Below are 130,958 nucleotides of genomic sequence, written 5' to 3' on the forward strand. Positions count from 1 at the left end.
TTGTCCGGGGACAGTAGGTAACCTTACTCTAGGTGCCTTCTCGGTAAGCTGTAGTGATGCCAGTGTCAGGACTTAGGAGTGTTGCTCTGCCCCACCACGCCACCCTTGCTGTGGTGGGTTGGTGGGAGCCACTCTGAAGCCACAGTATAAAATGGAAGAGTTCGAAACCTTTCTTCCTTTGCTGTTGTGGTGGGTGAGTTTGGGCTGGAGGCCTTGAAAGCTGCATGTCTAATCTCAAGCTCTTCCTTCCCTGTTCTGGGTTATCCCTGCCACTTTCAATCTGTGGGTAGATCTGTGCCATAAATGTAAAGCACATTCAATGCATATGACTTTTCCAAAAGAATCCAGAACTGTAGTTTGCTCAGGGTGCTGGGAATGGTAGCATTAGGTCCAAACTCTGGTTTGTTTCACTCCAGACAAACTGGGAGCTGTAACCAAGATTTGTTCTTGGCTCATTGCTCTTGGTTTCTTTGGGGGAAACAAACTGCACACCTGGGTGCACACTTGACAGACCCTTTTCTGCTTACAGACTCTATTCTGCTTTTCCTATACCTTCTGAAACAGAATAACCAACATTAATATTGGATGTGAAGATAACGTTCTTTGTAGCATCATCCAGCAGATATGAATTTGGGTTTCTTCCTCAATACCCTAATAGTAACTCTGATTACTTTTCTGCCATGTTCGTCAGCTGAACATATTTTGTCCACACTGCTGCCCACATCCTTTCCATTTTCTTGCCTGCAGCTTGTTCAGAACTCAGCAATTTTCTGGCTACAATGGAAAGAGTCCTCCTCATTTTGGTTATCTGTATGAGATCTCAACTGCAGTGTGTTTCAACTGACATTGTATTGCCCAATCATGTTGCTGTGTAATGCTGTGCAAACTTCCATTGTCTTCACCAGCTTAAATACTTCTGTTTCAATGCACAGTTTTTGTCTGTTTATTATTGCTACGCCCACCCTTTCCTAATTATTTAAGTTCTTAAATAAAGCTTTATTGCCCAATGTATCAACAGCATTCAAGAAGAATTCCCAACTCAAGCTGTGTACACATGGCTGGCTTAAAACACAGCCAGGTCAAAAAAATTCTCAATACATATCAAAAGTGTTTCCCCCCAAACTACATCAAAATGTAGTATTCCATGAAAAACAGCAGGATTGATGTTGTGGCTAACATTGTATGTACTCAGTGGTGGGAGTGCACTGCATGCAGAGTATATAGGAGTGGGTACACATACTTACCTGAGAATAAGTACTACAGACCTCAGTGGAATAAGTAAACATGCATAGGATTGGGCAGTTAGTCATAGGTATCTCAGGCCAACAATGTATCTAACATGCAGAGAGATGGATTGATCTACTCCTTTCTGGCTTTTTGGTTTGTTTGTTTTTACTGTACTCAGGATGAATAAATTTGCCAGGATTCCATTAGTGTGGTAGAAGGTCAAAGAGGGCATTGAGACCAGTAAGCAAGAAATCGCAAAAGGAGCAGAATCCTCCACAAAATCATTGTGGGTTGGTGATACCAAGCCCCAAGAATAATATGGAGGACATGCTATCGTCCCCCAGATCAAAACATTCAAGGAGATTTTGAAATGAAGGATGAGAGCAAAGAAGCTCTCTTCGTTGCAGTAATGGGTTCTTCACAAAGATTGGTCCAGTCACAACAAAGACATGAAATTTCCAGATATTCTAAATGACCGTGCCCTGGAACAATTGGTCATGGAAGCAACCAGAGGAGTGGCGAACCAGGACTTAATATTATGAGTGGTGCCCAAGACCTGGTGCAATCTGTAAATGTTGTTGACACAATTGGGAACAATGAGTCTAGCGCTATTGAATTAAATCTGTATGTGAATGTCTAATTGCCAAGGAAATCCAGCAGGGTCAAAATTGACTTCAAAAAAGAAAACCTCCTCAAAATGAGGGGATTGGTAAAAAGGAAGGAGTAGCCTGAATAGGATCCTGGACTAGGTGATTTATTTCAACAAGAATCTTTTTATTTTGCTTCAGTGTCCTATTGTGTTCAAGAACCCTGCTGTAGCAGATTAAGGATGCTTCCAGGTAGGGGTTTAATATTACAGATTATTCAGATCTGTTTTTTCTGTGTGCAAAACAGACATGCAAGTGCCCACACATTTTTCACAGGCATTTCAGTATTTCCTGTCCATATCAGTGGATGACTGATGGAGTGTGTCTGATGGACCCTCACCTCAATCACAACTTTTCTGCCCTCCACTACCTTTCCTGTTCTAGGTCTGCACACAAATATTTATGTACTTCTGCACATGCTAATAAGGGCATATGCTAATAGTAATCAGGAGCTCGGTCTAACATTCCTTTTGATCCCTCAGATTTGCACAAAATCAAAAATTGCACGAGCTAATTTACAATTGCTTGACTGTGTGCATTTGAACACTTCTTGGGTAGGGACATTAAACAAACAAACAAACAAACAACCCAAGGTGTGTGCACAGCTACCTGCACACATGCCCTGTCAGTACCTAACTGACATAGCTGAATTGACCAATTAGAAGACAAAGGCCATGCCTACTGGGATGCACAGGAAAGACCAAAGTTGCTTCTCCATATTGAAATATGTCTGGGTATGGATTACTCTTGTCTAATTTGATTGGGGTGGTGGTGGAGTGGATGAACAGCTAAATAATGCTCAAACGTGGGCAAGCCCTTTACAAATTGCTCCTCTGAAATGGATTGCTAAAATCTAGATTTGTCATCAGTGTGGCACAATCGGTGGAACTGTTGCTTTGCTAGCTTTTGCCTATCGCTGGACTGTGGCCTTCAGAAGATTGCCCCATCTGAGGGCCAAATTCCCACCCTTGATTCAAGGAGACATTCTGCATCTGTGTTATCTGCAACCAGAGATCTGCTGTTTTCTGTTGGGTAGCTAAAATATAGCAATCCTTGGGGCCGAATGCTCAGAAAGGATCTGAGTCTCTGCACTGCCTTGTGAGAGCTCCCCGGGGGGTTGTGCAGCGGATGGAGCTGTGAAGTTTGTGGCCGGCACATGTGTGTGGGTGGCTGCAAGGGTGGAGCAAGAGGGGGAAGTGCCAGAGCAACCACCAGCATAGTGATAAGGAATTTCCTGCGCTCGCTTTTTATTTATTTATTTCACCGGGTGGCTGGTTATAAACAGCAGGAGAGATGGGTTTGCCAACAGCAGTGGGTGAGTGACTATCCAACTGGGAGTGTCGGAACAGGGTGGGCATGGGAGAAAACCTCTGTGTCTGCTAAGTGTGTGTTGTGAAGACGGAGGGGAGAGGAAATAAAGCCCAGACGCTGGGTCTGAACAGGAGTGCCATGCGCAAGAATGCCCATTTGATTTAAGGGGCCTGTGACTTCCCAATTGGCTTATGTGAACTTGGTTGCCCATAGCTCTGCTGTTTGTGCCTTTCTCTTTCCTAAGCTGGACTACCATAGGAAAAACTCCTCTGGCTCTGCAGGAATGGGTTCACTGTCCACAGGTTCTAATTTGGTGAATGTGCATGTGTGTTGATGTAAGCAGTAGTCCTGTTCCAGACCTTACAGACAGAGATTCCTTCTAGACTGGGACATGCCACCTGCAGGAAGTGGCATGTTCCAAAGACAGCCATGTTCTACATGAGGGTTTTCCAAACTTGGGTCTCTGGCTATTTTTCGGACTACAGTTCCCATCATTTCTGACCACTGGTCCTGCTAGCTAAGGATGATGGGAGTTGTAGTCCAAAAAATAGCTGGAGACCCAAGTTTGGGAAACCCTGGTCTAGACATTCTCTGAGTGAAGCTCTGTTAGGTGTACATGGGGCTTTTTGTTGCAGCCTCTTCCTTCCTAACAGGGGCGTGAGTGACATACAGGAAGTTGACGGAGCTCTCTTCAATGAACCGCTTGCTTTTTGTGGTTTCTAGGTGTTCCTCCAACCCCATGGGCTGGCTGACCCGCATGGCACCTGGTCTCAGGGTTCCTCGGGTGGCTGGCCTCTCATACCTCAGTCCAGAAAATCCTTTGCTGGCACAGCATGGTCCTCTCCTGTTCAGCATGCCCTAAAGTCGATAGTTTCAGCCTGCTACGTGAGCAAAAGAGGGCAGGAATGGAGAAGTGTCAGGAAGTCAAGAAACATGTGCGTCTGCAGGATAGGTGAGTTGAGAGTGCTCTGTGTTTTGCAGATACCAGGGGCTGAGAGTTTATGTACAAGTCGTTGTTCTAGAACATGAGTAGGCAAACTAAGGCCTGGGGGCTGGATCCGGCCCAATCGCCTTCTAAATCTGGCCTGTGGACGGTCCGGGAATCAGCGTGTTTTTACATGAGTAGAATGTGTGCTTTTATTCAAAATGTATCTCTGGGTTGAGGGGCCTGCTTGGTGTTTTTACATGAGTAGAAGTATGCTTTTATTTAAAATGCATCTCTGGGTTATTTGTGGGGCATAGGAATTCATTCATATTTCCCCCCAAAAATATAGTCCGGCCCCCCACAAGGTCTGAGGGACAGTGGACCGGCCCCTTGCTGAAAAGGTTTGCTGACCCCTGTTCTAGAAAGCCACTTAACAGATGAAAAGGGGTGCTTTGGGAGAAAAGGGGACTCACAGCATCCTAGTGAGGAGCAAGATACTTCCATGGACAGCTTTATATGAACCAGTCCGCTTCGAGCGGCATGCAGCTGTACTCAGGACCGGTGCTGAGTCCAGTGCCTGGAACTTTTAGAAATTAGACTCTGACTATGCTAGTATTATAATTATTGTTTATTATAGTTATTTGCCACTTTTTACAAGATGGTGTCTCAAAGTGACTTGCAATGGAAGAACAGGACTACCAAGACATATTAAAGCCTATTTTAAGACTGCAAGGAAAACCCCAAAAGGCTCATCCATAAATATATATAAGGGCCTATCCATTTGTCCTGTGATTTCAAGTCTTGGGTCTCAGAGGGTAGCTTTCCCCCCGCCCCCTAGGAAAACCTGTTGTTTATTGCTGAATCAGAACAAAGGTCAATCCGCACAAAAACCTGATTGATGTTTGTTCCAGTTCAGTGGGTTTTCCTGGGGGAAGCGGAAGGACGGGTGGGGTGAAGGGACATCTCTCGGACCTATGACTTGAAACAAATGCCCTAAATTAGTGGCTGCACCTCTACTCATTTTACTCAGCAAACATGTCAACCTACCACTCTTCCCACTAACCCACCCTTTTCCAAACCCACACGCCTCCCGACCCCTCACATGACACTGCATCCTGCCCCCCGGACCTTTCGCTTTCCACCTCATGCCGCTGCTGCAGCCAAGTTGAATGAAGGGATGGCCCGGCCAGATGAGCACTACAGGAAAGAGGCCAGAAGCGGTGGCTGGTCTGGGGATCTGCCACTGCCCCTCCTAGCCAGGCTGGCTCTTTATCATAAGTGGTGGCATTGGCAGAAGCAGATTACCAGACTGGCAGACCCTGGCTTCTGACCACCTTCCTCCTTCTTGCATTGGGCTATTTTTGCACCCTAATTGGCAGTGGCACAAAGCAGCAGATCCCCAAGGTGGCCATTAGTGGCACCAGTCAGTCTGGGGGTCTAGATCCAGGAACAGAGGCCCCAGGGCAGGTAGGCGGAGGAGCCAGTGGAGCTGCTGGGGGGCTGCTAAAGCTTGTTCCAGCTGACCCTTTGCAGCTTGCCTAGACCACCCATTCACTGCCTCTTATTACACTGTATTTCACAGCACCACCTGTCTGTGGACAAGTGAACTGCAGGATGATGACATTCTTACATTTTTATTATATAGTAAAGAAAGCAATTCTAACCCACCTCATTGAACACCAAAAGAGGCCACAAACATACATGATTTCCATCAAATTAAGGGCTGAAGGCCTGGGTAAATAAAAATGTTTTTTCCTGATGCCTAAATACAGAATGATCACGTCAGGTGTGTTTCCTTTAGGAGAGCATTTTATAAGCAGGGAGCCACTGCAGAAAAGGCCTTTTTTTGTCTTGCCACTCTCTAGACCTCCCTTAGAGGGAAGACACAGAGAAGGGCAACATCGGTATGGGTGTTTTAAAATTCCTTTCACACAATCATTTGCAGAATTCCTCTTGCCCTGTTTGTGCTTAGTCTGGAACATTTCTGTTCTGGAAGAAGGAATGGACTCCCATAATCATTAGAACCAATTTGAGGATTATTTTAAATATATGATTGCAATATCAGCCTGAAACTGGGCCAACATAGGAACTCTGTGGCTTGCTAATGTGTGACACTCATGAGCTGGGATCCCAATAATTGTGTAGTGACAATATTGCTTTGGTACTGTATGCTACATATTCAGCTTATAATAGTTAAATCCTCAATCTCTGGCTTCCATTCTAGTTTCTCTCTTTCTGGAGTGGCTGTGTGATGCTGCAGCTAGAGTCTAGGGTATTTATTATTTAGATTTGTTGTCCTCCCTTGGGCATAAGGTCCTTGGGTAGGTTACAAAAATGTAATAATATAACATTAGAATTTAAAACAATTTATAATCAGAAGATGGAGAAGGAAGCATTGTCAATATACACTTGGAAATTTACTTGCATTGTTCTATAAGATTTATGCAGGGTTAAAATTGCCTTTGATCCCAGTTACTATTGTGCATCTTTTCACTAGCTTGCAGCAGCACATTTTACCCCTTTCACACAACTCTTCCACCCAATAAAGATATTATTATTATTATTCTATAGATGGCTATCTCTAGGCTTATGATTTGCACATTCGGGTTTCTCTCCCTTTCAGAAGGGGCTCCAATGTGTCGCTGGTGCTGGACATGAGTTCCCTGAGCAACACAGAACCCCTTTCATCCATCTCCACCCCAAGGGATGTCACAGTGAAGCTCCTGAACACCACCAGCCATGTTCTTACTCAGAGGATGCTCCAGCAGCAGAACTGGAGCCTAGAGGAGCTTCAAGAGGAGTTTGCGGTGAGACACTCAGAACTTCCTCATCCTGATTTCATTCCAAGCTAAGCTCCTCCAATTGCACAGCATCCTGCAATCTAGAGTACTGCATATTGTAGAACTGGGAGAGAGTCAGAGGAGAGCAACCAGAATGCTCAAGTGAAGGTTCCAGAATTGGGGTGTTTATTTTTAGTTTAGAGGAAAGGCGTGAGAGGCAACCTGATAAAATTGCATAAAAATATGCATGGTTTGGTTTGCTGAAAGTTGATAAAGTATTTATTTTTTCTCCCTCTCGCCCTCTCTTAGTTATAGTACTAGATCATGAGGATCTCACTCTCTTAACGCTAGATCTCATGGGCATCCAATGAAGCTGAATGTTGTAAGATTCAAGACAGACAAAATAAACTACTTCTTCACATAGCACATTGTTAAATGATAGAGTGAGCAATGGTGACCACCACCTTTGATGGCTTTAAAAGATTAAACAAATTCACAATGAATAAGGCTCTCAATGGCAACTAGCCATGATTCCTATGTTCTACCCAATGTGGGAGGCAGTATGCCTCTGAATGCCAGTTGATGGTAATCACAGCTGGGGAGAGTGCTCAGGTCCTGATGCTGGGCTTCTCCTAGGTGGTGGGAACAGGATGCTGGACTAGATGGGTCACTGGTCTGATCCAGCTCCTTCTTCTTATGTGTTCCCATTAGAAAACTGCTCTACTGCAAGAAAGGGGAACCTGTGTTTCTGTAGATGCTGGTAGACTCCCAACTCCCATGTCCCCCACCCAGTATGGCCAATGGTGATGGATGATGAGAGCTGTAGTCCAAGAACATCTCCAAGAACTATTTTCATGCATTGGCAATAAGCATTTTGTGCTTAGCATCTTAACAGAGCAGGAAGTCCCTCCCTCTTTTCCTGGGTTTTATAAGATGAATAATAACACCACTACCCTTTATAAAGAACTGGGCTTCTTTAGGCAGGTTAGAGATCTCCATAACAGTCCCTTTCGGTTGACAGCAGGTTAAGAGGGGAACAATTCAGAGTATGTGTTGGGAAGCAAAAACATATATGCATTTATACTCCCTCTTTCCAACACTTTGGGTGCTTTATGTTTCAGAGAGGGGAATATTTCAGCAATTCCTTCTTTCCTCCTTTACAGAAAATCCCCTCCAACTTTGCCAGTGCAGAAGAGCTGGACATCCCCAGACGAGCAGCAAAAGACAGATATAAATCCATCCTACCAAGTATGTTTGCCTCTTGTGAACAAGGAAAGTGGAAAGATGGCAAAGGAAGGCAGACCAATGGACCCATCTATTCTCATTTGTATTCTTTGACCAGTGTCAGGTCACATTCGCACCATATAGCTAAAGCACATTTAAAGCGCATTGTGTGTCCCCGCCACCGGCCCAAAAATCCTGAGAACTGCCTGAAACTGTAGTTTTGTGAGGGATAGAGTACGGTTCCCAGGATCCTTTGAGGGAACACAATGCACTTTAAATGTACAGTGGGGGTGTGACCTTGCATTCTTGCTGTAGACTTTGAAACACTAGCATGGCCCTATTTTTAGTTCCATCACTAGACAAGGCCCTTGAGGCCTATGTGTAGCTCTCCCCTCTTACATGCACACTGAGAGCTGGCATGACTCTAGGTCAGTTGTGACTGTATCAGTGAGTATAAAAGAGGCACACATAGCTCTGTTGTGCACCTACAGAGCAAATGGTTGGATTTTGTTTTTCATGATCAGGCTCCTTAGCCTCTGAAAATAACAGCTCAGTCACAGCTGCAGCCCTCCTGGCTGTTCCTCCAGAGAGCTCTGTTCATTCCTCTTTGCTGGATGATGGAGCTGTGTGCCACATGGCGTGTCCTATGTCCTTGCTTGCTGCACCACTCCAGCCCTGCCCAGATAAGCTGTGGGGATACTTGTGTTGGGAAGGTAGCTCCCCACTACCACGTGGGAATGCAGTCCTCAACAGAACAGAAATGAAAAGCTTCCCTGCCTCTTCTGTAAAAGTTCCACCCTTTGGCTTTAGCAGACATAATTTCAATCCCTGCTGAGATGTGCAGGATGCCTTACATAATCATAACAATACCTTGTGGCTTGTGATGAGTCGGAGTGGAAAAGTTTCTAAAGGCCAGAGACATAGGGGAACCTCTTGTAGATGCCACCTTGTTTGCGTAAGATGGTGACGGGTGTTTGAGTGGAAAACAACTCAAGGCCATTTCATATCCCAGATAGACTTGCCATTGTGGTGGGATGAAAACTCCACCTGTGTGAGCAGAAATAAAATGACTGCTCTGTGTTCCAGCTGCTGTAGTGACATACATCACTTCTGACATGATTGTTGAAAAGGCAAATTCATTGTAAATAATGAGTCTGAGCAAGGACAGAAGAACAATGAGGTAGCAACGACTGAGTCAAATGTGCAGGAAGGTGGGGGGAGCATCTCTCTGAAGGAGGATCTGGCCAGCTTTCTGACTTCTTGTGACAAGGGTGGGAATCCATAAGCTCGAGAGCCAATATGGTGTAGTGGTTAAGAATGGTGGACTCATAATCTGGTGAACCGGGTTCGCATCCCCACTCCTCCACATGCAGCTGCTGGGTGACCTTGGACTAGTCACACGTCTGTGAAGTCTTTCAGCTTCACTCACCTCACAGAGTGTTTGTTGTGAGGCAGGAAGGTAAAAGGAGATTGTTAGCCACTTTGAGACTCCTTAGGGTAGTGATAAAGCGGGATATCAAATCCAAACTTCTCCTTCTCCTTCTCTTGGACTATGGCTCCCATCATCCCTGACTGTTGGCTATGCAGACTGGGGCTGATGGGAGTTGAAATCCAACAACATTTGGAGGCCAACAGGTTTTCCACCCACGGGTTAGGATATTATAATTAGATGATGCTGTGTGCACGGTCTTTGTGTTCGGGCACCAAGTCCGCTGTAACCAAACTGTCCCTTTAGATCCCCAGAGTCGTGTGTGCCTCAAGAGAGCGCTGAGCCAAGAAGACGAGAGCTACATTAATGCAAACTACATCCGGGTGAGCCAGAGGGTCATTGAGGTGTGAGAAATCTGAAGATGACTGTTGGGATCTGTCTTACTTGTTGATATTTCTGTCTCACCTTCTAGGGTTATGCTGGGCAGGAGAAGGCCTATATTGCCACCCAGGGGCCCATGCTTAATACAGTCAATGACTTCTGGACAATGGTGTGGCAGGAAGGAGCTCCTCTCATCGTTATGCTCACCAAACTCAAGGAAGCAAAAGAGGTATGATTGGTGTGGGCCTTGAGCAGCGCCGGCCCTACCATTAGGCAGAGTGAGATAGCTGCCTCATGTGGCAGATGCTGGGTGTGTGTGTGTGTGAGGAGCAAACAGAGTGTGTCCTGAATCCACTAAGCTAGTCTGCTGCCCTCAAGTGCAGTGGAGAATGCTACTCCATTGCCAATACCGAAGTACGATTCATTGGTGAATGCATTGGTGATTCAAGTGCCAGTCTGGTTGGCTTTTATATATGTAATGGAGAGAACACCATTGTGTCCTTTACCCAGTGCTTTTTCTTTCCTGGGTACCCAGAAAAGGGTACCCAGTACTAGCAACTTAAAATAAAATTTAAAAAGTTAAAAGTGTTGCACTTACTATAACAACTTCATGGTGAGTACCAGCAACTTTTTTTATTTCTTTTCTTTTTTAAAAAGCACTGTCTTTATCTCAGGCAGCAAAATGTATTGGGCCTGTAGACTTCTCTCCATCTGCTGTGAGTGAGCATAAACAAATTCCCCGGAGGTGAGGGGACTTTCCAGACACTAACAGAAAAACAGTGAGCAAGCTTAAATTTGTAAACATCTCATCAAACAGAGATGGACAATAGATACCTTTATTCATGCTGAGAGCGCATCCTTTAGCATTAGTGGTAAAAAAAAAAACCACAGCATTGGTAAGTGCTTCCCACTTTCAGGAGCAGAATTTGGTTTTCGCTGAGGAAAGAACAACAGAACCTCCTAGAGATGATTACCAAACCATCAGTTTAACAAAGAATGCTCACCCAAGCTTCTATAACTGTGTATTTTGGGTCATAAATGCAGGGGGAAATTGGGCAACCAGAATGCTGACATTTCCAACCATGGACCAACTCTCTGCTTCAGGGGGAAGGGGATTAATTTGGCCCCCAGTGACACTCACTCTTCTAAAATGCATCCCAAGACTTCAGTGCAGCATAGCAGGACCTTGCTGATGAGTTGTTTACACCCCATTCCTTAAAAGATCATAGCTGTGTAATATTATGCATGCTCATTCAAGGAGAGGGGAAGTGTTTACTCAGAAGTAAGAACCACAGTACTGTATTCAGTGCATCTTTTGCTTCCCTGTAAGTGTGTATAGGATTGCAGCAGTGCTATTTTTGTAGGGAAAGAGGTGCCGGAACTCACTTGTTCTCTTATAATGGCTATGGCGCCCACCTCCCAGAACTGAGTTCTAGCAAGTTTCGGCTTAAAAAAAAAGGTCAGGATTGCAGCATTATTATATCTGGAGGCTCCGTTGGCTGGCACAAATATCTTCAGTACAGTGGGGAGGCAGTGTAAATGGCTAAGCTACCTCATCTAAACACTGATATCCTTCTTGGTTGATTTTCTCCCATAAGGCAGCTTCTGGAGCAGCCTATAAAGAATGTCGGGGCTTTCTGAGTACCTGTTTGGTCTGTAGGCCCCTTGCCGCTGTACACAACTCTTTGATCCTGGTATACTGTGGTCTGGATTGCGTAGGTGGCTCTGGTGTGACTGGAGCTGGTGGTTGAATGGTTCTGCTTTTTTATATGATGCTAATATTCTGAGTCACTTGCTTATGTTGACTTACGTTGCCACTTCTCCTCATGGGGATCCTCGTCCTTCTGGTTTCAGAAATGTGTCTGTTACTGGCCTGAAACGGAGGCAACTTATGGGCCCTTCATCATCCGCATGCAAGGCATTTGTGAATGTGAAGAATACACCATCCGTGACTTTGGCCTACAGGTAGGCCAGTAGGGCTTGGGACACAAGCTGGGACAATGGTGCTTCCTGGCAAAGGTTTACTGGGCAATCATTGCTGCTCATGTGAAGTGAGAAGTTTGGAGGGGTGGCCTGGGAGAGCGCCTTCTCTGTAGCAGCCCTTCAGTTGTGGAATTACCATACTTTTCCGTGTATAAGACAAAGTGTTTTATTTTAAAATTATCCTAAAAATTGGGGGTTGTCTTATACACGGATAGTGCATAGTGGGGACGTGGGATTGGTTTCTGCCATAAGCCGGAGATGGTCAGCAGCTACTGGGCATGTTAAAGGTAAATGGTAAAGGTACCCCTGACCGTTAGGTCCAGTCGCGGACAACTCTGGGGTTGCGGCTTTCATCTCGCTTTACTGGCCGAGGGAGTTGGCGTTTGTCCACAGACAGCTTCTGGGTCATGTGGCCAGCATGACTAAGCCGCTTCTGGTGAACCAGAGCAGCGCACGGAAACACCCTTTACCTTATTGCCGGAGCAATACTTATTTATCTACTTGCACTTGACGTGCTTTTGAACTGCTAGGTGGGCAGGAGCTGGGACCGAACAACGGGAGCTCACCTCGTCGTGGGGATTCGAACTGCTAACCTTCTGATCGGCAAGCCCTAGGCTCTGTGGTTAGACCAGTGTTTCCCAGCCTTGGGTCTCCAGCTGTTTTTGGACTACAACTCCCACCATCCCTAGCTGGCAAGACCAGTGGTGAGGGATGATGGGAACTGTAGTCCAAAAACAGCTGGAGACCCAAGGTTGGGAAACACTGGTTTAGACCACAGTGCCACCCACGTCCCTATTGGGCGTGTTATTTGTGGCAATTGTGTGGACGATTGGCAGCTTCTGCCAGAAGATTAGGTGGCTTTTGCGACATGTGCGAGTGGCAACGTAGGTCAGGCAGGTGAACAATTTTTTGCAGTCCCCCCCTAGAAAAAGCTCAACCACTATGGGCAATCCTCCCTCCAAAAAGCTCAGCAACTCTGGGGAATCTCCCCCCATTTTCTTAATTTGGAGTACCCAAAAACACAGGGGCATGTTATACACGGAAAAATACGGTAGCTCCCCACCGAGGTGCACCTAGCACCTTCATTATGTAGTGTCTGTTGCATGCTGAAGATAGACCTCTTTCCCCTGACCTTTGACATCTTGCAGGGAATGCACCCAGCAGCATTGAACCCTGCCCATGCTCATCAGCTGGTGTCAGCCCATAACACCAGCTAATTGACAAATAGGCATGGTTTGGGGGAGGGGAGTAGCCTCACAGGCCAAAGTGGACCGTCTGGCAGACCGTCTCGCAAATGGGCACTTTCCCACCTGAGTTAAGGTCCAGAATGGAATGTTAGTTTGCAAACAAGTCATTCAGAACTGATGTTTTGTGTACCCAAATAGCTCATAAACACACTCCTGTTCACCAACCACACCAGCAGGTGGAGTTTGACAGAAGGTAGCCTGGGTAGGGGGGGTGGAGGGTTTTTTGCCCCACCCTCAGTTACTCCTCCCTCCGTCCCTAGTTAGTTTACAATTAAACTGCAGTTTCCTTGTCCTTAAAAAAAGGTTTTCCCCAAAATTTTTGACAGAACAGAATTGCGCAACATCCATGATAATGAAAACATATTTAGTGCTCTGAGTGGGTGTGTGCATGTGCCAATCTTTCGGCAAGTTAATATGATGCCTCTCTCTCAGCCTTCTCCAGCTGATGGCGAAACTTCATTTCCAAAGCACCCTGAGACCCAAGAGTGTTGCTGGCGGAGGAGAAGGGAATCAAATCAGTCTCCTGTAGTTTTTCTCACTGTTTTTTCTTTATGCAAACTTCTCCAAGAATCTCCCGCAGCAGAAGGAAGCTTATTTGCGTTATTGGAGAGGTTTGGAAAAAGCAACAAGAGGTGCCAAGGGGTTTTTCCTGCTGCACAGATACATTTGCCTCTTCCTCGTGTGTTCCATCCACCCACCCATCCGCAGCGGGGCTTCCTTCTGTTATAGGAAAAAGCATAGAAGAAACAAGAGATTGATTTGATTCCCCTCTGTTGTCACAACAATAATAAATAATAATAATAATAACTTTTATTTATATCCCGCCCTCCCCAGCCGAAGCTGGGCTCAGGGCGGCTAACAACAATCAAAATAGTCCAACATTCTAAAAACATTCATTATAAAATTAATTAAAATCAAATTAAGATCAAATTAATGGCAACCATCAAGCAAAATTCTGTGCAGATTGCCAGAGGAGGGGGTCAGACTGCGCCCTGACCAAAGGCCTGGTGGAACAGCTCTGTCTTGCAGGCCCTGCGGAAAGATGTCAGGTCCCGCAGGGCCCTAGTCTCTTGTGACAGAGCGTTCCACCAGATTGGAGCCGCGGCCGAGAAAGCCCTGGCTCTAGTTGAGGCCAGCCTAACTTCTCTGTGGCCTGGGATCTTTAGGATGTTTTTATTTGCAGACCATAAATTTCTCTGTGGGGCGTACCAGGAGAGATGGTCCCGTAGGTATGAGGGTCCTAGGCCGTATAGGGCTTTAAAGGTTAAAACCAGCACCTTAAACCTGATCCTGTACTCCACTGGGAGCCAGTGCAGCTGGTATAGTACCGGATGAATATGATCTCGCAGCGAAGACCCCATAAGGAGTCTCGCCGCGGCATTCTGCACCCGCTGGAGTTTCTGGGTCAGTCTCAAGGGCAGCCCCACGTAGAGCGAGTTACAATGATCCAGCCTGGAGGTGACCGTCGCATGGATCACAGTGGCTAGGTCAGGGCGAGAGAGATAAGGAGCCAACTGCTTAGCTTGGCGGAGATGAAAAAATGCCGCCTTTGTTATAGCTGTAATCTGTGCCTCCATAGAGAGGGAGGTATCGAAGATTACACCCAAACTCTTAACGGACGATGCTGGCACTAATTGCACCCCCGCAAGAGATGGGAGTTGCCCCCTCAATCCCATATCGCTCCGTCCCAGCCAGAGGACCTCTGTCTTTGAAGGATTTAACTTCAACCGGCTCCCACGTAACCATCCAGCCACAGCTTCCAGACATCTGGTCAGTGTATCTGGGGCCGAGTCAGGATGGCCGTCCATCAACAGATAGAGTTGGGTGTCCTCGGCATACTGATGGCAACCCAGCCCAAAACTCTGGACAAGCTGGGCGAGGGGGCGCATAAAGATGTTAAAAAGCATTGGGGAGAGAATTGCACCCTGAGGCACTCCACACACCAAGGAGTGGCGCGATGACAATTCCCCCCCAAGCGCCACCCTCTGTCCCCGACCAGAGAGAAACGAGCGCAGCCATTGAAGGACTGTGCCCTGGATCCCCACGTCGGCAAGGTGGTGGTCCAGGAGTTCGTGATCGACCATGTCGAAGGCTGCTGACAGGTCTAGAAGAATCAGCAGCCCCGACCCGCCTCGATCCAGCTGCCTGCGGAGATCATCTGTTAGGGCAACCAGAGCCGTCTCGGTCCCATGACCAGCACGGAAGCCGGACTGGAATGGATCGAGAGCCGATGTTTCATCCAGAAACCTACCAAGCTGTTCAGCAACCGCTCTCTCAATCTTCCAGGAATGGAAGATTCGAAACCAGGCGGTAATTGGATAGATCTAAAGGATCTAATGATGTTTTCTTTAAGAGCGGACGCACCACTGCCTCCTTCAGTTCTCCTGGGAATATCCCAGTGCCAAGGGACAAATTGATGATATCACCCAGGGGGGCCCGCACCTCGTCTGGACACGCTCTAATCAGCCAAGACGGGCACGGGTCAAGAGGACAGGTGGTGGGCTTTACAGCTCGGAGGAGTCTGTCCACATCGGCTGGGGATATCCGGTCAAAGTGGTCCAACAACATGATCAAATGGGTACTTTAAGCTGGAGTGGATCTACACACAGGAAAAAATGCTATAAACAAGTCAGAAATTACATCATTGTAACAGAAAAAACCCCCTATGGAAAAACATGTATTAAAATTTCCTGCTCTCTGGCACCATCTCTGGTTGCATGTTTATAGCACATTCAAATTGTTTCTTTACTAATGTAGCTGAGTCCCTGGTTCACCCCAACACATCTGAAAGCAAATCTGTACTGCTTTAACAGTCATGGCTCCCCATAGAGAATCCTGGGAATTGTAGTTTTCCTCTCATGAAGATACAGTTCCCACCACCCTTAACAAACTGCAGCTCCCAGGAAGCGAGGAAAATTAAGGTGGCATAACAGTGTTTGAAATGTATGGTAGGAATGTGAGCAAAGTGAGGAGGGAGGGATTATCTTAATTTACAGAAAGATAGGCATGCTCCCAAACCTCATACAGGGCACTAAGCAGCTTCAAACATTTGTTTTTATTATTGCTCAAACCTGCTCATGTGAGAAACGAGTGGGAGTAGGAGTGTGGCAATAGAGGCCACTCATGGAAATGCCACCACACATGTGACAAACTGCCCTTCCTGCTCAAAAAATGTGCTAAAGGCCTCACACGCCAGCAGTTGCCACAGCTATATGCAGGCAATTTTACAAATAAAAATAAATAAAAAGTGTAGGCTGGCATTTTGAGGGTGAAAAACTTATGAGCGAGAGCAGCAGCATAATATAATAAACTGCAGTTTGGAAGCACCCTTTTGCACACACACCCTCCTCAATGATACTCCATTCCGTTTCGTTTCCCACCTGTTTTTCTAGAAACCCACAAGTCTGTCTGCAGTCTGTGGCTACTGAACAAATCCAGGCCTTACTGGACTGCTTTTGGGTCCCATCCCACCTTAGTGCTTCCCCCCCAAATATTTTTTGTACAGTGATACCTCGGGTTACATACGCTTCAGGTTACATATGCTTCAGGTTACACACTCCACTAATCCAGAAATAGTGCTTCAGGTTAAGAACTTTGCTTCAGGATAAGAACAGAAATCTGGCTGCGGCGGCAGCAGGAGGCCCCATTAGCTAAAGTGGTGCTTCAGGTTAAGAACAGTTTCAGGTAAAGAACGGACCTCCGGAACGAATTAAGTACTTAACCCGTGGTACCACTGTACTTCTGCTCTCCTGATACTTCCTCCTTGTGTGAGGACAGTGCTTTTGGACCCCTGGCTTTTGTTGCCCAAGATTTGGGGCTGCATAACATACACACTATACATTTGAAGCACATCTTTCCCGTGCACCCAGAAAAGAATCCAGGAAACTATAGTTTGTTAAGGGTGGTGGGAATTGTAACTCCATGGCAGGTAAACTACATTTCCCAGGATTTGAGGTCTGTGTGTGCTTTCTATGTGTAGTATGTATGCAGCCATATATTAGGACCCACCCTTATATTTGTTTTAAATTGTTATTAATATTGCATTTAAGATTGGTTTTAACTCTCCCTGGGACCTTGTGTGAAGGGTGGCATAAAATTTATCCGATAAATTGCAAACAGATAAGAACATTGGCAGGATTATTGTAATAACCTGCAGTATATATTTAAAGCAGATGAATAAATGAGGAAATTAAGTTAATTTGGATATACAGAAGATATTAATAATAAGTTTAAGGAACCACAGAAAGAGGGGGAAAGGAGTCAAGTTTTGAAATGTTAAAATGATTGTAAAATTCGTGAAATGTATAAAAGCATATTTTTTTTTAAAAAAGACATCAAAATAATAATAATAATAATAATAATAATAATAATAATAATAATAATAATAATAATAGCAGCAGCAGCAATGGCACTCACAATCTGAACATCAGAAATAGACGGAATAATTATATGCTTTCTGTTTCATAATGATTCTCAGCTCAACGATGAATGTCGCACGGTGAAGCATATTGTTTTCTCCTCCTGGCCAGACCAGAAGACCCCAGAATCAGCCAAGACCTTCTTGCACTTGGTTTTGGAGGTGGAGAAAATTCTACAGGCCACAGAGAGCAGAGGACCTGTTGTTGTGCACTGCAGGTGAGAAACTTTCCTCATAACCCTGCAGCAGTGTAAGGAGTTCAGCGGCCTTGGCCTGAACAAAGACCTCCCCAGACTGAAACCTCAGTACCTATGGACCTCCTGTTTTATTTACATTTATATACCACCTTTCCTCCAAGGAGCTCAAGGTGGTGTATATGGTCCTCCTCTCCCCATTTTATCCTCACAACAACCCTGTGAGGTAGGTTAGGCTGAGAGACAGTGACTGGCCCAAGGTCACCCAGTGAGCTTCATGGCCTCCCAAATCCTAGTCCAACGCTCTAACCACTATACCACACTTTTCTCCTGTCATGTATTTGCAGGTTCTGGTAAAACAAGTAAAATGTATGGTCCTCAGGCTACTTGATCTATGATTGTGAGAGACAGAAAGCATTCACATTCACTGCTTGTGTGTGAATGGGTCTGCCCCTTTCTCCTGACATCCAGAACCTTCCTCATCCCCCTCAAAGCCTCAGGGGCCACTGCAATCTGACATTATCTTGGTGTTTTGTTCAGTGCAGGAATTGGTCGGACTGGCTGTTTTATTGCAACGCAGATTGGATGCCAGCAACTGAAGAATAAAGGAGAGGTGGATATTTTGGGGATAGTCTGCCAGCTGCGCATAGACAGGTGTGTGCTGACAATCTTCTGAGCTTTCTCATTGTGTGTAAAATTCCTGTACAGGGCAGGAGGAAAAACCTAGCGCAATGCATTGTATGTGGTGATGCCCTGTAAAGCAGTTAGGAAACTGCCGTTGGTCTGAAAACAGTGCCACAAGCTTATTAACTGGGACTGAGCAGTTTGACCCTATTACACACGTGTGCTTTTTCCACCCCACTGGCTCAATCTAAAGTGAGAGTAGCAATCCAGTGGATCTGGAGGGCACCAGGTCGAAGGCCTCTTCAGATGGTAATGTGCATTGCTTCAAAATGTGGTAAATGTGCCCCAAAGTCCTACTCCTGAGGCGCTACTCCTGAGCATTCTGGGATACAGCATAAAAAGAAACTTTCTCTCTCTCTCTGCTTAGTTGAGCTGCCTTTTGATTAGCTGGGTGGTTTTCAAACTCTGTTCTAGCAAACTCTGGAGTTCCTTGAAAGCTTATAAAAGTTGCCTGTTGAGATCATCAGTATTTTGTTTCATATTATCCTGCCCCGACCAGCAGACTCTTAAGAGAGTTAATCATAAAATTTAATTACAATAATGATCTAAAACAGCATAGAAATGTAACAAAAACTTTCAAAAGCAGTAGGAAATCACACCAATAAAATACTGTTGGCAGTCATTGAGTGAAGCAAATGACTTTATAAACAATATTGTCTTCACCAACTTCCAGTAATGGAGGGCAATTTCCCCTGAAATACTTGCTCAGTGCTACTGATCTCTTTTACAACACGTGGGGGAATGTGTAGTCCTCCAGATGTTGTTAGAATTCAGTTCTCAACAGCCCCGGACAGCATGGCTATTGTTCAGGGATGATGGGAGTTGTAGTTCAGCAGCATCTGGAGGATCACAGGTTCCCTTCATTCATGGCCTACACAGCATGCTGACACCAGGGAGTTGTTGATGTGCTCTAGAGTGTATATCTCAGTCCATGCAGAGATGTGTGTGTGGAGTCCAGTAGGTCTGGCCTGGCCAGCCAGCACTCCAGGGAAACAGTGTGCCCTTGTACAATAGCCTTCAACCATTGTAGGCTTGGTACATACTGTTAGGTCAAATATACATCATTGGACCCACTTCTTCAATGTTTTACCATGCATGTATAAGGAGACTGCACAGTAGCAGATTTGACCAAAATGTAGCATGTGTGCTATTAGGAAAAATGACAAAGATCTAGATGGCAGTCTCTCTGCAACAGCACTCTTCAGCTCCACCATGAAGAACAGCATCTGCTTTGCTTGCAGAAGCTCCCAGATTCACTCCCCAGAATCTCCATTTGAGTTGGAAAAGACATGTCCAAGACCCTTGAGGGCTACTACCAGTGAGTGTAGACAATACAGTACTGAGTTAGATGGAGCAGTCTGAGTCAGTTTCCTGTTTCCTTCTTTAACCCACCCCTCAACAATTTTTCAATAGCAGCTGCTAGTGTTAAGTTTTTCCCCTAGCATTCCTCCATGGTCTTACTGTGGATGCTTCCTTGCTTCACTGTGTCCCTCCCTCCCTCCTTCCCCTAGCCTGGGCCACTGTCCCTGGACAACACTTGCAGTGAGGCCCCTAGGAGCATTGTTTTTACCACCACCACTCCTTTTGTTACCTTTAGTACATACAGAAGATGCACCAGAAGGCCTGCTTCACTTTCTTGAACAATAGGCAACTTCACCTGAATTGTTTGCAAGCCGTGTTCGGCTCTCCCAAGATGCTAGTTGTTTCACAGAATTGAATCATTGTAGCTCCCAGTGAGTGCACAACTCAATAGTTTTTCTTTGTATTGCAGGGGTGGAATGATACAAACCAGTGAACAATACCAGTTCCTCCATCACACACTAGCCATGTATGCGTCACAGCTTCCTAAGATCATAGACTGCTAGTGTCATTTTCTTGTGTTGGCATGTGGAATTGGCTCATCTCCTCCTTGACACGTGGTTTGACGGAGCCTTTTTCTGACTCTCCAGTCAGTAGCAACATAGAGAAAACTACTTGTCTTTCAACAGCCTGGAGTGTAATCTCTGCCCAAGAAGAAATACCTGGTTGCCTGCTGCATACCATAGGAATGTCTTCTATCACAAAGCAGACTTCAAATTCTAATGTTGTGTTTCTTGTGCTTGTTTTGAACTCCCTGAATGATGTGTGCAAACTTAAACCAGATTTCAGGTTCCTTGAAAATAGTTTGTTCTGTTTATTGTTTACTATTCAGGATACATGACTGTTGGTATCAGATGTGGTCACTAATTTAGTTTCTTCTCCTCATTCCTGTTACACTTTTTTGGAGAATGCACTCCTTCCCACCCCACCCCCTGGCCTTGCATCCAAAATGTCATCAGGAAGAGGAACTTCATTAATTGCGAAACAATAATTTTTTCCCCACTCATTCTACCGATGTTCTCCAGTCTCTTGAAACTCAGTTTGATATTTGTATTTCTCTGGCCAACAGCTGCAGCCTCCATGTGTTTTTTTAGGCATGTTTATTTCCTCTCTGCATTTCCTCCTTGGAATCTAGAAATAATTTCCTTTGAACTGCTTTTATTATGCTGATCATGCATAAAGAAGCAAATGTTTCAATACTGAAACTCGTCAGAGAAATCCATTACCTATCCATTTATATGGGAACGCATGGATGCTATGTTAAATCACTCAGTGGGATTGTATGAGTTCAGGACTTAAATGGAAATAAGCACTCTGTAGATTTGGTAAATATACAAGCACTGGGGTCAAATGTGCCCCCACAGTCCATCCACAAAAGGCCAAAAGTTCCTCCTTAGGAACAAATACCTGCCACAGTGATTAATTGGGTTTATTTGTGTGCACATGTGCGAAGACTGAGCATGTGTGCTTGAACTGAAACAAATCATGGCTTACCTTCAGGTAGCACAGCAGCAGGACAATGGGGAGGAGTGCTGTGGCCATGATATTCGGAACCCTTATTCGTGGTAAACCATGGTTTGGCTATGTGTAATGTGTGAATTGAGTCAATGCAAAGCTAGCTGGAGGAGCACAGAGCTCTGAAAAGGAAGGGGAGGTCAGGAGTTAGCAATTTCAAATGAGGTTCTCATCCTGAGCCTGCAAGTTGGTTGGTCATTGGGATCAGTAGCATGAAACCTGCCTAACCTCTCCAGATAAAAAAAGGTTGAAAGAACAAGGGCAGGGGCTTTGAAACCCTGTCAGAGACTTCTGTGTGACTCTGCATGGAATCCAGAAACTTCCTTGAGCCTTACACTCAAGCTATTGGAAGGGGCTGGAGCCACTAGAATCTTAATCAGGGCAGCTGTGTCCCTCCTCTGAACCCCTGCCCTCAAAAATCACTTTGCAGTTTTTTCCTGGGGTTCAGTTCATTTCAATCTTATTTTACCACTTTTATGAAGCAAAGTCAGTGGAGCTGCAGGGACACCTCGGAGAACACTGGAAAAGTAAAAATAGCCAGTACTACAGAAATTATTATGTATCACTGAACCCTGTCATTTTGTATTAGCTGTTCTCAAATGTGTTCGCCAAAGCCTCTGCTGGTGTAGTGTCTGCAAGGGAGACTAGAACATTGTCTCTAGTTTTCCACTACTTTTTCTTCTGCCAGGAGCTAACATAATTAAGAAGGTTGATAATTTCCACCTATCTGAGTCTGAAAGAGGAGCATCATCCAAAAAAGGCGGCAGCCACCTGCACAGAGAATCTGTAACTCAAGTGTACACCTCAAATCTCTAGTGCCCTGCCCAGGAACAACAGTGCCATAGGGACAAGGTACTATTGGAATATTTCCCTTCCAGTTAGCAGCACCAGCTGCATATTGCAGGTGGGACTAGTATGCACACAGAATTTTGCAGATAACCCAGGAGAAACACCCACATCCCAGAGATGAAGTGTTACAGAGACTTTTAGCATGAATTCATACATTGTGATGTCATTTCATTGCAGGATCCCATTCTGCCAGAGGTATCTGACATCCATAATGATTTTGCCTTATTTCACAGGATTTCCAGGAACAAAAGTGAAATATTTGCATACCAAACTCCTTGCACTATATTGAGAAGCCAGAGCTCAGTGGTCCGTTTGGAGTATGACTCAGCTGAATACAACCCAATGTGAAGCAGGGCTCTAGGTTCATCTACATTCACTGCTGCAGTAGTCCTACACTACTGGTACCCAGAAGGGATTCCCACCTTCTACCATTAAGCTCCCACACTATGCATTTAATATCACAGCCATATTATTTGTGAACTTGCAACTAAATTAAAAACAAACAGTAAAGCAGAAGTAATAAGATCTGATTCACACTTTATGTGAAAGACAAATTTATCGCTTGTTCTATGTGTATTTCAAATACTAAACATATTTTAAGGGGAAACCTCTATATACAAGGACATATGCTAGGCACCTGGGATTAGCTTCCAAGTGTATGTCCACTGCAGGTTTACAGACATAGTTCACCCTTTAAAACATTCTGGGTGCTTGTCTGAAGATGAGATGGGTGAGCAGAAAATTATTGTGTTATGGGAGGTATGATCTGGCTCTCTGCTAATGTGCACATTGACTAGATAGTACCTGCTCAAATCAATAAATTTCATCTTTACAGTTAACGGGATCCTCCTCCTCTTACAGTCTCTAGCTGGAAGGAGAAAAATATTTCACATCAGAATGCATGTTTTAACGTAAAAAGCAAAAGGGAAGGTAAATTGTGTTGTTTCGTCCCAGTAAATATAACTAGCATTGTTGCTGCAGGGAAATTTGCAGAGGTACTGTAATCATCATGAGCCATTGCTTTTCGTGGGCTATTGATATGAAAGGGCATTCAGGAGAATTTGCACTCATGGCTATGTGGATACTGTCATTAAATATTTTAAATCACTAGGTGGCACTGAACTCAGTTGTATCTGAGTGGAACCAGGAGGTTTCTGTTGCTGTTCTAAGTTTGTTATTTAACTTCCTGACTAGTGTGTTCTTGAAACCTTCCAAGATGATAGCCAAGAAGGTCAGTTAAATTACACTGTATAGGCTTTCTTCCATGCTTTGGAATCCAGCTGAAGTGTCTCCTTACTATAGATAGCAAAGGAAGAAGAAAATAAAGGGACATTTTTAAAAAACGCTTTATATTCAGGGCTCAATACCCTGAGGCACGATGTGGCTCTGACATCCCCAGCCACCACACAGATCTGGGCCTGTGCAGCTGCTCTGTGGTTGAGACTCTTGGTGAAAAGAGGGTATTCCGTGAAGTGCTGCTGCTCTCCTCAGCTTTAGCTTTGGGCTGCGTCGGAAGCTGCGTCAGAAGCCACCATTGCCAAGGCCAGAGCAAAATCTCCCACCCCAAGCATGCCACCTGAGGTGGGTCACCTCACTGGTGTGTCAGGCATGCTAGGGCAGCAAGATAGCTTAGGGGCTGCAGGGCAAGTCACATGGCACACCTTTCTAGCCACTGTCCTCCCCTTAGAATTTGCCTCCTGAGGCAGTTGCCTCATTCTGCCACATGGTAGGGCTGGCCCTGTTTAGATAAGAGCAAAAGTTAAAGCTATGGTTTTTTAAAAAAACAACAACAACACAGTGGTGTAAGGAAGGGGTGCAATTCCACCTCAGGGCTAGAGGTTATAACAGGATTAAAGCACAGTCTTTCTGATACCAAACCAGCCACATAATTTAAACTGATTGATTCCACTTCATTTGGCAGCATCTGCTATCTGTCTTCCTTCTTTCCCGTTTCCTCTCCTAGCAGGCTGCAGTGGTTGAACAAGCAAACTGCCGCCAAGAGAGCTCCAACAACAGCCTCTCTCCTCTTTGGTTTTGGCGGGCTGAGTCCACACAAAGGGCAAAAACAAGGGGATGGGGAAGACACTGTATTCTCAGAAAAACACTTAAATTAGGTGTCACTGGCAATAGCAACTTCCACATCCATGCCTTAAGCTTTAAGTCACAGGACAAGAGCTCTTCAGTTCCTCAAAGTAGAACCTGAATGAAAGGAGGGGCAAAGCTAATCTTAGGTGCTACCAATCCTGTCCACCGTCTCTTTCTTTTTCAATGGATGCAGGAGAACATCCCAATGGATAGTTCTCATGTGTCTAATTGTGAGAAGATTTAGACTACAATACTAAATATTCAACTGCTTTGCAAAATAAGATCCAATAAAATTCACAATACCAACTTTAAAGGAAGATTGGGATGTTAAAAAAAAAAAGTAGCAGAATGGGTTTTGTATTTGGTGCTGGACTAGGCATGTTTCCAGTGGGCAGATATGAGGATGGAGTGGGTTATTGAGGAGAAGAAAGGAGTGCGTATCTCTGAGCAGGAGAGATAGCAGCTTGCTTTGCATATCACAGTAAGCCAAAGTATGGAGTGCCATGACAGTATGAATGTGCTGGCTCCCAGAGAGCATCCTGCATCCACTTGGCTGGTCTCTGGGGGTTTTAAGTCAATGCAGGACACCAACTAAGTCAAAGTTTTGCTTAGTGTTTTGTCTGAACCCAGGATTGAGTGAGAATAGTGGTTTCTCTTCCCTGTTAGCCTCCTTGGACTCACAGTGCACAGCATCACTCAAAACATCATGTTCATGCTGTTGTCTACAAGTGTAGATCTGTGGTCAGTGGAAGGAAGATGAATTATATCAGCTTGAGTTCCAAATGAGTCAAGTGGCAGCAGAGGATGGTGGAGAGGAGATAAACACCCAATCTACTCCCTTCTCCTAATTAAGAACATCAGAACACCCTGCTTGACTAGACCAAGGGTTCATCTAATCAAGCATTATGTTAGTAACAGTAGCCAGGCAGTTGCTTCTCCAACAATGAAAGCAGAGCAGGAAGGCAACTGCCTTCTCCTGTCGCCAGCTCTTTATATTCAGATATTCTACCTCTGAACTTGGAGGTTCCATTTAGCTATAATGTCTAATAGCTGTTGACAGATGTATCCTGCATAAATCTTCAGAGGCTTTCTGGACAAAAGACCATAAATAGGCTTCCCCAGTCCTGCCTTCATTGTTCCTCCCCAAAGGTGATCTGCCCTCTAAGAAAGCCTCCACTTCAGAATTTGACTCTGAAGTCTTGATCTCACAGTACTTGTCATCTCTTGGTGGCGAGGAAACTGGAAAAATTGGGTTGTAGTAGTGGCTGTACTTGAGTTTGCCTTCTGGGAAAAAAAAGAAAGGGGGGAAATGCATGACAGGCACACAACTGAAAATGTGGAAACAGCAGGAGGAAGCTACTGTTTGAAAAATGTGGAAGTAACTCTTTACCAAAGTAACTCTTTGTGGGGTTGTAAAGTGTGTGTCATTGCTGGCTAGTAACTGCAATACAGAGTTCTGAGTATTCTCCATATCTGGACAATTGTCTTCATTATATTGTAGGAAAAGCAGAGCTTCAGTGCAACATAAAAAATTAACCTGTATGACTTCTATGTACATTAGATACCAGTTACTCAATGCGGCTTCGTAGCAAATATATGTAATCATATATTTGAACAAAAATATGTATTCAAATGAAAATATTACAAAGCACTGCACAAAACTTTGTAACATGGCATCTGTTTATTTTCTATTTAAAATAAAGTGTTGTTGTTTAGTCCTTTAGTCATGTCCAACTCTTTGTGACCCCATGGACCAGAGCACGCCAGGCACTCCTGTCTTCCACTGCCTCCTGCGGTTTGGTCAAACTCATGTTGGTAGCTTCGAGAACACTGTCCAACCATCTCGTCCTCTGTTGTCCCCTTCTCCTTGTGCCCTCCATCTTTCCCAACATCAGGGTCTTTTCCAGGGAGTCTTCTCTTCTTATGAGGTGGCCAAAGTATTGGAGCCTCAGCTTCACGATCTGTCCTTCCAGTGAGCACTCAGGGCTGATTTCCTTAAGAATGGATACGTTTGATCTTCTTGCAGTCCATGGGACTCTCAAGAGTCTCCTCCAGCACCACAGTTCAAAAGCATCAATTCTTCGGCAATCAGCCTTTTTTATGGTCCAGCTCTCACTTCCATACATCACTACTGGGAAAACCATAGCTTTAACTATACGGACCTTTGTCAGCAAGGTGATGTCTCTACTTTTTAAGATGCTGTCTAGGTTTGTCATTGCTTTTCTCCCAAGAAGCAGGCGTCTTTTAATTTCGTGGCTGCTGTCACCATCTGCAGTGATCATGGAGCCCAAGAAAGTAAAATCTTTCACTGCCTCCATTTCTTCCCCTTCTATTTGCCAGGAGGTGATGGGCAAAATGGAAAGGCACCACCTACATTTTCCACCTTCCCACATAAGAGTGGGAAGGCGGGGCACAGAGTCTATGCATAATGGATGGGAAATTAGGAACTATTAGATGAATACAAAAAATAAAAATAAAAAGGATTTCTAGTTCAGGAAATTCCCACCTCCAGTTTGCTACTGATCCGTAAATTTGACCTAATCGTACTCAGTAAGATGGAAGGCATTTCTTTGCTTCTATTGTCCACTCTTCCTTCCCCTGACCTGCTTTCCCCGACACATCTTCTCAGCCCAGCTCCATCTACAAGTATAAGATCTGGATCATGCCAACTGATGCAGTTGTCAAAACAACAACAACAACAACAATAACAATAACTGGAGCCAAAGCTGCCATCCCTCTTTAGACTTCTTATAGACTGGATCCAAACTTAAGTCACACTTGGGAGCAAACCCACTGAAACCCCTCTATTTACATCCCATCTGTCCAATCCCGGCTTCACCTCTGCCTCCAAAGGAATCAGAAAGGATTCTGGGAAAGATTCTGACGCAGTGTTTGTTGCCCCTTGAAGCAAGCGCACACTGAGTGATGGCAAGGTCTGAGTGCGCATTAGGAGGGAAGGCCTGCGGGACTTGACAGCGCCTTATCTTTCCGGGAACAATACGAAGACTGAGCAGGTGGCGGCAAGCTTGTCTTTCAGAAAACCTGTTCTGCATTTCTGACTTTTTATCCGGTAGGGGCCTCGGGGTCCGCCCCCCCCCCGGCAGCCGGGAAGCCCCGCTTTAATGGAAACCTGGGAACCCCGCCTCAGGAGGAGAGACCACCACGAAGTCCGCCCAGCTGCGTTCAGTGGGGCTTACTCGCGGGAAACGGAGTGAATAGGATCGCAGCCTCAAGCGTCCACTGCTAGGCCTCGCCTGCGCCGAATCCTCCCGGCCTGCAGAGGCCGCTGCCGGGTCCCGCGGCGGAGGCCGTCGAGAGCCGCCTCTCCGCCCGGCTCAGTCGCTGCGTGACCCCACCCAGGAGCAGCTGAGCGGCCGGAGCCGAGCGTGTGCGCGTCTGCGAGCCGAGCGGAGCCCCGAGGCAGAGCGCGGCGGCGGTGACGGCAGCGGCGGCAAGGCCGGCTCGTTCCGGGGGACAATAAAGAGGCGCCGGGCCTGGCTGCGCTGCTGCGAGGTCGGGGAAAGCAGAGAAAGGAGCAGGATGCTGGCGCTCTTCACCAAGCTGCTGGACTGGTTCCGGGCGCTCTTCTGGAAGGAGGAGATGGAGCTCACCTTGGTGGGGCTGCAGTACTCGGGCAAGACCACCTTCGTCAACGTGATCGCGGTAAGGGGGCCAGCCAGGGCAGGGGCGCTCCCGGCAAGGGCCTCTCCCCGTCCCCGCTTCCTCGTAGGGCCGCCCGGGCAGGATGGAGGCCTCCCTTCCCGAGGCAGGAGGACGCCCCTCCCCAGATCATGTGCATTGGGAAGGGTGGCCTGTCTCCACCCCACCCCTCTCCGGGCGGGGTGGGCAAGGGGGGACATTATTAGCAGCCTTCGTTTCTCAGCTACCCTTTGCGCAGAAAGGGCTTTTCCTCCTGTCCTCCTTTTCTCCCCGGTTTAAATGGGGCGGGGAGAGGGAGCGACGGTGTATGCAATGCGGGCAATGCCTCCCAGATTACACACTCCCCCCCCCCCGCGCCCCTCTCGCCGTTCGCAGTGCGTGTCCTCTTGGCTCCGTTACTTGCTGCTGGCGATGAGGAGGAAGAGGCAGGTCGTCTTGGATCCAATAATAATAATAATAATCGATCCGGATTTATGCACCCGTGTGCATTCGAATTGGAGCGTCTGTCTCGTGCGGCTTTTGAATCCCTTTCGGGGCGGTGGTGGGAGCCTGGCGGGGGGGGGGGTTCTGAGCGGAGAATCTACGCTCGAGATGGCTATGAACAGGCTGGGTCCCTGGTGAGACGAAGGGACGTCGTTCCATCTCCTGTGATGGATGGTAATTTCATCTCCATCTTTCCTGATCAATATGGCAATTAGCAGGGTTTCTCTGCGTGGTTGTTTTGTTTTGTTTAATTTAGAAAGGAAATTTAAAATTGCGATATGGTTTTCTGTTAGAGCGTCTCATTGCACAGTCTTAAGAAACCATCTTAGGAAAGCCTCAAGATTTCAGTTTGTGGAGAATTTCCCAAATGGAAATCCACGACTTTCTCTCCCCCTCCCACATGCATTCTGCAGTAATGGCTTCAAAGTGTGCATTTAATGAAAGGGGGGGGGGGTAGAGGGAAGACATTAGATAGCACATGGAATGGGGAGTATTAGCTGTGGGGAATATTGATAAGCTATCTTGAGCCTTCTGTCCCAGGGCCTTGAATGGAATTGGCAGAACTGTGAGGTCTGTGCTGTTGGATTTAGTGAGGGGCATTGTTCTAGGTGAGTTTGCGGAACTGGAGTTCTTCCATCTTTTGCTCTTCCTGGAAAGAGGATTGCAGCATGGTTCTGCTCAGAATCACGAGACACCGTCTCTGAATACTAAGCATTTTTGCCTGTACAAGGAAGTGGATGGAAGTGATGAAGGTTACCATAGCCTACTGCCTCTCCCTTCTTTCCCTCAGTCTGTCACAAATCCTGGAATCCTTTTGTCATGTTTGAGTGTCTGATCCACTTCATTCCAGCTTTATAATACAGCAATGGGGGGCATGTTTGAGTTTATTGCCTGCTAGCTTTCATTTCTCAGAAGAAATTCCAAATGTTTCACCATTCTCCCCCACTCCATATGTGTTCTTAAAAAGAATGTGTTTGCCTTACTGTAGGTGATTTCTTGTAGGTAATTCTGGAACCCAGGCACATCAAGAGACATTTGGCTTCAGTGCATCTAAATTAAACTTTGTGGTTCAGTATGAATTTGAATATAATATGCACTTTTTAATGCACTTTTTAATATGTCTGTCTCTTGCATTCATAATCTTTTGTAACCCTTGTGGAGGGTCTGCAGATGTGGATTCCTAGCCTCTCATTTATGTACTCCTGAATTTTGAATGGCGAAGACATGACAATGCAAACTGGATAATATGCTAAATAGTGAGTCCTGTCTGATGTGTTTGCTCCAGAAGAGATGCGTTATCATTGACCACTGATTCAGCAGTGTTTTCTGGACAGAGCCATGGAATTGGCATGTGATTTCTCAAGGTTTAAACTGATCCTTGATTTGAAATCTGGACCTTTCACCTTTATTTTTTTAGTATACTCATATTCTTTTAAAAAAATTATTCTGTGCCCAGACCTTAGATAGATAAACAGATTGTTACATTGTTTTATCCCCACAACAACGAATTGTGAATTGAACCAGAAATGGATATCCCTTCTCCAAGCCAAATTGTTTTGATTTGAGAAAGGTAACTTATTTTCATAACAGATGGTCACTCCTGATGATGCCCAGAGGCCTCCCAGTCCTGCAGCTGGGAGGATGTGCATGGAAACCCCCAATTAGGATGTAGCTGCTGCAACATGCTGTGTCAGGTTTCAGGGGCATGAAGAACTATTAAAATGCAGTTCCTTATGTCCTTCCAGCATTGTCTAGGGATTACAGGAGGGAATCGAATGCAGCCCTGCAAACCTCTCTAGTGTCGACTCTGAATGCCAGTTACTGAGAATCACAAGTGGGTAGAGTGCTATTGTGCTCAGTTTCTGTTTTAGGGGTTCCCATAGGCATCTGGTTGGGCACTGTGAGAACAGGATGCTGGACTAGATGGGCCACTAGAGTGATCCAGCAGGCTGCTTCTGGTTTCTCATACCCTTGGGACTCAGCCCAACAACACCCCTTTTTCTGCTGCTTCACCCCCTCCTTGAGTGTTTTTTGCCTGGCTGGAAAGTGTTCTTGAATTCTGATAATGCCTCTTGATTTCCTGGCTGGAAGATAGAGAAAGGCTCTGAGGGTATGTGTAGAAACTAACCAACATAGTATGGTAAAGTTTACATTCATTGCTCTACCCTTTGACCCTGTCCACTACTGGCATGTGTCCCCTGGAAAGTTGTCTAGAAGGGAATGGGGCCCTTTAACTGAAAAAGGTTCCTCACTCCTGGATTACAGGAACCATGGAAACTACATTTCCCCATGGTGTCAGCTGGCCTCAAAAGGTTTAAAAAGGCAAAGGTAGATGGGATGGGTGGGGAGGTGTCAAAAATAAGGACATTTTATCTCTCCCCCTCCCCTCAATTTAAGATCTCCTACATCACTAGGTTGATCCTGGTCCTCCTATATCCTAAGCTGTCAGCATACTACCATAGCATAACCGTTGTGTTACAGTACAGTGGGTGAATCACTTTGTTGTGCAAAATTGTTTTGCAGTGACTGCTGATTTCAGTGTTCAGGATGATATAGAGCAGGGGCAGGTAGACCTCAGGCTTGTGGGATCTTCTCTGTTTAAGCAGAACTCTCAGATCTACTGACAAGAGCCAGGTACATTATAGTGGGTGGAAACAGACCCTTGGAATTTTTTTTCAGTAGCAGAACTTACTGAGCTTACGGGCCTATCACACAAAGGTCCATTCCTCCACCTCGCGCCAGCTTTCTTCATCTTTTCACTCTAATTTAGAAGAAAAAAGGTCTCTGTGTTGCTAAACAATTGGAGAGTCAGATTCCTTGCTGATCTACCCCAAATCATTCATAGATCTATCAGTAGATCCCAACCTACCTTCTGCCCACTGCTAAGACAGAACAGAGCATATGCTGAGGAAATCTTCACCAGTCTCTAGTTACAGCTGGAGCCTTTTTAAGTTGAAGGTGGGAGAGAGATGAGTAAGCAGGCAGCCAGCACAGTGAGAGGCCTATCACTCTCTTCAGCCCTACTTTTGCGTCAGACTTAAAGAGTCGTCCTGGAGTATACATTTATTCTGAGCTGCCTTTGTCTCTCTCTCTCCCCCACTCCAGTCTTTTACCATGCTGTTTCTTTTGCCTGTAGAAACCTCTATACAGTGCCTTTCTTTCCCAACTCTTTCCCCCATTTTTATCTGGCTAATGCAGGGCCTTTCTTTTTGTGTCCCATAAAGCACCTAGCATATACTGTTCAGCATGGCTAAATAAATAATTAGCAGCAGTAAAAAGATCCTGTTTCAAGATGTTTATTGACAGCTGATGCGTAGTAAGCACTGCAGAACAGGGATTGCTTGATGATTGCTCTGTTCACATGTTGTGAAATCTCATGCCCTTGGAGTGATGCACCAATGCTGTGCTGAAGACTGTGAATCTTAAGCCACTCATCAAGCAAGGAATGTGCTAAGTAGGTTGCCTTAGACATGTCTCTAACTTGCTGCCTCGGTCTCTCCACCCCCCTCCTGTAATATGTGAATAAAACTGGTCTTCCTTACAGGATTGTTGTAGGATTTACTGACATAGCTCTTATGGATAACACATATGAAGTTATTTTTCTTTTTGGCTTGCCCTTCCTCAGTTGGGAATCAATATTAGAGGTCTTTTATTAATGAATTTCCTGGTTACATAGTGGCTGCAGACACACCATACATTTAGAGCTAATGACCGTCCTCCAAGAATCCCAGGAACTAGTGTACTGCCGACAGAGCTACAGTTCTCAGCATCCTCAACATGGTACAGTTCCTAGGATTTTGGGGGTGAAATCATGTGCTTTAAATGTATGGGGTGCATGCAGCCAACAATTCTAGAAGATGAGAGGTTTATTTCATTGTATTTGACAGAAACAATGACACTCAGTTGTTGATGTTAGTAGTCTGAATGGACTGGTCATGTTAGCAGTGGTACACTTATATCCTGTTGCAGCATTCATTCTTGTTAACAGCCATCTCAAGTAAAGCTACCATCTTGAGAAAAAGACAGTGTTTATGGCTACATAAAGCTCCTTTAAATATACATGGTTGCTCTGCAATAGCTTGTGTGAAGTGGAAAATAAGGCTGCATCAGATCATCCACATAAGCACTTTTGGAAGGAGGGAGGTCACTTGTGAGAATGTATTGTATTGTATTGTATTGTATTGTATTGTATTGTATTGTATTGTATTGTATGGCAACATAATTGAAAGCACATTACTTGCTGAGGATAATATTTTCTGTGGTGTAATGCCATGCCTGAAGCAGTCATTACAGAGTGTTGTTGAATTTTTTAAAAAATGTGAACAGTAGAACATTTTGTGCACTTCAATAAAAGGATTTATTAGGTGCTTTTTGTAATATAGCTAGATGGTACTTTAGACAGGTATGATAAGGTTACCCTGTCTCTTTAAAAATATGTAAACAAACCAGTTCTGAGATAGACAACAGATAAATGCTTCTCTTCTCAGTAAGTCAGGTTTTGCTGTTTTAGTGTCTGATGTTATTCTGTTTGTTCCTTACTTGTCCAGAGTCCTCCGGGAAAGCAGGCTGGGCAAATGTCTAATAAATAACTACTTTTGGAGGGTGAAAAAAGGTAACATTTCAGCCTAATCTTTTGTGTAATCACTGCACAAAAACACACCTGATTGTACAAATATAAAAAAGAAGAAGAAATCCCTCCTCTGACTTGGTGCAGGCCTTTTGACCTGGGGCTGGGCAGGAATCCAACACCCTGAACGTGAAGCCACCATATAGGCCTTGTCAGAAGCTTCACCTGATATATTGTTAATGGTTTCATGCAAGATGTGTGGAGTTTGCTGGTGAAAGGTGGGCAGTGATCACTGTCATCAGGTTGTTTCTGTATAATGTGTGTAGGATTACAGCATTTATTTTATTTTTTTAATCACATTTATATAATGGCTTTCTTCCTGGGAGCTCAAGGCAGCATAGATTTGCTTTTCAGCTTCACAACAACCCTGTGAGGTAAGTTAAACTGAGAGCCATAGGTCTTGAGTCTTCTTTCTCTGGCCCTCTAACCTAGTATTGCTATACTGGCTTTCACACTGGCAAAAAACCCAAAGAATGATAAAGGGATGTTGCGTAGTAAATAAGAGGAAGTGGAAGAGACAAGGAGTTAGGGGTCATGGTTGTTAGAGAACAACATATGACAGATGAAATAGAGGAGGGCACCTTGTTGGAAGGGTTAGCAGGGTCATCTAACTTACTGCTGTTGCTGGTGTGCTGCATGGCAAGGGACTTGGGGAATAACAGCATGATTGATGTGCAACTTTCAATATATGCAAGGGGGGGTGTCAAAGGATAACAGAAAGAAGTGGATCGGTGCAGCCTAGCTTGGTGGCCTACCTTTGTTTTGAGTTCCATGACTTCCAAATCTGGCAGTTCTTGGCAGACTTTATAATTATTGCAGGATTCATCTTGGTAGACCTGAAGCCAGAGTGAAGCAAAGAGGAATAAGGGTACACAATTACCCTGTTGAAAAGCAGTTTTAAGAGGTTGGTGTTAGTATATGCTAGGCAGGCTGTAACCCAGAACTGGTATCCATGACCCTCCAGCTAGTAAGCTAGTAGGCATGTTTGAAGTGGGGGAAATCTGAAAATTGGTTTCAGATTCCTGCTCAGTTGATGGTCCAATCCTATTCCTTCATCCTAATCTACCTCACACAATTGCGGGGGTGAAGCTAAAGTGGGATAACTCCACCCTCCCCCTTGTGCCATGTATGCTATTCTGAGTTCACTGGGAGAACAGTCTGATTCCATTCTTGTACTGTATTTGGAACCATGGGAAGCAAAATCTGCAGTAGAAAGAGACACTCATCCCATCTGTTCCTCTGTTGTTTGATGGAAAGACCCAAAACAATCTTTTCAAATAACTGTTGAGGACCTGTGGCTGACTACCCACCAGCTGTGCCTCTCACCTTTTGCTACATGTCCGTCCTCTCGCTGCTGCTGTCTGCTGGGCTATCCATTAGCCTGTGTTCTGGATTCACAATGTGGGGGTGGCAGTGCAAATGCCCTATACTGTGTTAATAGGCAACACAGCCCTGTCTTAAGGACAACTTCAACCTCCTTGTCTGACCCTCTGAAAGGGGCAGTTGGCCAGATGGAGAGTAATTGCCCTACAGGCAAATGCCAAATTTCATGGGAAATGTTCTTGACTTTTTATTGTTAGTTTTATTTCCTTTGTTAACATGTTACCAGTTTAAAAAGTTTTAAATAAGAATAATAGTAACGCTCCAAAAAACATTTGAGGAAACTGTATCTCTCAAATATGATTGTGCTAGATAAAACATTTGCCTGTTGTTGGAAGCTTGCAGTTAATCTGTGGAACTTCTTAACTCAGTTATGTTCTAGAACTCATATTAAGGCTAGGATGTGTCGCTTGGAAAGTAGGAATATATAGTGTAAGATCTCATCTAAAGGGAGAGAGGTAAACACACACAGGGTTGTCATTAAGGCATGCTGCTCAGCAAATTGTAAAAGGTTAGAAGATTAGAAAACGGGGGTTTTAAAAAATGAAAAGGGACTTCCGGAAATTCCTTCCATGATAGTGCATGAAATTCCGTATATGCAACTTGGATATAGTATCCTGAAAGAAGGAACCTTATAGGTTTTTTTGCAGAGAGTTGAAGGGGAAATATTCTGTATTGTGGTCACTTAGATTTGGTCACAGTTTTGAAGAAAATTGGAAGTGACTCTAGTGTGCTATACTTTGTAAACCTTCGCAGTTATGTAGTACGGAATGATTTTGACATTATTATGCAAGCCATGACTGTTTCCTTGCCTGAACTATCTTGCCACAGATTCTTGCTGGTGCCTTCAGGTGAATGGCAGAAAATGTGCCCCTCCTTCTATTACTAGAGATTCCATCCCAGAGGAAGAATGCTGTGCAGGGAGAGCAGTCTTATAATTATCTTTTCTTGTGTAAGGGGGGAAGCCACGTGGGTAAGCTGTGTGGGTTTGCCCTTTGTATCCTAGAAAAGAGTGGTGCAGATATTCTCAGTGTTAAAAAAAAACATGCCACATGCCTTTCTGGGCTGCCTACACTGTCTTGGAGTCTGAAGACTTGTGACGATAGTCCAGTAAGGAAAAATCAAAAGCAGGGTGAGAGACCATAGGGAGCAAGTGGCAGTGGGAGGAGAAGTAGTGTTAGAGGAGGGGTGGAGAGTTTAGCTGCTCTTAGTTGCTTGCAACACTCTTACGTTATATTGCTAAATATTCACATAAACTGAATAGCAAATAATTGTTGACAAAACCAGCAGAGATTTTAGAGCCTGCTGTACCCAAACAAAACAAACCTCAACATAGCTTTCGCACATGCACAACCTCATGAAACTGCTGTGGGAGTGGAGATGCCTGGTTTCCCCCAGAGTGTTTCTATCCATCAGAGGGAGAATGATTCCCAGAGAAGCATCACCTTATTTCAGAGAACATGTGCCGTCTTTTGGGGAAGGGAGAATGTTGAATGTATCCCTCAACAGAAAATGGCCATATTCACATGCATAGCCTTTAAAACCTGCAATAAGAAAGCAGGAAACTTGGTATATAAAGCACACACAGAGCTGTAAAGTTGGCCCCTAAATATCTCCCCCTTTTTTCTGAAGGTTCTCCTGTGGCTCCTATCTTCAATGGGATTGCTAACTTTTGGTGGCTACAGCTCCTTCTCTACCTGTAACAACTAGTTCATATTTTAAAAGGATTAAGAGATTAGAAATAAGGATTACCAGTTTTTTCCCCTGATGAGGCGGCTGCTTGTCTCATGGGGTTGCCAACTTTTACTGGTTGCTGCTTCTCAACCTGTAATAGCCAGCTCTTTGGGTGACATTAGCAGAGAGATATGTTGGTTCTCGTGGCCTACAATTACCCCGGCTTATTTTTATTCATTGGTTTTTTGTTAAAATCCCTGCCATGAATTTTCCAGTTAGTCGACAAACCTAGCTTTTAAAGGTTTAATATAAAAAGTGGAAATTTAGCAGGTAAAGCACAAATAGAACCACACAGGTGGCCCCTAAATCTCCTGCCCCTTTATAGTAGTACCTCTGTACCTCTGGATGCAAACGGGATCCATTCCGGAGCCCCGTTCGCATCGAGAAACAAACGCAACCCACGTCTGTGCGGGTTGCAATTCGCCGCTTTTGCATATGCGCATGACATCGTTTTGATTGTCAGCGCACGCGCGAGCAGCAAAACCCAGAAGTAATGTCCTCCGTTACTTCCGGGTCGCCGCAGCACGCAACCTGAAAATACTTATCCCGAAGCTACTTCAACCGGAGGTATGACTGTATTCTGAAGATGTCCTATGCCTTTCCAAGTTGTCTATCAGTAATCCAGTCATTGTGCACCCCAGAAATGTTTCCACCTTCCCTTAATGCCTCTCAGGTTTTACACATTTCCTGTGATCTCTTCTGCCCATCTCTTTTCACACCTAACCACTTAACTGAACTTTAAGCACTTCAAGGCTGAAGCCTGGTTTGTGAGTACTTTGATCTCTTCCCTCCCCCCCCCCATTCTTTTCTGTTTCACACAACCACACACTGTCATTTTCAAATCAGCATCTCTGACTCTCTCACATTTCACCCGGCACTCCATTCAACAGCCCCCCCACACGGAACCTTCTCCATATCAGGTTCATATTGGGGGTGGGGGGGGTGGGAGTCGCACACTTAGGAAACTGCATTGAGTAATATTGGCCACCAAAATGCCCTTTTTAATAAAAACTGCAAACATGTTACACAACTCATGAATAATGGCAGATACCAAGTAGACCTTTGCCTTGACCTAACACAACAAACAGCTTCCCAAAAGACACAGTTCAAACAAAGAAACCCTCCCCATCAAAGTCTATAGAAAGAAAACACACACCACTTACCAGCTTGCCAAAGTCTCTTACTAAATGAACTCACTTCGAATAAGCAATTTCTTACCATTTCTACTCCAAATTCAGCATGGGCTGCCCTCAAACCTATTTTTCCTATATACTGTTAAATATCAAATCATGCTGTTGAACCATTTCCTAATTATGAGCTGTAGAACCCACACCCCATTTTTTTTACCTGCTCTGCTGTTGTAATCCTTGTTTATTAACAAACAAATCTGTGCTGCTGTACAGTCATGAAACATAGAGATAAACATCAAAGAAATCAGCAACTCACACATAACAGTTTCTAGCTCACTCCATGCACCAGTGTGTAGATATCTTAAAATGTAGGTCAAGTAAGTGAGTACAGTCAGTGTGTGTGTGTGTGTGTGTGTGTTTAGCAGCACATCTGCTTTAATGCTGGCAGCAATATGCCTTCATATAATCAATTGTTCCTATTCCCATAAGTTTTGATAGAGTTGTATCTGAAGATTTGGGTTCTTTCCCCTTTTTTTTTGCATTTGAGTAGATACAGAAGACACTTTAAATTATCTGCAGTCCTTCCTCCCTCCCCATCCTGCAGTGAATTACAGAGCAGTGCTTTCTGCGTAAGGCCCTCTCTCTCAAGCTTGTCCTTGGCTCACAGTTTTCTGCAGTTATGATAGATCAAAGCAGCTGCATTACCATAGCAGATTAGGTGCTCATTGTTGGTTCTGTTACATTTCAGTGTTATTTTCATCTTCTCTCAAGGAAAATCGTATTTGTTTCTTGTGATTTACATTATCAACTATCAGAAGGAGATCTCTTTAGGATGCTAACTGTGTATGTCCATCATAAAGCTGTCAGCTGTGACCTGAGATTTTGGTATCAAGGTTCTCCTAATAACAGCATTTCAAGGATCCTGTCACCTTTGACATGTGTCCAAAATACTGGATACTTCCAGCAAAATATATTTGTAATTTTAGCAGAAGGTTATTGACAGCAGACTGACACAAATCAGATAGGGGTGGGTGGGTGTCCACATTTGCAAACATAAAAAAAGCAAATCCCTTAACATACAGGACTCAGAAATCATTGCTGCCAAGGCTTGGGCATGAATTGCACCTAAAATCTAGTATTGTCTGCTAATCCCCTCCCCCCCCCAAGTGTCATACTGTTACAAGTAGTGACCATTTTAGGTGCATCCAATGGATGTGCAATTACCGACAAACAGGTCCTTTTGGACACAGAAAGAAGGCAAAATTAGGGCAGAACCAGGGCTGGGTGGAATGGGGCAGGATGTACTCGGGGGCCAATAACGGAACCCCCATGCGAAATGGTTGCCTCCTGTACAAGTATTTTTCCAGCACTGTAAACTTCTAGCCTACCAAGGCTGGATGAAGCTCATGGGAACTGAATATGCGTAAATCGAGAAATTTCTAGATGAGAATTTGCTGCAACCCATCAAAGCCTTCATTTGACAGTCCTGATGAGGGAAAGTAGTCTCATTCAACAAGCCTTCTAATCTTTATCTCAACTACTATCTGTCTTGAAATTGATTTGATTTGATGTATGTCCTGTTGTGTCAAATTGTTTTTATACTTATAGTTGTTTTTTATTGTTCTTATATAGGCCATTGTTTTAACTGTTATTCTATATGTTTATGTATGTCACCATATTGTGAATCACTTCTGAGTGCTTCATGGGAAACAATTCATAAATTAAATAATTAATAATAGCCTAGATCCACATTTCTCCAAACTATTGGAACTCCTAACTATCGAGGCAAGTGATCAGAGTTGTAAGCCAAAACATTGTGAGGGCACCAGATTGGGGAAGGCTGGTGTAGATGGATTATGTAGGCCTACAAAGACATAAACAGTTCACTTTTAAGGATATCATCTGGCATGTTCCTGCCCTATTGCAAATGTAGCGAATACTAGAGGTTCCTGTCACCTGCCGAGCCCTTGAAGGCTGCCCTTCTTTGTGTGCATGCTTTCCTGTTGCTGTAATAGGATGCAGTCATAATCACTGTCCTTGCAGATGGTAATAGTAGATGCCTGAACAGAAGCAGGGTCCTGAAAATACACGGAATAGATTTTATAGGAGACAATTTATTGGCCCTTTGGTGAAAATCTGTGTCTCATTAGACAGTAGCTATTTGGTGTCAGCCACTTTTTCCTTGCTGCACTGCTTCAATTTTCAGCTATAACCATGTGCTCTGTCTAGACTGCATTTCCCGGGAGACTCTAAACCTGGCTGGCTAGCCAGTCCAAAATGTAAACTCCCTTGGAGAGCTGTGTACTGGGGGCAACAGATATTTGCAGAACTGGGGCATGAGCCCATGCATAGGGGCTTCCCTTGCAACCTCAGCTTGTGGGTATTGGAGTGGGACTACCCTAAGCATAAGCTATCAGGGAGGAGCAAGCAGAGCTCTACTGCTTCAAAATGTGTTTGCATTTTATGTTGACAAAATCGTTGAGATGTAGTATGGGGATTTACATGAGGGCAACAGAAGAGACCTATACTAGAGCCTAGAAGGATGAATACCCTTAATCATTACACAATGTTCTGAGGATGGCTAGAATAACAGACTTGTAGAATTGGAAGGGACCCTAAGGGCCATCCAGTCCAACTCCATGTGATGCAGGAATCTCAACTAAACCATACCTATAACTACAACTGAACATATTTCGTATAGACATCAATTTTGTGTGGACATTTGGAGAGCTTTATATTAACTTACATGTTTAACTTAAGATGAATGTACTGATGGCTACTGTATTCAGACTGCAAACCAATGGGGTTTTTTTGTCACTGTATTATTTATATACATTTTTATTTTATTTTATTTTATTCTTTTTTTATTCATTAAATTTGCAAAAAAATAATAATTTAAAAATGTGTGTACCCTACCTGACAGCAGTGCTTGAATAGGAGCCCAAGTGTACTGACTACTTTTTATCTTTTTTAAAAAAAATATTTTTTTTGTTTTCCATCTTACAATAAACATTTTACATACTGTTAGATATCCCACAACTTCTCTCCTCTCTCCTTGGTTCATTTTATTTTATCTTTCATTCCTGCATATTTTGCAGAAACCGTTTTAGTTAGTTCTGCAGCTAGAATCTCATGTTCATTTTTCACATGGTCTAGTCCTCATCTGAAGATTTCAAAAAACAAAGCCATACTTCCCCTGCCCACCCCTCCGAATATTCTTACGAGGTTCTCTCCTCCTTTTCTTCTAGCAGTGGCAGATTTAATCTGAAATCGTAAGATCAGTACTATGCCCAGAGCTCAGAAACTGCTGGCAAACTGTCACAAAATGCCCCTATAACAATGGGAGTTTCAAACACTGCAACTAACAGGCTCCATGTTGGAATACTTGGAATAAGGCAACTTGATAGACAAACACCCTAGAGCTGATTCTTGCTCTTCATTTTGGGACTTGGAGAAGAGGTTATTAGGTTCTGTTCTAGAGTACATATTTTAAATGGACAAGTAGCATGCTGGAAATGCATGTGCCCTGCAAACATGACAAATGGTGTGTATGTTCTTTACTGTGGCATTCACATTCATACAAAGCAAAAAAGCTAGAATTGTCTCAGTGACACCAGGTTTTTGCAAACTTAACAATGCTTATTTGTTACCTAGCACCACTTTTGCATTCTCTTCATATGCAGTGCAACTTTATCCAGATGAGAGTGCATTTTCATTACTCTGGAAAGATTTCCAGCAATTCCCTCTGCTTTTGTAGTTGTCTTGGGAATTGCCTAAAGTGCATCCCATTTAAGAATCGCTGGGCTAACATATTGGATTGGAAAGCTTGGATTCAACTTGGTGATTATAAATGGACTTGCAGAGAGGCAAGTCTACCTCTGAACTGTGCTTCTCGCCTATAAATTGAAAATGATACTGACTTGCCTTACAGGATTGTTGTCAGAATAAATGAGAAAAGGCCGAGGGACGAGATCATTGCATTATGGTTGTGGCAGGCACCATGGGCTGTAAATCTAAAGGCACACAATTTTAGCATATCAGTGGCACCTCATTAATTGCAGCTTTCCAAATTTTGTGTGACTTTGAGAAGGTACTTCATGTGCTGCCTAGGACTGTTTAGCCAAGGAATCCCCTATGGTAGTGGCTTGAATCTTGTTCTAATGCGTCTCTGTAAGTTGAAGGAAGAGGAGACAGTTCAACTGCACTTACCTGGGGGCAAATTTAAATGTGCACTTATCTCCACATCTGGAGGCAACATTAAAAGGAGTTTTATGAGGGAGATGGAAAAACAGCTAGAATACTAGTTCCAGTTTAATTACTTGATGCAAGAAGCACCAACTACTATTGCCTTTTGGCCACCTTTCTGATCTTGATCCCTCAAAATCAGGTTGTGTGTGCTGGCAAAGGCTGAAATAATCTCAACAACTGCTTGTATCTCTCTTGGAATGCTGTTCTGATATGCTGAATGTTGTGACTTTAGATTATACTATGCTGTAGGATTTTGTGTGTGTGTACTGTTACCCCAAAGTTACGTGCAATTTCTCTCTCTCTCTCTCTCTTGTAAGATTAGAACCTGTGGTCATCCAAGAAAGTTGAATGGTGGGAGATTCAGGACAGACAAGATGGATTACTCCATCACACAGTGCATAGTTAAACTGGAATAGGTTACTGCAATGTGTATAGATGGCCACCAACTTGGATGGCTTTCAAAGGGATTGGACATGGAGGACAAAGCTAGCAATGTTTGCTTGCCATGATGGCTATATATTGTCTCCAATATCAGAGATAGTATATAGGGAAGTGCTGCCGTGCTCATGCCCTGCTTGTAGGTTTCCCATTGCTTGCAAACTGCAAAAACAGAATGCTGGACTAGATGGGTCTTCCGTCTGAACCAGCATGAGGGTTCTAACGTAGTTACGGTAGCCACTTTACTAATGAGCTTTGGATGCTCTTGAAATCAGACTGTAGTCCCAGTTTCATTCTGACTGACACATTGCAGGCCATATGAGGTCAAAACTGTCACAACTTTAATGCCTCCTATTTTACTTGAAATCAAAGCTCCATCTTCTCTTAATTTGTGAGCTCTCTTTGATTAGTGCACATTGAAGTTGCCATGATAGATCACTACTATCCTTGAATAAACTAGATACAGTTGCCTGCTTGATATTTCCTGCAGACAACAATATCTCTACCTATTAGAGCAATATGAATGCAACACGGCTAAGTTTAGAGGGCTTGTGAGAGGGGGGATGATTGCTTAGATCAGGCACATCCAACAGGTAGATCATGATCTATCAGTAGATCACTGGCAGATCACTGGCACCCCCCAAAGAAGCTCAAAAACTTTGGCTCCTCTTTAAAAAGCTCAACAACTTTGACCTGAACCCAGTTTTTAACTCTGTGAGTAGATCGCAGTTTCTTGGGAGTTGGCCACCCCTGGCTTAGATGAAACCATTTTCCTTGGGGTAAAAAGATTTGCAAACTTCATGGAATAAATGTCTAAAATATGTATCTCATATAGAAAATCAGTCTTGTATTAATGTGTGAGTTTTGTGAAAAATCTGATTACAATAGAAAAAGGGCAAGTGTGTTGGTGGCAGCTGATGAACTTTGTTGGGGCGTTTTGGTTTATGCGAACTTCAGAGCTTCTACATTGAAGCAGCAGGGAGATGATAAGGGTGTGTGACTGTAGTTCAGTGATAGTGCATGCTTTGCATAGACAGGCCTATTGCTTAATTTCTAAAAAGAGAGTTAACAGCTGCCCAGAAAAGCCTAATGTTTTCTTCTTAAGAATGTAAGAAGATAGGCTGTGTGTTTGCTCCGTAGGCACAGGAAGAGAGGCACTCTAAGCACATTATTTTACATATTCCTGTTCAGCTAAAATATCTTGGGGCTGCTTCATATGTTTTTAGCATGAGCTTCCTTACTATTTGCATGTGACTATTTTTGCTGTTGTGATCAGTCATCACTTTCCCTTGTTTTCTTCAACACATGAGAACTCAGTGCTGCATGATTACCCCTCAGGGCATGTCCACATGCTTGCTTTAAAGCTCCTTTGTGACTTTTTTTAAAAAATAAGTCTGTTGTGCTTTGTTAAGACATATTCAAATTTATATGTGTTCCTGGCACTTAATTCTTTCCATGCATACCCCTTGTGGTTAAGAGCAGGGCAAAGTAAACACGGTATTGCATTCAAGTTAAAAGCCTATTTCTCCCCTTGTAAAACTTTTTCTTTCCCATGTGTTTGCATCCTTCTATTCTAAACGTGGTTCTTCAAAATTTTGGTGGAATGGTGCTCTTGTGTGCACTAGCGCTGGGCTGGTTTTCAACATTGTGATATATCAGCAGCTAAACATTGCAATATACTGATATATCACCATGTCTGAAATAAGGATGGAGCTATGTAAAAACATTGGCTGGTTTCACAATTTCCTCACTTCGTTGTTTTTGCACCACACACACACACACACACACACACACACACACACACTGATTTTGTGATATATTGCCAGATCATTAGTATGATACAGACTTCAAACCGGTTTTGGGTGATTATATTGATGTATCATCCAGCCCTAGTGTGCACAAAATGCTAGGGACCCAGTTTGCTTCACTGATTTCAGCATTCACACTCCCTTTTTATGCTATATACTGTAGTTCTAAACTCTTAACTTTCTCAGCTTTGGTTCATTTGTGTAAACTATTTCTAGCTTCAGAAAATCGTATTTTAAAACAACAACACTATGTTTAAGCAAAAATAAAGAGGAACTATTGGGAAAGAAGGAAGTATTGGGACCAGTAGCTACACTAATACAGAATCAGAGCTCTTCACCTGTATTATTTGCAGAAATAGATGTAAAATTGTAAAGTTTGAGGGAAACCTATCAAACACATCATAAAAGTACACCCAAAGTAGTGGTTTATTTTGTAGCTGATGTCCAGCATGTTTTGACCATGATATGAAGATGCTTGTTGTCCCAAACCTTTCGGTAGAATATACCAAAAACATCTCTAAAGAATATAAAATGTAAAGGTACCCCAGATTGTTAGGTCCAGTCATGGACGACTCTGGGGTTGCGGCGCTCATCTCGCTCTATAGGCCGAGGGAGCTGATGTTTGTCCACAGACAGTTTTTCCAGGTCATGTGGTCAGTTTTTCCAGGTCATGACTAAGCCGCTTTTGGCGAACCTGAGCAGCATACAGAAACGCCATTTACCTTCCTGCCGGAGCGGTACCTATTTATCTACTTGCATTTTGACGTGCTTTCGAACTGCTAGGTGGGCAGGAGCTGGGACCAAACAACGGGAGCTCACCTCGTTGTGGGGATTTGAACCACCAACTTTCTGATCGGCAAGCCCTAGGCTCTGTGGTTTAGACCACAGCAACACCTGTGATTGAAACTTGTGGATTCTTCACAAAATAAATTGCCACTTTCAGGCACCAGCTTAAGGCCTGTCTCTTACAGTATGTTTTAGTGTGAGTTTGTTTAATGTTGTGCATCTCCTTCCAAATGAACTTACCTGCCTTTGCGGTGGGGATAAGAGGTCATATTTGTTAAAAGCATTTGGAGAATGGGGCTAACTTAGTTCTGCATTGTTTAGCATTAAACCTATAGAACATAAATCTACACCAGAGACTGAGAGTGACTTAGGCATCATTCCTGTGCCTCAGGGACTCCTGGGAAACTATAGTTTTGTGAGGGAAGATAAAGATTTAAGAATTATCACAGACTACCTTCTCCAGAATCCTTGGGGTGGGAGTGGGGAACCACTAACAGTTGAGAACAGTCTAAGCAGGTAGTGTCTCTAAGGCTGGGATTTCTTCCAGATTAAAATTCTAGAAGCGGATATCTTTGTTGGAGTTCACAAGGCCTTGTTTTTCAAAAACAGCCACCCTTTCACACAGTGTGCGCTCCCTTCCAATCACACTTGCTATTCTGGATTGTGCTGTCCAGTATTTGTAGGCCTTTCTTTGTTGCTTTTTTAAAAGCCTTGGCTTATGAAAACATATTGGCAAGTGTTTCTTCAAAGACGTATAATCTTTTCTTAGTATAGTTTTGCTTCTCTTTTTTCAGCTACTTGTGAGCAGTATGAAGCTGTGCACCACAGTGGGGTTTTTTTTCATATGTTTTGTGCTTTCCGTTTTTGTAGGAAATCCCTTTTATATTTTCAGGGGTGTCAAATGCTCAGTGGTGTGCTTGAACTGAGTGTGACTCAGCAGATTGCGGTGAATTTGTCAAACGAGATTGGCCTGATCTCATTTATCCAATAAGGATGACCAATTATGAGCGCATGCACTCAAGCTGAGCACATCTCTGTTGGGTAATGCATGTAAAGAAAAAATGCCCTGTGTTTTTCCCTTATCCCTGACACTGCACTTTACTTAGAAATTACTGTAGTTGCCATGCTCTTAAACATAGCTACCATTTGTCATTTGGTAGCTATGTTTAAGAAACAATCCTGAACTAGTAGACAGGGAAGTTGATGGACGTAATACTTTTACACAAACATACACCCACCCCAGTAAGAACTGAACCTTACTACAGTATTTCAAGTATTGAGTCAGTGTCAGAAAATACTATATAAATATTATAAAGATATGAGACCAGATGGACACTTATCTGAAAATATTGCCCCTTTCTTAATTAAATAGGAGGTGACAGGTTTTCAGGAACCCTCCCCTGGGAGATCTGAAAAGCACTCAAAGGAACCTTTTCCAGACTGGCTGGAGCCGTGAATAGAGCAGTCTTAGGGGATAGAGGGGCACAACAGCATTGTGTTGCTAGTCTCACTGGTTCTACTAAGCAAGTTGTCAATCTTTTTTAAAATATATATGTACATATCCAAATATGGGAGAGTTGCAGAAGTCTACAAGTGGGGTTTTGTAAACAAAGACCTTTTTCCCCAAATGAAAAATATGAAGAAGTTCTTGAGCAAAGGGGTATTGGGTCAAGTTAGATAATTTGTTAGATAAATTATATTTCTATCTCAATTTTCAGCCAACATTGGCTCCCAAAGTGGTTTACAACTACTAAAACCCATCACAAAATTCACTGATTTGACAGATTGTCTAACAGCAGTAATAATTGAATTCTGAACAATCATTCAATAGACTAACTAGCACTCAAAATAACTTCAAGGGGATGAAGATAAAGAGGAGCAGCAAATCTGGATACCCAGTTGTACTCCGTATCTATCATGGAATGAACTGGTTTCCAGTACTCTTGCTACATTTGTAGCTGAAAACAAAGACTGCTTAATCGGCAAGCTAAAAGAAGTTGTTGTTGTGCAGAGTTTCTGCTATCAAGCAGCGTTTCTGCTATCTGTATGATAGTCTGCATGCAGAACAAATTGCTCCAGATTTCAACAGGCGCTTCTTGGCAAAACAGTAAAGTTGCTCTGTGCATGTATGAGTCGTTTCAAAACAAATGCTAGGGTCTTTTTTGCTCTTTAGTCATATGAGAGCACCATGACCTCTGGCTCTAAGCCTTGTGTGTCACAATAAATTGAGGGAGGAAAAATACCCCGAAAGTTATATTGATAAAAGTGTGGCTTTTGTTTTTCTTTATGCAGTTTATTCACTACCCTACTGTTGAAAGTGATCTCAGGGTGGGTAATAGCAATTTTTAAAATAAAATAAAAACCAACAAAACACGGTATGGTAAATGAAAACAGGGAGATTACAAAGCAGTACATCACCCATCTGTCCCAATGCAGGTCCTGTAGGATCATACTAGAAACTCTGGAAAATGGATAGTATTGGTGCCAGCCAAGCCTTGGGAAAATGTTATTCCAAAACCAGGGTGTAAGTGCTGAGCTTACCCTCTGGCATGTCACAGGTTCACTGACCTCATTCAGAGTTGTTGTAACCAACAGGGTGGACAGTATGGGGAGAGGCACTTCTTCAGGGAATTGGGTTCAGAGCCTTATACATCAAAACCAGCACCTTGAATTGGGTTCCGTGGTGAAAAGGTAGCCACTGCAGATCTTTAAGTCTGGGTGTATACAGAAAATCTGTCAGAACTCTGGCAGCTGAGCCTTTGAACCAGCTGCAGTCTCCAAACTGTCTTCAAGGATAGCTCCACATACGTTAACCCCAAATGGAGTTTACTAGAGCGTGGTTGTCACTCTTTTAACAGCTCTGTGAAACTGTGACTTGGTCACTGTCCATCCTCTGATCCAATAGGTCCTTCATCTGTGTTCTGTGAAGCCATTCTGAATGCCCAGTGAGTAGAATAGTATGCTTCAAATAATAAATGGGTTGGTTTTCTTACAAATTCCAGTTGCTAGGAATTGTGAACAGGAGACTGCTGTCGTGCTGATGTCCTATTTGTGGGCTTACCATAGGCATCTGGTTGGCTAGTGTGAAAACATGGTTTTGGACTAGATGGGCCTTTGGTCTGATCCAGCAGTGGGCAGGCCAAGCTTTCTGTTTACCAGTGGAGTCTCAGTTCCTTGAGGCTTTAAAGCCAAACGTTCACCTCAGTATCTGCAAAGCCTCTTGTGTTACCCATAACTCTAAATGACTTGTTCATCTCTTTGTTCTGGAATCTCAACATACACTGTGTGCATATTGAAATTTGACTCTGCCCTCAATTTTCCAGGTAATTTTGATAGCCTATTTCACAAGTGCTATAGACCAGGGAAACAGAGAATGCTTGAGCTCATCCCACCAATGACCTTTTGGCCCAAGGACTGGAGTAGCATGGTTTGTTAAAACCCAGGTGAAAATTGTACTGCTTGGCCTTTTTTTGAAGCTTGTTGTTTTTGAGCCGTCAAGTATCAGGTTATACCTTTTGAAATGGAACGCTGGGAGAATAAGCACAAAATCTTTGTGAAGAGTCTCGGAACCTTGGAAGATTTGCTGATGTGTCAAATCTTGAGAAGCTGATGGCTAAAAGCACTCAGTTTTTCTAATCGGAGAGTTAACATAAATTCATTGCTGACAGTTAGATTTGAGCTGGAGACTCGCAGCCTCGTAAAACTTTGGAGGCCAGATTAAAAGCAAGAGAAGTTTAAGAATGTTAGTAATCTTAAAGCCGTAAATCACTGAAAGAAAGCAGCAGTGGGTTGAACTCTGCTGACAGACATATTAATTTCTAAGGTCTTGTGACATTGAGAAATCTAATGTTGCAACTCATTGTACGTAGGACAGATAATTCCTTTCCACATGGCAGATGTTGCCATTCCCTTTTCTGCTTCCTCTGCTCTAAGTTTGTCAACCTTAAATAAAGTGTTCTTTCTGGGAGCGGGGGTGGGTTATGTCTGAACTGGACGCCTTCATTGCCATTTTGCCCCTTAATGTTTCATTGAGGTTCACACACTTCCTGTGCATATTTATGTGCTTCCTATAGGAATTGCAGGTGTTTAGTTTTGTATTTATTTGCAACATACTGTGAGCACACTTGCTGTTTGTTTAGAAAGCTTTCTTTTAATAAACAGGTAAAATTTGAAATTTGGGTGTTAAAAATGAACAGACCAGAATATATATACAGTAATAGACCTTTTTGACTCAGGAAGTGCTGAAGAATTGCTCAATGGGTATGTGAAAGTTAATTCCCTGCAGGCACTTTGGCTGGAGCAAAGCACAGAGTACCATACTGCAGTTATTATAGAAATGTAAGCCAACAGAACAAAATTGAGGAAAAAAGGGTGAAAACATGCTAGCTCAGGGTTTCTGCTGTCTGAACAAAGCAAGTCTGTCATAAGTGAAAGTTCTTATTCCTTGTTGGCTCTTAATTCGTGTCCTGTGTTCCGGTGCATGCAAGTTGTGTTCCCAGGGAGCTTGTCAGACATTGCATTAAGTTGTCTTATAGGCTGTGTCTCAGCAGAAGCCAAATATGGAATGGGCCATGGGGACCAAATTAATTGACATGCAGATAACTGTACGGCCAAGGTGGCAAGCTTCCATTATTGCTACTTGCGTTCTTAGCATAAAGAACACCTCTCATTAAAGTAACTTTATCCAACCCTTGAGTATCATTCTTTTTCTTTTTTCTTTAAAAAAACATTGCCAGCAGCACTCTCATTTCCCATGTCCTTTCATAGTATAACCTGAGTATTGGCTCTGTCCGTTAATAAGGTTATTTCTCCTGAAATACATCTCACCTTCCCTGTCACTTATCTTTACACAATGAAGGAGAAGAAGAAACCCTTGCAGAAAATAGAGAAATTATACGTTCTCTGCACCCACGCACCCTTGATTTGTTTCAGCACTTCCAATCTATAAGATGCTTCCTGTTGTCCTGGTCTGTGCAGTCAACAGGACTGATGTGTCTGTGTGTCCTGCACATTTTGTTTCCAGTGCTTGCCAGCGAAAGGTTATCTGCCTCCTCATAAATTCTTTGAACCTTCATCAGCAGAGATACAGTTTAATTACAGACATGTTGAAACACTGCCTATTAACAACAAAGCTGTTTTTAAAAAATAAAAATTGAAAAAAATCCTGTGCTCTCTTCCAAATATTGCCCCCAAGGCAGCACTAAAGCCCCATAAAGGCAAACTGTAATCTATCTGGCAAGTGTCAACCCCAAATGCTCAAACAAAAAGAATAGTGTTTACCTGGTGCCTAAATGTAAACAAAGTAGGCACTTGGTGAATGGGTATTCCAGTGAATACCTGATATATAACAGCTGATTACTACCAGTGAAGCATATGGTTGTGTAGAACCAACCATGATTTATTCAGTAGTAGCCAGGAGGGTGTTACTTAAGAGTCTTTGCCTCTGGTTTCTTTCTCTCCCCACCCCCTCCAAAATATTTGGTATCTTACAGGATGAAAGGCAGTTTAGAAATATTGTAATGTTTTCTGATATTAACCCTCAAGTATTATTCTGGTACATTATTCAAAGTGCTCAAAATGTGTGCTGCTTTTCAGGACTCGCTAAATAGGTACTTCTTTTGCTCTAGGAATGAACACATCTCATCGCTTTTCCTTCTCTCAGGGGAGCTTGCTTAGCCAAGGTGGAACGCGGTAGACAGAAACAGCCAAGCCTTCCATATGAAAGACTGATCTATTTTTATTTTGTTCTAGTCGGGGCAGTTCAATGAAGATATGATCCCAACAGTGGGCTTCAATATGAGGAAGATCACCAAGGGAAATGTTACTATAAAGGTAAGATGCAGTGTGTCTTGGCCAGGTGTGCTGCTAGATTTGCAACATAGTGCTGCAGGCAAGCTTAGGGGTTTAAGGAAGCACAGGCAGATCGACAGGGTTGAATTAACACCAGCTTTTTTAAACTATCTGCTGTTCCAGAACACCAGACTGGTTTCTGGGTGCCAAGCTGAGCCAACCCTTTTGTAGAGGACTCTTGGGATGCTCTAGTTTTTCTCAAAATTGGTTCAATGTTCAAATTATTGGGGAATTTAGTTTGCAGAGAGAGAAGGCCCACTTCCCTCACCTGCAGTTTTTAGACTAAAAGTTTAACTCAGACTGAATGGTGCTGGAGTGGAGCTTGTGAATTTATTTTATTGATGGTACCCTGTTTTCCAACACAATTTGAGCACTAAATTGGTTGCTGCTTCTGGTTTTAATATTTTATTCAGTTTTTATATGATGTGTTTAATTTTGTATTTTTTTATAACTCTTTGTAAACCACTCTTAAATCAAAAGATTGCTTATAGATACATATGAGGACAAAATATAGAAGTGTTTGCTTGTTTAATTTGTATACTGCTCTTCATCTGAGGAAAACAAGGAAGTATACAATATATCACAGGGTGGTTTACAATATAAGTTAAGGTTATTCTGGGGTTTCTTCTAGTCAAAACTGTGGGTGTGAATTTCTGGGTGGTCTTTCTCTCACTATTGCTAGATACCCTATTGTTTTTGTGTATTATTTGAATGATTAGCTCTGCTCCTGTTAGAGAGGGGAGTAGATGTTTGGTGGGAATCCTAAAAGGAATTGCCTAAGCAGAGTAGTGGCAGTAGAGTGTGTCTGGTTAAATGCAGGATTTCTAAATATATCAATAGACTGTTCGTCTCCTTCAGTTCCATTTATGTGTTTAGACCAGGTAAACACTGCAAATATTATTTAATTAGTTTGGATATCAGTTCCATCACTCAAGAGTTTTGTGGAGCTAATCCTAGTAAATTTTAATTCATCATAATACTTTAATTTGAATACTTGGGTTCTTTACAGCATTTGTAAGTGTGAGAATGCTTTTTGTGAAGTGGCCATTGTTGCTCAGAAACCCAAGGCTCTCTGAAATCTTCTGGTAGCGCTTCAGATGGCTTCCTTAATAATAAAGAGTGTGTGCTGTGGAGAGACTGTGGATGACCATGCATAAAATGAAAAGACATGGGAAAGTGTAGAGCAGGCAGTGGGGCCAAGTATGTGCGAGTCAAGGAGAATGCTTGGGCTTGCAAATTCTCACATCGTAGTCCTCACCCATATTTTAACTTGCTGCTTCTTTCCCCACAGCTCTGGGATATTGGGGGCCAGCCTCGTTTTCGTAGCATGTGGGAGCGGTACTGTCGTGGAGTCAGTGCCATAGTGTAAGTATTCCCTGCCTCGATTCTCTGTCTCCAAGCTCTGAGATTGCCATGCGCTACTCTCAAGACAAGTCCTAGGCTTCCTCTGCACTGGAGCCGTGTGGTGGTGGTGGGATCAAATCAGTCCGCTAAACTCAGGCAAAGATGATAAACGAAATCAAGCTAGCAAACCTTGAGGCTTCTTTGTTCCTCAGGACATATCCACTGTCTCTTGGATCACATTTGGAAATGTAAAGAGATTTCTTACCTACCTTCACTTCTAAGCACAGGCTGGGTTCCTTTATATCAGGCCCTGGGAACCTGTGGCTCTCCAGATGTTGTTGAACTACAACTCCATAAATCCATTCTTTATTTCTTATAGAATGGCACAATGACTCCATTGGATCCTACCTGCCTTTGAACCATAAGTGAGTGCCCCTGCTCTGAGGGTTACTGCACACACAAATAACCACTGGATGGCTGCACTTAAGCTACACTGTACCAAATAAAGTTGCAAATAAAGCACCGCTTCTGCATCAGGCCACTTTTGACACAAAGGGTTGCTTGTGGAATCTGATTAACTGCATGGAAGGCAGGAGGAGGAGGAAGATTCTTCAGGCAGCCGTTCAGTTCAAACCCTCCCTGTCAGTAGGCTGTGGGGCAGGGCAGGGCCTTTTATTGACAGCTGCAGACTTCTGTGCTGTCTCTGAAAAATCTCAGTGTCCTCGGCTGACTCTTCAGTTCCTGCTGGTGCTGCTTTTTGTGAAACCCTCTTTATTCCTTTGAGTACCTGGTACGGGTGGACGGAATAACCTTCAGCCATTCTGCTGCTCTCCTCTCTTGGGCTGAAATAGAGCAAGACAAAGTATTTCTGTAGCGCCTCTGCCGAAGGGCCAGGCTACACCTGATTATAAGTACGCCTTTTAAAAACAAGCCAATTCTGTTTTGAAGAATAGCACCTTCAGGGAGCAAAGAGCAGCCAGGTGGAGGGCAATTTTTGGTAGGAAACTGGCACAAGACTCTGATCTGGAGATTGCCTGGTGACTGACTGGAAAGGATTGACTTTCCAGTGGTCAGGGAATGTGACTTCATTGCCTTATATTGTTTCTTCCTTTCCCCATGTCTACTAGAGAGAGGTTGGAAAAACAACCAAATAAAATTCATAAATTCTAACATTTATTCAAGCCGTAGATTTTAATATATATTTATTTTTAGCAAAAAACCCCACTGGGGATTCCTTAGAAAGCTGCCATATACCAGGTCAGGCTGCTCGTGCATTTAGCCTAGAATTGTTTGTTCTCACTAGCAGCAACTTTCTTTAAGCTGAGATGCCACAGATTTGAACCCAGGATCTTCTGCATGCAAAGCATGGGCTCTACCACTGACCTGCGATTCCTCCTCAAAGTACATGCGCAGGCTACATAGCCTTGACTATAAGCTGGTTTCTATGCCATGTTTTGGAGAAGACGTGTGTTGGTATAGACAGTTGGATACTAGACAGGTGATTTTTGAAAAGGAAGAAGTCTGCTCCAAGAAGCAGTTACTTTCCTTGAGAGTCGAATGCTTTTATGATCTCCATTTTTCAGAAGCATCTTCTCTCTCTGAGGCTCCCATTCGTAAGAATATTTAATTACCTTACCAGATTGCAGGGTTTGGTCTTCTAAACATGAAATGCATGCATTAAAAGCTATATTATGTGTACCTCAAAAGCTGTATACACAATTGTAGGGTGAAGGGAAGCCTTTATCCCTTCAGAACTGTTAAAAGGGGTATATAGTGTCTTCAATATACATGGCACTTTGCAAAATAACAAAAGCAGAAAATATAGGTGCTTCTTCCAGCTAGCTTGTACATGGCACTTAAGGGGTGGCTTACATAATTCAGCAGAAACTGGGGAATGGCAGAAACCAGCATGTACAGAATAGAGGCCCTTTAATTTCCGTAGATCTGGGCTTCTGCGTGCTTCATACCATATTCTTGGCACTTCTCAGCTGGGCTTACCTTGATGGCCACTGCCAATGACCAGAGGCAATACAAGCTGGGCTCAGTTAGAAACCCCGTACTGTGTATGCTGTTTCAGTTGCAGAAGTATTTCCTTGTAGATTTCCACATTATCGAATGCTTCTCAGATGTTCTGTGCTTGTTCAATATCTACTATAACATAAAAACTCCATGTAGGAAATCTGCACACCGCGTCCCATATTCCCTGCCTGCTGGCTCTCTAGGTGAGCCAGCCTAGCACATTTTGCTCGATGAATAATTTAACATAGATGCGGTTTGCCAAGCTCCTGCTGTGCAACCAGCAGTTAGAGCAGCTGAATTGTTGCATTGCACAAGAGCACCTCGCAGCTTCTGGTGTTGAGCATTGGAGGCACTCTGGAAAAGGGCAGGGATAAGAATTGCCCATTAAGGTAGTGGCACAAGCAGCAATTTGTGTGCCACAAGAAATCAGAACTGGCAGTGGCAAGGGCATTATTCCTATGGCAGCTTAGGAATTTGGTAATAGATGGTCAGTGGGTCTAAGGATCCAAACCCTTCGTTATGCTGAATGCCCCTCTAACACAAAACCAAGTATCTTGAACAAAATATTTTCAGCAGACTCCAACCACCCCTTCCCCAACTTCTAGCTCTCTTGAATTTACACATATGTTGGCAGATGGCTGATAAAAATCTTAAACTTAATCCCACCTATATGAATCTGCTCTTTGTGCTTTGCACTCTTCAGTGAAAATCAGTCTATCCCCATGCCCAGGCAAAAAATATCAACATAAATTACAAAACCAAACCCAACACTAGCCCTCTCACCTGTTTATATGAAGTTTGCAAACCAAAAGGATTTCTACAAATTTTGACTGATGTGTAGCATTATGGTGGCCACACTGAAAGTATGTGGTCTCAGAATTGCAATTCCCCCTACTTGTGGGATGGGGAGAGTAATTGAATCTAATGCAAGGTAGTGGTTAGTTAGGACCCTATATTAAGTGACTGAGACTCAAATGAAGATTCAGGATAACCCACTTTGCTTTCTGGAGATTGCTCTCTTACTCAGGTTTGGCTACTCCCTGCAATAGCACCTGTAGCTTCTTGACCTCAGTGCTAATGTAGTTGATTTCATTCCAGATACATGGTAGATGCTGCAGACCAGGAGAAAATTGAAGCCTCAAAGAATGAACTTCACAACCTGCTTGATAAGCCACAGCTCCAGGGCATCCCTGTAAGTTGCTCCAGTTCTGGAGAGAGGCTAAGTGAGCAAACAGATCCATATGAGTGTGTACTGGATCATAACTAGCAGTGGGTGATTATCGGCAAGCCTTCCAGACCAAACTCTGGATTAAATCCTTCCTCTGTATTTGCATGCTTTGCTCTGCTGGACAGTGTCGTTGGGATGTCTCTTTTCCAAGATATGAAAGGTTTGGTTAGAACAGGGAAACTGTTTAGAGTGCGATATAGAAAATTTATTACTGCACCATTTGGAAGAGATAAAGGACACACCACTTGCCGTTGTTATCTTAATGCTGTGAGTCCTTGAGGGTACAATGTATGTGAGTTTGAGGTGAGAAAGTCTAGGATGAGCCAAATGAGTGGTGCTTGCTATTGTATTAATATTCCATCCATGAAATGGGAAAATACCCTTGTTCTGCAAAGTCCGTCTGCCACCAGAGAATCTGAAGTCCTTTTCAACATACGTTGCAGCTGAGCGCAACAAAAAAAAGCTTATTAGAGAATAGGAAAATATGTAATTGACATATTTGGCTAGGTTTTTGTTTTTTGAAACCCTGCTGATCTTAATTTCACCAGTATTTTCCTTGTATTCAGGAACTGACCGTGTAGTTTGAAGCTCTTGTGTTACATCTGTTGTCACTGTGATGTAGACCTGGCTTTTCTGATTCCATGCTTAGAAGAAGTTCCCCTGGATTATAAAGAAATTATTTGCTTCAAGGGTGTCGGTTCTATTAAAAACATGGCTATATAGGGTTTATTCATCATAACCAATGGAGCCACCCTTGGCTGATGCAGTGGTAGATGCGAGCTGCCTATGTGAGCCGTGGACTGAGAGATCTGCCCTCTTCTCTTTCTCAGGTCCTTGTTCTTGGGAACAAGCGAGATCTGCCTGGTGCCTTGGATGAGAAGGAGCTCATTGAGAAGATGTAAGTATTTGCTGTTAGGACTTGGAGTTACAGGTATTTGCCTACTGTGGGCTTTTGCATCTGAAAATACACCATTGTTGAGTTTGACTGAGGCATTCACATTGCACTGATTAATTGGTTTTCATACACACAAGTCAGTTTAAGAGTTTGGGAAATTGGATCTGGATATGTTTGATGTGGTTGAAAGATCATAATCCTAGATCACAGCAGCATTCTTGAATGAATCAGAAGTCCTGTACATTTTGTTGCCCATTGCCGAATCTGCATGCGTCTCCCTCAGTGATGTGGAAAGTGAAATTTTCTGCACTGCTTTTCTGCAGAAAAGTGTTTCATAAGTTCATTAATAACAATGAATGCATGACATTTGCAAATGTGATATTAGGCAAGCAAGTTTCTAGCTTTGTTTGCTGAATGCAAGTAAAAGAAGCATTCTGTATTAGATCACTGTCTTGGGCTTCAGAAAAAATTCCAGTGCAAATCACCCTACCTTGAATTCAATTTTTTTCCAGAAAACCTGCATCACTGCCCCCATCTCCATCTTTTGCCATATCAGAATCAGAAGTAGTTGATAAATCTGCAAATAACCAATAACATAAATTGCTGGAAGAGAGCTAGTGCTTGTATGAAGCTCTCTTAAGGGGCAGGTATGACCTCATGCTCTGTCAACACTGGCAAGGCTGCTGTAGGATTGCTTTAGTGCTGCTGCATTTCTGACTGCTCACTTATTTCCCTCAGACATGCACATGTTTCCAGCAGATGAGAGGCTGCTACCAAGTTACTGAAAAAGAACTAGGCCAAGGCATCTATTTCTCCAGTTGTAAAAATCTTCAGTAATTTGGATCTCTTGCTGCATTCCTTAAAGGGGAGATTTGCTGTTACGACAATGGGGAGACATCTGCTTATTTTTTAAGGCTGCTTTGAACTCATAGGTCTGGTCCCCCACCACCCCCACACGGCTGGGCTATGCAGATCCTTAATTCCTTTCACAAGGTTATGGCATAAATTCCAGACGGGTAGCTGTTGCAGTCTGCTGCAGGAAAAACAGCATGGAGTCTTGTGTTGCCCTTTTAAAGCCTTTCATATTTATTGTGGCAGTAGCTTTTGTGGACTAGAGCCAGCTTTGCCAGCTGCATGAAATGTTTTTCTCAGTAGAGAGTGTGTGGAAATAACACACACACCGGTTGTCATAGTATTATCACCTACCTTTCCAGCTATGCCAATTCAACTCTTGTTTTGGGGAGAAGAAATCCACAGATCCATAGATGCAATATAATCAAACTCACTTACAAAATTCTAGTCCTGGTGTTTCATATTAGAGTAGTTTGAAGTAGTTTTGTAGACATATTGACTTTCAGGTCACCAGCAGTGTGTTCTGAGAGAGTTCTCCCTTAGGTTTCCGAGTGCTAATCATTTCTGTGTCTGAATTATGTCTGTGCGTTTTCTTTTATAGAGCCAGGTCTGTTTATCTTATGTGGACAGCAGAAGGGCATTATCAAGAGGTCATAGCAATGATAGCCAACGTGGTACCCTCCAGATATTGCTAGCCTACAAGTCCCATCACCCCAACCATTGGCCATGCTGTCTGGGGCTGATAGGAGGTGGACTCCAACATTATCTAGAAGGCACCTTATTTCTGGACTGTGGGTATATGTTGCACTGGAAGTTCAGCAGTTGAATAAACATCCAACAGTATGGTTGATAATATTAGGTTTGGTAATAGTGTTGCTTGAGTGGACTTGGCACCAGTGTTTGTCATAAGGCATAGTCCCATTTTTTCTTTCTTTCTGGCAGATAGGTATTTAAGATTAGGGTGAAGTCTTCTAATGATGACATAACTACCACACAAGGAATACAGTTGCCCATGATGTCCTATAGTTCATTGATAAAACATGTTGGAGAGGGTCTCACTTGGAGCTGTAGGTGGCAACAGTTGATGTTCTGTCACTTTCTTTAGTGGGCCTTTTTTCTCATGGGTCCAGATGATAATGGTGCCGTTGTTTCTCAGGGAGAGGTATTTGGGCACAAGAGCTAGCATTGCTCAAAGTGGGCCATGAATGTGTTGGAATGTTATATGGAGCTATGTGTGTACTCACAGCATTGCCACTGACCTGAAGGGCCAGGAAGTCTAAAAATCTAATATAATTGTGGGTGAGCACAAAGTAGCAAACCCTGGTGACTGGATGTGCTTGGCACCCTGTTGTCTTGGCATTGGTAAGTTGTCTGGCTGTGTCCCATTCTTGGGCTCCATATTATGTTATTTGGGGAGTGTTATTGCCTTCTAGGGCTGGGCAATATCTGGTTTTCAACATCGCAATATATCACCACGTAAACATCACGATATACCGAAATATCATGATGCCTGAAATAAGGATGAAACTATGTAGAGGCGAACGGAGTGATGTCTTGGCAACTGCTACTACTTAGGAGTACTTAAGTACATTTTTACTTCCCTTTAATATATTGTTACAACAGGGTGGCAGGAATCATGAGAGAAGCGATGACCAGCTTTACAGTTTTTCGTGATTTGTGATATATTGCCAGGTCAGATACTATGAAATGCTTATCACGATGTTGACTACAAACCAGTTTTGAACGATATATCTCCATATTGCCCCAGCCCTATGGCTTCCCGAGTTAATTGCAGCCCATGACAAATCCACCAGTGAACATCCTGGCAATCATGGATGCAGAATGTGCCCAAGTGGTATAGAAGAGTACAAGCCTTCAGGAAGATTTCCCCTCTTGGCAACACAGCAGGTCTGGCCACAAACTTCAGTACTGTGCATTTTACATAGGAATGTCAGAGGTGTACAATATTCCTTGTGGTTTACAGTGCTTTTTCCTCTGTACATAGGGTGCAATGGAAGGAAGACCTTATGTGTCTGACAGGCTTAAGCTGTGAAAGCTTAAGCCATGCCTAGTGATTTGCCTGTCTCTTAGGTGCCATAGGGCACATTACCATTTCTGTTGGATCGATGATTGATATGGAGCTTCAGAATTTGTTTAAGTTTTAGTGGAAATGCAAAGAGCCGAGGAAATCTTGGACTTGATATCAGGTTGTTGTTGTTTTTCTTAAAATAAAAAAAAAAAACACACTCTTGGAGCCTTGTGATGTACCACAGGGTGGCGCCAAAGGCAGGCCAGTGTTTTCATCTTTCTTTTTTATGGTACTGGCTGGATAATGCGATTGAACGGAGGTCTAGGAATTTCATGATTGTCACGTGCTAAAATGGCGAAATTCAAGAAAACAAAGCTTGGTTCAAGGCGAGCATCTTGGAAGATTGGAAGCGGACTGGAGAGAGGAAAAAGAAGATTCTCAAATGTGTTATGTGTATAAGACCTAGACAGGAGTTGTACTATCCTTCTCCCATGCTATTTGTCTACCAGGGTTAACATTTTGATAACTTGCATCCAGCAGTAATAACCCCCCTGTTCACCACTGAGGAGATCGAGCTGAGGTGATTTGTCCACATGGGGCTGCTGTTTGGGGCGAGCTTTGCTGGCCACACTGGAGTCACCAGCTCCCCTCCTGTTGAGCCCCTCTCCATTGTCTTTCCTGACAATGTATATACACTGTCACATGCTCTTGGGTGCTTTTGGGCAGCAGCACCCTTCCCGAGGAGTGGGCGCTGTTACCCAATGCCCTGCCTGCTTTCCTGTTCTGGAGTTTAACGGGGGGGCGTTGGAGGGGGCGAGAATAAGAAATGAAAAAACTGAATTTCAGCTATTATTGGAGGGGAAAGGAAAGCAGCTGACTGTCTGAAATATGTTGCTAAAGAAACTCTGAATAGAAACCCAAGTGGATGGCAAAAGAGGATAGAGATATGCAGAGGATGTGCAGATTTTGTTTAGTTTTGTAGAAAAGGGCCAGCTTTTACCTTGACTACTATAACTAAATAAAGAAAATTGCAATGCAATAGCACTGGAGTTCACAAAGGAATTAAAGGGGAATTAATACAGGTGACAGGAAATGTTGGTTTTGTGAGGAATAGATTTTCCTTACATCTTGTGGAAATGTTGGATAGCCTAGAAATAATAGGTTGATGGTAGCTGACTATTTGGGTGAGCTCAGACAGTTTTCTAAGAGAATGAAGTACAGTCATACCTCTGGTTACGTTTCAGGTTGCGTTTTTTTTGGGTTATGGACCGCCGAAACCTGGAAGTACTGGAACGGGTTACTTCCGGGTTTCGGCGATCGCACATACACAGAAGCGCTGAATCGCAACCCGTGTGTGTGCAGACGCAGGTTGTGAATGTGCATCCTGCACGGATCACATTCACAACCCCAGCGTCCACTGTAATGCCTTCCAGACCTTCCATATATCCATGAGTGGGTGTTGTATGCATGGAATACACATGTATAGGCCCCCATTGGATTGTGAGTGGGATATTATACATGGGACTGGCAGGAAAAGGTACAGGAGTCACTGCTGCAGGGAGCGAGGCACGCTTTGCCCATTTCATTGTGGATACCTTTCTCTGTATGCAGTGCTTTCCCCAAGGAAGCCTGATATTCTTGTGCTTCTGTTTTTTTTCCTGCAGGAACCTGTCTGCCATCCAGGACCGAGAGATCTGTTGCTATTCAATCTCTTGCAAAGAAAAGGACAACATTGGTGAGTGTAGAAGGGAAGGGGGAGGTTGCAGGGTCAGAGTGCCTGATAATTTCAAGGGGAATGGTTGGGGCTTGAATGCACAGTGACACCTAGACTGCCCATTGGAGATCTCTCCTTATGCTCTTTGGCTCTCCTGTGTTGTGAGCACTGTGAGATTAATTCTGTGGTGACACTGAATGCCCCTGGGGTCTGGCCCCCTCCATACATAATTAGGGGGGCAAGAAAGGTTTGTGTAGGCCCACGCGTGGAGAAGCTGTGGCCCTCTGAGTGTTGGTGAATTGCAGCTGCCCATTGGCCATGCTGGCTCAGGCTGGTTGGGATTGGAGTCCAGTAACACCTGGAGGGCCACAGGTTCCCCACCCCTGTTGAAAGCCATGGTAGAGAAAAAGTTCACTCACATGCAAAGGTCATTCCCTTCAGGACAACATGTTGGGTTTCTGGCAGCAGGGCTACAGAAGTGAATCATGAGCTCGGCTCATAATTTGGTAATCTCCTGTGAGGCCCCTGTGTGTTTCCCTTACCTCTAGCTAAGCAGCTCGCTGCAACTTCTATTTTTCATGATGGTCATTAACCGTATCTTGTGTTTGACAGACATCACCCTACAGTGGCTTATTCAGCACTCAAAATCCCGGCGAAGCTGAGAGCCCTTTGGCCAGGTCTTGGATCGGGAAGATGCCATTGTAAAAGCCCAAACGCACCTCCTCCTTTCTCTTCCCCCATCTCCTGCTCTTTCCAACCCTCTCGCCCACCTCCCTCTCCCTAGATGGGTATTTTTAGGGGACCCCAGATTCCTCTTCTGCTGAGATTGAACTCCTGTTTTTATTGTAAAGAAACTGTCTGCCTCCTCCCCCTCCCCCTTGCTCCTTACTCTGGTTTTGGCACTGTTCTGTTGTCGTCGGTGTGTGTACAGTATATATATATATATGTATATATATTTTAATTTTTTAATTTAAGCAATTTTGCTGTTATTAAATGGGGCCTGTCAGCTGTCGCAGGGGGTGGTGCGGGTGGGGCAGCAGCAAATGGATGGGGTGGGGAAAGTACCAAACGCAGTATTGGGAATGTTACGAGCAGTCAGGGCCAGTAGGAATCTTGCTGGAGGGGACCCTGGCTTTGGGCAGTATCTTCCCCCAAGAGACCTCCTTCTTTTCCACCTCAAGCCCTTCCTTTCTCCTTCTGCAACAGGATCCAGGGGTCTCTCCCCTCTCTGCTGCCCCAAGCTGCTCAGCACTATGGTTAGGGGATGAGCCCCTGGGAAAGGTTCATAGAGCAGTATTGTTCATGGTCTGAGACTCTAGAGGAGAGTTGGTGCCATCTCTTCCTCCTGCCCAGTGTCCACTGAGCCCTGGGGAGCAATTGCTTCCCAGTGGCAAATGTTGAATCCTGTACATGAGCTTTGGCTCCTACTCAGCTTGCTCCCCAAACCCCCCCAGTATCATCTCCCTCTGCACCCTGCCTGATGAACTGGCATGCCTGGTGGATGCTGGGCACTCACGCTTTGCAGCCTTTGTGCTCACCTTCCTTCTCGGTCTGGTGTCTTTCTCTCAGTCAGCACCTGAACAGAAGTAGGCAGCGGATGATGCACATCCCTTGACTGTGTGAAGGCAGAATAAGGGCCCAGGGTTCTGTGTGCTGCCAGAGCAAGATAGCAGATCTGGAGTGGTCTGGGTTTCTCATGACCCTGTCCCTGGACCTCCCACTCATGCCAAACACTTGCGGCCTGTTCAGCTCATGAGGAGACATCTATGCAAGAGTTCCCTTCAAAGCCCTTTGGGCAAGGCATAAGGCACTTCCCTCAAATCCTATATCCCACTGCTGCAAATTTCAGAGTGGAGGACATAGCGGGTAGGAATTGTGCTCTGCCTAGTTTGGAGGTGTTTCTGCAGGCCGCAGCCTAATCCTTAGGAGCAAGGGCTGTCCCTCAGTTTCCTAAGCTTGAGCGTGTCCCCCTCCTTGAGCCCAGGGCTTGAGCATACACACTTGCCTGTCCCTCAAGTTAGGGTGTGAGGCTTTGGTCTTGGGTTAAACCAGTGGAGTAGAAGGAGGGCGTTCTTGTTCTCTCAAGCGCACACGAGGCTGTGTGGGAGACACTTTGCTTCACACCCTACTGGGCAATAGGGTGCTTGAGTTTATAGGTAAAGGGCTGTGGTAGCAAGGAGGAGCTATTCCTGGTCAGAGGTATTAATCCAGCCTAGCAGAGTTGGCAATTGTCCTGTGTTGGTGTTTGCTCACCCTGGAATCTACAGCAGCCTCAACAGGGTCCAGGAAGGGGGTCATGGGAAGGATCATTAAAAGGCTTCGTATGCTAGCCCCCTTGTCTCCCTGTGAAGGGCAGCAGGCTGCATGTGGCCGTGTCTTCCCCGTCCCACTTAAGCTTTGGACAGGTGTGAGACTGCAGGGCCCTTCCTGCCCTTGCCTGGCCCTATCCTGCACGGAGCTGCTCCCTTCAGGGCGGGAGGGGGGCTTTCTAACTGCATCTTTCCCCCTCCTCTTTTCTCATTTTCACAGAATTGCACAAGGAGATATTTTACTTTTTTTAATTTAATGAATTGTAAAGTGTCATTATTCCTTTTTTAAAATATATTTTTGGCTCATTTTTTGACCTTCTCTGTTGGGAAATGAATCTTGTAACAGTACATTTTTTGCCTCCTAAATAACAATAAATTAACAATTTTGTGTTGGTGGTGGTTGCATTGTGAACTTATTTCCTCTTAACTGGTTCATCGTCTCACTCACTTTATTGGAGCCTGCTCTGCTTCAAACTCAGCTGATCAGCCTTCTTTTCCCACGGCACCTTCATGGCCTTGGGGCACAGCTTCTACAGGATGACGGCAGCAAACCAAGGAAATTGGGAGTTTATCTTTGGAGGCTTGCAAATGTAATTCTCGTATGTTTAGATGTGTTCACCTGCCAGGATTCATGTTTGGCAAATTGCCTGCCACACCCACACACTTACATGTACATCTGCTGATGGGGACTGAACTGGCTAGGGCTTGCCCATCTTGGGGTGACAGTGGACACCTTACAGGAGAAGTCAGTGCATTGTGTAGCAGCAGTGAAAAAGACAAGCACAGTTGAGAATTACTAGGCAAGGAAATGGAAACAAAGCCGTCGCTAACAGAAATCTTTAGCTAGATAAGATAAATCTGTGGTGTCGCTGCATTTAGAGTATTGCGAACATTTATTGTCACCGCATCTTAAAAAGGACATTGCAGCACCAGAAAAGAACAAGCATAACTATTGGGGCTGTGTTATGGTGCTTGGGAAGAAAAGCAAATGTGAGGCACCTTGGTTTTTTGTTTTTTTTTTAAATACAGTAAACAGGTCCCCAAGGGAGCTTTATAGATGATGTGGAGCAGGGGTGGCCAATATGCCCTCTGGCACCCTTCAGCCCCAGCCAGTGTGACCAATGGTCAGCAGTAATGGGACTTGAAGCCCAGCAGGTGTCTTGAGGACACCATGCTAACTGACCCTGATATAGGGAGTTAGAACAGGCATCCCCAACCTTCAGCTCTCCAGGTGTTTGGGACTACAATGCCCATCATCCCTGACCACTGGTCCTGTTAGCTAGGGATCGTGGGAGTTGTAGGCCAAAACATCTGGAGGGCTGTAGGTTGGGGATGCCTGAGTTTGAACATGGGCCCACTCAATGAAATTGGCTAGCAGTAGCTAGGAACAGACTAGACCAAAGGAGGCAGTATTTCATATAATGCCTTAGTTTAACTTGTGGAATTCACTGCCAACAGCTGTCTGGCCAGTAGCTTAAAGCTGTACACAAATTAATAGAAGAGTAGGTCTATCAACAGTTTTTCATGATAGTGCAATAGAACCTCCCTTGTAACTTTTGTGGATGTATTTGTACTTGGAAGCATAATCCTGAACTAGCTGGGACCTCAGTCTGCTTTTTCATATCTCTGTATATCTCCTAAATGCTGTTGCAATTTCCCCACTTGCAGACTTAATTGTGTAGCTTTTTCACATAGGGAAGACGGTAAATGGCTTTTATATTCCTGAAGGGAACATAAGACAGGCTTGTTTTCACAGCACTTACCTCTTTACTTTCCATCTTTTGGGAATACCAGTGCTGGCAGTATTTCCTTGTAGTTAAACCTATCCAAGCTACAGTAAATCTAGGGGAGAGAGTGGCTTCATGGAACAGGAATAGCATGCGGACATAACTGCCTCTCTTTAAATGCAATGTGCCAATATAGCCTGAAGGGGAGGTGGAGAAATATGTACCACCTACACATTACAAACTCTGAATTCAGGATTATATGTATCAGCAGTTCCTGTTCAGCTTTTTTTCTTGCTTACATTTCTCAGTACAAGCAGATCATTTTGACACAACCACTTTTGTCCTAGTAGTAAAGGAGTAGGCAGGCCTGTTTGCTAGACCGAATGGAGAAAAACATCTGCAAGTAGCATCACACATGTACCTGGTGTGTCCTGTCAACCTTGTGCCCGCTATTGCTGCAGGCATAGTGGCTAGCCAGTATCATTAATACTGGAGATGAAGTTACGGCCAAGAAGGGGGTGAGTGTCATTCAGCAGGGACAACAAGAGAACTCTGGAGTGGATGAGCTGATGGCATTTTTCTGGAAGTGAAAACAGTGCAATTGTATTAGTCTCTAAGGTGCATTGCACTTTGCCAAAAACATGTTCATGTTGCTGCAGGCTAATACTGCTGCCTTTCTGGAATTTTGATTATCTCAGTAACTTCTTTCTTGTATACTAAGCAGACTTGAAAATTCTAGTGAGGACCAATCATTTGACATTTAATTTGTGTGCCTTTTATTTGAGTTCAGTTTTGGGTCCATGGTAACTTCAGAATGAAATATAAGAATTACTGTTCTGCAGCAGGCCAAAGATCCCCATAACCTAACACTGTCTCTTAACGGTGGCCTTCCTGATGTCCCTGGGAAACTCAACCATCCATCCCTTTGTTGGCAGTTTACAGTTATATGGCCTCTCATGTGGAGGTGATCGTCCAATGACAGACCTATTTTCCATCCTGTTTTCTTTATCAAGTGGTTTTGAGGCTTTTGATACTTAGAAATTGTTTCCACATTGCTTGTATGCTGGGGAACCATTCACAATGGTAGCTCTGCTTAAAATCATGACACACTTTCTTGGTCATATGTGTGAGCAGTGGCCAGGACTCACCATCTTGTATCCCTTAGATATGTCCAGTGCTCCCCTGTGCTTGTGGAGTGCAGTGATGGGCAAAGGAATCTTGGTTTTGTGTGGTGAAGTTTCATAAGTAATTTGAGGATGATTAGGCTGGTGGTTTTCAAAGCCCATTTTGGTTTGGTATTGTAAATAATAATTTTATTATTGATACCCCACCCATCTGGCTGGGTTGCTCCTGTAAAGTACAAAACTCCAAACACAATTCAACTGCCTTCTCTTTGTCCTTATGTAAACTGCATAAGGTGTGCACCTGCTGCACACACAGAACAGTTTAAATTGGATTTCATGTCCCTGTGATTTCCTCATCCTCGTGGCAGTCTATACTTTCCCTCCATCTGATTTGGATTTTTCGGATCTGTATATCATGCAGTAAGGAAAACAACAAAATGAAATTGCATGCTAATATGTACTGTGTGAGCATATTTATTTTATGCAGGTCCTTTTGCTGGGTCCCTTCTATCACCACACCCACTATTTCCATTGGTGAGGCACTCCTTCGTGGGCTGCTGGGCATCACACAACATTTTGTTGTTGTTAGGACCTGTTTTGTACAGGTCTGGTATATCAGGAAACTATCAAATGTAAATTGAAAATGACTGCATGCACAGGTAAACAATTATCTGTACGCATCCCTTCAATGGACCTCAGGGAACTCTGCGAAAGTGAGCAAGTACTGAATGAGAGGATGGCTCAATGCACAGTGCTCTCGCTAGTATGAATGGGAAACTCAGAGAGTTCAGTTGAAAGCATTCATGTGGGCAAATGTGCATGAAAGTACGCATGGAAAAATCAGGGCTGTGCAATCCGCATGTGTATTAAAACGTGTGTATGCAGCCACCATACCCAAACATCTCTGTCATTCTTTCATTCACTGTCCATTCTTAGGCTGCATGATGCTGATTCGGCCATCTGGCCCCTGCCTACTGGGATTGCCCCAGATCATCTCTTTTCCAGCAGCAGCAGCTGCCTGGGCTCTAGTCCCTATTGGAAATGGCATCATAATGTGCTTGATGCTGTGTCTTGAACACTTGACTGAAGGGGGCGACCCTTTATGGCCCCAACATCTTTGAAATGTTAGACATGCTCCTTTCCTCCCCCGGCCCCCCAAACTGCATTCTAGCCAGGCTCGATCTCTTTTCTTTTTCGTTTTCTCTTCTCCCTTCCCCACCCCCAGCTCCCTGACCAACCAGAACCCTTTGCAACAAGCCCAGCATTGTTCTCACTTGGCCCTTGCTCAGGGTAAGCCAGCAGGGAAAGCACTGCATGAATAGCAGCTCCCATCCATTCTCTGCTGTCTTGTTACATATTCAGGTCACATCACCACTTAGGCTATGCACAAACCCCCTCACCCTCCCTGGCAGGGCGAGGATCAAGACAGTGGCTTCCTCTTACTCTCTGTCTCATAATTGCTCTGGGTTGCTTCACTTTGTTGGGACGATTTATAATCCTCTTAATAGGACAGGACCCCCTGCTAGCAAAAGGCAGAGGCTATCTTCAGAAGAGATAGTCTTTCGCCTTCTATGCAAACTGACCCAAAGGCGGACTGTTTAGTCCAAAGATTTTTCTCATATTCTGTCCTTTCGACCAATTCTGGGGGGTGGGAGTGGAGTGGAAGTGCCACACTGCAGCCCTTGAGATTGCAAGCAGATTTTGCTGTGAGCAATGAAATCTCGAGAGAGGTGAGCGTGTCTGCTTTAACACTAGGGTAAATTTGTGAGCAAGAGTGTGATGGTAGAAAGCAGCAGTTTGAGCAAATCAAATATTTTTGGCTAATGAAGGAACTAACAAAGAAGCTGAAAGAAGGAAGGAGTGTGTCCTCAGCAGCCATAAAAGACAATAAGTAAAGGCAGAAGATCGGCCAATAGCCACAAATGGCAGTGTGTCATCTCGCTCCAGAAACCACAGCAAACCGAGGAAAGCAACTTACATAGGTACTTCAGACAGGGAAGACCATAAATGCTAGAACATGTCCCTAATAGATGTCACTCTAGAATGGGGCTCAGATGAGATCAGCTGCCAAAATAAATGCTCACCATAAAGAAAGACAAATTCCTGCAGCTATTTAGTTTTCCTTTGTTGATAAAACCTGAAAGTAAGGACACAAATCCCTATGGTAGTCTTTATTTGAAACTTTGGGAGAACAAGCTGCAATTTACTGCATGCTACACACTGAAGGAATTAAAGGAAAATGATTCAAAAATGGTATTTAACTCCAAGTAGATAGGCTAAGATGTATACTATGGAACTGGATCTGTGTTGGAAATGTAAAGAAGTAGAAGGAACCATTTTTTCATATATGATGGGCATGCAAAAAAATTAAAGAATATTGGGAAATGATATATAATGAGATAAAAAAGTGTTTATAACAACTTCCCCAAAAAAACCTGAGGCATTTCTGCTAGGAATTGTTCAGACAGAGGTTCCTAGGAGTCAGAAAAAAATATTTATGCAACAACAGCAGCTTAGGGTTTTTTTAGCCCAAAAATGGGAAGTGAGAGAGGTCCCTAGCAAGGAGGATTGGAAACTTAAGATGATAGAATATGCAGAGTTAGCAGGTCTAACAAGCAGAATAAGAGAACAAGATGAGCAGGTATTTAAAGAAGAGTGGAATTTTGTTCAGTATATTGAAAATGATTGCACAGTTAAAAATGCTGATTTTAATAAATTTTAAAGTGAGAAAGAAAATTGAATTTGATGAATATATCAAAATATGCAGGAATGGTGGATAAGTTAAATGAACCTTGGAAAGGGGAGTGAGGGAAGTCAATGAACGTATGGTTATAAGAGATGTTTTAATTTGAAATGTAAAATTTTAAAATTTAATAAAATTATTATATACAAAAAGAAAACCCCTACGGTCATAATTGGTTTTTGTATAGTTGGGCAGAACCTTGTGATCCCATACCATTGCGACTTTTCCTCTGTAGTGTCCAAACAGAGTTGAATGTGCACACAGTGAGTGTGAATCTCAGTAGGTCTGGTAAGTGTCCCTTGTGAATGGAGTGTGAACCCTCAAATGCTTCCCAGAATTTGCTGCAGCAGGTGGGAGGGTCTGTAGGCACTGGGTGACATTCTGCGGCAGACGTTCATGTCGAAAGGACTGTGATGCTAGAAAACCATTGTTTCGTAGCAAACAGAAATGCACTCTGAGAAAGCAGTCTCATTGCATTCCTTTTCTACCCCGGTCACCACTGCAGTTTCCTCCTCTGTGATCTTCTCACCCTCTTTGGCCTTGCTGTTTCCCATATATGAGCCAGGGATTGTGGGTGAGGACTTTGGCTGGCTTTGGTGGTGCTGAGCCTACAGCTCCCCGTTCTCCCCCGCCCCCCAGAGATTAATCCTGTCTCCGGCAAAATGGTAAACAGTTTCAGAGCAAAAGGGCTTCCCCCATGCCTGTGCACACAGAGGAGAGCTGCGGCCTAGTCTGCTGACGAGAGAGAGAGCAGCCCTTGGGATACATACCAAGTGTGCCTACCCCAAGACTGCTCTTGTTTGCTAATGGGGGCAGCAATCCAAACATCACTTTCTTTGTACAAAGACAGGAGCTTTGTCTCCATGGCAGCAGTCCCAAGAAGGAACTGTGGGTGTCATTGCCTATACAAAGCCCTCACTGATCCCCTGCGTTGCAGCCCATCCCCTAGCAACTGCCTCCCTCTCGCAGTGGCGTTTACTGCTCCTGAGGGTGCAATCCAAAGACAGCAGAGAACAAGGCCCTTTAACAGTTCTGCACAAACAGAGCTGGGAGCCTCACAAACAGGGAAATGCAGGAGAGGCCTAAATGCAAGGGCTGCTGCAAACTGCTAGAATGAGTACAGGTGGACGATAGGTGAAGAGGCCTTTTCCTACTGTGCCAGACTGCTAGTGTGTCTCTTGCACAGAGGTGAGAGCCATTTGTCCTCCAGGAGTTGACTACAACTCCCATTGCCCCTGACCATTCTCAGGAGCTGGGTCCATGGTGTGGGTTTTCCTGATTACCACTGGGGTATGGTGGAGTATGCCTGAGGGCAAACGCTGTTGTAGGTGTCCACCCCACCTCGGATGGCAGGAATAGCGCCCCAACATCATCATTGCCTCAGAGCTACTTTAGGATCTTTTCCATTTGAGATCACACCATTGGTCTCTTTCTCTGGTGATCCAGCAGCTTTTGAAGACCTATGCCCTTGAATCTACTGAGCAGAGGCAGATTTAGGGGAGTGTGACCAGTTCGCCAGCACTGCGTGTTGCAGGGGGCGCTGCCGCAACAGTGAGCAATGGAAGGTGTGCGCCCCTGAAATTTTAAAGCCCAAAATCTGCCAGCGTCCTGAAGGATGCAAAGAATCTTAGGCCTGGGAGTTGTTTTTTGGAACTTTCAGTCTTGCTAAGTGTATCTATTCACAGCAGGCTCATACCTAAGGAGCCTTTGCATCGCCTAAACTACTAAGTCTAACCTTTAAAGAAGGCCAAATCAATAAACGGTTCTTTCTGTCGTCTTGTGGATTTGAAGCAGTTAGGTCACACGCGGGCCGTACTCCCAAGCTATTCTCTGCAAGAGCGAAGAAGCACAATGAGATTCTCATGGGCCTAATGTCATTCGCCTCGGAAGCTTTGCTGGTGCAGTGAGAGAAGGAAAGGGAAGAGAGATGTGGAGGAATCACTGTGGTAGTGAATGTTTGAATGGATTCCCTCTATCTTGGGAGTCACACAGGAAATGCTAGTGCAGTGCTACCTGGAGCTACAGAAGCATTTTTCTGGCAGTGACTGCACATGAAAAGGGAAACATGAGCTTCTGTTTGTCCCTTGCATGCAGCTGTGCTGAAGCTACAAGTGCATTCCTGAGAGCCTCAACCAAGCATGGCTCATCTTTACGCCTGTTCCAGTGGCCAGCTGTATTGAAGTGTTCTGCCCGAAGAATAGGGAATGTAACCACAAGTAAGGAGTGTATGCAACATACATGCAGGCACCACTCTCATCCACCTTCCCACGTTGAATGGGAAGGTCTGAAAATGCATCTTGCTGAATGGGTTTAGAGGCCTCTGCACAGCTGGGACCCTGATAAGGCAGGGTTTTTTAAGCACGGTCAGTCAAATGTGCTTAGATGCTCTCTTCAGACCTTCCCATCCAATTCACAAAGGTTGAGATGGAGCACAGGGTGGGTGGGTAGGTCAGTGCATACAGGTACACTGGGAGCAGAGGCAGTATGCATGCATGCCCACCTCCCCATACCTGCGTTAACACCTGAATAGAATTCCAGATATCCCTAGTACAGAGCATTTGGAGATACTCATCCAGAAAGCAGGGCTTCACTTCCATTGAACAAGGAGCTTCTTCTTCAGGCTATCACTGTTATTAGCTAAAACTAAATGGTTCCTACATGAATTTGCCTAACATACAATTGGGGAGGAAAAAGAGTGCAACATACCCTGTGGTGACATATACAGCTCAACCACCACATTGGCAGGGAATGTAAGAGCCCCTTGAGGATTTAAAGGTAAAGGGACCCCTGACCATTAGGTCCAGTCGCGGATAACTCTGAGGTTGCGGCGCTCATCTCGCTTTATTGGCCGAGGGAGCCGGTGTACACCTTCTGGGTCATGTGGAATGACTAAGCCGCTTCTGTCTAACCAGAGCTGCGCACAGAAATGCCGTTTACCTTCCCACCGGAGCAGTACCTATTTATCTACTTGCACTTTGACGTGCTTTCGAACTGCTAGGTTGGCAGGAGCAGGGACCGAGCAATGGGAGCTCACCCCGTTGTGGGGATTCGAACCGCCGACCTTCTGATCAGCAAGTCCTAGGCTCTGTGGTTTAACCCACAGCGCCACCCACGTTCCTTGAGGATTTAGTGACCTACAAATTCCCAAAGGGATGTCTAGCCTGAAAGAAGGTCCTTGCAGTTAGTGTTTCCTCAAGTCACTTGCTTTTCATTGGTGGCATGAAGGTGGAGACTTCCTTACTCAGAGATGGGTAAAAGAGCAAGTGACTTGATAAAGAGATGGGTTTTCCTGGCTCAAGGTCTGCATAGATGCCTATCTGACTTTTCTCCGTCTGTGACTGTGCTGTATGCGGGTTTCATGAAACGCTGCATTCTGGCTTTGTGGGCAAGCCATTGCTTCCCGCTCTTCAAAGTATGCAGCCACAGGTGCTGCTTGAACCCAGCAGAGAGAGCTCATTGTGCCCCGATAAAAGTTGTTGCCAAGGGAGGCCGTCTCCAGCATGCGCACAGGAATCTGAGCCTGTCTGTGTGTGTTAATGTAAGAGACTTGCTTCCTTTTGGAGGGCATTGCAAAGTCCATGGCAGCAAAATATTTTAGATACTGGAGGGATGCCTAAATACAGCAGTGTATGTTTCCACAAGGGAGACATTAAATATCCTTAAAGTCGGGTTAAATAAACTCCGTGGGCATTAAGCAGCAGGATTCCTGATCTTCAGGATGGGTTTGGTGAGCCTTTATGTTCTCTGCTTGACCTCACCAAAGGAGGCAAACTTGTGACGTTTGGCCCACAAATAGGAAATACACGGAGTGAATCACACCTTATGTGTCACATGTAGTTATGTGAATACTTATAAAACCATTAACAGCACCTGTTGGCATCCTGGTTATGATCTGGACCATGGTGTGCAGGGAAAGAGTTGAACTCTTTCCTTCTGGGAGGCTGTGCTGACAAAAACCACGCATGCACCACCATGAGTGCAAATACAAGCTTAGTTAGGAGCATCAAAGTTCAATGAGTAGTACTCACCTGGAGACTTGTGATAAATCAGAATACCTTTCCAGTGCTTTCCCTTATCACATTAAAAAAAAGTATATATACCTTGCTGGAAAACTATGCTGTTCCTTGAGAAAATTTATGTGCTTTCTTGGTCAGGGAGGAAATCTGGTAAGGCACTAAGTAGGTAGATTCACTTTAGAAGACACACAACAATTAGCTCTACAGCACATCTTTTGTTTTTAAAAATGTCATCTCAGGAAACATGTTTCACTATCTAGAGTATTGGTTTATTGAGGCTAGGGTAGTGCTTATTTTGTATAGGAGGCTGTCTCTGGGCCTGGAGCAGAGAAGGGGACAGTGAGATCCTGCACGACGGCAAGATGGGTTAATTTGTACTATGTCCTCTCTAAGACACTTGGGGTCTCTTCAGTCCTTGAGGGGCTGCAGGCGGAGCTTTCCTCAGCACCCCCCTCCTTCATGGCAGCAGCCTTCTCTGCTCGTGCCTGCGATTTGGGGGCGCTCACACCCTAGGTAATAGTTCAGCAGAGGAGAGAGAGCTGCCTGTTGAGGCCTCATAACTAAGTCACTCTGGTCGGAGCTGGTGCTGGAACAAGCCCTGCTCCATTTCCACCGTCCAGCCACTTCACCAGCTGATAACTAAAGAGAAAAACAACTTTTGGTCTTGGGAAGAAGCTGGTGGAAGAAGTGCTAATGCTCCCGCTTAGCTGATTGAGCTTAGCATGGAGTGCCAACCGCCCCCAGAGGGGTAGGCGATTCCCGGGGCTTGTCAAAGAAGATGGAAGAAGACATCTCGGTTTTCAGCTTGCCGTCGGAGCCGCCGTCGCTGGAGGCAGCTTCCTGACCACACTCGTCGCAGCAGCAGCAGCAGCAGTCCATGAAAGCCTGGCCCAGCGGCTTGCAGAGGCACAGCAGCAGCACCGGAGTCACCGAGCACTTGAAGAACAAGAAGAACTGGTTGACGAGACTTAGCAGGTCCAGGGTCTGCTTGGCCATGTCAGGAGATAGGTAAGCCACAACGATATTGCTGACGTTCTCTGGAATTGTGCAGAGACCATAGATCACTGTCAGGCCGATCACGGTGCAGTTGAGTTGGCTCTCGCACTGCCCGTGCTTACTGCCACGGCAGTCGGTCTTGACTGGGCTGCTGACTCTTCTAGTGACCAGTTGGCAGCTGACAGTGAAGAGGATGGGCAGGCAGAAGTAGCATCCGAAGTACCACCACATCCTGGCGTTCTGGTAAGTAAGGACCAGAGAGTAAATAGATTCTGGCAGGTCCTGGGAAGGCTTCATGGTGCAGTAGTCAGTCACGATGCCAGAGACAGGTGAGGTGTCTTGCGCCAGCTGCCAGAGGAGGATCTCTGGGACGGAAAGAGTCATGGAACCCACCCAGATGACAGCCAGCTTGGCAATGATGGAATGGCAGTGCTCAATGGGTCGAAGCTTGGCTTGCGGACTGGTGGCCGCATGGAATCTGTCAATGCCCAGAGCGCAGAGACTGAAGGTGGTTACACCCAATGAAGACACCTAGGATCACAAAGAACAGAGACAGACTGTTGTTCAGGGTAAGTGAATTGAGCAAAAGGGGCAGTTTGCTTTAAAGGGAGAAGGGGATGTTGACATCAATGGATGAGCTGCAAAATCAGTTTCTCTATTTCTTTTGAGTGCAAAAAGCCTTTTTCTGAGTACAGTGGGGTACCTCGGGTTAAGTACTTAATTTGTTCTGGAGGTCCGTACTTAACCTGAAACTGTTCTTAACCTGAAGCACCGCTTTAGCTAATGGGGCCTCTTGCTGCTGCCGTGCCACTGGAGCAAGATTTCTGAAGCAAAGTTCTTTACCTGAAGCTCTATTTCTGGGTTAGTGGAGTCTGTAATCTGAAGCGTATGTAACCTGAGGTACCACTGTACAAGAAATAGGCCTACTGTATAAGGATTGATGCAGACTCCAATTTATACCATGCTATTTTTATATTTTTATATACCATGCTATTTTTATATACATGCCTTTTGTAAAACCAGGTAAGGTCACCCAAATCCCCAACAGCTTTTTTTATATGTTCCCAAGAGCACTGTTGTTGGTTAAGGCCAAAAGTGTGTGAAAAGACATAATGAATTATAGGTGAAAGATGCTTTGGAAAAGGTTACTCCAATGTAGGCCTAAGCAAAGAGAGACAGTAACCTTTGGAAGCCCGAAGGATTGAAAAGAAGCAAATTCAGAGTGCTAAATGAGCCCTATTATCAGAATGACCCTCCTTGCTTTGTAAACTTGAGGCACATATATCAAGGCAAATGAGGAGATCAGCTCTGATAGAAAGGCTGACAGCCTACTCATACCCACCCCCTTTTCAGCCTAAGATGCTATTGGCTGCTATTCTGCTTTAACACTAGTGTAAATTTGTATGGTCAATACTGGTAAAGCAATCTGGTGGACTCTCCAAAAGCTGTATCTGAAATAAAAATGCTCAAAAAAGCTGAGCTCAAATGCTCAGCTAAGCAGCATTCTCTTGTCCATTGTTCCCCCTTACAGTACTACCCTTTTTGGGTTCCTTATACCTCAGTGTTTGTATTTTATACCTTTACCATTTTTCCTTTATTTTTATATCAGTTGGTGACAGCATAGGGATGCACAGGAGGAAGGCAGGGGGCTCATTGTGGTTTGTGTATACAGTGGTACCTCAGGTTACATACGCTTCAGGTTACATATGCTTCAGGTTACAGACTCCACTAACCCAGAAATAGTACCTCGGGTTAAGAACTTTGCTTCAGGATGAGAACAGAAATTGTGCTCTGGCTGCACAGCAGCAGCGGGAGACCCCATTAGCTAAAGTGGTGCTTCAGGTTAAGAACAGTTTCAGGTTAAGAACAGACCTCTAGAACGAATTAAGTACTTAACCCGAGGTACCACTGTATATATATCAGTTGAAACATAATCTGTGGTATAGCTAGAGACTTTTCTAAACCTGCACTTCTTATTTACTAGCTATCCCTCCCCAGAAAACCGGACTCGGGCAGGCTTTACTCATGCAGCAGAAGACAGGGGCTACAATGGACTGTATCACATCAGCTTACAGGTGGAGAGATCCCAGTCACAAATGCTCCCCATCATGCAAACAGAAAGCCAGCATGACAGGCGAAGGGTTGGGACCAGAACGGTTTCTCTATGATGCACTACACTTCTAATTGCAAGGAAATTATTATGTTGGGGAACACCCAGAAGTGGTACAATCCATTCTACCTCCTTGGGACGCTTCACAGAATTTTGCTGCACCTTTTCATATATCTACAGATTGCAATTAGCAACTAAAAGCAAGAGCGTCCGACTTGGGTGGGAGAGACCTCCTTTGTGAATCCTTCCCAGGCCACTAGCAAGCTCTTGACAAAATCAGCGCTGGTCATTGAAATCCCCTCCCAACCCTGCTCCCCTTCTGGTTCTTACTACCTAAACGCATCCGCTCTCAGAGGGATAAGCGAGTTCAAATAAGTTTGTTGGTGTCCCCAGTCAGTCCCAGCTAATTTCCGCTGCATTCAGAAGCCCAGGAAAACATCCCCCTTTGCCAAAAGGGAAGAGGGCAAAGCGTGGAGGAGAAAATGCCAAACTCTGGGTGGGTTTGAAAGACAATGAAGAGCATGAATAAATAGCAGCCGGGGCTGCCCTCCCCCTCACGCTGCCCTCTCCATTACAAACGCTGTGCTTTCCTTGGGCTCAGGAAACACAACGCCCCATTTGAACAGTTGTTCATAGACTGCGCGAGAGCTCCAGGGCCCTAATTGCAGGCACCCGCTCACTTCTGAGGGGAACAAGGGACATTCATTGAGTGCAGGAAGCATCGGAAATTGGGAAGAAATCCTCAGAAACCCTCCGTCTCCTTTTAAGTGCAGCCAACATAAGGCTTCCAGGCCACAGCCTGCACTCCTGAGGGCCTGCTTCTCACGGTGCTTTTTAAAGACATGAGAATGGGTACCCACAGGTTCCCTCTTAATCTAAAGATACACACACACACACAAACCCCACGATGCCCTTGTTTCTCTCCAAGAAACTGGTGGGAGACTGGAGGAAGGGGCTGCCTTGAACATTGTAGGCCCAGCCCAAGTGTTTCCTTTTGCTTCTCCAAGCAGTTGCTCTGTATGCATGTGATGCTGTGCATCCCTACTCTGCCTTCAATGGGACCATGTGCCACCGGGCCTAAACACACTGCATAGTCTGCCGGTGAGCTACCAGGCCAAATTCATGGTGTTAGTACTAGAAAACAAATCCTTAAATGGCTTGGAACCCATGTAGCTAAAAGAATGCCTCCCCAAGAAGGCCCATTTTGGGCCTTACAATCACCAGGTGAAGCCTCATCGCAGATCTCTGCACCTCACCAAACCACAGCGCACAATCTTTTTCTTGACATAGGTTTTTTTTAAAAAAAAAACACCTGAAGAATCATTCAAACTTGCCACATTCCATCTGCAATATAGAGTGGTACTACAGTCCCAGGAAAAACAGCAATCTGGTTATTCCACTGCATTTGTACAGAGGCCCTTATTCCCAAATAAATGTGCATATAGACAAAGCCTTAAAAGAGCTTTTAAGGTAGAAAACTTGGGAGGGGAGGAGTAGCTTGCATGGGGAGTTTTGGGAGAAAGCGGAAGGTGAAAGATGAGTTCAGCATCATCTTCCCTGCCATAACTCTTCTGCTCTCCGAGATGCTTTGAGGTAGAGAAGAGGTAGCCAAACAAATGCTAGCTGCTGTGTGCTTGACATTTGTTCTAAGAGGGAAACTCAAAGGCACAGGGTAACTTTTGCAAAAGCTGAGCTGCTGGGTTAAACCAGAATGTCTTCCAAAGGCACAGCTGCTCTGCAAGTTTTATTAAAAGGCAATTTGCAAACTACTTAAGACTGATGAATGGAGCGGAATAAGGAATATGTACTATGCTGCTTTCATAGTCAGCAGTTTCAAGCATGTTAACATTCTAGCACTTAACAGGATTTTTCTTTTTCTGAATGACTGCAGTTACTAAGATTCCTGTCCTGGTTTCACTTGCTTTCCCTTCAGAGTGGCACTGGGTATGCAGCTTCTAGGATGGAGGGTAGTAAATGTCTGCAAGCACCGTCAGCCTGTTTTGGACTTTCAGATGTTGGCAAATATTTCTCCAGAGCAAGCAGAAGTGGCCTCTGGCAATGTTGGGATGTGTGGACTGCATGAATAAGTCCTTGACCCGTGACTGCATTTCCCTATTTTCCTACAGCAGGCCCTTACTGCCTGTGATCCTGCCAAACAATACCAAGGCTGCATTGTCTTTCTTGCCTCACCCATGCATGGAGCTGTTCCCATAGCGAAGCACTGAATCATTCACAGATGTTCCACCACCTGCATCGCTCTCATCTTGCTTCGAGTTAGGAACCGACCAGAGAAGCTACAGAGTAAGCAGCCTGTGTGGCACGTTCTCTCGCAAGGAAGGACAGGAGAGAAGAAGGAACTTGTATATATTATATAAAAACTAACCTACATGCCAATGGTCAAGTCTGAACATCATCGTCATCATTTTCTATTTATTCATTTGGTTTATATCCTGTCCTTACTCCAGAAGGAGCCCACAGCAATGTTAAAACATTATTTTGGGGGGGCGGTGGGGGACTAAATAGTTCAAAACATTCCAAAAGCAATTTTAAAACATTTTCTCAAGCAGTGATCTCAGGGTTGCCAGAAACATTGTCTTTCAACCTTGGTAAACAGGAATGTGTCTGAATTTATCCTGAAAAGTCAATAATGCAGGACAGGAGACAGTTTCACTTCACTAGGGAAGGTGGTTCCACAAATTGGGAACCACTACTATAAAGACCCCATTATAGGTCAATACGAACTGGACAGCCTCCAGCGGCAGCATCACCAGCAAGTCCTCACCTGCTGATCATAAGGACCAAGATGACTGGTATTGGGGAAGGCACTCTTTTAGGTACTTGGGTCCCATGCTAATACTAACCCCTTGAATTGGCCCAGTAGCTCATTGGCAGATGGTGCAGCGCTTTCAGGACCACCGACACATGGTCCCATTGGTCTCCTCCACTTACCAGCCTAGCCCCACACTGGTAAACATTCATCATTCAGAAAGTAAACAATTGGGTTGTAAGAAATCGCAAAACTTTAATCTGCACAAAATTTCATTTCCGTTCCAGTTGGAATTTAAACATCCATCACCCAGTTCCAGGTTCCAACACTTTGCTTATTGCATAACTCTAAGCTAAAGGTAAAGATACCCCTGACCCATTAGGTCCAGTCATGGATGACTCTGGGGTTGCGTGCTCATCTTGCTTTATAGGCCAAGGAAGCCGGCGTTTGTCTGCAAAACATTAGCTTTCAATAAATCGCCTGTCTTCTCAGTCCTAGGCATAAGCTACTGGGATATTCCCTGGTACAAACCCTGTTGAAATGATTGAGATGTGTGCAAGAGCACTACCATAAACCTGGGCAGTTCCAATTCATTGCAAATAAGAACACTCCAACTTCAGTCGGAGCTATTTGAGAAGGAAGGTGCCTACGTTCTATGGAGCTTTCCTATGTGCTTTGCCCTATATGAGACAAAGCCAGCCACACAAATTCACAGGGCCAGTTGTGCGTCGAATGAACTCTAATGCAGCCTGGCCGTGAGCTGACACAATGGTCTTGATGGTTCTGTTGTAAGAAAAGCCCTGCTGGATCAGACCAAAGGCTGATAAAGTCCAACGTCCTGCTTCCCACAGGGGCCAATCAGATGCCTATGGGAAGCTGACATGCAGGTCGTGAGCACAATAGCATTCTTATTTCCCACTGTTGTTCCCCAGCAACTGGCATTCAGAGGCATTTTGCCTTTGATCTTGGAGGTAGCATATAGCCATCATGGCTAGCAGTCATTGATCACCTGTTTTCCTGGGGGTGAGGGCTGGGCCTCAGGGAAATGTAATTTGATGGGGAGACTAGGGATCAGTAAGAGAATTCTTAGCACCTTCACCAAATTTAGCAGCCAAACTAGGCATGACTTTAACCATGTTTTTGCATCCTGCATTTGGGACCAGCAATGTCTCTTCATTTACAAAAAGCAGCTTCAAAGCCCCTTATTCTGATCTGGAGAGTGGGATTTTTTAAATTAAAAAATCATTTTCCTTGCACTGTCTTCCCATTGGAAATTGAGTTTTACACCAGCTATTTGCCTTGATTTTTAAAATTCTACATAATATTTGAAAATTGGGGCAAAAAGAAAGATGTAGCCAATCCAAGCATGTAATTAATGTCTAGTTTGGCCCCATAATCCCCAATGTTCTTTGGGAGAAGCCATTATGGTCAAACCGGAATGAAGCTGACATGAGCTAGAAGTTTAGATCCTGATCGTTGGTTGGCTCTAACTGACATCCGTTTTGTGCCAGTTCAAACATAATGGTTTCTCCCAAAGAATCCTGGACAATCAGACAACTGCTCCACCACATGGCCATGTTAATTTATTTCCCCACATCTGACTGGAGATAAAGGGTTGTGTGAATCTAGCCTCACACCAAGCTGCTTTCCTTGGATGGGAACCCTCTGAAGCCCAAGTGCCTTGGGACAGAAGAGGGAACGATATTCTAATGGCAGAATTACATGGCAAATGGACAGGTCCACCATGTCTTTGCCATCCTTCCACCTGACAGCCTAGTTTTCATGTCTTTAAGTGCAGAGTGAGTTTCACAGATATCTGCCATACTGAGCATTCGTCAACCATCTTCATTGACAGCGGTTGATTATTCAGACCTGTCTTTTAGGCACACTCTGGCAAGGCATGGAAGGGGGCAGGGTACACCGCACAAATGTTGCATGTGCAGTGCAATCTTATCCATGTTTACTCAAAAGTAAGCCTCCCTGTTTTCAAAGGTGCAACGTTTTGAGCACTCACAGGAGTGCAAGATCTGCCCTCACCCCACTGCCTTAGAAACCAATGCAGCTGAAAATAAAATGTATTTTGGATATGCCGAAACACTAAACAAATACATTAACATGACTGATGCAGTTGCCTGCACACACGGATGCTTGAGGTTCATGTGCAAAAGCAAATATATTGATAGCATGAGCAGATGAAAAAGAGGGCAGAGTTATTGCGCCTTCAACGGTTGTGTAGAAGAGGGAATTGTCACTTGGTTGCTCTTCCTTCCTCTGCTGGTTATATCAAAAGAGGATCCACATGCCCATAATGGTAAGTATAGGCTCTCCTCAAATACTAGCTGAATCCCTGGTTCATTTCCTTCCTTTGCCACAGATTTCCCCTGGGACCTGAAGTGAGGTACTTAGCCTTTGTGTACCTCAAACTAACTGTCCAGTCTATAAAAAAGATAAGGTTATCCCCAGGTGTGAAAGCTTAAGACACACCAGAAGTATTATCAACATGCGCCATCACATGCACAAACATACACCTCACAACCCAAGTAGAGGGGAACTTCTATGCAATTTAGAAATGTGGCAAAAATACCATCCCAAGGAAACTAAACAGATCTATCCAGGATGTCTCTGCAACTTTTAAGTTGGAATATAAATGGCTGCAACAGTCCGGAAAAAAGGAAGAAAATCTTTCACATATTAAAAAAGGAGCAACTAGACATTACTTGTTTACAAGAAACACATGTGACTAGGCTCCACAGAAAAATATTGGTAAATAAAAGGTTAGGCCAAGAATTTATATCTTCGGACTCAGTTAAGAAGAGAGGAGTGGTGATATATGCAAAGGAGAGCCTCTCACCAAAATTTCTATTTAAAGATGAACATGGAAGAATTTTGGCAATTGAAATACAGCACCAAGGAGAGAAAATTTTGATATTAGGAATTTACGCTCCAAATGAAGGGAAATCAGAATTCTATAAGAAGTTGCATGAGATTATGCTGGATTATCTGGACTATGATAACATCATCATGATGGGAGATATGAATGGGATCGTTTCAACGAACATGGATAGGTCACAAAGCCAAAAGGTTACTAAAGAAGGCAGACTACCAAAGACCTTTTTTGAAATGACAGACAACATGGACTGGATTGATATATGGAGGACAAAGAACCCCTTAGGGAAAGAAGGAACATTTTTCTCTGAAGCCCAACTGACTTGGACAAGAATTGACCAAATATGGATTTCTAGAGGTCTGGCTCCTAAGGTGAAGAAAGTGGAAATCTGCCCAAAGACCTGCTCCGATCATAACGCGTTGAAAATGGACATGACATTATTACCAACCGGCTCCTTTAGATGGAAGATGAATGACAACTTGTTTAGAGATCAGGAGATTATCAAGAAGGCCAAAAAAACAATAAAGGACTATTTTGAGATAAATTTGAACACTGCTGTGGAAAAAAGAACAATCTGGGACGCAAGCAAAGCTGTGATGAGAGGGTTCTTGATACAACAGAACGCCATAAAGAAAAGACTACAAAATGAGAAAAAGGACAAGATTTTGGGGAAAATTAAAGAGTTAGAGAAGAAACTAAGAGTAAACCCGAAGTCACAGCCGATTTTGAGAGAAATTAAACTTCATCAGGCACAATATTCCAAACTGATAAATCAGGAAATAGAATGGAAGATTAAATCAATGAAACAAAAAACATTTGAATCGGCTAATAAATGTGGGAAACTGCTGGCTTGGCAGTTGAAGAAGAGACAAAAGCTGAACATAGTAACAAATTTGGAAATAGAAGGAAGGAATATTCAGAACCCGGTGGAAATTAGAAAATGTTTCCAGAAATATTTTAAGAAATTATACACTCAAGGGCCACAAAAGGAGGAAGAGATTGCAAAATTTTTGGAGAAAAATGGACTTAAAAAATTATCACAAGAAAATAGATCACTCCTGAATAGTAAAATAACACGACTAGAGATAGAACAGGCCATTCAGAATATGAAGTTGGGCAAGTCTCCAGGGCCAGATGGCTTGACCTCCAAGTACTATAAGACATTAAGTGACTATTTGATTCAACCACTGATGGAGGTCAGCAATGAAATTATGGAGGGAAAGAAGGCGCCTGAATCGTGGAAGGAAGCTTTCATCACATTGATACCAAAATCAGAAACTGAAAAGACACAACTTAAGAACTACCGTCCCATTTCCCTTTTAAATGTGGATTACAAAATATTTGCTGACGTTTTGGCAGGAAGACTCAAAAGAGTTTTAAATGAGATAATTCATAAAGACCAGGCAGGCTTTCTCCCAGGAAGACATTTATTTGCTAATACAAGGAACATTATTGACATTTTGGAACTTTTGCAAACAAATATTAACACTAAAGCAGTTCTAATTTTTATAGACGCGGAGAAGGCCTTCGATAATATTTCTTGGAAATTTATGAAGGGGAATTTAAAAGAAATGGGAGTGGGGCGGGGTTTTGAAAATGGGATTGACGCGATTTATTCAGAACAAAAGGCAAAACTGATAGTCAACAATGTGGTTACAGAAGAGTTTAAGATTGAAAAAGGGACACGACAAGGCTGCCCGATTTCCCCCTTGCTGTTTATTTCTGTCCTGGAGGTGCTCTTGAACTTGATTAGAGGGGACCGGTTGGTGCAAGGGATTCAGATCGGAGTGAAACAATATAAACTTAAAGCTTTTGCAGATGACCTTGTTTTGACATTGCAAGAGCCAGAATCTAGTACAAAAAGAGTGTTACAATTGATTCAGGACTTTGGTCGGGTAGCGGGCTTTAAACTAAACAAACAGAAAACTAAGGTGTTGGGAAAAAACTTGACAGATGCAGAGTCAGAACGGTTTCAGAGAGAAACAGAACTAACTGTGGTTAAAAAAGTAAAGTACCTAGGGGTAAACATAACAGCAAAAAATCTGAGTCTATTTAAGGATAATTATGAAAAATGTTGGTCTGAAATTAAGAGAGACTTGGACAGTTGGTCAAAATTGAAGCTTTCTTTGTTAGGCCGAATTGCTGCTATTAAGATGAATGTATTGCCTAAGATGTTGTTTTTGTTTCAAACATTGCAAATTGTGGATAAGACGGAGTGCTTCAGGAAGTGGCAGAGAGATATTTCTAAATTTGTCTGGCAGGGCAAAAAGCCCAGAATTAAGTTTAAGATATTAACTGATGCGAAAGAAAGAGGGGGCTTTGCCCTGCCAGACTTAAGGTTGTACTACGAAGCCGCAGCTTTCTGCTGGCTAAAAGACTGGCTACTTCTAGAGGACACTGATGTGTTAGATTTAGAAGGTTTTAACAATGCATTTGGCTGGCATGCATACTTATGGTATGACAAAGTTAAGATCAATAAGGCCTTTAAGAACCATATTGTCAGGAAAGCAGTGTTTAATGTCTGGACAAAATACAAAGACCTATTGGAAAATAAAACTCCAAGATGGCTATCACCTCTGGAGGCTAAGGCCCGAAAAAGACCCAATATGGAGGCCAAATGGCCGAAATATTGGGAAATAATAGAGAAAGAGGGCAACAATTGGAAATTGCAGAGTTTGGAAAAAATGAAAGACAAAGTGCGAGACTGGTTACATTACGCTCAGATTCAAGAAATTTTTAAAAAGGATAAAAAGTTAGGATTCCAGGTGGAGAAATCGAAGTTGGAAACAGAATTGTTAGAACCTAAGACTAAAGTACTCTCAAGAATGTATAACTTGCTGTTGAAATGGAATACACAAGATGAAATGGTTAAGTCGGCCATGATAAAGTGGGCACAGGATATTGGGCATAATATTATGTTTGAGGATTGGGAAAGGTTGTGGACCACGGGGATGAACTTCACGGCATGTAATGCTCTGAAGGAAAATGTAATGAAAATGATATATAGGTGGTACATGACCCCAGTTAAACTAGCCAAAATATGCCATGTGCCAGACAATAAATGTTGGAAATGTAAGGAAAATGAAGGAACATTCTTTCACCTCTGGTGGACTTGTCCCAGGGTGAAGGCCTTCTGGGAAATGATATATAATGAGCTGAAAAAGGTATTTAAGTATACCTTCCTTAAGAAACCAGAGGCCTTCCTCCTGGGCATTGTCGGCCAGATGGTGCCAAAGAAGGACCGAACATTCTTTTTGTACGCAACAGCAGCAGCAAGGATACTTATCGCCAAGAAGTGGAAAACTCAAGATCTACCCACTCTGGAAGAATGGCAGATGCAGCTGATGGACTATATGCAACTGGCTGAGATGACTGGCAGAATTCGAGACCTGGGAGAAGAGAGGGTTGAAGAAGATTGGAGGAAATTTAAGACTTATTTACAAAAATATTGTGATTTGGTGGAAAGTTAAGTAGGATGTTTGATCATAAATAATTGGCCACCACAAAATCGGATCGAAATGGGATGTAAAGTGAGATTAAGAGAAATTAATTTACAGAGGATTATATTTAAATAAGTGGTTATAAAATTTGCAAATTAGATGATAAATTGCTGGGAAAAATTTATGATGATGAAAATGGCAGCGGGAGATGTGAGGAAGTCCAAAGAAGTCATGAAACTCTGTTGAGATAAAAGAAAGGTTGTTTATCTTTGTATTTTATTTTGTAAAAACCCCTAATAAAAATTTATTAAAAAAAAAAATAGAAATGTGGCAAACTTCTAATGGGTTTCCTGCCACTGTGAGAATAGGATGTTGAATTAGATGGGCCATTGGCCTGATCCAGGAGGTTATTCTTACGTTCATACGACACTGCTGTCTATATCTCTCAGTGATAAGTACCTGGATGAGGTCTTAAAGTTAGGGCTGCGACTGTCTCTGTTCTTTTAAAAGCAGGCACAACAGGTAGAAATTCAACAAGTAGAGCCTTTCGCAGCATGATGTAGTATCCCTGTCACATTACTGTTAAAGGCAGTGGTATCCTAAAGAGGAATGCATTGTCCCCAATGGGAGAGAATTTTTCCAAGAATGGCCACTTTAGCTCTGCCTTCTCTGTCCTTGCCTTAGAAGAAAACTTGCTCCAAACCTTTAAAAGTTGTGAATAAAACTTTGCAATGGTATGAATACAGCTCTTTGAATTGTCTTAGATCATTATAGCAGCCTGAAGCCCTGCTGGTTAATGGATTCAGTGCAACTGTTTGATATGTTTATTATTTTTAATTGGAGCATTATCATCCTGAGGGGACTTGAAAGTATTTGCATTTATAACCTTGCTCCGTAAATTAGCTGTATTTCCATTCTATATTGTTTTCTTCTAGACAAATAATGCACAACTTCCCCGTGTTTGTTCTGTAGCTCCGAGTATCTGGAGTCAATGCAGCAACAAATCAATATGCAAGGAGTTCTCAAACTGCGCTCCACGGACCACCAGTGGTAAGCTGGCTTCATTCAGGTGGTCCATGGCATGTCCATGTTAAATAGCCATACTGATTTTTAATTGCATTGCTATTGCTTCTATGGAATTCAAAGTGTAATACAATGAAATAACTATAAGAAATAAAAGAAGCAATAAAATACAAATAGAAACCAGAGAGCATCTAGCACAGTGGCAGTTGCTACAAGAGGCAGAAAAACCATGAAGTGGTCCACCAAGACCCTCAGCAGTTTTCAAATGGCCGAAGCACAGTTCAGATGAAAGCCCATGATAATCAGGCTTTAAAAATACCATCCGTGACACTACTTTCCTCATCCAACAAGCATACTTATCTTCATTTTCTGAAAGGCATCTCAGTGATCTGGGACACACCTGTTACCCAGTTGGGAAGAAGACTGGTGTAGCCTCCAGCCCAGGCAAGGGCAACCTCGGCCCTCCAGATGTTTTGGGACTACAACTCCCACGATCCCTAGCTAACAGGACCAGTGGTCAGTGATGATGGGAATTGTAGTCCCAAAACATCTGGAGGGCTGAGGTTGCCTATGCCTGCTCCAGCCTTTCCTATGAGGTTAGAATATATAGCATAGGACGCACTGAGTTACACTCTAGATGGTGTAAGTCCAAGCTCACAATATATACCGTATTTTTTGCACCATAACACTCACTTTTTTCCTCCTAAAAAGTAAGGGGAAATGTCTTTGCGTGCTATGGAGGGAATGCCTACGGGTGGCATGCCTACGGATTTTCCTCCTCTAAAAACTATGTGTGTGTTATGGTCAGGTGCATGTTATAGAGCGAAAAATACGGTAGCTGGGCACATGCTCAAATATTACCCCCCAAAGAGGACGCACAAAATTGCTGATGAGAAACCAGGGAGGACCGCAGTGGAATCTCTTACCTCCATGAAAGGCACCACGCGGCAGGAGATGCTCCCCAGCAGCCTCTTCTTTGTGATCTCATTGAAGATAACCACCGGCAGGCAGAAGAAGAGGATGAGGAAGTCCCAGAAGGCAAGGCTGGCCAAGATGGAGTTCCAGGCACTTTTCATGTAGTAGTTGTGCCAGACGATGCACATCACGGAGAGGTTCCCAATGATGCCCACGGCAAAGACAATGAGGGACAGGAACATGACAGCGTAGGCGCTGTAAGAGCTCTCGGTCACTGGGTACAGAGGGTTTTGGATCTGAGGGCGCTTCCCTGATGCCACAGTCATATTGTCCTGGGGTTCTGTAGCCCCGTGGACCGCTGGACTCCGCTGGCGCTGCTCAGAGGGATACGTGCTGGACGGCGCCAGGGCCTTGGTGGGCCGTAAGATGCCAGGGAGCACGGGCCGAGGAAACTCCACTTTTACTCCCGGAACGTACTGCTGAACTGGCTTGGGATCTTCGTCCTCGGTTCCCCGGCGAGTCCTTCTCCACCTCAGTTGCTCTTCCGACAGCTGCCGCCCCCTCTGATTGCCAAGGGATCCTGGCCATCTCAGCCTGCCCGGTCTTCCAGGCATCCCCAGCAGCACCTCTGGGGAGACAAAGTGACTTGTTAAATGACCCTCTTCAGCCCTCTGCTCCCTCCTGGAGGATATCGAAGGCTCTTGAAGAAGCGGGGCAGCCCCTTCCTTCACCCTGGTCTCCAGAGGCTGCAGGAAAGGAAGCAAAAGCATCATTGTCCAAGGCAAAGGCATCCTTCCTTCTGCACAGATGGGGAGGACGGTGCACACAGAAGGCAACTTACAAAAAGAGCCAGCAGAGATGGCAAACTAGGAGAAAATGAGGGAGGAAATTCCCACGCTTTGACTCGAGGTATTCAGAGGGCAGGGAGCAGGGGGAGGCGACCCTGATGCTTTAGCCCGGATTGAGCCAAGACGGAGAAAGTCTTCAGTCTGCCTCGACCAGCCTCACTGCCGTTCTGCATTCCCTCAGATCTTGGGCCAGAATAAAAACCGTTTCTCCCAGTAATTCGCTCCAATCATCCTTTATTGAACCGTAGGCCCCCTGGTGGCCAAACCACAATGGCTAAAGGCTGGTGTGAAAAGAGCCCAGCATTGCTTGAGGCGGCGAGAGGAGAATAGCAGAAAAAAACCACCTGCCTCAGTAAGAGACCTTGGAGGGTTTGTGTGGTAGAGCCTTGTGGGAAGCAAGGGTGATTTACATCAGAAATAAGAAACCTCTTGCTGAGTGAATCCCCTTGAGCCAAACTAGAAAGGTCACAGTACAATTCAGAGGGCTATGTATTCATTAGTATATGTTAAAAGAGGATTCTGTTGGCACTTGAAAAAGGTGGCAGAGCAGCTTTTAAGCTGATTGTGGGGAGGGAGGGAAGCCGACAAGAGCTGGGGAGGGTCCAATTCAGAATGAATCCTCTGCGCTGAAGATGAAAAAACTGGTGAAAAATTAGGCATTGTGAGTACAGGGCACAGGAAAGCAATTCAGAAAGGCCAAAGCAACACAAGTCAAAAGGCAAGAGCAAGACACTTTAAGAGAGAGACAGCATACAAGTGTTTATAAGCTAATGCTAGAAGCCTCTGAGCCAAGATGGGTGAACTAGACTGCTTGGTCTTAAAGGATGACATTGATATACAGTTGGCATAATGGAAACCTGGAGGAATGCAGAGAACCAGTGAGACATCGCTTTCTTTAGATATAAATTATACAGGAAGGACGTACTATAGATGGTGTTGTCTGTGTGTCAAAGAGGGCATTCAGTTCAGCAAACCAGAAAACTTCAAGGGTGAAGATTCCGTCACAAATCATGGTGGATGGTGATAATTTAGAGCTGGGGGTGCACTGTTGTCCTCCTGATCCTAATGCTCAGGGAGATCTTGATATGAGGGGTGTTATGTACTAAGCTTGGATCCTAGAACAATAAGTAGGTAGGATCCTAGAATGCAACAACTGATTGGCCTGCAGGAGAAGACCAATCAGGCTCCAGGAGGGAAGTTAATCAGCATATTAGACTGGTAGGATCGTAGAATGCAACAACTGATTGGCCTGCAGGAGAAGACCAATCAGGCTCCAGGAGGAAGTTAATCAGCATATTAGACTGGTAGGATCGTAGAATGCAACAATTGATTGGCTTGCAGGAGAAGACCAATCAGGCTCCAGGAGGGAAGCAGAATCAGCCAATCAGACGGGACTCATTGTGTAAATAATGTATATTTATTTACTGTTTTACAAGCTGCAATAAAGAGCATGAAATCACTGCAGGACTCAGAGTACCGTATTTTTCGCCCCATAGGACGCACCGGCCCATAGGACGCACCTAGTTTTTTGGGGGGGAAATAAAGGAAAATTTTTTTATTTCCCCCCCAGGTGCGCTGCGCTAAGCCCGAAGCTTGGGGCGTGCGGAGCTCAGCACGCCCCAAGCTTCTGGGTGCTGGCAAGGTCTCCGCTAGCCCTGGGAGAGCCGCGCGGCTCTCCCAGGGCTAGCGGAGTGCTGCGCTAATCCCAAAGCTTGGGGCGCGTGGAGCTCAGTGCGCCCCAAGCTTCTGGGTGCCGGCAAGGTCTCCGCTAGCCATGGGAGAGCTGGGTCTCCCACTGCTAGTGGATAGCCGCGCGGCTCTCCCAAGGCTAGCAGAGCGCTGCGCTAATCCCAAAGCTTGGGGCGCGCGGAGCTCAGTGCGACCCAAGCTTCTGGGTGCCGGCAAGGTCTCCGCTAGCTGTGGGAGAGCCGCATGGCTCTTCCACGGCTAGGGGAGCGCTGCGCTAATCCCGAAGCTTGGGGCGAGCGGAGCTCAGCGCGACCCAAGCTTCTGGGTGCCGGCAAGGTCTCCGCTAGCCTTGGGAGAGCTGGGTCTCCCACTGCTAGTGGATAGCTTCCTGAAGCCTGGAGAGCGAGAGGGGTCGGTGCGCACCGACACCCCTCGCTCTCCAGGCTTCAGGGAAAGCCTGCATTCGCCCCATAGGACGCACACACATTTCCCCTTCATTTTTGGAGGGGAAAAAGTGCATCTTATAGGGCGAAAAATACGGTATATTTGAAGGAATGAAATCAAGCAAGCACCCCAAAGAGAAAATGTCATAGTAATGGGTGACTTTAACTACATTGGCGTAGACTGGCTACATACAAGTACCAGTCATGGCAAAGAGGTAAAATTCCTAGATACAGTACTGTAAATGCCTGGTCATAGACCCAACCAGAGGGGAGTCAACCCAGAACGTAACCTTGAGTGGTGCCCCCAATTGTCTCAACACTTACATCTCACACCAGGTACTGAGCACAACTCAAGGTTACGTTCTGGGTTGACTCCCCTCTGGTTGGATCTCTGACCAGCACTGACTTCCCCCAAAAGAATTCTTGGAGCTATAGTTTGTTAAGGGTACAGGGAGTTGTAGGTCTGCGGGAGAAAAATTCAATTCTTTGGGTGAAGTCATTTCCTTCAAATGTCCATTGAACACACTTTAAATGTATGCCAGGCACGTCCAACAGGTAGATCACGATCTACTGGTAGATCGCGGGGTGTTTCTGGTAGATCCTGGTCGATCTCTGGTCCATCAGGGACTGTGTTACCTTGGTTCTCAAACACCTTGGTACTCAAACACCTTGGTTCCCAAACACTGGAAACCCGGAAGTAAGTGTTCCGGCTTTCGAACATTTTTCAGAAGCTGAACATCCGATGTGGCTGTCAGCTATTGTTTCCAAGGCGCCTGCACCAATCAGAAGCTGCGCCTTGGTTTTTTAACATTTTGGAAGTCAAACGGACTTCCGGAATGGATTAAGTTTGAGAACCAAGGTACCACTGTATTTGGCACTTTTGTTTTTACTATTATTTTGTGTTTTTGAGGCTTTTTGGTTAATTTGTTTTTGTGACTGTGTGGAACCCAGTTCAGCTACTGACTGATTGATTGTGTGACTGCAGAAATGGATAAAAGCCCCCCATCAAAACAATGACGCAGGTAAGAAAAAAAATTAATTTAATTTTTATCATCTACAGTATTGTCTTATTTATTTTATAGTACAGTACATTGATTACTGCTTTCATTTTATAGATAAATGGTCTCATTAGATAGTAAAATTCATGTTGAATTGCTATTTTAGGGGTTGGTTTAAAGTTCTGGAATGGATTAATCCATTTTGTATTATTTTCTATGGGAAAATTTGCCTTGGTTTTGGAACGCTTTAGTTTTGGACTTCCGGAACAGATTAAGTTTGAGAACAAAGTACCATTGTACAGCAACAGGAGTCACGGTGGAAGTGAAGACCTTCCAGTCTGTCTCAATAAGGCTGCTCATTAACTTTTTAGACTGAGAAAGGGAGCATGTTAACAGCACTCATAACAATGTTATCTCGTGTATTTTAATAGTTTTATTACCATAAATCTACTTTCCTGGAAATTAACCATGCAACCGATAAATGTTAATGAACTTCATTTCATAACGTCAATATGCCAGTAGCAGGCATTTTATGCACTCATCATTCCCCTGCCCTTCAGAAAAGCCCAGGGCTGGGTGATGTGCAAAGATCACAGCTCTGCAGATGTTAAGACAACAGAATGTCCCAGTGCCTTGTGCCCCTAAATACCCTTTGGAATGAGTTACTAGTCTCTGCTGGAAATCAGCAGAAAGCAAGAAGTCCAAGGGGAGACAGACAGTCTCAGTACCCAACAGCCGACCTGTCTTGAAGTCTGACATTGATGGACACACACAAAAGATGCTGGCTGAAAAACAAAAGGAAAATGAAATTATGCTGCTGTAGACAGTATCTATTTCATAAAGGGGTTGCATTAAAAATGCATTTCTCTAAAGCGAAATGAAAGCTCAGGCATGATTTACCGTAAGTGATTGGCCATTTACAGTCATACCTCGGGTTAAATACGCTTCGAGTTGAGCACGTTCGAGTTGCGCTCCGCGGCAACCCAGAAGTAACGGAGCGCGTTACTTCCGGGTTTCGCCGCTTGCTCATGCGCAGACGCTCAAAATGATGTCACATGCATGCGCAGAAGCGGCGAAACGCGATGTGTGCGTGCACAGACGTGCCATCGCTAGATACGTTTACCTCTAGATGTGAACGGGGCTCCGGAACAGATCCCGTTCGTATCTAGAGGTACCACTGTACTAAACAGCCATTTGCTCATGAGTTCTCAAAGCAATCCTATAGTAAAACATGTGATATGATTAGTCTAAGGTTTTAGAATGGACTTCCGGAACACATTAAGTTTGAGAACCAAACGGAGAACCAGGGAGAGGTTTTGCTTTAAGCTCTGTAAACAACCCAAGTCTTAACATATCTCCCATTCCTGTGCTTGCCATAAAAAAATCAGGAAGGGCCTTCATGCACACACACAAAGACACGTATGCACGCACAAATCCAAATGGCTTCATTCCATTTGTTGATTGAAACTAAGAAATAGATAAATGCAGACATCATAATAAACATATCATGAAATTTTGGCTTAACTCTTAAGCTTTCGTTATCTAGACAATAAAACTCTCTGGGTCATTTAATCATTAAAATGATTCAGAAGAAACAAGCAGCAAAAATGTTAGGCGGCGTAATCCAGACTGTTTATGAAAATGAGATCTGTAGTTTTTCAGACACTGTCCCTTCTTGATTGTGGCAATGACAGCCATATAATATATTTATTTCCCTAAATTTCTATATACCTCATTTCTTCTTTCATGGAACCCAAGGACATATACATGCTGCTCCCAGGTTCATCCACCCATATACTGACCAGACCCAGACCTGCTTTGCTTCAGCAAAGGTGCCGCCTTTTGTGCCTTGGGAGAGAACAGACTGTACCCTGGGACAGGAACAGATATAGGCCGACCTCTGCCGTTGCTCAATTTTCAGATGATTAAAAACCTTGATAGTCTCTCAGCCAAAGCCACAAACACACCCTACCCTAGCAAACACCAGAGATGGAAATGAAAGCTTTAATGCAGACGAATGATACAAAGTCATGCGGATTAGAAAAAAAGAAATCTTTGGAATGTCAGTAATGCTGTGTTTAGATGTTACTTTGCCCTGGCATTCCACCTGAGTGAGGCAGAAGCAGGCCTTGATCTCTTTCCTGTTGTCCTTATCGCAGGCGGAGGGAGGTTCGTGGATGAACCAATTGTCCCATCCTAATTTTAGCACATGGTGTCCCACTTCACTCACTGCTGTCCACCTGCAGGGATGAGCCAGAGGCCCACTCCTTATGTCACCTGGGGTAAACACCTGAGGCAAAACAGCTCATGTTTAAGTCCCTAACATGAACATACCTTCATATGGGTAAATAATAAAGGCTGTACAATGCTTATGGGTTTTCCACATAGCCAAGAGAGGAAGCCAAAACATTTAGCACTAGCATGTGCTAACTCATACTGATACTGAGTGAACATGAAGTAAAGCTTGAAAGGTAATGATCTGCTTTACCAACAAGTAGTTGTTGAAAGGGAAAGAATCAGTGAAGAAGTTGCATTTCCATCTACAGTGGTACCTCGAGTTACATACACTTCAGGTCACAGATGCTTCAGCTTACAGACTCCACTAACCCAGAAATAGTACCTCAGGTTAAGAACTTTGCTTCAGGTTGAGAACAGAAATCATGCTGCGGCAGCGGGAGGCCCCATTAGCTAAAGTGGTACCTCAGGTTAAGAACAGTTTCAGGTTAAGAACGGACCTCCGGAACGAATTAAGATCTTAACCCAAGGTACCACTGTATTGTGCCCCCCCCTCCAGTTCAAGTAGCTTATTGCAAGTGTTGTTGCTTTACGCCCAGCCAGCATGCTCAGTGGTCAGGGAGGATGGGAGCTGCAGTTGGGGGAAGGGCTACAGCTCAGTAGGAGAGCACCCCCTGGGCATGCAGAAGGCCACAGGTTCAATCCCTGGCATCCCCTGGTAAGGCTGGGAATGCTTCCTGTTATGTACTGAGCTGAATCCTAGAACAGAATGCAGCGGTCTGATTGGTTCGCAGGAGCCACCCAATCCAGCTCCAGGTGGAAGTGAATCAGCGACCTGATTGACCTGCAGGAGCAGCCCAGAATTAGCCAATCACGCAGGGCTCATTGTGTAAATAATGTATACAGTCATACCTCAGGTTGAATGTGCTTCGGGATGAGCGCGTTCCAGTTGCGCTCCGCGGCAACCCTGAAGTAACGGACTGCGTTACTTCCAGGTTTCGCCGCTTGCACATGCGCAGACGCTCAAAATGACGTCATGTGCATGCGCAGAAGTGCTGAAATGTGACCCGCGCACACGCAGATGCATGGACATGGGTTACGTTTGCTTCTAGATGCAAACGGGGCTCCAGAACGGATCCCGTTCGCATCTAGAGGTACCACTGTATATAGCTAGACGTTTTGGGGAAAGCTTCATTCATTGCTACTATAAGCTGAATAAAGAGCATGAAATTCATACTTGACTCCGAGTATATTTCACTTCTTGTCTGGAATCCCGGAGAGCTGTTTTCACTGAGCATAAACTATACTGAGGTAGATGGACCAACTGTCTGACTCAATATAAGGCAGCTTCCTCTGTTCCACCCCTGCTGTAGCTGGAAGCTACAATGTAGGTCATATTCTTTGTTCTTCTGGCTTAGTGTTACCTACTCTGTCTGGCAGCAGCTCTCCAGGGTCTCAGGTAAAAGTCTTTCCGAGCACCTGCTGCCCGATTCTTTTTTCACGGCAATGCCAGGGATTGCATGAGAGACCTTCTGTTCCAGATCACATGCACCAGCACTGAGGCACAGCCCCTCCCCTCAAAGCATTTGGAAAATTCCCAAGCCTTACTATTTGCTTGCCATGGAGGCTGCTGAAGTTGCAAGGAAGCTTAAGTAGCACTCTCAACTCCTCTTATTGGCATTTGGCCTCTTTATGGGACGTCGTCCGTCGTCCTTTGATAAGGACAAAGATGTTGGGCAATTTCACGTGGGCAATTTCCTATAATTGAGGGAGCTTTTTAAAGCTTCAGAGAGGTTGCACAACAAGCTGATGTGTCATGGAATTTCTGTAGTGACAACAACAGCCTATTGTACAAAGGAGAGATTGCAGGGCTGCTGATTGACATTTCTGGTACCGTAACAAGGAGGGGAGGGGGAAGAAGTCAATCTAGAAACTCTACCACAGGCAAACCTTGATTCCAAGGTTTTATCTGAAGATTAGTTTCTCCCTCAAGCACTGGCCACACCCACAGTGATGGCACAATGTTAAACCACATCTGTCTCCATAATGAGTTCAGTGTGGGGGAGTCAATTAAAAAGCAGCTCCCCACTCCCAGTTATGACCACCCCATTCACACCCAGTCACAGTACACCATCACTGGTTCATAAAGCCCACCCAGTAAGGCTGTGGCTCCACACACACCATATGTTTAAAACACATTGGTTCCCCCCAAGCATCCTGGGAACTGAGATACAATCCCCAGATCTTTAACAAACTTCCCAGGATTCTCTGGGGCGAAATCCCACCCTCTCTGTAGGTGAACACCAGGGCATCTCTTCTACACATTGGTCTGCTGATGAAACGTCCATGCCTCAGATTATTTCTCTGTCCTTTTTTGCAGCATCAGAGATAGAACCAGTGGCGTAGCGTGGGGGGTGCAGGGGGGGCCGGCTGCACCGGGCGCAACATCTGGGGGTTAGGGTTAGGGGGCACAAATCCACGGGTTAGGGGGCGCAAATCCATGGGTTAGGGGGTGCAAATTACTTGCTTTGCCCCGGGTGCTGACAACCCACGCTATGCCACTGGATAGAACACATGGAGGAACAGTGCACAGTCACTCCCTCCATGGAAAGAAGAAGCAGATTGCTTGCTACTGCTTTGTTTAAGGGGTATATGGGGTCTTGGGGGGGTACTACCTCTGGTGGGGTACACGCCGGGCTCCTTCTGGGGTGGTTTGCCCACCTTTGGTCCACATTCAGTTCTCACCTGTGGCTCCTAGAAGCTGCCAGTATGCAACAGCAGCCACTCTCCGGGAAATGGCTTCAACTGGCACCTAAACCAGGTGAGGGTACCCAACGGGACTCAAACCCTTGATGAGTTAGGGACTTCCCCTGCATGCAGAGACAGGCTCCCACAGATTGAGCGGACGAGGCCAATGGTTGACCCAACACTCAAGAAGGCAGTTTTTTCATGTGCTGTTGAGGGAAGTGAGGGGCAGGAAAGTAATGAAGCTCAATTAAACTCACTCCTTTGAAGAATAATGACATTTCTCGCAGTACATGTGTTCGGGTGTTTGAGTGTGTGACCCTTTCACAATGGAAGTGGGAACCTGCAGCTCCTTCCTTCACATGGGAAAAGCAAATCGCCTGTTTTCAGATTTTATCCTGAATCAATCGGAGGAAAAACTCATGCAAACAGGAGCTGTGCACTCAGAAGAAACAAACATGCCTGCAACCACACTCAAATTGCCTTCAGGAAGCTGATCATCTGCTCAAGGGGAGCATGGAGGGCTAGCAGAGGCCTGAATCCAGCCTATTCTCTGCTTCCTGCAAATGATTAATACTTTCAAAGGCAGGCAGACTGGGACAGTGCATTGCTCCTGGGTTCAGCCATTTCATCTGACGAACATGCACATGTAATGCCTCTTTGTGTACCAATTTCTTTCCCATTGGATCCCGGCATCCGTGTTTACAATGTCTGATTGTAAGATATGAGGTTCTGGTTGCAAGCTTATCACTGCTGATTTGACCCCCTTTTAATGACCTCTTTAAAGCAACCCAAGTGTCTCGTGATTTGCCTGTAATGTGTGCTTAAGAAAACACACCCAGCACCATGAGACCTTTGAGAGGTGACATCATCCAAGACCTTAGCAACAGGATCTGGAAGAAAAGCTGGTTCTAGGGCTTAGTTATGCTTTTCATCTCCCAACATCAAAAGTAAACCCAAGGGCATGGATTCCCAACAGGAAGTTGAATGCCTTAGCACAACATGACCATGCACTTTATTGGCACTAGATTCCATGTGCCAGTGACTCTCCCTGAAGAACAGCCAGTGTGCCCAATTCTTGTGTACTGCAGGCTGACTAGCCACTTTGCAGTAAGGCAGTACTCCCTACTTGGGCACCCAAGGAAGCCTCATTTGGATCCCTTCCAAATGAACATGTCCACCATCAAAATCCATTGCATAACCACCTCTTTTGTCTCTCCAAAAGAGGCAGCTATACTGAGCATGTGCAGCACTTAATTTCCAGTACAGTAACTCAGATTCCAGACAAATTTGGGGATTGCTATCCCGTGAGATAGAATTAGGATTTTTCAAAAGATGTACTATAAGGCTCTGATGATTTCTCTTGGCTTAAAAGGTTCATTCCTTCACAATACCTTCACAGGCTTTTATGAGCACACAGCCTGCCTGTTTCCTTGCCACAGTGTTGCCACCATACCACAGGCATGGAGGAAAGATGGAACGTGCATAGGAATAGATGCAGGCAGTTCTGCTGAAGGGGAGGGACCAAAGAGGCAACTGCACAACTTGGGTCTTATTGTGGATGGAGGCCTATCTGTCTGTGGCCCTCACCCCTACTAGGAGTGCGGAGCCTGAATAAAGCTCCTTAAGGCAACTGGCCCCTTCCCCCACTTTTCCAATAAAACAGACCACAGACTGCGAGGTAAGTTTAAATGCTTTACTTACAGTTTCTAGGTGTCACATTTGCATTTGCCTTAGCAGCAATGATAAAATGCCGGTAAATGTTCTTAGTTGTAAAAATACAGCAAAGCAGCCTCAGAGACATATCTGAAGCAGAGAGCTCAGTTAAGGCATGTCTGCCTCTATCCTGAGCAGAAACAGAGGAACAGGAAACAAGTATTACTTCCTCCCTCCTTGGAGAAAAGGAGATGTGACATCGCAGAGTCTAGTCATTTAGAACTCTGCGGTACTTAACCCCTTCAAATACTAACTAGCATTGTTAGGCTTGGCCACATTCTCCCACATTTTATACATCTTCTCTAGTCTTGCTGTTACTTTATCTACCTTTCTCTCTTTGATTCCTTGGTGTCCTTATCCTCCCCTCCCTCCGCTTGGCTTCCTTTGTGTCTTCTCCCTGCCTGTAAGCAGGTGGCAATTGTCATGTTTAGTGGAGGACTCCAGTGTGCCCATGATCTAGCTTCAGTGTAGGTGATTCTGTAGCACCTCTTACAGGTTTCAACTTGAACAAGGCAAATAATTGCAGTAAGGTTACTAACATTTTGCCTGTAGAGGTCTTTACATGAGCAAATACTGCTGGCTCTGTTTGCTTGGCAGATTGAGATGTGAGTTCATTTATAGAGGGACACTTTATAACAATAAAATGACAAATGAGGATGAAAGGAGCAGGAGAAAAAAATAAGGTGGAGTAAAGTTTGAAAAGATTTAGAATTGCCAACTTTTTTCCAGGCAGGGCTCTTGTGTCTCTCATAGTTGCATTACAGCTGGGAATTGCATTAGCTGCACGTGTTTTTTTTCTGGTATCAAGATGAGGAAAGTGTTTTTTTTTTCTGATATCAGGATGTGAAAAGTTTTAGCTACTGAAATCCTGTCTGTAATTCAGGTCTAAAAGACGCAGGTGATCCTGCTGTAAGTTTACATAGATTTATTGTTTACTTCTGAAATCACTTTGCCTTTTTGAAAAAGCTGATAGAAAGAAATCTACAGGAATCTTGTTTTTTGTGTTTGTTTGTTTTTTAAAAGCAGACAATGGGGAGAGAATTTGTTTGAGGGATGTCAAGGCCAAGGAGCTGCATGAGAGTGTTGCCTCACAGGAACACCCGGGCAACACCATAGCATTTTACAGCAACTGACTAAATGGTAGGCTCATTTTACCAGTAGGAATAGAGCCTTGCAAGGTTATTGTATGCTGGAGAAAAGTTATTCCTTCCCTCAGTTATAATAAAACTTGGTGTGTTTTTTTAAAAAAGTGTTTGTGTAGGCTTTCAAACTCTCTGCCTAGATTGTGAACTTGGAGCATGGTCTTCCGTACATCATATTCCAGCAACTCAGGCATAGCCAGAAAGCCTTTTTTTTTTTTTTAATGCTTCTAACTGGAACATAGAAAACTGCACTGTAGTGAATGAGACCATTGGCCGACCTTGATCAGCACTGTCTATGTGGTTTGGAAGAGGCTCTTCGGGGTTTCAGACAGGGATCTTCTCAGTCCTACCTAGAGATGCTGGAGGCGGGAACCTGGGATCTTCTGCCTGTAGGCAAATTAGATACCCCACCACTAAAATAATACTTTAATAGGAAAGACCCAAATTAATAGGTTGCAATGCTAAAGGTCAACCGCAAATCCCCCAAGGGTGTATACAATGAGGTTCCTTTGGGCTGAGATGGTTTTGAACTGTGCCATGGAGAACCTGCATTGTACATTGCTTTTGCAATAGCATTTGCCCCCACTAGGTGGGAGCAGAGAGATAGGTTCCATCTGCAGAACATGCTCCACAGAGATGGTCCTTCCTGGAGACTGCAGCCCCCAGAGCTTCATCCTAGCTACATGAAAGATCTGCCTTCCTCCTAAAGTAAATGTGCATGATAATAATGGCAGCAACTATGCAATTGATCAGGTGCTCTGTGTTACATACCTTATCTAGAACATGTATCCTTTTAAGAGGATGAACTTTGGAGCACCTCAATTTAGCACTTGTCTCTGAAATGCTGGTGTTGGGCTTGGGCAAATCTTAACTCTGAGCCTGTTCCGCATTGCTATAAAGAAGTGTGACATAGAACTCTGTAAATTTAGAAGAGCTGCAGAAATTAAGGATCTGAAAGCTTCTGAGTTTCTGTCCATCGCATGGGGCTTATAAGCTAGTAGAGAGTTGTGTGTTGGAAGTCACACACTGTCTAATAATAATAATAATAATAATAATAATAATAATAATAATAATTTACCATTTATACCCCGCCCAGCTAGCTGGGTCTCCCCAGCCACTCTGGGCGGCTTCCAACAGAATATGAAAATACAAAAACCTACTAAACATTAAAAGCTTCCCTGAACAGGGCTGCCTTCAGCTGTCTTCTAAAAGTCTGGTAGTTGTTTTTCTCTTTGACATCTGGTGGGAGGGCGTTCCACAGGGCGAATAATAATAATTTACCATTATAACCCATCTATAGCACTGAAATGGAAGTTTTTTCTCAAGCTGGAATCATTCGTGATCACCCTCAACATGCTGCTTTCAATCTACATTGATTCTAGATCCTGCCATCCAAAAATGTTCCTTCTACGGGTTATCCATGCCTTTTCTGCCTTGCACTTGCCCCAGGTGAATAAAGAAGGAAGTGGTAATTGCAAGCTTGGTCCACGCCCACAGTTTCATTGGGCAGATGTGGACACACACACACACTGCTTTGCTGGGAATGGCCTACAGATGTTTCCAAATGGACACACTGCAGGATAAAGCAGAATCAATCTGCAATAGGCATTTATTTTCAGAATGAAACCGGTTTCTCAAGAAGTGCTTTTCAACGACAAAAAATATGCAATAGGCTTCAACTGTAGAAAAAGCATATGTGGAAAAGTTTATTCCAAAGGTGACTGGAAAGGTAAGCGGTGATTGCGATCTTGGCATTCGCCCACGCACTGAGTCACAGCCACCCAACTGCAGGGGCCGCCTACATATGCCGTCCAATGAACACGCTGTGGGTCAATGCAGAATCACTCTCCAATGGGGTTCATCTTTGGAATGAAAGCACTTTCCCAAGAAGCGCTTTTCAGGGGCTGAAAATATGCGGTAGGTTTCGATTGTGTGTAGTAATCAGTCTCCATGATTCTAGACTAAAATGTTGTGTGTACACAGCCCTTGTTTATCCTTTCCGTTGCTAGTTTACCCTTGGAAAACCCTGCTTCAAATTACAACAAGGACTGAGAGGAAGAGTCATTCTGAAGTCCTTACCCTTCTAAAAGGGTAAGTCTAATTGCCTTAATGTGGATTGCCAATGTGGTGCGTGCCCACGTGTGCCCATCAGTACCACCTATGGCACCCATGAACGGTCTCAGTAAATATCCTCTGAAAAATTCACACTGCACAAGAGACTGTTTGCTCTTCTTGCTCTTGTTTGCACTTGCTTGGCCTCTCCTACACATTGAACACACACCTTTAAACATGCCCACATTTCACTGGATGCCAGAATCGGACAACCACCCTCCTTTCTGTTCTGAAAAGAGGAAAAGTGCAAAAACTTTTCTCTCTGAGTGAGCACGACATTGGCATAGGGAGGTGTTTTTCACCTGACTGATGGGGCAGTTGTCTCTTTTTCTGCACTTTTAGAAGTGGCCATTATCATGCTGTGTCCCTGAGACAGCCATTTTGTGTTGTGCCAGGCCCTCACGGCAGCCATTTTGTGACTGGCACCCACAGCTTTCTCAAAATTCCAAGTTTGCCCACTGACTCCAAAAAAGTTGGCAACCTAAGACATGGAGCAATTCCTTCCCTGGCTGAGATCAGGGGGAAGATAATTGACTTGCTCCTCTGTGTGGGTAGACTGTTTGTGTACCGTTCCCTGATACAGGCTGGCCCAGTCAAACTTCACAGAGACAATCATTCTCCAGCATAGCCTTATGAAATCCAGGGCTCCAGTGCCTTTCCTTTGCAGACACTCTTCATCTTCTTTGACTCCCCCAAACACAAATGGTTAAGATTAATTGCATGCGGGGGTGCCTTTTCATCTTCAGGACTTTGGCCAAACATTAACCAGCTTTCCAGGCAAATTGACTGCTCCGAAGTAATAAGAAACCCTTGCCCTCTCGATTTCAGCTGTTAAATGTGTGACTCTCCCTCCAGACAGAGCAGTCTTGCTCCCTGACCTCCCCGTCTGCATGATAACTAGAAACATTAAGGCCAAAGCAGCCGTCTTATTTACATGGCCAATAAGGTACAGGGCTGTAAAGCTGTCCCTGAATGTTGCTGGTAGCATTAAGTCTCCCACTAGTTATGAAAGTTGCTCCTACCCTGGTCCACAAAAGGTTATGCCATAATAAATTTGTTAATCTTTAAGCTGCCGCAAGGCTCTTTGTTGTTTTTCCAATGGGAGGTATTAACCTGAAAATATGATGCAGTCTGCTGCTTCCTACATCTCAAATTGAGGACCATTGCTGCTCAGGGGTTTACTTGATCCTTGTGGACAGTCAGCAGGGGTTGCAAACTGAGCAGCAAATCTGGCCAGGCTTCTTGCTGAACCAGGGATGGATGGATAGATAGATAGGTAGATAGATGATAGATCGATCTATCCAAGGAGTTAAAGGTGGTGGCCCACAGTTCTCCCCCTTGTCATTTGAGCCCCACAACCACCCTGTGAGGTAGATTAAGCTACGACTGGCCCAAGGTCACCTGGTGAGCTTCATAGCAGCTTGAATTGTAGAAAAAATAGTCAGCGAATCTTCTTTCAGCATGGAGATGAGCACTACTGGCTCATAATTTAATGGAAAAAGGAGCAGTGGTTGGAGGAAAACAAAATCTGGGCAACCCTAACTCTGTTCTCCTACTTTGTCTCCACTCTGTTGGCTTAAGTTAGATATCTGAATTAAAACTCAGCTATTGCACTTGTCCCATGGGGTTGCAACTGAATAAAGTAATTGTCCTATTGGGCATTCAGAGAACAACTGAGTGGACTAAAGCTTGTAGCAAATTCTGGCAAAGTAAAATTAAAGGAGTGTGACAAACGTTCCTCTGGAAGCTGTGACACAAAGTGTTATGTACTGAAGTTCTCACCCTGGGCCAGCAGGGGGATACTGTAGATAGTTATGGAAATAAGGGATCGAAAGTGACATTCAGTGATTGGATAGTTTTAGAAAATTGCTACAGTTACGTTGTACTGGAGCTCTATATAAGCAGGCTGACTAAACCCTTCAGTTCAGTTCTGTTCTGGCCTGTGAATAAACAAGAGCTGTTTGAAGAATCGCTGTGTCGTCTGATATGTTCACCCACAACTTAACACAAAGCATGTGTGAGAATGAACCTGTTTGTCTTTAAGGTGCCAGTGGGCAATCTGTTGTTTTTGCCAGTGCAGGATAGTGGTTAGAGTGTGGAACTGGGACCTCAGAGGCTAGGGCTCAAATCCTCATTCAGCCACGAAGCACACCTGGTGGTGAGCCATCATCTCTCAGCCTCACCTACTTCTCAGGGTTGTCGTGAAGCTAAAATGAAGAGGAGCAGGGGAAACTGTGTATGCTAGGAGTGAAGAACACAGCATTATTTTGTTTCCGTCCCCCCTCTATGAGAGCCAGAGAGTGCTAAATTGATAATCTAGAAAAACAGAATGCTAGGCCTGAGGCAGTGCCCTGGGCCAGACAACTAAGGTAGGAGAGATGGGATAGGTCTTGTCGTCTGGGCTGCCCAGGACCTCCATACACACCACTGAGGCTTGCTCCCCAGAGTGTTCACTTAGGGGCTGCAAATGGTTCCCTCCATTCTCTCTCAAGACTCTTCTTCTTCTTTAGCGATCACTCGTAGCCGAGTAAGATTGTCTTCCATAAACATGGTTTTAACAATGAGTCCATAAGTGACTGTGGAGGCCAATTCTGGATCCACACGTCCTTCCACAGTGGGGACATTGGTTTCCGGGCTGGAGTTGATCATGGTGTGGATTTGCCAAGCGTGTCTTCCTCTTAGCATGTTTCTCCCTTGCATCCTGAGTTCGAGTGTCTTCAAAGCCCATGACACCTTAGGTAAAGGCTGTTCTCCAACTGGAGCACTCACAGGTCAGTGTTTCCTAGTTGTCAGTGTTTATACTACATTTTTTAAGATTTGCCTTGAGACAGTCTTTAAACCTCTTTTGTTGACCACCAGCATTACGCTTTCCATTTTTAAGTTTGGAAAGAGTAGTTGTTTTGGAAGATGATCAACAGGCATCTGCACAACATGACCAGTCCAACAAAGTTGATGTTGAAGAATCATTGCTTCGACACTAGTGATCTTTGCTTCTTCCACTGATATTAGTTTGCCTATCTTTCCAAGTGATGTGTAAAAATTTTCAGAGACACCGTTGATGGAATCTTTCGAGGAGTTGGCATTTATAAGTGGTCCATGTTTCACAAGCATATAGTAAGGTTGGTAGTACAATAGCACCCACAACAAGCATTTTGGTTTCCCTGAGAATGTCCCGGTCCTCAAACACTCTGCATTTCAATCGGAAGAAAAGCCGCACTCGCAGAGCTCCGATGATGCTGGATTTTGGCACCCTTGTGGAAAGATAACTGCCTAGGTCGGAGAAGTGATCAACGTTTTCCAATGTTACACCATTGAGTTGGATTTGTGGTGCTGCAGAGGGGTTATTTTGTACTTGTTGGTGCAGCACTTTGGTTTTTTGGATGTTGAGTGATAGGCAAAGCTTTTCGTAAGCTTCTGCAAAGATATTTAGGATGGTTTGGAGGTCATCCTCTGAGCGTGTTCACACTATGTTGTCATCAGCATACGGAAGCTCTATGACAGAAGTTATGGTAACCTTACTCTTTGCTTTCAGCCTGCTCAGATTGCAGAGCTTTCCATCTGTTCAATATATGATTTCTACTCCAGTGGGGAGTTTCCCTTCGACAAAGTGTAGGATCATGGCAATGAAAATAATGCATAGAGTTGGGGCAATAACACAACCCTGTAGACAGATGCTAACAACATGGTGCCCACAGATGGCATATTGAGAGGACCCTTGATCTAAAACAGTGTTAATCTCTGACACACAGCAAAAACCAAAGTGAAGGAGAGAGGCTGACAGGTGGGTGGTGCAGGATAGTTCGGAGAGGTGCAATCTGTAGCTGAAATTCATGGGAAATCGCCAGCATTGCTTTATCCTTCAGGATCGTCCCTTCTGGAAAGTGCCACACCTTCTCTATTAATAAAGCAGGGTCCGGAAAGAAATGTCAAAACGATCTCGCTCTTACATGAACCGATGGGAATTTCTGCCTACGTGAGCTGTGCTTGACAAGATGATGTAAAGTTTATTCTTCCGCTTCTCTTATGCCGCTTACCCTGTAACTCCAGCTGCCTCCATCCAAACCAGTTTGGTGAAGCTGTGACTAAGATGTGGTAGGCATTTGTTTGCACAACAAACAAAGCAATGTTTAACAGAGCCTGTATGAACGACCTCAAGCTGTTTGCCTGCCAGTCAGTAAATGGGGACCAGAAACGAGTTCCCCTCCCATGCATATAGGCATGATCTGCACCATGTCACTTTAGATCCTACTTGAATTGTGCATAGGGCTGAACCTGCAGGCGTTTTACTCCTCCCACGTTCGGGCTGCACTGCTGGGAGCTAAGCAGGGGCATAGCAGGGGAGGGCTGCTGGGGCGATTGCCCCAGGCACACTTTTCTGGGGGGCATGCTGCTCACGCCACCCTCTCTGGGCCAGCCCTGTACTGCTTTGCGAGGCTGGGATCTGATCAGGTTGAACCTGGGACCTTCTGCATGCAAACCACTGCTAACCACTGTACAACAGCCTCCTCAGCCATGTGCACCAGCATGCTGCATGGTTGCATTGAAGCATAGTTTGTTTTTAACTGTGGCTTAATGTAACGTGTGAACCAGGCCACTGTGTGGTTGAACTTCTGACCCAAGGAATTTAATCTTCCTGTGGGTTTGCAAACATTACACAGGAAATGTCTTATCGCTCCATAGTGCTAGAAGTGGTTGCTGCCCTTGAGCCAGCACTGAACAAATAAAATAATAATAATAATAATAATAATAATAATAATAATAATAAGTGCAATAAACAATTTGACAGTACATTTTTTGATATTAGATCCTTCAGAGCCTGTCACATATTGTGTAACCCCTCTAATCGCATCTTGTGAGTCTAGGACAAGCAAATGCAGATTTATTGTCCCTGTCATCTTACTTAGGGCCATCCCTATAACCAGAATTGCAGTTGAGCATATGCAGGGTACGTGTCTCTAACCATGGAGTAGGTTGAAGGGCTATAACATGTAGAATTATAGGATTGCAAGGAACCTTCGTGGTCATGTAGTCCAACACCACTGCTCAATGCAAGGTCTACAGTGCAGGATGCATCTGCAGTACCCTTTGGTGGTAGAGCACATGTGTGTGCAAAAGGTCCCTGGCATCTCCAGGTAAGGCTGGAGAACTGTTTCTGCTGAGTGTAGATGATACCAAACAAGATGGACCAACGGTGTGACTTGGTATAAATCAATTCCCACTGTTCCCATAAGTATTCACAGGCAATTCTCTAGGTTAGCATTTTCCAACCAGGTGTCCTCCACATATCATGAACTACAACTCCCATCAACTACAGTCAAGCATGGTCAATGGTCAGGAATAGGGGAGTTGTGACCCAAAGGATCTTGAGGGTACCAGGTTGGGAAAGGTTTGTCCTAGGATTAGGCAATGGGTTTTCCAAGATAAAAGAGACTTTAGACAGTTTGCATGCTCTCAGAAACAGAGTACTACCTAAAGAACTCCTTCTAAGCTAGTCCGTTGGTGGATTTCTCCTAGCAGTGTCCAGAAACACCACATTTTCCAGGTGGAATGAAAACCATCCCTTTCTTTTCAAGAGAAGTAATGTGGCAACATTTGAAATGAAACCGCCCCACTTCCTTTTCCCCTCCCATTTAGACCTTGGCACCTAGCGACAAAGACCAGAAGTTCACACCCAGGTATGTGAGCATCATGTGCTGTAAGAAGTGCCTGACTGTGTGTTTGCTGCTGAGCACTGGGGGCAGACTGAGGGCAACCGTCTAATACTTCTATAGGGAAAAGAATGCTGAAGAGACACAGCTCAGACTGGCACATAGAAGGAGACCCAGCTATAATTAGGCATTGTTAGCTGCTCAGCCAGCAACAAAGTGTACAATGCTTGGAGCCCAGGAGAGCCTTAGATTTCACAACCATGGTAGCATGAAGATCTCAAAAGGCAAATGTCATGATTACTTATGGGGTAGTAACACTAGGTTTGAGGGCCCTGCACAAACTGTTCTCTACTGGTCCTCCCCTCTGTTCATGACCTTCCATGGCAGGTTTACCAGCCTGTGTTGGAAATGCCCTGAGAAGTATTGGGCAGCTGGGTCTAGCTCCCCCTTTAAAGTTCCCACCATTCCTCAGAGTGGTTCAGAGAGAAGAAAAGCTGGGTAATTCCACTGCCTGCAGAGACACCAGCTGCCTTTGGCCCTTCCCTAGTTGTTATCTAAAGCCCTAAACGGCCTTGGTCCAGTACACCTGAATGAGCGTCTCCACCTCCATCGTTCTGCCCGGACAGTGAGGTTCAGTTCCGAGGGCCTTCTGGCGGTTCCCTCACTGCGACAAGTGAGGTTACAGGGAACCAGACAGAGGGCCTTCTCAGTAGTGGTGCCTGCCCTGTGGAACACCCTCCCATCAGATGCCAAAGAGATAAACAACTACCTGACATTTAGAAGACATCTGAAGGCAGCCCTGTTCCTGGAAGTTTTTAATGTGTGATATTTTAATGTATTTTTAATCTTTGTTGGAAGTCACCCAGAGTGGCTGGGGAAGCCCAGCCAGATGGGCGGGGTACAAATAATAAATTATTATTATTATTATTATTATTATTATTATTATTATTATTATTATTTGACAGCCACTCCACCAGGCTGCCTGAACTGTTTCAGTTCCAGCAGGTCATTACAAAGACAGTAATTTTAAGAACTGGTGCCTGTGTTTGCTTTTCTTCCTCCTCCATCCTCACTACTTTTGCCTTGTGCCTCATGCCTTTTAAGGCAGAGACTATCTTACGAATGATTTTTGTGCACTGCTGTGGAAGCCATTTTGCCTAAGAGAAGGGTAGACAAATAAATAAACAAATAAAATAAGACCAAAAGTAGAGTAAAATGGCAAGAGGCTCAGCATCTTAATTTTTTGGTATTGTTCCGCTGTGTTGATTGAACTACTGAGGCGATGCTATAATTTCACCCAACTTTATAACTTACAAGCTGACCCACATTTCATGATATTGCTGAGCCATTCATACCCTGCTCCTTCCTCTCTCAGAAGAGTAGCAATAGGTAGATAATTCTCTTTTTAGACCTGTACACCTTTACACTTGGACCCTCTGTGTCTCCATCACTTTGTGGGTCATATTGCCTTCTGTCAGCCTTCTGCACAAGGAATGGTTTTTGCAAGAGCTTGCAGAATTCCAGGTACTATGAAAACTTTATCAGGACCTCACCCATAGCCAGTGAATTTCCTTGGAAATGTGTTTCCTGGTGTTGCAGTCAGTACGTACAGTAGAAGTAGCAATCATTTATTTAAAAAGACTTTCACATCTTCAAAGCTGCCAGCAAACATTAACTAGGCTAAAAGCAGCCTTATTGCTAGTAAATTCAGCTTGTTGTGTCTGGACTTTCCTCGATCTTAACTTTTAGATAATGTGTTTCTCTTTCCAGTAGGAACAATAACTGAGTCAGCATAATTTTTGCATGGAGTTATTACCATTTTGCAATTGTTGCAACCCTTTAGCAAACAGCAATTAATATTTTATCACCTTTTCTTCAGTCTGACAATCACTATTGCTTGCCCCCAGAGCTAGCTAAGCCCGGGGGTGATTCTTTTTAACCTTTCAGTGCAATTCAGAGAGTACTTAATCCAGAGCAGCAACCACTGCTCTTAACACATATTTATATCCAGGATGTTACAAATTGTTAGTTAACATGGAGCATTAAAGGTAAAGGTACCCCTGCCCGTATGGGCCAGTCTTGCCAGACTCTAGGGTTGTGCGCTCATCTCACTCTATAGGCCGGGAGCCAGCGCTGTCCACAGACACTTCCGGGTCACATGACCAGCATGACGAAGCTGCTCTGGCGAGCCAGCGCAGCACACGGAAACGCCGTTTACCTTCCTGCTAGTAAGCGGTCCCTATTTATCTACTTGCACCCGGGGGGGGGGGTGTTTTCGAACTGCTAGGTTGGCAGGCGCTGGGACCGAACGACGGGAGCGCACCCCACCGCGGGGATTCGAACCGCCGACCATGCGATTGACAAGTCCTAGGTGCTGAGGTTTTACCCACAGCGCCACCCGCGTCCCAACATGGAGCATTAGCTTCCATAAAATTAGCAAAGGTCCATGTTGTTTTATGTGAGATGTACAGCAGAGCTTTCCAAACGGTGTGTCGCGACACGTTTAGTGTGTCAGCTGCAGCATGTAGGTGTGTCACGAGAATGCTCCCCACACTCCTCCCGGGGCTGGAAAGGGGTTAATTTAACCTCCGGTTTGCTAGGAAAATCTAATTACCGTGTTGCAAAATGATGCATGTCTAAAAAGTGTGCCACTAACATGAAAAGTTTGGAAATCTCTAGTGTACAGGGTGCATCTTACAGATTGTCATTTTTCCCAAGTGGGATTCAGTCACATGCCAGCAAAAGCAGGTTGCACAATTCTAGTTGGCTGGGAGGTCTTGCGCAAAAACCTGCTTTCCCCCAAGGCACTTGCGATGGCAAAAGTGATTGGGACAGGGTGGGATAGCACTTGTTTTGATGCAATGTCATCTAACCTCCCTGCAAACAAATCACAATGAAAGCTCAATAACCTGGAAGAGCCCAGTCAAAAACACATCCATTTCAAATGTTGATTTGCATCGTCCTCCCTCCTCGAATGCATTATTGTTGTAAGTTTGTCATATTTGGTGCCATTAGATTTGTAAGAGAAATGGCTTTGGGTTCATATTATACCTAGCTGACCTAGCTCTGATTATCAGTTGTGATCCTATCACAACATTCACTGCCTGGGGGAGGACCTGGGAGCTGGAGGGAGACAGGAAACCCGACATGCTGTTGGCATCAGTTTGTCTTAAGAGACAATGGAGTGAGCCTCCAGGGGTGACCTTTCACAGTGAGCAAGCCTGGGCAGTGTGTATGGAGGCCCTGGGCTGCCTGGAGGAGAAGACCCTCCTCTTGGCCTCGCTGATGTGCTCCAAAGGAAAAAATAATATATACTATTCATTGTATTGAATTGCAGATTTCAACAGAAGGAGCTCATAAAGTTCAACGAAAAAAGTAGAAGACCCAGTGGATTCGTTCATTCTCTAATCAATTTATGCATAAGGTCCATTTATTTGAAAGTGTCTATTCCACCTGTCTGCTCATAGAGTCCAACAATCCACACAAAAGGTTGTTGCAGTTCCACAGAATCCTTTCATAGAACAGTGGATCTTATAGCGTAGTAGTAGCTGCTATAAGATCCACTGTCCCGTGATATCATATATGAGTTTGTACTACTGATGAAGCCTAGGACGGCGAAACAAGGCTAATATTCTGGAAATCATTATATTAGACTCTGTGAAAGGTATAAATAATATATTATTATTATTATTATTATTATTATTATTATTATTATTATTCCTAACAAATCAGGCTCCAGTCCTATCTGGAAGCCATTCCTATGGGGCTTACTTCCGAGTAACATATGGTTATTGTGACATTAATCCATGCTAGAAATTGTGACATCAGGGACCCTTCCTAAACCAAGGCTAGACACTTTGCAGAGGCTAAGTATTTATACAACCTCAATGCTTTTGTATCCACACTTGTGCCAGGGAGGAGGATGGGAAGAACACCAGAACAAACTGGCCCCAGTCATGTGAGCTCCTTGGCCCCTCCTTGGCCACAGACTACCCACTGGGTCCAGCAGCCTCCAGGTGCCACTGCTCCTGTTCTATGTTGTACTTACAGGCCCTTCAGTATTTCTCAGAAGGAACCAGCTGTGCCGTAAGGGACCCGTCTAAACTCCTCCAAACCAGTGCAGTCTCTGTGCTGGATGTCGAAATCTGCTGTTGTGCAGCTCTCTTTGCTTTTTCTTCTCCAGAAACCTGAAATTTGTGCCCTTGGGGCCAGTTACCTATTTTTAACATTGAGTAAGAATGAGAGGCTGCCCAAATCCTCCCCCCTGAGGGTCTCAGCCCTACTTGTCCTTCTGGGAAACATGGTGCGTTGCAAGAACACAGAGAGTGGCTGTCTTTGATCACTGCAGGTGGTGTTGTGTAAGCAGGGCAATGAGGCACTACCAAAGGTTTGCGTGGGTGGGGAGCCCCAGGGAAGGGATGGCTTGATCGCTCGGCATATCTCATCTTTGCCAAGAGCGGCTATTTGGAGCTCACTGGCTGCAGCAGAAGGCCTCTGCGATGGAATGCTGATCTCTTCAGTTGTACAGCTGAATTTTGGAAGATTCAGGGCAGATAAAAGAGAGTACTTTCTTCTTCTTCTTTGGCAATTACTCTTAGTTAAACTATGGAACTCACTCCCACAAGAGCTAGTGATGGCCACCAATCTAGATGGCTTTAACAGAGGATTAAAGAAAATTCATGTCTATCGAAGGCAGCTAACCATGGTGGCTTGGCTTTGCCTCCACGGTTTGCCTCTGACGTCTTCTCCTTATAGTTTGCCTCTGAACACTAGTTGCTGGAAACTGCAGATGGGCAGAGTGCTGTTGTGCTCAGATTCTGCTTACAGGTTTCCCACAGGCATTTGGTTGGCCATTGTAAGAACAGTGAGCTACTGAGCTCAGTTTCTGGGATGAATCTGTGTGCCATCATCCCTAGAAGCTGGGGAGTGAAATAGAAGCAAACTTTGATCAAGAGGACTCTGGCTAATAGTTTAAGCAAGCCTGAATGTCTGGCAGAAAGGTAATGCATTCACTGGTCTTCTGCTGGTGTGTCTGCAATAAATATTTCCAAGCCTTTGAGCCTCCAGGGTCCTGTTTAGCCACTACCACCGTGCCCACTGAGACAACATTTTCACATGGAAGAATGACATCATACAGTTGTGAAAGGGGAATCCCAATTCCTTCTCCCTACCCGGCATTTTCCCCTGTTGCTATTCTTAGCACAACTGTTATGAATCTGGTACAACAGTGACTGAACTGTGTACTCAGCACTAAAGGACAACGAGGGGTGGCAGTTGTCCAGAGCGTTTGCAATCTACATTGGACAAACAAGATAAGGATGGTGTGACAGGTCAGGAATATTATTCTTTCACACTTAATACCTGCATTTAAACATGCTGAAGCAGTAATAGTGGGAAAGTGCTGTTGAGCTCATGACCGGCTTGTGAGCTTCCCAGGGGCATCTGGTGGTCGAGAGTAGAATGATGGGCTAGGCCTTTGGCAGGATTCTTCTGTTCTTAGGAATGAAGCATTTTCACATGTTTTTTCACAGTTGTCACCAGTGATGTGGGAGTGAGAAATTTCCCAGAAACATTCCCAGTGTTTTATTTGTCCATGGATATTCTTCTGCTTAATAAGTTCATCGATAACAATTAATGCATGCCAACTGCAAATACAATTTTAGGCAAGCTTGGCAAAGTGTTTTGATTTGTTCACTAAATACAAGCAAAATAAATATCACTCTGGAAGGAGTCAGAAAACCTTCTGATGCAAATAACCCTGATTTGCAGAGGAAAATATTCTGGAAAATTTCCCAATTCAAAATTGTCTTGAAAAATTCTCATCCATGGGAGTTACATAGTTACACTGAACATATCAAGTTGTCTTATAGTGACCTCGGATTCTGAATTGTTTACACAAGGGGGCAGTAAGTCTCCAATGCCTTTTTTAAAAGCCCTGATGCATGAACGTCTTTTAGCTGATGGTTTGTTTCTGAGCCCAATTCAAGGTGCTCATTTTAGTGTTTAAAACCTGAAAAAACTTAGGCTCCAAATATGCGAAATACTGCCTCTTTCCCTACAGACTCTCCTGAGTTTTAAGTTCATCAGTGGCAGTTCCTGCACCCTCAGATGTTCAGGGTGGGGATGGCCCAGGAGAGGGCATTCTCTGTGGCAGTCCCTAAGTTATGGAATTTCTTCCCCACAGAGGTACATCTGGCACCTTCACTATGCAGTGGTACCTTTGGTTACAAATACTTCAGGTTACAGACTCCGCTAACCCGGAAGTAGTACCTTGGGTTAAGAACTTTGCCCCAGGATGAGAACAGAAATCATGCGGCGGCAGCACGGTGGTGGCAGGAGGCCCCATTAGCTAAAGTGGTACCTCAGGTTAAGAAAGGTTTCAGGTTAAGAACGGACCTCTGGAATGAATCAAGTTCGTAGCCAGAGGTACCACTGTACAGCTTTCAGTGACTACTTAAGATGAACCTTTTAACCCCTTCCCTTTGACACCTAACGTGGGTTTTCAGGACCCACCCTATTTCTGTGGCTGTAATCTGATTTTAACTTTTAATTTTAAATTGTTGTAATCCACCCCAGGACTTGCTGCTGAAGGATGGGTATACATCTGATGATGATGATGAAAATACAGCAGTAATAACAACAATAACTGGGGATGTCTGAGATGGAGTCTGGACTTTATGCATGCAAAACTATTATACTGTGGTATTGACCCTATGCTAAAACTACATGCTTCTCCCAAGTGAGGATGCAGTTCAGTACATTTACTGAATCTGCTCCATGTTTGTTGAAAATATTTGTGGAGGGATACAGATAGATAGATAGATAGATAGATAGATAGATAGATAGATCCAACAAGATCTAAACTGAACCAATATCACCACACTTAAAGGTAAAGGGACCCCTGACCATTATGTCCATTCGTGACCGACTCTGGGGTTGCGGCGGTCATCTTGCTTTATTGGCCGAGGGAGCTGGCGTACAGCTTCCAGGTCATGTGGCCAGCATGACACAGCTGCTTCTGGCGAATCAGAGCAGTGCATGGAAACACCGTTTACCTTCCCGCTGGAGCGGTACCTATTTATCTACTTGCACTTTGACATGCTTTCGAACTGCTAGGTTGGCAGGAGCAGGGACCGAGCAACAGGAGCTCACCCCGTTGCGGGGATTCAAACTGCTGACCTTCTGATCAGCAAGTCCTAGGCTCTGTGGTTTAACCCACAGCGCCACCCGCATCCCTACACTTAAATTAGGCACAACTAAAATCACAAAGAGAGAGCTAGCTTCTGAGTTTTACAGAACTCTTCTTCCAACCCAACATTAAACAACGAAGGGAGTGAACGTCATTCCTGCAGGAGGACACAGTTTTACAGTCTTTGAAGGGTGATTCAGGTTACTCTAGAGTCACTGCAGACATTAGATTTGGTTCCTGCCCAGTTCATAGCCTCACTAGCTGCACCAAAGTGTACAATGACTGTTCTCCCTTCGAAAGTATAAAGGCAAGTAGTTATTCAAACATGGGCTCTAGATAAACAGGCAGCCTTTCTTTTGGCAGCATGCAACAGAGTCCATGAGAGACCCTTTGGCAACTGTGATTCCAACTGATAGGTAGCTGCTTTCCAGCACATTGCACTCTGGTTCCTTGCAGCATGGATGGGATGGAGGGGAGGGGAAGGGGAGGTCAGCCCTGTCCTTTGGGAAACTCTGTTTCTCAGGAATTGCCTGGTCCCTCCAGGCAGGGAAGGTGTTCCCACTGTTTGCCTGCTGGCCTCTTTCAATGCAGAGCATGCAAATTGGGCCTCATTGTTTCCAGGCAAAGATTTAGAAATTCCTCTCTCTCTCTCTCTCTCTCTCTCTCTCTCTCTCTTTACCCAGGCTCTTTGGCACTTTGTTAAACTCCTGGCAGGCCTCCTCTTTGGTACCTCATTAACACCAACTACTCCCAGAAGTGCTCAGTAAACAGCTCCTCAGAAACCGGTGGCATTTATCATGACTTTGCAGATACTTCATGGCAACCATGTTCCCAGGACCAGCTGATCCCTGCAAACAATAAGACAAAAACACAGACTCAAGTGCCTCCTATTGTGAGGGATATAGCCAGGGCTGGCCCCTAGACCTTTCAGAAACCTTCCCATGGCTGCTGATGCATTTGTGGTGGCAGTGGGATGTGGATGGAGATGGGGAAGACATCCCTCAGATCCCCTCTAAGGGTGTTGATGGAGCTGAGAGAGATTTCCCAAGCCAATTAAGGAACACACAGGGTAGGTGTTAAAACAGAGAAACTGAACATAGAATTCCCCTCAAATTCAATCAAGTACCAACAAATTCAAGTTGCACCATTAGAGTTGATTATCTTCACAAGAGGCGGGGACGCAGGTGGCGCTGTGGGTTAAAGCCTCAGCGCCTAGGACTTGCCGATCGAAAGGTCGGCGGTTCGAATCCCTGCGGCGGGGTGCGCTCCCGCTGCTCGGTCCCAGCGCCTGCCAACCTAGCAGTTCGAAAGCACCTCCGGGTGCAAGTAGATAAATAGGGACCGCTTACCAGCGGGAAGGTAAACGGCGTTTCCGTGTGCGGCTCTGGCTCGCCAGATGCAGCTTTGTCATGCTGGCCACGTGACCCGGAAGTGTCTCCGGACAGCGCTGGCCCCCGACCTCTTGAGTGAGATGGGCGCACAACCCCAGAGTCTGTCAAGACTGGCCCGTACGGGCAGGGGTACCTTTACCTTTACCTACCTTCACAAGAAGGAAGGGACAGGAAAATGCCCAGAAAGTGTAGAACAGAACTTTCTTTTATGCAATATCATCTAACCTCCCTGCAAGCCAAGCAGAATGAAATAGCCAGCATCATCTAATATCCCTGCAACCAATAAGCAGATCTTCTGGCAGAATGGCCTCATGATAAGCATAACCTTAAAGCCAGAGTAGAGATATTTATTTTCATTAAAAGTGGTAAATTTTAACCATTTCCTCCATGCTGTTTTTCAAACTGAACCCCACTCCAATACTATTTACTGTGGAGGGTTAGGGTGGGTTAGGTACCTGTCTGCCCAGCCTGCTGCTTTTAGCTAAATGAAACATTGAGAAAACTGATCATAGATCTCCCACATTATATTAGTTTGTCCCTTGATGTGGATGGCAGAGGCACCGTTTTTTAGTATGCCAGCAGCTGCACTGTGGAACTCCCCGCCTGTTGACACCTGCTGCTGGTACTCTTTTCAGTGCCTACTGAAAACATTTTTGCTTAGACAAGCCTACCCACATATGTAGAATGTTGAAGTGTGCTTGAATATGTTTTTAGTTTCTCACTGATTTTAATTCTTTGAACGTTTTAAATACAGTGGTACCTCGAGTTACAAACGCCTCAGGTTACAAATGCTTCAGGTCACAAACTTGCTTACCTGGAAGAGTTAAGAGAAGAATAGGAAGAAGAGTTTGGATTTGATATCTCGCCTTTCACTCCATTTAAGGAGTCTCAAAGCGGCTAACATTCTCCTTTCCCTTCCTCCCCCACAACAAACACTCTGTGAGGTGAGTAGGGCTGAGAGACTTCAGAGAAGTGTGACTAGCCCAAGGTCACCCAGCAGCTGCATGTGGAGGAGCAGAGACGCGAACCTGGTTCCCCAGACTACCGCTCTTAACCACTACACCACACTGGCTCTCTAACTCGAGCTGAGAACTTTGTCCCAGGATGAGAATGGAAATTGTGTGCTGGCGGCACAGCAGCAGCAAGAGGCCCCATTAGTGAAAGCACGCCTCTAGTTAAGAACAGTTTCATGTTAAGAACGGACCTCCGGAACTAATTAAGTTTGTAACTAGAGGTACCACTGTAGTTGTTTTTAATTGTTTGTACTCATAATTTTATTGTTGGGTTCTTTAAATAGGCCACTTTGAGGATTTGATTTTTTTTACAATCAAGTGGTGCATAGTTTTTTTTATTAAATAAATTAAAATAAAAAAATAGAATTTTGCATTTGGGGATGGGGAGCAGGTAAGGGAGAGGAGGATTAAGATCCACAGATCTACTCTTGGATATGATAAACGATATAATTGAAAAACCAAATGTATTTATAAGAGTCTTTGTCGTCCTTGCTTTCCTCCCCTCCTGCACTAGCGCTAGCAGGGTTGAGAATTCAATCTGTCGCAGCCTCTGGCTCATTTCTGATAGATGGGCAGGGCTGCCCACACCTAATCAGAAGAGAGAAAGATCCTTCTAAAATAGAACTGTTGGCTTGAGTTTTAGTTTTCATAAAGACATGAACCAGCAGCTTTGGGGACAGTCAAGATTTCTGACATAGGGGTGAATAATGAGATTATCCTCCTTGTTCTGGCCAGAGAATAGCAAAGAAACACCTACAAAAAAATGTTTTACAGGTCAGGTTTCAATATTTAGCTCTGAGTTTGGCTAGCAAGGTTGAGAGGGCAAAAAAGGACAAGATGCAAATTAAGAACATGCTGTGACAGGGAGGGGGGAGCAGCTAGGGTGCAGTCACAGAGTACTGTATTGATTAAACAGTTAACATTGCAAGTGTACAGTATAAAACAGGAGATAAACCAGCATTCTGGCCTTTATTGAGTTGCCTATCTTAGCAACAAAAGCAGGTTGGGTCCAGGCTTATTCTTCTTCTGGGTAGGAGTTAGATGTTTCTTCTCTGTTGTTGATCTCGTCCTTGTTGGATCATTCAGGTGGTAATTTCCCGATACAATGTAATTTCTTTGCATTTCTATTGGTGTGGACATCCCTGAAGATCACGCAAGGAAAACAGTGCTGTGGTGAGGTTTCCTTGCAAGAGAATCCCCCTCTCATCTATTGGTCGCTGTGGCTGCTTCCAGATGACCTGTTTATTAAGTATATGGGGGTGTTAGATTCTGGGGAAAGCATTCCACAAACGGGGAGACACTGCAAAAAAGGCCCCTTCTCGTGTTGCCACCCTCTGGATCTCTCATGGAGGAGGCACACGAAGAAGGCCCTTAGAGGATGATTTCGGGGTCTCGGTTGGTTCACATGGGGAGAGGCAGTCCTGTATTAGCTCTTGCTTTCATGCCTGATGCGAGAGTTGATCTTCTCCCCAATACAGCACCAGCTCTTGCACAAATACGTTCGTTGGCTGGTGTAGAAAACAGACAGTCTTCTGTTTCAGACTAATTATGAGTTTCACAGCCCTTGACACTTGGCTTGTTTCTCTCGGTAACTGTCAATGTTTTTGCTATGTAGGCCATTGTTTCTGCGTTGATCTCGGGGAATGAGGGAGGCAAAGTAGGTAATGCGACACTTTCTGTTGGGCCAAATTCTGCTGGCAAGAATGCAAAAACTTTTTGGGTGCACGTAGTCACTCCAGGTAAATCGGGGACAGGCAGAACAAGCCACAGGGAGGACATGAAGGCGCCTTTGTTTTTCATACACCTGTTTGCAAAAACGGTAGAAAAATCCCCTGCCCCACAACCTCTCCCTTTTTCTCCTTGACACCAGAAGATGCTCTCACTCTGTGTTGCCTTACTGCTTCAATGTCCTTAGACTGGCTTTTTTTTTAATCAGCTGCTGATTTATATATATATAGAAATCGATAGTTGTTTATCAGTGACTCGACTGACTTAGAGACTAAAAGAGCTTTCATTTGCTTAGCAAACCCAGCCTGTTTGTAGCTCAACTCTAGTCACGTCTACTGAAGGAGGAGGCCAAGGTGGAGTTCTCACTGAGGTGAAAAACCTGTGCCTCACCTGTACCATTTTAGACCGCAGGTGGGAACTCAACAGACTGAATGCTTTAATACCCACCCACATCCTTTGCATAGAAAACTAGATGTCAGGGGAAAGGAATCTAACCTAGTTTTCTCCCTGAGATATAGTTTACATGTTACACAGACTGATCATCTCCCCCCCCCTTTGCAGTCACCACCTTCATTCTGCAGTGGTACAACATAGATTCAGGTTTACTGCCCCAGTGAGAGCTAAAGATTGTATTCAGCTATGTCTGACTCAGAGTTATTGGCATCCTTCTGCCTCGAGAGACAATGGAGTTTGTCTCCAGGAGTGAAGTCAAACCACTGTGTTAACAGCACCGAAGTGACGTCCTCAGGGTGCAAGCCTGGGCAATGTGTATGAAGGACCTGGGCTGCCCCGACGACAAGACCCTGCTCTTGGCTTCACTGATGTGGTCAGTGCAATACGTTCGGCACCAGCTTGGCTGCAGGAGTTGCCGGAAGGAGGGATTTAGCTTTTTTTTATTATCCCACAAGGCAGCAGAGGTTTAGGACCAGAGTTTTCCTTCTTCTATATGGGCTACCTTCCCAGGTTGACAAAAAGACCTCTCTTCTCATGGGCAGCACATGCTAACTTGAGTTGACCCTTCCTTTCTGCAGTGTTTGTGAATCCTTGCCCAGTTGTGTAAACTTTTGCTCAAGACCCCTGCTTCTGCCCAAGAGTTGACAAACAAGAAACCCCATACACCCCACCCCACACCCGGCAACTCCTGCCATTGCAAACACCAAAATGGAATAACACCCCAGCTTCCCTTTGCAGCCAGCAGCAGATCTGTCTGTTTAGGGCTTAGCAAACAATTTGTGCCTTCCATGTAACCTTGCATTTGGGAATGGCAACCAGGCAGGCATTGCTGAAGGGGGTTGGGGCTGGAGCAGGGGGTTAGAGAGTGAGAGGTTGCTCCAGGGAATGCCAGATTTTGTCCTCACCTCTCAGTGACCTCCGGGAGAAGTGTGCGTCTACAGTTGGGTTGGATAGGGCAATGACCCTTCTGCCCTCCCCAGCATGAGGACAGTGTTTGCAGCACATGGTGGGTGGAGAAGAATAAACAACCCACTTGCCCCTTCCTTTTTGTTTGGCAAGGGCTGGATCACAAACACAGCATAGTGGATCCTGGAGAGTCTGGAAGCAACCGCTCATTAGAGCTATTGCGAAAGGTCATCTGAGGTCTCTGTTCTCTGCCCTCATCTCATAGGACTTCTGCAAGGCTACCCGTGCTTTGGAGAAGAGAGTGGAAGTGAGCAGTGTCTATTTAGTCTTCCCCAAACTGGAACCCTCCAAAAAAAATTTGATTGTAACTCCCATCAACACCACCAACAGGCTAGTCCATATTAAGGCCAGTAATGTTTCTATAACCAAGTCAGCAGTGGGTGGCTTAGGCTTTTTTCTCTTTCTGACACCTGCCTTCCTCTCTTTCTCTTCCTCCCCATCCGGCCGGCTGTAGGGAGAGGGATAGGTTTGAGCTGATAGCTTGCAGAGGCCTCTTGAAGTTACGCTCTTTTTAAAAGTGTGGATCCTTATGTAGTCAAAGTGGTGCAATCCACATACAACAAGGAGCTACCTGCAGGCTTGCACAAAGGTTTCCTGAAGTATAAAAAGCATTTCTGGCAAATAAATCAATATGGAAGTGATGGCTATTCCCTATTGTTTGTCCTCAACAGTTGATATCTAAAGATATACTGCTTCTGTACCTGGAGGTTCTGCTTAGCTATTATAGTTAATAACCATTAACTGATAATTCTATGAATTTGACTGATGTTTCCGAAAAGCCGTCTAAGCTAGTGACTTGCCACCACCTCTCACAGCAATGCAAGGGTGAGGAACCTGAGGCTTAGGGGGCAAATGCAGCCTTCCAAGCCTCTCTCATTCTAGTCCTTTGAACAATCCTTGGGCCGCACCTCCTCTCCACAGCCCACAACCCTCACTAGCTCTAATTCACACCTGCTTTTGCCTGGCTGGAATATGTCATTGAACTCTGATAATGCTTGTCTGGATGGAAGATTTGTTGTTGTTGTTGTTTAGTCGTTTAGTCGTGTCTGACTCTTCGTGACCCCATGGACCAGAGCGCCAGGCACTCCTGTCTTCCACTGCCTCCCGCAGTTTGGTCAAACTCATGTTGGTAGCTTCGAGAACACTATCCAACCATCTCATCCTCTGTCGTCCCCTTCTCCTTGTGCCCTCCATCTTTCCAGGGTCTTTTCCAGGGTCTTCTCTTCTCATGAGGTGGCCAAAGTATTGGAGTCTCAGCTTCAGAATCTGTCCTTCCAGTGAGCACTCAGGGCTGATTTCCTTCAGAATGGAGAGATTTGATCTTCTTGCAGTCTATGGGACTCTCAAGAGTCTCCTCCAGCACCAGAATTCAAAAGCATCAATTCTTTGGTGATCAGCCTTCTTTATGGTCCAGCTCTCACTCATGATGGAAGATAGGGAGGGGTAAAATCTTGCCTACAGTACAGATGTAAATTTGCATTCATTGCCTCACTTGCTTAGGTCTTTGGCCCTTTCCATCCCTGACATGTGGTCCTCTGAAGGCTGCCCAGAGGGGAATCTGACCCTCAGGCTGAAGAAAGCTTTCTCACCCTTGTGGTCCTGAGTTCCATAGGTCAGGTGTGCTTCCTGTAAAAATCTTGCTTTCCCTTGTACATCCCTGGGGGCACCTGGGAAGGGAGGCCTTTCATCAGTTGCTACAGCAAAACAATTGCCTCCCACAGAGTTCTGCCCTAAATCATGGGTAGGCAAACTAAGGCCCGGGGGGTCAGATCTGGCCCAATCACCTTCTAAATCCGGCCCATGGACGGTCCGGGAATCAGTGTGTTTTTACATGAGTAGAATGGGTGCTTTTATTTAAAATGCATCTCTGGGTTATTTGTGGGGCATAGGAATTCATTAATTTTTTTTCAAAATATAGTCTGGCCCCCCACAAGGTCTGAGGGACAGTCGACCGGCCCCTTGCTGAAAAAGTTTGCTGACCCCTGCCCTAGATGGTTGTTTAGAGTAACTTGGCTGGCCTGGAGGCAACTGAATCTTTTGGCCCACACTCAGCCTGGAAGGTGGAGAACGTTATTTTTGAAAAGCGATTCCTTCCTCTTCACTGCCATAATCTTGTTATGAGAAACTGTCAATATCTGGCGCAGGGCTTTCAAAAGAGAGAGCATTAGTAACCTTGTGGCGTCACTGATTATAGTTTCTCTGTGAACAAATACACATGTTCTCTGTGTTTCCTTCTTTGAATCATCAGGACCAAGCAAGCATCAGGACCGTAAAAGGCAACCTGTTTACTTCATCTTCTTTAAACCCTGCCAGTTTTACATAGGGGGCTTCCAAGCTAAAAGACAGGCAGCACAGAAGGAAAAAGGGATGGGGAGGGCAAAAGAAAACAGTTCCACCCTGTGTCAAGATATTTTGCGTTTACTATGGGTACACTATGTGATAAATTACACAACAGAATTGTGTGCATGAATTATATAACAGAATCTATGTTGCCTGCTGGGTAATGGCACCTGCGCTTGCTTTGCGTGGGCGATATGTATGGCTTGCACGGTTTAGCTTAGAGCATTTTCACTGTGTGTTGCACACTGCCATCGACAAATGACCATCCCCTCTCAGCTCCTTATTGCTCCTGTCAGTTGATTCTCCAAGCCCGGCAACCCTGTTCCTTGGGAGTATCACATGAACATCCACTCAGCAAACACTATTTGTTGAGTGCTTGGCACAGTTAGAAACCCTGCTATCATCTGCACCCATTGGCTTGTGAGCGGAATTGCCATAGCGATGCTGCCAGGCGCTCGGGACCTTGGCACTGACACTCCCAGGGAGGAAGCAAAGGTCACTGAATCAAGCCTCTGGGGGAAGTGGGGAAATTCCCTGCTCTCAGAGACTGTAAATGGGAACGTAAACAGAATGTAAATGATGGCCCAAAAGAGGAAATTCTTTCTCAAGAGTCACTAATAAGGACGAGAAGCAAAACAAGATGGATACATTATTTGGAAAAAGGCTGCCTTGATACAGCGATTATTTTTTTTTAATAAATATTTTATTAAGATTTTTGAATAAAAATGCAAAGATAAAAAACAGTATAACATATATCATAACATACTTTCTTAACAACTTTGGACTCCCTCACACCTCCCGCGCCCATTTGCATTCATTGTCAATTCTTGCCCGCAATTTATCATCTTGTCTACACTCTTGTGTCAGGTTCATTTAAATATAATCTGTTAGTTCTCCAATAGGTTTATAATTTTTCCTCAAATTTACTTATCATCTTAATTCCATCTAGTTTAGTGGTGCACAATTATTTATGATCTAGCATCCTTTCTTAACATTCAACCAAATTACAGTATTTTTTTTAAATAAGTCTTGAATTTCTTCCAATCTTCTTCGACCCTCTCCTCTCCCAGGTCTCGGATTCTGCCAGTCATCTCGGCTAGTTCCATATAGTCCATCAGTTGCATCTGCCACTCTTCCAGCGTGGGTAGATCTTGAGTTTTCCAATTCTTAGCGATGAGTATCCTTGCTGCCGTTGTTGCGTACATGAAAAATGTTCGGTCCTTCTTTAACACCTTCTGACCGACAACGCCCAAAAGGAAGGCCTCTGGTTTCTTAGTGAAGGTATACTTAAATACCTTTTTCAGCTCATTATATATCATTTCCCAGAAGGCCTTCACCCTAGGGCAGGTCCACCAGAGGTGAAAGAATGTTCCTTCATTTTCTTTACATTTCCAACATTTATTATCAGACAAATGGTATATCTTGGCAAGTTTAACTGGGGTCATGTACCATCTATATATCATTTTCATTACATTTTCCTTCAAAGCGTTACATGCAGTGAAGTTCAACCCAGTGGTCCACAACCTTTCCCAGTCCTCAAACATGATATTATACCCAATGTCCTGTGCCCACTTTATCATAGCTGATTTAACCATTTCATCTTGTGTGTTCCATTTTAACAGCAAGTTATACATTCTTGAGAGTACCTTAGTCTTTGGTTCTAACAATTCTGTTTCCAACTTCGATTTCTCCACCTGGAACCCTAACTTTTTGTCGTTTTTAAAGACTTCTTTAATCTGAGCATAATGTAACCAGTCTCGCACTTTGTCCTTCATTTTCTCCAAACTCTGCAATTTCCAATTGTCTCCATCTTTTTCAAATATTTCCCAATATTTTGGCCATTTGGCCTCCATATTGGGTCTTTTTCGGGCCTTAGCTTCCAGAGGTGAAAGCCACCTTGGGGTTTTGTTTTCCAATAAGTCTTTGTATTTTGTCCAGACATTAAACACTGCTTTCCTGACAATATGGTTCTTAAAGGCCTTATTGATCTTAACCTTATCATACCATAAGTATGCATGCCAACCAAAAGCATTGTTAAAACCTTCCAGGTCCAGTACATCAGTGTCTTCGAGAAGTAGCCAGTCTTTTAGCCAGCAGAAAGCTGCGGCTTCATAGTACAACTTTAGGTCTGGCAGGGCAAAGCCCCCTCTTTCTTTCGCATCAGTTAATATCTTAAACTTAATTCTGGGCTTTTTGCCCTGCCAGACAAATTTAGAGATATCTCTCTGCCACTTCCGGAAGCACTCCGTCTTGTCCACAATCTGTAGTGTTTGAAACAAAAACAACATTTTTGGCAATACATTCATCTTAATAGCAGCAATTCGGCCTAGCAAAGAAAGCTTCAATTTTGTCCAACTGTCCAAGTCTCTCTTAATTTCAGACCAACATTTTTCATAGTTATCCTTAAATAGACTCAGATTTTTTGCTGTTATGTTTACCCCTAGGTACTTTACTTTTTTAACCACAGTTAGTTCTGTCTCTCTCTGAAACCGTTCTGACTCTGTATCTGTCAAATTTTTCCCCAACACCTTGGTTTTCTGTTTGTTTAATTTAAATCCCGCCACCCGACCAAAGTCTTGAATCAGTTGTAGTACTCTTTTCGTACTAGATTCTGGCTCCTGCAGAGTCAAGACTAGGTCATCTGCAAAAGCTTTAAGTTTATATTGTTTCGCTCCGACCTGAATTCCTTTCACCAACCGGTCCCCTCTAATCATATTCAAGAGCACCTCCAGAACCAAAATGAATAACAAAGGGGAAATCGGGCAGCCTTGTCGTGTTCCTTTTTCAATTTTAAACTCTTCTGTAACCACATTGTTAACTATCAGTTTAGCCTTTTGCTCTGAATATATTGCATCAATCCCATTCCCAGTGATTATTAACTCTAAACTTATACACAGATTTAGCATCCAGACCTCTTACAGCAGTCAGCTTGGGCTTTCGCTTCCTAGTAGGATGCAATCCTTCTTAAAGCCACTGGGAGGCATGGAAAGGGGTGAGCATGCAGCTGGCGGAATCTGGGTGCGGCTTGTGTGCTGCCAGCCAGTTTTGCTCTTGAGAATTACCTGGGAAGCTGCTGATAAGGTCAGCAACCAAAAGGTTCACATAGCTATTACTCTGCAAAGGGCATGATGCAAGAGAATCCCCTTTATATACACACAGGAGGCTATACCTTTATACAGTGTGTGTGCGTGTTGTTCCTAACTTATCCCCTCGAATAGCTTTTAAGTTCAATAAAGTCCAGACAGTTGGATCCATATTTCACTGAAAAGCCAGATGCACAGCACTTAGCTGTCAATCCCTGTTCTTTAAGGCGAGGAGACCATAGCTCAGCCACAGAGCATATCCGATGCAGACAGAAGGTCTCAGGTACAATACCTGACATCTCCAGTTGTTGTTGTTAAAGGGATCCCTTATCAGGTGAATTTGGGGTTGGGGAGAGAGAGCAAAAGATCTTTGCTGTGGAAAGCTGCTGCACTAGACAGTCTGGCTAAGCATAAGCTAACTCTGCATCTGCGCAAATGGGACTGATCTACTTGCAGGGGATGTAATGAAATATTTAAAATAACTCTGTAGTGTTTTATAAGTCAACAATGATCAACTTTTAAAGGTATTCATTGCCCAGTTTGTTTGGGGTGGGGTCTGCACAGATCCACCAGTTTTGGAGGGGATTTCTCCCATTTCCACCTGAGCTATAGCTTCAAGAGGAGTCTTATGTGCACCTGTTGTTAAGTTATGTGCACCAAAGTTAAGTACTCACAGTACTTAACTTTGGGTTTAATCATTTCAGGGCACCATCATCATCATCATCATGCTCTCCACTGCACTGCACTGCACACCAGTTTCAGAAAGCTGAGGCGTGAACCCTTATATTAGGAACTGACTAGGAAAATAACGCTCCAGGCTGCTCGGGCAGAACAGCCAACTGGGCCAGTTCTCCCTCTTGCAACAAATCCATTTTTGTGATTCAGCAGGTGCTTGTGATTCAGCAGGCTAAACCCAGTCACCTCTGAAAACTCCAAGGATACTGAAGCAAGCCAGGAAACTTGCCAGTTGATGGGCAGCACTTACATGCTAATTATGCGTTTAGGCAAATCAGCAGGGTGAATCTGTAGTAAGAGCCAGCTCATTGGCCCTGGAGGGAAAAGGCAGTCAGCACCATGGTAAATACCAAAATAGCACAGCAGGTGGAAAATAAAGTGTACTGTGGCAACTTGGATATTAACTGGCTTATTGGGAGTGGGTGGCACTGTGGTCTAAAGCACTGAGCCTCTTGGGCTTGCTGATCAGAAGGTTGCCAGTTTGAATCCGCGCTCCCGTTGCTCTGTCTGAGCTTCTGCCATCTTAGCAGTTCGAAAGCATGCCAGTGCAAGTAAATAAATAGGTACCACTGAGATGGGAAGCTAAACAGCGTTTCCATGCACTCTGGTTTCTGTCACGGTGTTCCATTGCGCCACATGACCCGGAAAGTTGTCTGTGGACAAATGCCGGCTCCCTTGGCCTGAAGCGAGATGAGCACCGTGCCCCATAGTTGCCTTTGACTGGACTTAACTGTCCAGGAGTCCTTTACCTTTTTACCTTTTTATTGGGTGTATCAGCTTTTTAAAAGCAAGAGTTGGCTTATTGTGTTTGTTTGTTTGTTTAAAAACATATCCTGCCTACCCATCATTTTGAATCACTGAATGATGGTAGGATCCAGCGAGTGCATGAGAAGGGGAATGAAAAAGAAAAATGGGAATAGCCCCCACTTAAGTGAGTCAATATGCCAGCAAGTTTGGAAAACTCAGCAGTGGCCAGAAGATTGGAGAAGATCAGTCTACATCCCAATCCCAAAGAAGGGCAGTGCCAAAGAATGCTCTAACTACCGCACAATTGCACTCATTTCACACGCTAGCAAGGTTATGCTTAAAATTCTACAAGGAAGGCTCAAGCAGTATGTGGACCGAGAACTCCCAGAAGTGCAAGCTGGATTTAGAAGAGGCAGAGGAACCAGAGACCAAATTGCAAACATGCGCTGGATTATGGAGAAAGCTAGAGAGTTCCAGAAAGACATCTACTTCTGCTTCATTGACTATGCAAAAGCCTTTGACTGTGTCGACCACGGCAAACTATGGCAAGTTCTTAAAGAAATGGGAGTGCCAGATCACCTCATCTGTCTCCTGAGAAATCTCTATGTGGGACAAGAAGCTACAGTTAGAACTGGATATGGAACAACTGATTGGTTCAAAATTGGGAAAGGAGTACGACAAGGCTGTATTTTGTCTCCCTGCTTATTTAACTTATATGCAGAATTCATCATGCGAAAGGGTGGGCTGGATGAATCCCTAGCCGGAATTAAGATTGCCGGAAGAAATATCAACAACCTCAGATATGCAGATGACACAACCTTGATGGCAGAAAGTGAGGAGGAATTAAAGAACCTTTTAATGAGGGTGAAAGAGGAGAGCGCAAAATATGGTCTGAAGCTCAACATCAAAAAAACGAAGGTCATGGCCACTGGTCCCATCACCTCCTGGCAAATAGAAGGGGAAGAAATGGAGGTAGTGAGAGATTTTACTTTCTTGGGCTCAATGATCACTGCAGATGGTGACAGCAGCCACGAAATTAAAAGACGCCTGCTTCTTGGGAGAAGGGCAATGACAGGCCTAGACAGCATCTTGAGAAGTAGAGACATCACCTTGCCAACAAAGGTTCGTATAGTTAAAGCTATGGTTTTCCCATATGTATGGAAGTGAGAGCTGGACCATAAAGAAGGCTGATCGCCGAAGAATTGATGCTTTTGAATTATGGTGCTGGAGGAGACTCTTGAGAGTCCCATGAACTTCAAGAAGATCAAACCTCTCCATACTGAAGGAAATCAACCCTGAGTGCTCACTGGAAGGACAGATTGTGAAGCTGAGGCTCCAGTACTTTGGCCACCTCATGAGAAGAGAAGACTCCCTGGAGAAGACCCTGATGTTGGGAAAGATGGAGGGCACAAGGAGAAGGGGACGGCAGAGGACGAGATGGTTGGATAGTGTTTTCGAGGTTACCAGCATGAGTTTGACCAAACTGCGGGAGGCAGTGGAGGACAGGGGTGCCTGGCGTTCTGTGGTCCATGGAGTCACGAAGAGACGGACACGACTAAACGACTAAACAACAATAACAACAAGTGAGTCCCCATGTCTGGTGCTGTCAGAAGAAGCCCTGGGGTGAGGGTCTGCGCTTTCCTTAATGGGATGTGGCTCATATGGTGCTCTGCCAAAGATTGTCACTGTGAATTAAATTAAAGCAATTGCCTTTGTATAGCAGGAAAATAAACACCTAGCCAGCTGAACTCCTTTTGCATTGCAGAAGAGCAGCACAAAAGGACAGGTGATGCCCAGACTTACTGTCTCCATCTCCCAGGATGATTATGTGGAAGCCCAAACACGGGGGAAGTCATTGAGAGGTCAACCAACTTGGGCCACTGGTAGTTTGGAGGTGTCAAAACCTCCCTAATACCAAAAATTGGGGGGGGGGATGGATGACTCTCTTATAAATGGAATCTCCATGACTTGGAGCATGGAAGGCAGATTAAGAACTGGTTGTTGGTGGGTGGGTGCCTCCAGGGGTGAAGTCAAACCAATGCATTAGCAGTGACCTCCCCAGGGCGCAAAATTAGATGAAGGCATTGAAGGGGAGCTCATCAAATTTGCAATGCCAGCAGACAGGCTAATGCTGTTGAAAACAGAATCAGGATTCAATGTGACCAGTAGATTGGAGAATCGGGGCAAATCTAACAAAATGAATTTTAGTAGGGACAATAGTATGGTTCTGCATTTAGGCAGGAAGAACAAACTGCACAAATATAAGACGGGGGACACCCAGCTTGCCAGTAGTACATGTGAAAAGGATCTAGGGGTCTTTGTAGACCACAAGCTTAACACGAGTCAACAGGGTGATGCAGCAGCAAAAAAAGCTATTGCTTTTTCTAGGTTGCATCAACAGAAGTATAGTGCCCTGATCAAGAGGAGTAATAGTCCTGCTCTGTTCTACTTGATCAGACCACACCTGGAGTACTGTGTCCAGTTCTGGGCCGCATATTTTAAGAAGGATATTGACAAGGTAGAACGTGTTTTGCAACCCCCAAGCCAAGGAGATAAAGTACAACATTTAGAAGACATCTGTATAGAGAAGTTTTTTTTAATGTTCATATTTCATTATGTTTTTATATATGTAGAACGCCACTGAGAGTGGCTGGAGCAACCCAGTCAGATGGGTGGGGGTATAAAAAAAAAGGACACTATTGTTATTGTTGAATAGGATGTCCCTATTTTCACTGGGGAATTGTTGGAGGGTATGCCTTTGGCTAAGGGAGCATTCACATTTCATTTGCCAGCTTGTTCTAAAGATGGATTGCTCACCTTGCTCAGCCTGCGAGACTGGCCCAGCTCTTGATCATAGGCTCAGAAGCCGCTCAGTGCTGAAAAAGGCATTGCCCTGAACCCCAGCCTGCCTGCTGAGTTTGCTTACTCAGAAAAGGTCAGTGGCAATCATCCGAAAATGAAATGAAATGAATTGAAACAATTACAATGCTGATATCTACTAATCAAATCACTAAGGCAGAATGGGGAGGTCAGTGGTCCTCCCTCCCCACACTAGTTGACCAATCAAAATAGTTGATTAGGGTTGTGTTGTCGGAGAACATTTTTCTACCACCAATTTGTGTATTTCCTCACAAACATCTCACCTCAAATGTTTCTGTTTTGTCCAGAAAATAAGCAAGCTAAAACAAAACAAAACCTTCCTTAATGGTTTCGTATAAAAATCATTTTTACTATATAGTGAGGACGACTAACATTTTTGAGGATATTAAATGTCAAAAGCATCGTCTGAGGCTTTAAAGTTCAAATGTTTTGAACTAAAATCCGGAAATTATGCTAAATTTATGTGAAAATGTGTCCTAGCTCTAATGTTTACAAGTCGCTTTATGTGAAATAAGGCAAATAAAAAATATGCAAATTGTTCCTTCACACTGAGGTTCAACTAAAAGCTTTTGTGTTTTTATCTTGTATTTTTATGCTATGAACTGCCCTGAGATCGACGAATGAAGGGTGGTATACAAATTTAAACAAACAAATAAATCAAATCCAACTAGCCATGCAGAAGGAGGGAGAATTGCAAGCCGGTTTCAACTCAAGCCAGTAGCAAACCTGAAAGAGAGCTGAAATGCAACTGAGGAAGGGACCTGGGGTTTCTGCACCTGCGATCCTGGCAGAGAGATGTGAAACTCCATTGAAAGTTAACGCGATACCAGGCAGGGGGAGGAAGAGGGGATCAGGAGACAATCTGAAAATGCCACAGCCTATTGAGAACCGTTTCTATGGAGATAATCCGCGCCCTGCTAGTTAATGCCAAGCTATTCTAAAAACATTCAGCTATAAGAGAGTGGCCGCCTGGCAGGTTTTAAACTGGCTTAGGAGGGTGGTTGCTTTTTCCATTAAAAAAGAAGACGCTTTGCCACCTCTTTTGGGATCTTTTTTTCTTTCCCAAAGGGCAGAACCAAAAGATCTGCCGCTGCTTGTGGGAGCGTACAGCTTCCCAGATGGCTTTTTTAAATGGAGTACACTGTGTGCAGCTGTTTTCCTATTAGCATGTCTCCCTTTTGGTTGTCGTTCCTCAGACAAACTAGATGGCTAGATGGTGCTGGCTAGACAGCCTGATGTATCTGGGCAACTTGGGCAGCTCCATGTTGATTTCTGAGCATGCTCCTCCGGCTACAGTGATGTGATGATCAGACCTTTCAAGCCAATGCCCCCAAGTCAAGCCTGGTCCCAAAGGAACGTTAATGACTACTGTGCTGCAACGTGCCGGTGCTCGGAGCAAACCCATCAGGCAGCCCAAAGCACATGGTGGATGTGATGTTGAAACAGAGTGTGCAATATGTACTGGGTGTGCATGAACACTGTTACATAGTTCATCGGCTTTCCTTCCAGGAGGTATACCTAAAAAACCATCTCATCCTGTATATACCCAATTTATCCCTGCGCTTTGCAACAGACAGCCCTCTGCAGATATCATCTTATCAGGAAATCCATTCCAAATAATATAAAAACCAGGCCTGGTGGCAGGCTACCCTTTGGCATCTACCTTCCCTGTTGCTTTTTCGGGACCTACGGAAGACCTTTTTTCAACAAGCCTTTTAGATGGAGATCTTTATCCCAAGCTGCATCTATAATTGCAGCTATTCTTATATATGGAATTGTTTTTCATGGCTTTTATACTTTTCTTGTTTCATGGTTGCAACTGTTTTGTTTGTTTTATGCATTATTATTATTTTGGTAGCTGTAACCTGCCCTGGGGCCTTAAGATAAAGGGCAGCTACGAAATCGAGTAAATAAATGAATATGTGATCACTGAAACAGATTAAAGCCATAAAAGCAAACCAGCATTTTCCCACAACCCAGCCAGTTGGGGGGAACACGAATAACATTTATCCGCAATAACACTAATCCAGATTCCTGCATTGCAGGCGGTTCGGCTAGATCACCCTCAGGATCCCTTCCAACTCTACAGCTGAAGTCTTCAACCAATGGACAATCTGCTGTCTGAAAAGCAGCTGGGACAAGGAGCATCTCTTAATCACTTATTTGTTGACTGTTGCATATGTGCAAAAGGTCCATGTGACCAGCTTCTCCCACATGTTTGGAGAAATATTCAGATGCATTCTGGACTGGCATTGGGAAAAAACGTCATGGGGAGACTGCTCCCATCATTGCACAATGGCGTGACCAAGCTTTTTACC

General features: G+C 44.4%; 3 protein-coding genes and 2 long non-coding RNA genes across 8 annotated transcripts; 2 read left to right on the forward strand and 3 right to left on the reverse strand.

The window, feature by feature from the left end:
- Positions 1–3,047: 3,047 nt before the first annotated feature.
- Positions 3,048–20,609, forward strand: PTPN7 (protein tyrosine phosphatase non-receptor type 7). 4 transcript variants are annotated; one of them, XM_083746652.1, is made up of 10 exons: positions 3,048–3,189; positions 3,909–4,137; positions 6,734–6,917; positions 8,054–8,138; positions 9,850–9,926; positions 10,016–10,153; positions 11,779–11,889; positions 17,632–17,789; positions 18,311–18,419; positions 20,221–20,609. In XM_083746652.1, exons 2-9 carry the CDS (start codon positions 4,019–4,021, stop codon positions 18,369–18,371), a joined length of 933 nt encoding a protein of 310 aa, XP_083602778.1. In that variant the 5' UTR covers positions 3,048–3,189; positions 3,909–4,018; the 3' UTR covers positions 18,372–18,419; positions 20,221–20,609. The 4 variants fall into 4 exon arrangements, with proteins under 4 accessions (XP_083602778.1, XP_083602775.1, XP_083602777.1 ...); XM_083746649.1 differs by having other exon boundaries at positions 3,049–3,189; positions 18,306–18,419; XM_083746650.1 differs by lacking the exon at positions 3,048–3,189 and adding an exon at positions 3,203–3,224 and having other exon boundaries at positions 18,306–18,419.
- Positions 20,610–21,478: 869 nt separating this feature from the next.
- Positions 21,479–63,186, forward strand: ARL8A (ARF like GTPase 8A). The gene is made up of 7 exons (XM_083746687.1): positions 21,479–27,920; positions 50,303–50,383; positions 51,693–51,766; positions 54,863–54,956; positions 55,823–55,890; positions 60,433–60,503; positions 61,095–63,186. The coding sequence occupies exons 1-7, from the start codon at positions 27,798–27,800 to the stop codon at positions 61,142–61,144; spliced, it is 561 nt and encodes a 186-aa protein (XP_083602813.1). The 5' UTR covers positions 21,479–27,797; the 3' UTR covers positions 61,145–63,186.
- Positions 25,920–40,461, reverse strand: LOC310848094. Its single transcript, XR_014566157.1, has 2 exons — positions 36,716–40,461; positions 25,920–36,482 (listed from the first exon to the last, which is right to left on the reverse strand). It is a non-coding gene; the product is annotated as an uncharacterized lncRNA (long non-coding RNA).
- Positions 58,969–60,416, reverse strand: LOC310848098. Its single transcript, XR_014566161.1, has 2 exons — positions 60,175–60,416; positions 58,969–59,970 (listed from the first exon to the last, which is right to left on the reverse strand). It is a non-coding gene; the product is annotated as an uncharacterized lncRNA (long non-coding RNA).
- A 9,462-nt stretch (positions 63,187–72,648) lies between the features above and the next one.
- GPR37L1 (G protein-coupled receptor 37 like 1) lies at positions 72,649–87,727 on the reverse strand. The gene is made up of 2 exons (XM_083745794.1): positions 86,551–87,727; positions 72,649–73,928 (listed from the first exon to the last, which is right to left on the reverse strand). Exons 1-2 carry the CDS (start codon positions 87,328–87,330, stop codon positions 73,119–73,121), a joined length of 1,590 nt encoding a protein of 529 aa, XP_083601920.1. The 5' UTR covers positions 87,331–87,727; the 3' UTR covers positions 72,649–73,118.
- Between the last annotated feature and the right edge of the window lie 43,231 nt (positions 87,728–130,958).

This window comes from Podarcis gaigeae (genome assembly GCF_964106915.1).
Source record: "Podarcis gaigeae genome assembly, chromosome: 6".
Lineage (NCBI taxonomy): Eukaryota > Metazoa > Chordata > Lepidosauria > Squamata > Lacertidae > Podarcis > Podarcis gaigeae.

Bases quoted from the DNA above. Each gene is read 5' to 3' on its own strand.
- PTPN7 (XM_083746649.1), top strand. From the start codon at position 4,019: ATGGTCCTCTCCTGTTCAGCATGCCCTAAAGTCGATAGTTTCAGCCTG. The intron at 6,918-8,053 runs GTGAGACACTCA...CCTCCTTTACAG, and splicing joins AGCTTCAAGAGGAGTTTGCG to AAAATCCCCTCCAACTTTGC. The intron at 9,927-10,015 runs GTGAGCCAGAGG...CTCACCTTCTAG, and splicing joins TTAATGCAAACTACATCCGG to GGTTATGCTGGGCAGGAGAA.
- GPR37L1 (XM_083745794.1), bottom strand. From the start codon at position 87,330: ATGCCTTTGCCTTGGACAATGATGCTTTTGCTTCCTTTCCTGCAGCCT. The intron at 73,929-86,550 runs GTAAGAGATTCC...TTGTGATCCTAG, and splicing joins GCGTGGTGCCTTTCATGGAG to GTGTCTTCATTGGGTGTAAC.
- ARL8A (XM_083746687.1), top strand. From the start codon at position 27,798: ATGCTGGCGCTCTTCACCAAGCTGCTGGACTGGTTCCGGGCGCTCTTC. The intron at 51,767-54,862 runs GTAAGTATTCCC...ATTTCATTCCAG, and splicing joins CGTGGAGTCAGTGCCATAGT to ATACATGGTAGATGCTGCAG. The intron at 60,504-61,094 runs GTGAGTGTAGAA...TGTGTTTGACAG, and splicing joins CAAAGAAAAGGACAACATTG to ACATCACCCTACAGTGGCTT.